The sequence below is a fragment of the Mesoplodon densirostris genome, chromosome 2, assembly GCF_025265405.1.
Source record: "Mesoplodon densirostris isolate mMesDen1 chromosome 2, mMesDen1 primary haplotype, whole genome shotgun sequence".
NCBI classification, from domain to species: Eukaryota; Metazoa; Chordata; class Mammalia; order Artiodactyla; family Ziphiidae; genus Mesoplodon; species Mesoplodon densirostris.
This window is the reverse complement of record NC_082662.1, coordinates 111,860,510-111,970,232: the sequence shown is the minus strand read 5'-3', so window position 1 is coordinate 111,970,232 and position 109,723 is coordinate 111,860,510. Positions and strand designations below refer to the sequence as shown.

Here is a 109,723-nt window from a genome sequence, read left to right as displayed (position 1 = left end):
GCCCCTTGTCGAATGGCTGGGGGCCGGCTGGTTCAGTTTGGACCGAGGCCTCTCTGATGACCTGCCTTCCTCAGCCGCCCCAGCTCCCTCTCCCCACCCAGGGCCTGGGACCTGCCTCCGCTGCCGTCTTCTCCACAGCTTCACCCACGTTTCCTTCCTTCACAGGCCTGGAGACACCAGAGGAAGGGGCGCCTCACCCCCTCGCCCCACGACTGGCCCCAGCCCTCTCTGCACATCCGCCCTGGGCCTTGACTGGGCTCTGGGGCAAACGCTGCTTCATGGCCCTGGGGGCACAGGACACCGGCCCACTCCCACCACCACGCCTCCCCGAAGGGCCTGTTTCCTCCCAGGTGCCCTTTTGGCCTTTGTGAGGGAGCAAGGAACAGGCTCGAAGGCTCTGGGGTATCTGCCTTCTGCTGGGGCTCCTGTGACGGGCCTTCTGCGCCCAGCCTTCGCACTTGCCTCCCCCAGCAGTGGGCCTCTTCTACCTGTGCGGCCCGGGAGGGCAGCAGGGGCCTCCCACATGCTCCCTGCCCACCCTCGCCCCCATATTCGGGGTTTCTCAGAAGCTGGTTCTCACACTCCCTGTGGCCACCCTCAGCTCGAGGTAGGATATCCCTGAACCCTGGGCTCCCAGCCCTAAAACTCACTGCCTCCCCCAAGGGCCCCCTCCAAGGAGAACGTGGAGGAGCCCTGAGGGCTGCCTCTCCGCCAGTCAGCCACAGAGACCCTCCTCCTTTCACGAGGAAAAGACCTCCCCCAAACCCCTAAAAATGTTTACAGTCTCTGCTGGCCCCTCCGTGTAAATAGCACTACCACCCGTGCGTTATCCAGCCCGGCCCAGCCCGGACGCTGCCATTTCTCTTTCTGGGGGTTTAGACAATGTTTCCCTTGGATTTTCTCTCTCTCTTGAGTTCTCCCTTTGCTTTGGGGGGTAATTGGGTATTTGGGAGGAGGGGTGTGGGGTGGGCTAAAGGGGTTTATTACCTGATCATTTTCTCTAGAAAGAGGTTTTAGGGAAGAGAAATGGGGTGGGGGTGGGAGTGATCCGGGGAGAGTGGGGAGTCCGTTTCAGACACTTCTCTATGCTTAACTTATTTATTTATTGCATTTTACTTTTAAAGAGTTGGTCTTTTCTGTCTAAATAAAGAAAAAGTTTAAAAGCATCAAATAAGTGTCTTGGGAGGTTGAAGGTAGGGGATGGTGCGCGTCAGTGACGGGGTGGGAGGGGCGTGAGGAGCGAGGTTTGGGAGAGAAAACTCTATCAGGAAGGGCCAGCCCTTGCCTTTGAGCAGTGTCCAGGCAGTGATCACGGCTTCATGATCCTATTCTTCTGCCCTTCTTTTGGGCTTAATTCTGGAATGCTCTGTAGAGCTGGGCACAGAGGGAAGAAAACAGGTCAGCAGGCCTCTCTCCCGCATCCAGCCCTGTCCTTCTGAAGGCTGAGGACGTGCAGCCTCACACTCCAGACCTCCACTTCTCCCTTGTTCATGTGAGGGAGCTGTCCCAGCACCCGGCCAGTGGGGCTACTGGGAGCTGACTATACCACCACCGTTTACGAAGCAGTTGCTCTGCACATGATTCTGTTCTAGGCTCGTAATATGCAATTCCTCATTTAACCTCCCAACAGCCCTATGAGGCAGGATAGAATTTTACAGACAGGGAAACGGAGGATTTGGAGGTTAGTTAACTTACCCAGTGTCACAGAGCGACTAAGGGACGGCTGCAGGAATAGAACCCGGGCCCCAAAGCCCATGATGTGCTTGTCTCATAGCTTCAACTACCTGTTCTGTGACCTGAGGCAAAGATCCCAAGGAGTATCTAGCAGGCTGGAGCAGTGAAGGTGGATGCATTAGTCCTCAGGTCCCTGCAGTTTCTAGATTCCTCTCTGTGAATTGCTTTCAGGCTGGGCTTCACACAGGTATTGTCTTTAACTTCACAACATGTGGGCCATTTGCTTCTAGGCAGCTACCTGCTACCCCCCCTTCATTACGTCCTGCTTACAGACTTGCTCACTTTCCAGCCCAGATCTGGCCTGAGGCCAGGACGAGTAAATCCCCACAACTCCCCCGTCACTCTGCCCCATACTTCTGCCTTCTCTTAAACTGCCCCAAACTAAGAAGAGTTAAAAACAGAAGTAACACGTGCAGCACTATAGGACTAGCTGTGGACATTGTTTCAGGAAAAAACGTCTCTCGGATTGGAAAGACATCAGGGATGGGACTTACTCAGAAGAAAGAGAATCCAGGCAGGATTCTGAGCCAAGTACGCAGCATCTGAAATCTCAGTTAAATAGAGATATGTGTGTGTGTGTGTGTGTGTGCGCGCGCGTGCAGTCAGAGATGGGAAGAGGTGCGCAAGGAGGACGGTAAGAGCAGTTGGTATTAACACTATGAATTTTCCCCTGAGCTGCTCACTGTGGCTTTGTAACAGTTTCTGGTCAGGACAGAGAGATGGAAGGTTGGGTTTAAGCCAAAGGGCATCTCCCAGAGTGATTTGCTGACTGGTGGGTTCTCCTGAGATGTGGGAGCTGGGGGGACTAGGAAGGCTCCTCCTTCCTGGCATCTTTCCAGATCTCAGGCAGCCCCTCAGTGTGGTAGCCCTTCACACAGACATTGAAGACTATACTTATTGTCTGTCACTGCTCACTGCTGTCCCCTCTCCCTGCAAGGCCGCAGCCAGATTTTCTCCAGAGGAGCAGTAGATAAGTCAGGCTGAATGATGGGGATGAAGAAGACACAGAGGGTTCTTCTGGGGAATCAAAACAACATCTGGGCAGGGATTCTCCAGGCCCTTTGACAGCAAAACATAGGAGGCCATCTGAGATGGAAAAGGAAGCTCGTAACTTGTTTCTTGTATGAACACAGACTTTTTCAGACATCATACTGGCTTCAAATATAGTAGGAAGGGTATAAAGGAGGGATAGTTCTGTTAACCACCGAAGTTCACTAACATCTCTTCTGAGCAGAAGAGGCCTCAGTAATAAAATGCAGAAGAAACAGAAAATGATGACAATAGGATCACCTAACTTCAGACCAAACAAGATGAAACTGAGCACCGGTTTCTTCCAAAATAATCAAGTTACTGTTCAAATGTTAATGGTCGAATAAAGAGAAGAGAGAAGGAAAATAACTTCTCGAGGCAGAAGAGTGGAGCTGACAGGTTAATAGCAGGGATTGGGAGAAGCCTTCTAGTTTTAGAAACAAAAACAGACATTTAGAAAAATATCCTCACTTAGGGGGGATTGTGGTGATGAGAATGTGGCAGGGGAAAAGCCCTGGATCATTCCTTCAATGCATTCTCATCCCGTCTGTATTTTCTGAGCTTTATAATGTATGAATGTAATGCAAGGTGTCTTGCTTCCTTAGGGTTGGACCCTTCAGTAGCTTGACACCCTCTCTGACTTTCAGGGTTGCCTTTGTCTTTTCATCCTCCTGCTAAAATTTCAAAGGCTGTCACAGCCTTGGCTGCTTGTATTTGTGATTGAAGGAATTCCCACTCATGGCCAAGCCTCATCTCGTCTCCAAATCTGAGAACTTGAGCAGCCTTGGCTCAAGCTCCTGGCCCTTAGATTCTCCCTTCTCTGGCCCCTCTTTCGGCCTACCTCCCTGAGTCAGCTTCCTCTTGCTCCCCGTAAATGGGGTTGCATCTTCCCATCTGCTCAATGAAAACGACTCCCAGCTATGTGTTTCTAACCTAATGTTTCTCCTGAACTCAGTTTCAGTAGTGCCTTTCCTCCCTCAGTCCTCCTTGCTCGTAAAGAGCACCACTGTGTATCCACCCAGGCCAAAACTCTGATCACACCCTTTCTCTCACGTTTCATATCCAACCCAACTGCAAAGCCCTACTGGTTCTCTCTCTAAAATGCGTCGGGGATGTACTCACGTCTGTGTCTCCATCTCCACCGCCATCAACACTGTCCAGGTCACCCTCGCCCACTGGAGGCCTGCCTGCAGTATCCTCCTTACCCGTCTCTGCATTTCCCCTCCTCCTCTCCTACAACGTGCTCTCCAGAGAAGATACCTGTCTTCTACGAATTCATTCACAGGTATTTACTCTGCCTTATCACCACTGTATCCCCACCATCCTCATCAGTGCCCAGAACATTAGAAGGTGCTCAGCAAGTAATTAAGAAATAACTGCTGGACACCCGTATCTAGATTTCTCACACATGCCTGAATTATAATTGGTCCAAAGCTAAAATATTTTCTACCCCAAAGTTCACCTAGCCATGAAACCTTGGGAGTCTTTTACTCCTCTCACATCAACTCAGTGTTTAATGCTAAATCATAAATGATTGTACTTCCACAGTTTTTTCATACCCATTTCCCTCATTTCAAGTTATCACTGCCTCCACTTCCTAACTAATCACAACAGTCTCCTAATTGATCCCTCTGTATGTATTCTGAAATATCAGTGTTTCTAAACCAGAGATGATGAAAAACAAAACTTCTCTGGTTCTTTTTTCTGGCTGTGCCGTGGCTTGTGGGATCTTAGTTCCCCAACCAGGGATTGAACCTGGGCCATCGGCAGTGACAGTGAAGAGTCCTAACCACTGGGCCACCAGGGAACCCCCCTCCCTTTTTTTTTTTTTAACGTAGAGCACTTCACCTGGCATTTAAGGCTCTTCGAAGGCTTATCTTCTGTTTTATTCCTACACACACCTTAAGTTCTAATCAAACAGGACTATTTGCTGTCCATCTGGCCAAGTTTGATCCCCACCACACCCATGTCTTTTCATTCCCAATTACTAGTGTCTGGCACACATGATGGCTCAGTAAAGCTTGCTGAATGCCTTGTTGTTGAAATTCTGCTCATTCTAAACAGTTCACTTTCTTCATCAAGATTTCCTTCATTGCCTTCATCCAGAGATCTTTCTCCCCTCCTTTTCTAGTCCTTCCGGCACTTAACCCTTCCACAGCTAGGTCGTATGGTCATTCCTCGGAGAGGCTGCAAGTTAGCAGAGTGTCTCTCACTTCGCTTTTGTATCTATTGCAGTATCTAACACAATACCCTGCACACAGCAGATATTCAATGAATGTTTGACTTTAACTTCTATAATTCTAACTCTGGAGTTCCACTTTCTACTTCTCTGTCGATTCTTTCCTTGTTAAAGAAAAATAATTTTTTTCCCCATTAGCACAGTAATATTTACCAGATTTCACTTATTGAATGCTGACGGCTCAGTGAGAGACCCACAGCAATGTCTCTCCCCAAACTGCCAAACAAAATGTCAAACTACTCCTTGCTCTTATGGTCTCCAATCAAGGAGCAAAAGCACATGGCTAGGGATTAGAAAAACAAAACAGGAAGGTTTATAAAAAAATAATTTAAAATATCCGACCTAACACAAATGCTGAGCTTTTCAGAATAGATTCAGCCCATAAACTAACACACAGAGTAGAGTAGGTATCCTTAAGAGTAGGTACTCAGGCTACAACACCTGAGATTCCTCCGCAAAAGCAAAGAACATGCAAGACCACGCTTATTCTCAGGAGTGTGGGCAGAGGGAAGGATATAATCACCCAGAGGACACGGTATTGAGCTGGCATTCGTTAGGGGTAATAGGTACCGTTCAGTTCAGATTCCAGAGAGAAGTTTCCTAAGTAACTTGAAAAATGAAAAAGTATATACATGTGGCTGGGGGCAGGCGGACAGTGCTAAGATCTGTCCCAAGGGCTCTGCCAGGCTCTATCTGCATAAGGCTGAGGAACAGAAGTCCTGTGAGTCTTAATGTGGAGTCTGTGCAAGCTGGCACAACCAACCCTGAGGGTTGAGGGGGAAGGGGGAATTTTCAAAGGAGGAATTTTCTGCAAATAGAACTTTGGACCAGGGGCCTCCCGGCTTCTCCTTTTCCCACCCTTCCCCATCTCCTGTTCTCAAACAACCGCCTCACTAGTTAGTTGCTCAGAGGAACTAGTTAGATGTTCCTTCCCATTTTCAGACTGATCATTCAAACTCAAATCTCAAACGTTCTTCTTCACCTCTTCCCACACAACCCGAAGGATTTGTAAGTCTAGGAAACCAAAGAATAGTTTCATCAATAAATCAATTTATTTAAAAGAATATGTTACAATTAATTACACTAAGTGACATTACCAAACAATTTTAGAGTGGTTAGCTCTAGAACAAGGAATGAAAGAAACACTGTTAGCCATTATGTGTCTGTGTATTTTCTCTTCACATTTCTTAAATCACAAATAAAAAATACAAGATACTGCAGTGAAAATACAATTAGAGTTTCTCTCAAATAAATTAAAAGTGTGCATGGTCTGGGGAAAACTGAAGCCCTGCTCACTGGCTTACAAAGGGGGATGTGATATAAAACTGGTGTCCAAGTTTAGCAGTTAGTTGGCCAGTGCCTCCACCCACATCATCCCCTCTTCAATTCTGTTCTTCCCCAGAGCCTTAAGCTTCCCACACACCCTAGATTACTGCTGAGGAGTGAGCTGACACCATCCTGTATGAGTGAGGCCCGGCATGATGTGCTCAGGTTTAGGGCAAGAGGAGGGCAGGAGGTGAAACCGGAAGATGGGGAACTAAAGATGCACACCCACTGCCTCTGCTCTCTGAGTTTTCAACCACATCACCCTCCCTCCAAAAGGAAGCTATTGTGATACAGTGACTCTGGAAGGAACCTAGCGGTATGTTGGGGTGCAAAAGACCAAATGGTTTCTACCGCTGAATCAATCTAGCCAGAGAACATGAAGCAGAGAAGGGAGGGCACAGTTGTCCCTCTAGGTCTGGAGACTTCGGGTCATCCAGGATGCAGTCCCCTTTAAGAAAACTGCCTTCAAGAGCCAGGCCCCTAAGCTGGCAAATTCTGAAATGAAAGAGAGAGGTATCACCTCCTGTTAGAGCCCTATGCTGCCGCTCCAAGCATTGGGTTTGGAGATATAAGAGGGAATAACCCGTAGCTACTGGCCTGGGTAACTAAAGGATGAAACTGGATGGGCCAGGCACGGGGATGCTGAACATTTATCTAATTCCTCCCTGAGAGGTGTCCAGGCCTAGGAGCTGCCCCGAGCACTCGCCTGTGCTGAACTTAGACCTAGGGCAAGGGGAGGGCAGAAGAATGGAGAGTAAACTAAAAATATAAAGAGCAGAAAACCCAAAGCATGGCCCAAGGGAACCCTTTCTGCAGGGGTAGGTTTCTCAGGGCCTGCATTTTCTCCTGATCCATAAAAACTCTGAGTTTTATCAAAGAGGATAGAAACTCTCTGTTGGGAAGGGAGGACAACAAGAGACCAGGGAGATCCTGCTGGCTCTGCTGGGGCAAAGCAGGGGGAAAGGGGAGCCTCTCTATTTCCCAGAGACAAACTGCAAAAAAAGACTGAGCAGAAGCCTCCTTGGGCAGAACCCTGGACTGAGAAAGGTGGTAGGGATTCGAGAAAGGAAGTGCAGAGCAAGGGGGAAAGGGTATCACACTAACACTGCTTCGTGCAAAGAAGAGCTTGACCCGATGGAGCTGTACAGCCACAGCGACCTCTGCCTCCATTGCAGGACGCCGCTGTGGGTGGGAGAGAAGAAGGCGCTGTCCTCCAGGGCTTCCCTGCTTTCCCCTTCTCACTGTAGCTGGGGCTTTGTTAGTGGTACAGCCTTAAGCAGGGGCTAAACAGGCTAACTACCTACAGGGCCCTCACCCAATCTCCAAGCACTAAGTGAGCGCCAGGTTAGAACGACACAGGTGCAGCATCTATGCATGCTGAAGGCATCCCCGCTACTCTCACATCACAGGTCAGCATCTGGGCTTCCCACGGACTCCCGGATTTGTTCATTCCTCTCCCACTCTGAAGGAATAGGGGCAAACTGCTATTTTTAAAGTTTGAACAAAGCTGGTGCCAAAAGCCTCTTCAGCATCTTGGAGTGGGCAATCAACATACCTTCTTTCCAGGGTCCTTTGGCTCATTATTAAATTCATTTAAGCCAGAAGAAGTTAATCCTGTGCCAAAGCCTCCAAATCAGGGATCACTCTCTGCCATTTTAAACATTCAGCTTTCTTACACTTTGCACTCTGTGATTCCACCTGGGTTTGGAGAAGGTGAGGAAAGATAGGATGTCCTATATGATCCCACACCCCCTGGGGCAAGCGCCTGCCAAGATAACAGAGTGAGAGAGAAAGCAAAGTGGCCTCACAACAATCTGCAAAAACAAGTTACAAAAACAGAAACTTCAAATCACCCCAACACTGCTCAGTGGAGTTGACTACCACCAACTATGGCTGCCTCCCAGTCAGACAAAGCAAAAGATGCCATTCTGTGGAGGCTTCTGTTTAGAAGGTAGAGAAGGAAAAAAGTAAAGGCGGCTCAAAAATGTTTCAGGTGCATTAGAGCCTGACTGCATCCGAGCGCCCAATGCAGCACCTTCGGAGGCTGGGGGTCGAGAATGTTGCTCTACCCCAGTCAGCCCTGGCCCCAGACCCTGGGATGTAGCTCTCAGGTCTCAAAAGGTCTAACTGCAAGATCAGATGAGGAGCTCTTTGAGGGACAAAAAGATTTTCCTTCCGGTTCCTTTTAATTCAAAGCTGAGATCCAACCCAAACCCACCGTATTACTACTGCTCCTTCCTGGGTCCCCGGCTGGCTTGGACGGGGTACGGTTTGCCCGGCACGGGCCACTGACCCTTCCAAGTTTCCCCACGGCCTTGGGGATGCTGTCAGATCCTTCCCCAACATGGGTGTTTAAGGAAGTCACAGAGAATGTAATAGTTATGGGTGGTTATTGGTCAGCAATGGACTAGGGGAAAGCTTATATTCTTAGGGACTTTCTTCTTTCCTTCCCCCTACTTAGGTCCAATCTTTGTGCCTAAAGGTATCAGCTTTAACTCTGGCCCCGAGTACCATCCCTGCTTCAGAAAGAGCAGAGAAACGGGAAATCATGACCACTAAGTGTTTCAGGTGCCTGTGGCGTCAACCTCCTGAGCCCGCCCTCCCCTTCATTCTAGGCCTGTTGAGGGAAAGCATACAGGCGGCCCTCGGGAAGCAGGAAGATGTGGAATGTGGCTAAAAGCCATGAGTGGAAGAGACAGAGATGGACCAGGAAAGTTGTCTTGGAATCAAGAGAGACCACACCAAGTCTTTAGACTCTGGCTGCAGATCTGCAGCCTTGCTGCCCTTGAGAAACACACCTCTTTCTCCTCCCCAGCAGCCTCTTGGAAGATAAAGAAACTATGCTCCTTGCTCCTCAGACTCTATGGCAACCCATGATCCAGAATCTTCATTCAATACAAAAAAGGGGGGAAAAACCCAAGCAGGTTGTAAACTTTTCGAGTCCTTCATGAGGAGAGGTATTTTTCCCTGTAAATTTTTTTTTTCCTTTTTAAAGTTTGTTTCAAAATAAAGAGAGCAAGAGAGAAGTCATGAATTCTAGTGAAAGGTGTGTAAAAACACAAGCTAAAAAAGGTACTGCCATCAATATGAAATTTAAAAAGAAATATATATATGTATATACGTGCAGCTAATTTGTGTATATATAATTTTTACATACATACATATATATGCCTGAACAGTGCAAATGGATGGAGTTCATAGTTCCAGTTCTAAAAATATAGTACAAGGAGAGTCTGTTGGTATGAGGCCCAGGTGAAAAGACAAAGATACCTTTGGCGAGTTGGTTGGGCTTATTTCTTTTCCTGTCTTAACTCAGGTGACTCCTGGTGCTGACCCATCTGTTGTTCTCTACCAGCTCAATTCCAGAGATATGAAATTCAGAGGGATTATTAATAATATTTAGTTTAGGGCTTTTGAATATAATGACTTTTTTCCTTTTTCTCTTCTTTCGTGTTAATGGTTACTCTGTCTGACATGGGAGACGAAAGGGATAAGAGGATGAGGGTGAAGAGAAGGGAAGAGGGTAACGAAAGGCTAGGTGGCCACATCCCTCTGCTGTGACCTCGCCATCTGGAAAATGTTCTGAAAGGAAAAAAAGAAAAGAGTTACTGGGAAGCCTTAGGTGTCCTCATCTCCTCCCATCTAGAGACAACCCCTCACACAGAAAATGTATGACTGGATGGATGACTTGATCTGACTGGCCTCTTCACTTGATATAACTTTCCATCAAGAATCATAGCCTTTTAGAGTTGGAAGGGACCTAGGATATTAACCATCTGGTTCAGCCTTCCTGTCTCACAGATGAGGAAAGATGAGAAAACTGAGATCCAGGGAGGCTGATTTGTCCAAGATCACAGAGAGAAAAAAAGCTGGGAGAGAATCCAGATCTGATTCCCAGAGCCCAATGTTCTTTCTACTATACCAAGAATATAAATTTTCTTATTCCTGACTTTACCCTCTGAACCTTGAAAACATCTTCTTTGAGAGTAAGTAGCTAATTATTCTGAATGTTTTAAATTCTGTTCCAGCACTGGCATATACAGACAGCAGGAAAGCAGCAGCAAAAACCTTCTCATGCACACACACTCTTGGTTAGCCTAGACAGACTCTTTCACGTCTCACCCAGTCAGAACGGCTAAAACTGAGGACAGCTGCCCTTCTGGGTCAGGAAGAACATGGAGGGAGACTGACAAAAAACAAGCAGAGGAGGCTGCATGAAGTCATGAGAGATGGAATAGCCTGTAGCCAATGGCCAATCTCTAGACAATGGAAGGAGGGCTTTTTGGCACAGTCCGTTTAGCGTCCAAGGCTAATAACCCCTCTGGAAGAATATCCTGGCTCACGTGGGATAACCAGTCTCTAACTACTACTCCTAGACAGATGGAGATGAGGGTCCCAGGTATTTGGCCACAGGACTATACATTTTAAACAAACAAACAAACAAAGATGAAAAGGTCAATTCAAGATTGTTTAGAATTACCTCTTTTCTCCACTTGAGCTCGCAGAACACCCTCTCGAAGCATTCATGCATGTAATTGAACTGAAAAAAAAACAGAGCAACACTCACTGGCTTCTCAAGACCAGGCACCAGAGGACCATGCCTTTGAACTCCTGCCCAGAGTCACCTTCCAAACTTGCTCAGCCTAGAGAAAAACCTTAACAAGCTCCATAAAACCCAGGCCTGGCTCATCTGCTATTCTCTGGCTCCTTCTAGTGGTAAGTCAAGTGGGATATGAAACTGCCAATCCTACTCAGGCCTAAAGGAAAGACAGGAAGAACCTGGGGCTCTAGGATTCAAACAGGTTCAGATCTCAAAACAACTGCTCTACAGCTCTCTCCATTTACGCATTTAGCTTAAGGAGAACTTTAAGCCCAATCTACTTTCCCCGTGCATGCTTCCCCAACTACCACTCACATATGGTGTGAAGATTTTAACCCATCGAGGCTTCTTCTCTCCTCGAGCATACTCAAAACAGAAGGCCATTCCTTCTTCATCTGTATCCCATCGTTGCATCTCATCCCATTCAAATGCTATTACCTGGTTCTAAACAACCAAGAACAAGAGCATAAGTTTGAGAATGCTGGGGAGCTTAGGTAAGATGGTTCTGAACCAGACAGCCGAAAAGAAATCAGTAGAGATCTCTACATCATTTCAGGGAAAAGACTGTGACAGAAGAATAAAAGTCAGTGTAAGCAGCCAGTGAAGGTGAGGAGCAGTGTGGATCCAGAGCCTATTTACCCCAGTCAAAACAGTTTTGATATCATTTCCCCCACAAGGAGGAACGGAAACATAGCAAGTGAGTATCAAAGTATTCCCGGTGTTCCTGGACCATGCTCCCTGACTTCCCAGCTACATGCTAAATGAACTCTCACCTCCAGTTGTCCTTCTTCAGTGCAGGCATGCAGTTTAAAGTGCGTGATGCTGATGGCTGTGATAACATGCCCCTTTCTCCTGGAGTCGCAGGCACAGTGGGGGAAGATGATTTCATTGTAGCCCTCACAAGTCCTTAGCATGTTGAGGTACTAGAGAAAAAAGGAAAGAGAAACAGTGTTACTATAGAACTACACCATCATCAGGAGCTGCTGAGATGGCACACAAAAGAACCAAGAGAAACCTCGCAACCTGAAGACCTTGCCTCTGGTCTCACATCCATTGCCAAGCTGGGACAGGACTCCTAGATGATCCTTTATCCTTCTAACTTCCAACTCCATACTTCCAACCCTGCTCTCTTTCTCTACTTATATATAAATGAAGCCAGAAGAGATACTGCAACCAAGAGCCCTAGGACTAGAGGGAACTCACAATGCCATTTAGTCCAGCCCTCTATTTTCACTGTACCTAAGGGATGGAATCAAATCTATCCTTATAATTAAGGTAAGAGAGCTAATGTTTCTCATCTCTTCTCCAATCAAAAGTTAGAATGATCTCAGTGATGAGGATTAAGCTATCCCAAATCTCATATTCATAAAAAGTTTAAGCTAAAGGAAACTTTAAGAGTTAGTCATTTTACAGAAACTCAGAATAATAATGAGACTTGCTTAATGTCACAGGTAATAGTAAGTGGCACAACCAGGATTAGAAGCCACGTTTAATTTTGAGGCCTCTGATCCTTTCTCTATTACCAACTAGTCCCATTTAGCCCCACTGGGTCTCCAGCATATATGTCTCCTTAAAAAGCATCTAGACCACAAACAAGTGACATATGTGACCCTCACAGGTACAATGCTCCAAGACTGATCCAGAGAGGTCTCTGAACTCTTTGTCCCTTCTCCTCTACAGTTAAGGCTGGCCTCTCTCTTACTTAACTCACTATGTTGAGTTGAGAGGGGAGAGAGTAAACGAGAATGAATGGGAAGGAGAGTAGAAGAGAAACAGGGAAAAGATGATAAGGAAAAAAGAAGACGCATGGACTCTGACCTGGTTTCCTCAGTGACTGCCTAGGAAACAAGCAAATAGTCTCAAGTCTGTGTGACACCCCCATCTGCATGTCACACAGGAAGAACAAGGCATAGCGGTGATGTGCGCAGAGAGTTAGAGAGAAGACAAAGGTATAGCACCCTAGCTGATTTCAACTAGATGGGTACGGAGGTTAGAATACACTGGAGAGCTGCCTTCCGCCTCACCAAGAGAAAAGAAGAGACAGGCACAAAAAGGACCCTAGGCAACCTATGGCTCTGGTACCAAGGAATGGCACCTAAGACTGTCTCTACTGCCACCAGGGACTGTCTGGGAAGACCTAAGGGCCCAGGGGGGGGAAAAAATTACACCACAGGCTCCCTTCCCTACTTTGTATTTACTTCTGCTTAGGTAAAATAATAGCACGTTTAAAGGTGAAAACTTATAAATGGGTAGCAAGAACACAGACACAGGGTCAATCAGAAGTGCCAAAATACTTCATTTGCATCATTTTTCTTCTCTGTCTCCCTCCATTACCCCATCCATCCCCCTTTACCATCATCCATCCTGAATCAGTGATAAACTGCTTACGCCTTCTACTGGCACTATGAACAAAAATAAATCTCTGGCTACTATCTGTACTTTGGTAAATATGACAGGCAGTGGATGATATAGGAAAGAACTCTTCTGGGGTTACAACAAGCAGCAAACAGCACAGAGTAGTGATCAAGAGCCTGGGCCCAGAACGCCCCAGGCTTGAATCCTGGACCCATAGCTTCCTAACTGTAACCTTGGGCAAGTTATTTGAACGCTAGCAAATTATTAAATCCTAGGAGCCTTAGTTTCCTCTTCCATAAAAAGGGAAATAATAATAGCATCTATACCATACAGTTATTTGTGACCTTGAAAAGTATCTAGCATAGTACTTAGTACATAATTAGGTATTCAATACACGACAGCTTTAAAAAATAATTTTAAAGGCTCCACTAAGGTAAGGTGTCATTGGGGAAATTTAAGGTTTTCCCGAGATTATCAGGTCAGGTAGTATTTCTCAGTTTTAAGTGGGCAATCTCTACATTCCTCGATTTGCAGAAAACATAGAGAAGAAATATTTAAAATTTTACATACATCCAAATTTCCGAAGGAAAGCTAATTTTTGTTTTCAAACATATTTACATAAGGGCGTAGCTATGTACTTCAAACAAAAAATTATCCTGTCTATTCTCCTTTCATATTAAATTCTGAGTAGCTAAATATGTATCCTAAATTACCTTCCTTGATTTGCATACCACTTAGATGATGGTGCACATCAGGCAAGAGAAGAGGACAGGTATGGCATGGGACATTTTATAAATGTTCAGCAAGATAGGTAAATACTGAAATAGGATGGTTATTAAAGCAGAGACACAGTACTTAACAGAGCAAAACACTTTAGGTGAGGGGATGGAGGTCCATTCTGGAGAACTCTCTGTTCTCCCAAACAACATGCCAAGGGTCAAACCAGATCTAAAATTGAAATAAAGGCCTGAGAGGAAACTTGGAAGCAAATTCTCCCAAATTCCAAGGGTAGTGTTTCTCAAGCACCTAAAGTTGCAGACTCACTAGGGTGCTTCTGTAAAAATCTTCACAAATATTTCTAGATCCTACCCCTAGAGATTCTGGTTTAGTAAATGTGAGGTGGGGTCCAGAAATCTGCATTTTGAGCAGGCTTGACAAGTGATTCCCATGTAACTGGGCTGGCAACTACACTTTGAGAAACACTGACTTCCACATATACTGCCTTGTGTGAAATCATTAAAAATTATGTTGACAAACACAAACACAAAAACTTTTTTTTAAAATAAATTTATTTTATTTATTTATGGCTGTGTTGGGTCTTTGTTGCTGCGTGCGGGCTTTCTCTACTTGCGGCGAGTGGAGGCTACTCTTCGTTGCAGTGCGCGGGCTTCTCATTGCAGTGGCTTCTCTTGTTGTGGAGCACGGGCTCTAGGCGTGAGGCTTCAGTAGTTGTGGCACATGGGCTCAGCAGTTGTAGCTCACAGGCTCAGTAGTTGTGACGCACAGGCTTATTTGCTCCGCGGCATGTGGGATCTTCCTGGACCAGGGCTCGAACCCACGTCCCCTGCATAGGCAGGTGGATTCTTAACCACTGTGCCACCAGGGAACCCCAAACCCAGAAACTTCTTATTTGTCAGTTCAACAATGGCAAGACATAAGTTACACACGTTCACTGTTTGTGTGAGAGTTAAAAAAAAAAGAGAGAGAGGGACTTCCCTGGTGGTGCAGTTGTTATGAATCCGCCTGCCAATGCAGGGGACACAGGTTCAAGCTCTGGTCCAGGAAGATCCCACATGCCACAGAGCAACTAAGCCTGTGTGCAACAGCTACTGAGCCTGTGCTCTAGAGCCTGCAAGCTACAACTACGGAGACCACGAGCCACAACTACTGAAGCCTGCGCGCCCAGAGCCCGTGCTCCGCCACAAGAGAAGCCACTGCAATGAGAAGCTCGTGCACTGCAACGAAGAGTATCCCCTGCTTGCTGCAACTAGAGAAAGCCCACGTGCAGCAACAAAGACCCAACACAGCCAAAAATAAGATAAATAAATAAGTATTAAAGGCTTTAAAAAAAAGAGAGAGAGAAAAAAGAAAAAACAAGTCTTATGTACACTATATTCTCAACCATCTAAATTTGAGATTCAATCTAACTTTGCAAACAGGTAAAAAACAAAAACATTTTGATCACACTGGGTATTACAAACTATGGCAAAGGTATGAGCTGTCCTCTGTATTTGGAGAGCAAGGGAACTTACACAAAGCTTATTTATCTGTTAACTTTGGAGTATTTTGTCAAGATTCAACTTGAGAGCTAGCAACCTGAACATCCCCAATTTACAGAAAAGAAACTGAAAGTGACAAGTTTGTGAATTGCTGAAGGTCTCACAGTGATCTGGCAACTAATCGTAGTGATCTGGCCTAATCTCAGGCCTATCAACTGTGCTAAGTTGTTATCATAATGGTATCAAGACCTACGGGCTCTGAAGGGTCCACCTGAGGTGGTAGTTTCAATGTATTGACCATGACCATTGACTAGGCCAATGTCTTTGAACACTGATATCTGAATAAAACCCAAACTTTTGTCAGCGGGTAGGTCTTTAAAATAGGACTGCAGTATTATAGGGCCGGTACACACTTGTACACTGGCACTAGGTTTTCAAGAGAAGCATATTTTATACTCAGTTCAGATGACCCACGGGGAAACCTGTCAATGTACTAACTGCACTTGTGTTCTTAACTGAGGATTACAAGATACAAACTTGAGTCTAAAAAATAATTTCATAATAGATTACGATGCTTGTTAAACTCAGATTTTCTATATTTTGCCACAGAACAACCCAAACCTATTTATTTCCTAGCACTTTGCACTGTGCCTGGCACACACTTGGTGCTCAACAAATATTTTTTGTTAAATGTATAAATGGAAGCTAGTGTGTTTAGAGTGCTATATGTGCAAAGAAACAATATGTATTCCATATTCAGAAGGCCTTATGAAATTACTTTGATTCTGTTGGCTTTGACAAAGGCAAAGAACTATTGCAGAGGTGGACAGCCCTTTTCAGTAGAAGATGCAGATGTGTTGGTCAGAATCATGCATTAATATATAGAAGACAATACCATTATCTTAAAGAAGAGGTGGAAGTTGAGTTTTAAAATCCTGTCTCCCACATAGCAAAATTCCCTTAACCAAAATTCTGCCAAGACTTTATTCTATTTTTTAAAAAACATTTTTATTTATTTTCAAATATTTATTTATTTATTTATTTATTTGGCTGCACCGCAGCACGCGGGATCTTCGTTGCCATGTGTGGGATCTTTTTAGTTGAGGCTCTTAGCTGTGGCATGTGGGATCTAGTTCCCTGACCAGGGACTGAACCCAGGCCCCCTGCATTGGGAGCGTGGAGTCTTAACCACTGGAACACCAGGGAAGTCCCAAAAGTTAATTCTATTTAAAAGACTTTCGTGCTGTCTATTTCAACCTGTTGGTATGCAGAACATTGGTGGATGGTTCCCTTTTTGTCATATGAGTGATAAAATAACTATTCCACCTAGATATAAGACTATGGGCTAAGTTCAGTGGCTAAATTGTTTCCATTCTTATTCCAATACAATTAATTAATTTTAAAAAAATAAAATAAAATAATTTATTTATTTTTGGCTGTGTTGGGTGTTCGTTGCAGTGCGCGGGTTTCTCATTGCGGTGGCTTCTCTTGTTGCCGAGCACAGGTTCTAGGCACACAGGCTTCAGTAGTTGTGGCACACAGGCTCTAGAGCACAGGCTCAGCAGTTGTGGTACACGGGCTTAGCTGCTCCGTGGCATGTGGTATATTCCTGGACCAGGGCTCGAACCCATGTCCCCTGCATTGGCAGGCAGATTTTTAACCACTGTGCCACCAGGGAAGTCCCAATACAATTAATTTAGATGGATCAACATTCCCTCCTAAGAACTGCTAAGAAAGTACAAAAGGAATTCAAGTGGCCTATCAGAATTATTACCAATGCAATTACTGCCTTGTGTAAAAACTGTACGAAAACTATTATGAAAAACTGTAACTGGAAAATTTTCAACTATCTGAATTGGCCAAGAAAGAAGTTTTAAGATGATATGAGTGGAAGTTTTCATAAGTGTTCTTTACAAATTTTATTTTTGACAATTTTCATCCCTCTATTTATGGCAGATACCAATTCAAAACTAATTTTGAAATATTCCAAGAATATCATAGGTAGCCCTCTCCAACAGAACTTTCTGTGATGATGAAAATGTTCCATATCTGGGCTGTCCAGTACAGTAGCTACTAGCCACATGTGACTACTCAACACCTGAAATGTGCTAATGCATCGGAAGAACTGGATTTGAAATTTTATTTAAGTTAAATGAATTTAAAATTAAATTCAAATAGCCACATGAGGCTAGCAGCTAGGGAATCAAACAGCACCGCTCTAGGATATCATACTAACCAAAAGCACTACTGAGCGTAAATGTTTAAGCAAATGTGCAGATGCGAGTTGTGAAAACAAATGATTTTGTGATTGCTAAATCACAACTAAAATAATTTCTAATGTTAAACATCCAAATATTAATTCTTACAGAATCTTATTTTTATCATATTAAATGTTTTGCACATCTAATTTTAGGACTTTTTATTATCAAAAAGAATACTCTTTGGTTATTATTAATAATAAAGTTATATACCTATATATACCACAGTAAGCTTTCTGTGTGCTAAATGGAGGAACACAATGGACTTTATATCAAGGTCTGTATCTCTCTCCTTCTTTTTAAATCAGTTAAGCCACTGACCAGGTTGTAAACATCTTTCAAAAATGACTAGAATAGGTTTAAGAGATAAGAAGGGGCATTTTCAAAAAGCACATGAAAAGATGCTTAACATCACTAATCATTAGAGAAATGCAAATCAAAACTACAATGAGGTATCACCTCACACCAGTCAGAATGGCCATCATCAAAAAGTCTACAAATAACAAATGCTGGAGAGGGTGTGGAGAAAAGGGAACCCTCTTACACTCTTGGTGGAAATGTAAGCTGATGCAGCCACTGTGGAAAACAGTATGGCGGTTCCTCATAAAACTAAAAATAGAACTACCATATGACCCAGCAATCCCACTCCTGGGCATGTATCTAGACAAAACCGTAATTCAAAAAGATATATGTGGGCTTCCCTGGTGGTGCAGTGGTTAAGAATCCACCTGCCAATGCAGGGGACATGGGTTAGAGCCCTGATCTGGGAAGATCCCACAGGCAGCGGAGCAACTAAGCCCATGTGCCACAGCTACTGAACCTGTGCTCTAGAGCCCGCGAGCCACAACTACTGAGCTGGCGTGCCACAACTACTGAAGCCCGTGCCCCTAGAGCCTGTGCTCAGCAACAAGAGAAGCCACCACAATGAGAAGCCCACGCACCTCAATGAAGAGTAGCCCCCACTCGCCACAACTAGAGAAAGCCCGCGCACAGCAACAGAGACCCAACACAGCCAAAAATGAAAATAAATAAAATAATTTATTTAAAAAAATATGCACCCCTATGTTCAAAGCAGCACTATTCACAATAGCCAAGACATGGAAACAACCTAAATGTCCACCAACAGATGAATGGATAAAGATGTGGTACATATATACAATGGAATACTACTCAGTGCTATAAAAAAGAACAAAATAATGCCATTTGCAGAAACATGGATGCAACTAGAGATTATCATACTAAGTGAAGTCAGAAGGAGAAAGACAAATACCATATGATATCACTTATATGTGGAATCTAAAATATGACACAAATGAACCTATCTATGAAACAGAAACACAGACACAGAGACCAGACTGGGGGTTGCCAAGGGGGAGGAGGTTGAAGGAAAAATGGAGTGGGAGGTTGGTGTTAGCAGATGTAAGCTTTTATATACAGAATGGATGAACAACAAGGTCCTACTGTACAGCACAGAGAACTATATTCAATATCCTATGATAAACCATAATGAAAAAGAATATTAAAATGAAGAGTGTGTGTGTGTGTATATATATATATATATATATATATATATATATGGCTGAATCACTTTGCTGTGCAGCAGAAATTAACACAACATTGTAAATCAACTATACTTCAATTAAAAATATATTGAAAAATAAAATCTATAAACAATAAAAGCTGGAGAGGGTATGGAGAAAAGGGAACCCTCCTGCACTGTTGGTGGGAATGTAAATTGGTACAACCACTATGGAGAACAGTATGGAGGTTCCTTAGAAAACTAAAAATAAAGCTACCATATGACCCAGCAATCCCACTCCTGGGCATATATCCGGAGAAAACCATAATTCAAAAAGATACATGGACCCCAATGTTCACTGCAGCACTATTTACAATAGCCAGGACACGGAAGCAACTTAAATGTCCATCGACAGATGAATGGATAAAGAAGATGTGGCACATATATACAATGGAATATTACTCAGCCATAAAAAGGAACAAAATTGAGTTATTTGTAATGAGGTGGATGGACCTAGAGTCTGTCATAAAGAGTGAAGTAAGTCAGAAAAAGAAAAACAAATACTGTATGCTAACACACGTATATGGAATCTAAAAAAACGGTACTGATGAACCTAGTGGCAAGGCAGGAATAAAGATGCAAACATAGAGAACGAACTTGAGGACACGGGAGGGAAGAGGAAGCTGGGACGAAGTAAGAGAGTAGCATTGACATATATACACTACTAAATGTAAAATGGATGGCTAGTGGCAAGCTGCTGCAGAGCACAGGGAGATTAGCTCAATGCTTTGTGACAACCTAGAGGGGTGGGATAGGGAGGGTAGGAGGGAGGCTCAACAAGGAGGCGATATGGGGATATATGTATACATATAGCTGATTCACTTTGTTGTACAGCAGAAACTAACACAACATTGTAAAGCAATTATATTCCAATAAAGATGTAAAAAAAATAAGGAAATTAATAATTGTTGGACTTTAGTTAATATATAACAAGTGTACCATATTAAGTAAGATAGGAACGCTGTACTATCTCCTTAGTTTTTTCCGTAATATGAAACTGCTATAAATTCTGTCAATAAAAAAGTAAAAAAAACAAAAAACAAAAAAAACCTAAAAATAGAACTACCATATGATACAGCAATCCCACTCCTGGGCATGTATCTGGAGGAAACCAAAATTCAGAAAGATACATGCACCCCAATGTTTACTGCAGCACTATTCACAATAGCCAAGACATGGAAACAACTAAATGTCCATCAACAGAGGAATGGATAAAGAAGATGTGGTACATATATACAATGGAATATTACTCAGCCATAAAAAAGAATGAAATAATGCCATTTGCAGCAACATGGATGGACCTAGAGATTATCATACTAAATGAACGAAGTCAGAAGGCAAAAGACAAATACCATATGATATCACTCATATGTGAAATCTAAAAAATAATACAAATGAATGTATATACAAAACAGAAACTGACTCACAGATTTCGAAAACAAACTTGTGGTTACCAAAGGGGAACGGTGGGGGGGGAGGGATAAATTAGGAGGTTTGGGATTAACATATACACACTATATGTATTAAATTAGGAGGTTTGGGATTAACATATACACACTATATGTATTAAATTAGGAGGTTTGGGATTAACATATACACACTAACATATACACTCTATATTTTACTATATGTAAAATAGGGATAAATAGATAATCAACAAGGACGTACTGTATAGCACAGGGAACTCTACTCAATATTCTGTAATAACCTATATGGGAAAAGAATCTGAAAAAGAATGGATATATGTATAACTGAGTCACTTTGCTGTATATCTGAAACTAACACAACTTTGTAAATCAACTATACTCCAATATAAAATTAAATTAAATTAAAAGAAGAGATAAGAAGGGGCATTTTATAAAGAGATTATGGGGACATAAACCTACCATGACCATTTTCCTTTGTTCATACAGCTTCTGTAATTGGTAGGATTTTTCCTCTGCTTTGATGTAACCTTTTTTCACATCATCAACAGCCTGTCACCAAAACAAGGCAGGGAAGAAAGAAATGTAAAAATTAGTATCAAGTACATTCTTGATAAAAATAGACATAGACTCATTTTCACAATAACTCTTATCCATCTGGTTATCACCAGTGAACTCTGGCATACGGGTATATTTACTGGAATAAGTAGCATTTAATGAGTGTCTGGTATGTGCTCAAGGATTGTTCTAGGCACGTGAGGGATCTGGTTTCTCCTGTTAAGAGATCTAAATTCTGGTTAATTTATACATGAGAAAGAATTACAGAAAACAGCAAGATAGTATACAATACTGTATTAAAGATAACAGTGAAGTAGCAAAAAATGAGTGACATAAATAGTAAGTGATACATGCAGCCAGAACAGGAGAGCTTATTGCTAACCGTAGTTATCAAGGAAGTCTCGGTTGGACCCCAAAGGAGAGGCTGAATAGAAGAAACTACAAGCTAAAGTCAGGAAACAGGAATGGGTTTGACCTTAAATACATTCAGGAGACAGACTTGCCTGATTTGAATAAAGGGTACATGTTAGGGGACAATGAAAAATAATTCTGAATGGGTAGGTTAATAGGGTATGAAGGATCCTAAAGAGCAGGCACAGGAATTTAAACTTAAGGAGAGTAGAGAGCTAAAATAAATAATAAAAAAATTGTTGCTGTTACTGTTGTTTTTTTAAGAAAGACTGATCTGTATATGACTGCCCAAATGATTTAAGCCAAGGAGAGAATGAAACAAGGGAGATCAACGATGTTGTGGTACTTTAAGCATGAAATGAAACAAGACCTTTATCTAGGGTGGTAACAACTGGAAGAGAGGAAGTGATAAATCTGAAACCATGAACCGAAAAACTTTCAGAGAGGACTTGATACAGGCATGAAGGTACCCAGATATAATATTCTAATATGCTAATTCTAAACTATTCCTGGTTCAGCCAGGAATGTATGAAACATACATCCCCTTTCCAACCTTACTCTACTCCTCCTCCACTCCAAGAAAAACTTAAAAAATCTAATGGAAGGGAAAACTGATCTTTGGGAGGAAAAAAAGAAAAAGAACGAATAGAACCATTTGTTCAGGGCATTCAGGATCTAACCTCAGTGAGTTACTGAAAGGACAACTCTATACAGCCACCAGGCAGGGGCCCACTTGAATCTTTATCAGAAAACTGCTGATTTCCTTAAGGTAGAAATCATTCCCCATAGTCTTTTAAGGGAAAATATTTGCATAACAGAATGAATTCAGGACTGAAGTTACGAGACTAGTTCAAATTCTAGCTGTCACCTACCAATATGCACTTGAGTAAGTCACTTAAACCCTCTCAGTCTGTAAAACAGGAATAACACTCATCTTGTAGGTGGACAACAAAATGAGATAAAAGATGTTAATAGTTTTGTAAAGTATATATAAATATATATAAATAGTTACTATCATTTATATTAGCATCATTTAGCTGTTCAATTCCTCTAAGAACCACACAAGGATATTAATATCCTGCCTGGGACTGCCTAATGGAAAGATTATGCCAGTGTCTCCCCAGTCCTAGCCGTATAAGCAAGGATTCACTTAGTCAGAGAGGATTATATTCACAGAGGCAATGCTCAATAAGAACTGCCACCAATGTCCTGAAGAACCTGAACATTATGTTGTTTATCACCAAAAGACTCAGCTGCTCCAGGTAAAATTTAAACCAGTTACTGAAAAGCTGGGAGAGAAGTAAAGAGGGAAAACAAACAAATAAATACTGGTTTATCTATTCAGTTTCCCCAATACCTAGAACTGTGTCTGACTAGTAATAGCACTTAAATATTGATGAATGTTTCCCCAGGGCAGACGTGGGTCATCTACCCAGAGTGAATATCTACTCCAGCAGCTCTAAGTGACCTATTTTCACATGGGGCAGTAAAAATGTTCTCTCCTCACTCATTTCTAATCAAGATTATACTGCTTGACTAGCCCTGAGTGAAAAACATAAATATTACCACTAGATTCCTTTTTCCCTTAATTAAAATTTTTTCATTAAAGTAAAAGACATACATAATTTTTTAAATGTGTATTACTAAGAGGTGCCTAATAAAAATAAGTCTCCTGGGCTTCCCTGGTGGCGCAGTGGTTGAGAGTCTGCCTGCCGATGCAGGGGACACGGGTTTGTGCCCCGGTCCGGGAAGATCCCACATGCCGCAGAGCGGCTGGGCCCGTGAGCCATGGCCACTTAGCCTGCGTGTCCGGAGCCTGTGCTCCGCAACGGGAGAGGCCACAACAGTGAGAGGCCCACATACTGCAAAAAAAAAAAAAAAAAAAAAAAGTCTCCTGATTCCACAGCCTCATTACACAGATACTTTAAGGCACTGTAAACAGTTTTTTGTGATATTCCTTTCATAATTCTAAATGTCATGCTTATGCTGCTAATTCCTAACATATCAATTTTAGACAATGTTGACTTGCTGTTAAAAATAATAAGTTTTAGGGACTTCCCTGGAGGTCCAGTGGTTGAGAATCCATGCTTCCACTGCAGAGGGCATGGATTCGATCTCTAGTCAGGGAACTAGGATCCCACAGGCCACGCAGTGTGGCCAAAAAAAATAATAATAAAATAAATAAATAATAATAAGTTTTAGCTTTCTTATGCCACTCTACACTCTCACTTCTTCCTTCAACACCTCAATAAAAATTAAATCAATAATCAGTATTGATTATTGTAATCTATACATTATTGTAAGCATGTAAACACTGTTCACAACTAAATCATGTACTGGACCAGGGCTTCCTCTCTTGTACATTTTTTTTTTCCTCTTAGGTTAACTGCCTGTTTGTTTGTAACCTTCCACATGCCTCTCACCAATTCTTCCACGATAACCAAACACCAAAGTCATGTTGATTCATTCAAACATTCATTTTCTAAAAACTGTTGACTGTTCTCATCTGTTGTGTCTCATCCTCTTCTCTTTGCAGGCTTATGCCTCTTAAAATCCATTAATGTTACTTTAGTGAGCTTTCAGGAAGAAGTAGTTTAAAAGTATGTTTAGTCTGCCAGGCTTAGCCAGAAATTAAATATATCCTACTATGGATTTTGACCTTATCAATTTTTTAAGGAAAAGGCACATTACTATCATTATTATCCAGTATTTCATCAATTCTAAGGTGCACATTTTTTCACATTTTATTGTTCCTAAAATTGGGATGCATCTTATAATCAACGTGTGTTGTTTAATTGGTAGCTTTTTTCTCTTGGCAGTGCTTAAAATACTAGTGCCTCTTACAACTGATGGCATCTTAAAATTGAAGAGATGCATGAGATATTCCCAACATCAACATATGATACAAAAAAATAACTAAAATTAAGTGAGGGAAAAAATTTAGTATTATTTTCCAAAAGGCACAATTGTTTACCTAGTCAATCAAAAAAATCATTTGAGCTGTTGTGCACTGCTGGGAATGTAAAATGGTACAGCTGCTATGGAAAACAGTGTGGCGATTTCCTCAAAAAATTAAAAATAGAATTACCATATGATCCAGCAATCCCAATTCTGGGTATATTAAAAGCAGAAGTTTGAAGAGATATTTACATAACCATGTTCATGACAGCATTATTCATAACAGCCAAGAGGTGGAAGCAACCTAAATGTCCATCCACAGATGAATAAACAAAATGTGATATACATGTACAATGGAATATAATTATTTGGCCTTAATAAGGAAGGAAATCCTGTCATATGCTACAACATGAAAAATCCTTAAGGACATTATGCTAAATGAAATAAGCAAGTCACAAAAAGAAAAATAATGTATGATTCTACTTACATGAGATACCTAAAGTAGTCAAATTCACAGAGTGTAGAATGGTAGTTGCCAGAGGTAGGGGAGGGGGAAATGAGTTGTTTAATGGGTAGAGAGTTTTAGTTTTGCAAGATGAAAAATTTCTGGAGCTCCACTGACAATAATGTTAATATATTTAACACTACTGAACTGTACATTTTAAAATGGTTAAGGGGGTAAAAAAAACTCATTAAATTATAAATTTTAAATATGTACAGTTTATTGTGTGTCAATTATACCTCAATAAACCTGTTTAAAAAATTGTTTGAAGAAACAGAAGAGTTCAGAAAAGTTGTTGCATATGAGATACTGCTACAAAAATAACAGCTTTTCTTTCTATATACCTAAATATTTTATTTTTGCTTTACAGTTTTATAATTCCAAAAGTAATTTCACAAGCTCTGCTTTGTTTAAATTTTGATACTGATGAAAAAAATGTGAGGTACTACTATTACCCTTTAATAGATCAGAAAACACATCTCAGCAAAGCTATGTTAAGGATTTACCCAATGGAGAGCTTGTACTTGAACCAGATATTCTGACTCCTGGTAAATAATTATTCCATTCCAACAATATAAAGAAAAAATATCCCATTCATAATTGTAATAAAAATATAAAATACTTGGGAATAACTTAAAGGGGCGTATGTGAAATATAAAACGACAGAACTTTATTTGGGGAAACAAAAGATGAGATGAATAAAACAGAAACATCACACATTTAGTTGGGAATACCACATTTAATAAAAATGGTGACTCTTCTTCAGTTAAACTATAAAGTTAACAAAACCACAATTAGAATTGTAATGGGACACTTTATAAAGTGTTATGAAATGGGTTAATCATTTTCAAAATAATTTTAAAACAAAATGTTTAAAAGAAAGTAAAAAGTAAGGATAGTATTCTCTATATGGCTCTGCTAAATTCATTATTTACAGTCATAGCAGTATAAACACTGAATATTAATCTAACAAATATTGTAATTTGACTATAGTAAGACGATAGGACAGATGAAAAGGTGCAAATATGTAGTGGAGTGGGGGAGGAAATGGAGCTAAAGTCCCATCTTCTATAGCAGGTAATTAAGCAACATTGCTTGAATCAGAAACATCAAGTAGGAGTAATATAATCAAGTTATAATAGAGGTATGGAAGTAAATATAAAATGAAATAGATATCCCATGTTCTTGGATTGGAAGAATTAATATTGTTAAAAAGGCCATACTACCCAAAGCTATCCACAGATTTAATGTGATCCCTATCAAATTACCCATGACATTTTTCACAGAACTAGAATAAATAATCCTAAAATTTATATGGAACCATAAAAGACCCAGAATTGCCAAAGCAATCCAAAAGGAAAAACGACAAAGCTGGAGGCATAATCTTCCCAGACTTTGGACAATACTACAAAGCTACAGTAATCAAAACAGTGTGGTACTGGCACAAAAACAGATATATGGATCAATGGAACAGAATAGAGAGCCCAGAAATAAACCCACACACCTATGGTCACCTAATCTTTGAAAAGGAAGCAAGAATATACAGTGAAGAAAAGACAGTCTCTTTAGCAAGTGGTGTTGGGATAGCTGGACAGCCATGTGCAAATCAATGAAGTTAGAACACTCCCTTATGCCATGCACAAAAATAAACTCAAAATGGTTTAAAGACTTAAATATAAGACATGACACCATAAAACTCCTAGAAGAGAACATAGTCAAAACATTCTCAGACATAAATTGTAGCAATGTGTTCTTAGGTCAGTCTCCCCAAAGCAATAGAAATAAAAGCAAAAATAAACAAATGGGAGCTAATCAAACTTTCAAGCTTTTGCACAGCAAAGGGAGCCATAAACAAAACAAAAAGACAACCTACATACTGGGAGAAAATGTCTACAAATCATGCTACTGACAAGGGCTTTATTTCCAAAATATACAAGCAGCTCATACAACTCAATAACAAAAAAATAAACAACCCAATCAAAAAATGGGCAGAAGACTTAAACAGCCATTTCTCCAAAGAAGACATACAGATGGCCAATAGGCACATGGAAAGATGCTTAACATCGCTAATTATTAGAGAAATGTAAATCAAAACTACAATAAGATACCACTTAACACCAATCAGAATGGCCATCGTTAAAAAAATCTACAAATAACCAATGCTGGAGAGGGTGTGGAGAAAAGGGAACCCTCCTATACCTGTTTGTGGGAATGTAAGTTGGGGTAGCCACTATGGAAAACAGTATGGAGGTTCCTCAGAAAACTAAAAATAGAATTACCATATGACCCAGCAATCCCACTCTCGGGCATACATCTGCAGAAAACTCTAATTTAAAAAGATACATGCACCCCAATGTTCATAGCGGCACTATTTACAATAGCCAAGTCATGGAAGCAACCTAAATGTCCGTGGACAGATGAATGGATAAAGAAGATGTGGTATGTGTGTGTGTATACACATACTCTCTCTCTCACACACACACACAATGGAATATTACTCAACCATAAAAAAGAATGAAACAATGCCACTTGCAGCAACATGGATGGAGCTAGAGATTATCATACCAAGTGAAGTCAGAGAAAGACAAATATCATATGATTATCATTTATATGTGGAATGTAAAATATGACACAAATGAACTTCTTTACAAAACAGAAACAGACTGACAGACATAAAAAACAAACTTCATGGTTACCAAAGGGGAAACGGGCTGGGGGAGGGATAAATTAAGAGTTTAGGATTAGTAGATACACACTACTATATATAAAATAGATAACCAACAAGGACCTACTATATAGCACAGGGAACTATATTCAATATCTTGTAATAAACCATAATGGAAAAGTCTATGAAAAAGAATATATATGTATAACTGAATCACTCTGCTGTACACCAGAAACTAACACATTATAAATAAACTATACTTCAATAAAAATTTTTTAAAAAGATGAAATAAAACAAACAACAAAAAACAAGCTAAAAGAGGTGAAAGTGGTTGCCTATGAGAGGAAAATAAGTGGGAATAACTAATATTTTTCATAATAACCTGTGTAGAACTATTTGATACTTTAAGCTCTATGTATGTATAATTTTGATGAAAAATTTTTTGAAAAACAACATAGCCCCATAATGTTCATTTGTTATTATTTTAAAAAATAATAATAAATACATTTTGAACTCCAGGATATCCCCTTCTTAAACTTTTTTTTTTTAATGGCTTTATTTATTTATTTTTGGCTGCATTGGCTCTTCATTGCTGTGCATGGGCTTTTTCTAGTTGCAGTGAGTGGGGGCTACTCTTCATTGCGGTGTGAGGGCTTCTCATCACGATGGCTTCTCTTGTTGCAGAGCACAGGCTCTAGGCATGTGGGCTTCAGTAGTTGTGTCATGCAGGCTCAGTACTCGTGGCTTGTGGGCTCTAGAGCACAGGCTCAGTAGTTGTGGCGCACAGGCTTAAGCTGCTCCGCAGCATGTGGGATCTTCCTGGACCAGGGCTTGGACCCGTGTCCCCTGCACTGGCAGGCGGATTCTTAACCAGTGCACCACCAGGGAAGTCCCCCCACCTTCTTAAACTTATCTTTTGTCAAAATGGGACAGAACATTTTACAAATTTAACTAAGATCCAGGAGGCAAAACAGCTTACTCAAGGATTCACACTGTATTGGCAAATGACCACTACATACAAACAGAAAAAGAAATCAGGCCTTTCCAGGGAGATCAATTCACCCACCTGATGAAAGAAGTAGGTAACAGCAAGGTCATTGTCATTTAAGAGGATTTCTTCTTCTGTCGTAAAAAGCCACTTTCGAATGGTTAGGCAGGTGCCTGGCACAGCTGATGTGTAATTCTGGACGTAGAGTTTATGAGGAAATTCATTAGGTGCCAGCTTACGTACTAAAGAGAAGACAAAGCAAAGAAAGCTAGAGTGAGAAGATATACAAGGCAGTTCCCTAGTATGAACTGTGTAAAGCAGACAAGAATGGAGGTTATCATTAACCAGCACATCAGCTTAGTTCCATCCAGGAGCTCTGCCTTGGGACCACAAAATATCAGTTTGTCTAGCCAAATCTACGCTTTCTAATATGACTGGCCAACTGAGCCTCAAGCTAACTGAAATCTATCACCTGAATGACATGCCTTTCAGTTAACATGCTGACTCTGCAGACGTCACCTACTCCAAAGTCAGTTAAAATATCTGATCCATAATTGAGTTAAGTTACAGCAATGTCCACTGAACATCTTTAAAGCAAGCCTCCCCTCTTACCCAGTTATGGTGCATTCAGAGTCTCTCATGTGGCAGTTCTCAATGAACAGCTTTTATCATTAAGAGCTGAAAGGTTCTCCACATCCCCCCACACACCACAGTGAAAAGTGACTTCTGGGTAGCCTTACTTCCTCTTCCTAACAATGCTCAAGCAGGATAAAACACTACCACTTTTAATTTCTATATTGTTTTTCTTTAAAAAGGCGGAGTTTTCTTCTCTTGATGTTTACTTGGCTTTATAACAGAGCAAAAGACAGATTTAATATTTCCCATTTTATTTGTTAACTAAAGCTTAGAGAAGAAGGTAAGATTAGAATCCAAGTGCCCTGGGTCCTTAGCAATCCTTTGTAATATTTACATCTGCCTAGTTAGACTGTAGAGAGTCAGAAAGACAATAAACAATTGGGAGATAGCTGCTTTAGGGGGAATCAAAGTTGATCTACCTTGACCTGGGATGGCAAGGTGACTCAAATCTACCAAACTCTCTCCCTTTCCGGGATGAGGAAGTTCTGATCAGTCAATATTATCTGTTGTTTCTGGCCTTAGCCCTGTACATATATGATGTGGAAAAGACCCATAAACCATAGGAAATCTGTCATTTAAAGCAAGCCTTCCAACTTCCTCCCCTTTGTGGTCTCAGTGCAACCATCCCTAGCTTTTATAAAAGAATATATAAGAGAAAATCTCTGTCACCGTGCAATAAAACTTCCTAGGAAGAGGATATCTGTTTACGCAAACTTAAACACTGGGTGGGCCAAAAAGTTCGTTTGGTCTTTTCCATAAAATGGCTCCAGTAGCGCTTAGTTGTCTTTAACTTCATTTGAAACAGATTGTATTGTGACAGCTATCATATCAGCATGCATTTAAAAAAACTTATCAAAACTGGTGAATTTTTGTGTAGCCATTTTAATATTGAAGATGGAAGAAAAAAGCAACATCTTCGGCATATTATGCTTTATTATTTCAAGAAAGGTAAAAACGCAACTGAAACGCAAAAAAAAGATTTGTGCAATGTATGGAGAGGGTGCTGTTACTGATCAAACGTGTCAAAAGTGGTTTGCAGGACTTCTCTGGTGGAGTGGTGGTTAAGAATCTGCCTGCCAGGGCTTCCCCAGTGGCGCAGTGGTTGAGAGTCTGCCTGCCGATGCAGGGGACGTGGGTTCGTGCCCCAGTCCGGGAAGATCCCACATGCCGCGGAGCGGCTGGGCCCATGAGCCATGGCCGCTGAGCCTGCGCATCTGGAGCCTGTGCTCCGCAACGGGAGAGGCCACAAAAATGAGAGGCCCAATTAGCTAAAAAAAAAAAAAAAAAAGAAGAATCCGCCTGCCAATGCAGGGGACACGGGTTCGAGCCCTGGTCCAGGAAGATCCCACATGCTGCGGAGTAACTGAGCCCATGCACCACAACTACTGAGCCTGCACTCTAGAGCCCAAGAGCCACAACTACTGAAGCCCGCCTGCCTAGAGCTTGTGCTCTGCAACGAAAGCCACCGCAATGAGAAGCCCGCGCACTGCAACGCAGAGTAGCCCCCACTTGCCACAACTAGAGAAAGCCCGCGTGCAGCAACGAAGACCCAACGCAGCCCAAAATAAATAAACTAATTAATTAATTTTTTTAAAAAAGCAAAGGCTTTTTTAATCAACATATTTCTTTCTAACTCCTGAAAACAAAAAGCTATCTTAAAAATCTACAAAAACCATAAAGTACGCTAAAACAAGCTGTGGCTAAGTAGAAAATCCCCTCTTTTTAAGGCTGTTTCATTGGAATATATTAATTTTGAACTCTGATTTTTAAAAATCTCATGGAAGTATCTGCTTCAGTGCTGGGTGTAAGTAACTGATACTGACAACAGAGGAAAAAGGGGTGATCAGGTCTAGACTTAGTGGGATTATGCTTAATGGGATCTGTCCTGTCTGCTTGTTAGAAACAGTCCCAATTAGTGCGATGGCCCCTTGTCTTCAAGATCTTCTTCTCTAGGCAAACAGTTTCAACCTGACAGCTTTTGGGAGCTTCAGTTTCTTAGTATTAGGATAAAATATCCTCAAACAAAACTTAATATTAGTCACTGACACTTACCAAAGGAATGATTGATCACTTCAAATAAGGCAAAGTAATTCACTGTCGTACTGTCCATGCCAACCTTTGCTGCAATAGCCTAAAGTGTAAACAGGATAGATTAGTTTCAGGAAAACAAAATCAGACAGTGCTGTGGGAAAAGACAGGTATATGCATGAGGAGCGGGGAGAAGAGAAGGGTTTTGCCATCTTGGTTTCATATAAACTAAATCCATGGTCCACAGCTACTCTTTTTTGTATGTATGCATACATATGCATGAAATAAAAGAGAAAAATACCTTTATTTGATCCAAACAGCTATGATCTCTAAATATGAGTTTCTCCCCTCCAATTAAAGCTGATAACAGTCCCTCCTTAAATATCAGCTTTGCTCTCTGAAATAGGACTTCATATCACGAGGATCTTTTTGAATAGCACTTACAAAAAATGTGCTACATAATGACAGATTTTAAAAAGAAAATAAATTCTTAAATATCTAGTCTCACACATTCAGCCTACATTTAATATATAGGCTGTTAACATACAAGATCTATATCTTTGGTTCTTGAGCTTAAAACACTGTTTATCAATTTTGCTCATACTTCACAAATTATTCTTGTTTACTTTTCAGATGATCCATGTCTCATGCTGGGGACCTCCATATCCTAAGAATTATCATCATCCTTATCCACGTGAAAATAGCAAAATGTTGGGACAACAGAGACATTTTAAACAAGTATCAGTCCTTCTCTCTAGGAACTAAGGTCCCAACATGATAAATAAAAAGAAACTGAAAGACTCTATATGCAAATAAAGGAAAATTGAAATTACATACAAATAACAACAAGAAAATACAAAGCAAAAAACACAAACTAGTAGTACCAAAATTCCTTTTCAAGATCAATCCCAAAATGTATAAATAAGGTGTTAATTAAACAAGAGAAAATTATTGAGTATTAGTGTCTCAGTAAACCAAATATGATTATATCCTTCTTCCCGTATCTACTCACATATCAGACCTAGGTTCATCCCTGATGTGAGGCAGAAACTGGAGACTGTAAGTGTTCTAAGTTACCATTCTATACTGCACTAGATAGAAACTGAAATCTTCTCAAGGTTTGGAAAATGGCTTATAGCTAGAAGTCTCAGTAACAGGGTGAGGAGAGAAGTGAAAGAAAAAATTAGGCCTTGCTAGAGAAGTATTGAAAATGAAACAAAACATCAATAAGCTATATAAAATTAATGTTTTCCTTGCAATCAATCCACCATTTTATAATTTCTGAAATACCTCAGATCCTGTACATATCCTTTGCCATGGTATACAGTAAATATTTGGGGGGGTAAATTTTTTGTTTGCCACAAAGGAGAAATAAGTACTAATATCCAGAAACCCACTAGTCTCCTTGAAAATCTTGATCAAATCAGGATTAAAGACCAATGAAAAGGCCTAAAAGAAACAATTATACCCAGCACTCGGATCATGATCTTTAAATACCATTCCTCACTGAAAGGAAAGACTCCTTGGGGAAATGACTGATTCAAGATCTAGTGTAGGAAATATACAAAGATGAGCCCAGAGCATCTTGCTGTACCAAAAAGCAAGGATGCTATCATAAACAAATGGGTTGCACCAAAAAAATACAGAAGCAGACGTGAAGGAGATTCCACTGACCAAAGACAGAACAATGTGAGCACCAAAAAGAATATATGTTCTTGATTAAATCATATTGAGTATCTAAAAAGCCACATGATACTAAAAAAATAATTATCTCATTGGACATCACTGGAATCAGCTAGGGCATTGATCCTTTATGCCAAAAATTGGCAATAAAAGGGAAGAATTAAATATTTATCCCCCTTTTCCTATAAACTGTAATTCAGGATACTAAATAGCCTTAGTTGATAAGGGAAAGTTCTTTACAGAAGAATTCTAGTTAATAAATGTGAAGAAATGAGAAAATTGGAAAATCAGCATTTTGCAACCCTTAATGAAATCACTGGTTAGGACAGTAATCATCAGTGATACACTTATTGGATAAAAGATCAGTGAAGAACTTAACAATGGAGACATCAGGTTATTACCAGGTAAACCTACTGATTAATCACTAAAAGTGGATAACCAGATATTGTGTTCCTCCAGTTGAGAAACAATATGAAGTATATAGCACCGATTATGAAGCATTCTCATCAAAAAGCTGAACCTGAATCTAATCAAGCCTCTAGAGAAAAATTCCATTTATAGAAAATATAAGTAGACAGAAAGACATACTAAATGACACAAATAGACAAAAGAAGCAAACAAATAAATTCAGAATGTGGGACATTCCACAGGACACAGACCCAATTTCTGCAATAAAACAATAACATAAGGGAAAAAAGTTGGGGAAGGGAAGGGAAGAGACTGCTCTATATTAAAACAAACATAAAAACCAAATGTTTTTTAAGGACATAAGGACCTTGTTTAGATCCAGATTATAACAAACCAACTGTTAAAAATCATTTTTAGACAATTGGGAAAACTTGACTATGGATTTATTATTAGTTAATACCATGGCAGTAGTTAATTTTTTAGGTTTGATAATGGCTTTGTGATTATGTAAGAGGAACATCCATATTTTTTAGAGATGTATACTGAAATATACACAGGTCGAAAAACATGGAATGCTTTAAAATATTTAAACAAAGGAAAAGGAGAAAAGGATATACAACACAAATGTGGCAAAATCTTGAGGATTATTAAATATGAGTGATGAGTACATGGAGCTTCACTGTACTACTCTATTTTCACATACATTAGAAAGTCTTTTACAATTAAAAAGAGGGGGTGCTAATCACAACCATTATAACCTGGGGATATTTATTGTATCTTTCTTTCAAGGACGACAAAGTACTTCCATGTTAATAATCATAACATCAACAGCAGCAGCTAACATTTAATAAATTTATTACATGCCAGATACTCCAAGCTCCTTATATGTATTAACTCATTTAATCTATCTTTCTTAGTTTTAAACCAACCAATGTCAAGCCTACTTGTTCAAGTTTAATTTACCTGATATACTTGGTCTGTAGTACTGTTCTTTTTAACCCTGACTGTAACTGTTGTTCCATCTGGTAATGCTACTCTCAGCTCTACGTCAGACACACCATTGTAGTTCTGGGGAAAAGGCAGAAAAAGAATTAATTAAAAAAAAAAAAAGAATTTATGACCCAGTATATCCTCATTCTCCTTGCAACATGCTAGCTAAACAACCTAAACTTGTGGTAGAAAGAAAGTGAGCTCCAATGAAAAGGGGAAAAAAGACATAAGTCAATACATTTCAAGTCATAAAGCTGACTTTAGGCTGCAGCAGAAGTTAACCTTTAAGATGAACAGGGAGGAAAGAAATATGTCGAACCCAACGTGTTCATATCTCAAAACAGAAAACTTGTGTGAATCAGTCTAGGTCAAATACAGATAAGATTTTTGGCTTACTTTCAAACATTCAGAACTCACAAATGAGAAAAGAAAACAACCCAAAGCAGTAGTTTCAACAAATATTCTCTGGTTTTAAATGGTTAGGCATGCTAGATTGGATCAAGAGGTATCCTAAGTTCCTTTCTGAACCCTGAAATAACCATGACACCTTTGAAAGGAAAAATTGATGAAACTCAGGAATCTGAGTTAGTTTGATGTCCAATTTTCTTCGAGCAAAAAGTAAACAATTCTTATCCTCCTTAATTCAAAAGAAGTCCTTCTCTCTTACTGCTTTTGAAAACTAACACATTCCTCTAACAAATTTGTGACCTTCTAATTTTTATTACAGAGAAACAACTATTTAGAAACAAGTTCATCTTCATTTACCACTTTAAAAAAACTACTATTCAGTGCCTAAAACCATCCTAAGCATTACTTTGTTATAAAAGCCCTGTCTGCAAGAAACTTATAATCTAGTTGGGGAAATAAAACATATACATATAAAATAATTAGTGGATGACACACTATTTAATACAGCAGCATTACATAGTCATTCTTCTATTCAATTAATATTTATTAAGCACCTACAAAATGCTTGACATTGTGGTAAGGCACTGGGAATATAAAGATGATCAAGATTTAGCTCTTGTTCTGAAGATCTAATGTACAGCATGGTGATCATAGTTAACAATACTATATTCCATATTTGAAATTTGCTAAGGGGGTAGATCTGAAGTGAAGAAAGGAAGGAAGGAAAGAAGAGAAAAGGGAGGAGGAAATGGTAATGAGGTGATGGATAGGTTAATTAACTTGATTATGGTGATCATTTCACAATGTATACAGATATCAAAACATCAAGTTGTACACCTTAATATATACAATTCATATTTGACAATTATATTCAAAAAGCTGAAAAAAAAAGATTTAGCTCTTACCTACAGGTAGCTCATGATCTAGTAAAGTAAAATTATAAAGTGATCATCTGACTATATGTATAAAAAATTAGAGACTGAGATAGCAACAAGGTGATAATTATGTGTACTGACTGCAGAAGTTCTTGGTGGAGTGAAAAATCAATGTGTATCCCTTGAATATCAGGGAAGGCTTCAAAGAGAAGGTGGACCTAGCACTAGGTCTTGAAGGATAAGCAGGACACATAACAAAAGGAAGTTGAAAAAACAGTCATTTAGAGAATTTATGGCAATTCAATCCATCATCGATACCTTTAATTTATTTTCCCCCACAAGGAGCCAAGAGGTAAATAGTCACTATAGTGGGTATTCACCTACCTCATCTGATTCTGATAGGAATTCCTGCATGATGTCACTCTCACCAATAACTCGTATTGAGCACACTATAGAAAACAAAGACAGAATCTGGCATGAGGCCCTAAAATTAAGAATATAAAGTCAAGAACATATCAAGGTTTAAGTATAAATCATCATTAGCAGGCAGTGCTGAGGTAGTATGCCATCCCTGACACATGATATTTTACGGCACAACAAACATTTATATAAATATGAACCAGAACAGAGGAATAATAGGATGTACAAAGATGTAGCTTATTAAAAATATTAAACATAGACAAAGGAAGTTACCTGTAAAAGAGAAATAAAAGTTCAGTAAATCTAACTTTGCTGTCTTGTGTTAACTATTAATAAGCTAGACAATAGAGCAAGGGTAAGGTCAACTGGGAATAAACACAAAATTAAAATACAAAGAAAAATATCTATTTGGCCTAGGAGTAGGCCAGTAAGAGAATCATAAGCATTTAAAGCCACTTTGGAAAAAAATGGGTAGGTAATCAAGTATTAAGCTGAGCACATCTTCTCATTTCTCACCTCACTAACTTTAACTTCAAAACAACTACAACTAAAAAAAAGAGAGAGAGAAAAAGGGAGAAGGAAGGAAAGGAAAACAGGCAGGTAGGTAGGTAATCATTTAAATCTAAGGGAGTTAATTTCCTAACATTCTCATGAGGATAATAAATTACACTGCTGATTTTACTTCATTTTATTAAAAAAAAAATTGTACTCTTTCCCATTTCCCAAAGGCTGTGTTAGGAGGCCATTCCATGTTAGAGAAAAGCTAAAAATAGATGAAGTTTAACTACCTTCTATGGGGGAAATGGTTTTTCTTCAGGGATAAAGCTCTCTACCAAAGTTTTAAAAAAATTCAACTAGGTCAATTAGTTCTTCTACAAGGACACAGAATTATTAAATACCACATAAGACCATTATTCTGTTAAATTAGTATTTTAAAGAAAAGCCTATTGCATGCCTAGCAAATTATGTAACTCTATAATGTAGGAAAACAAGGTCTCTTCTCTGAGCCACAAACTGAACCATCTTATTCAGGAGATCTGTGTCATTTCTCCCTGCCTTTCTAGACAAATGTTTCAGCGTCCACATCCAAAGACTCCTAATGTATTGTTTGGAGGTCCTGAGGTAACAAATAAGTTATAATATTTCTACCTATAACCTACTTAGAAAAAGGGGACGTTAGCTTACCTACAACTCATCAAACCTATCCATGGACACGTGTAAGAGGAGTAAGGAATTTTCAAGTAGGACATGCCAGTGAACCAAGAATCACTTTCATAGAAATGTCTTAAATACTGCCCATCTAGTTCCCAAATCAATTTAGCATGTTGTTGAGTCTGTATAGGTTTGCTGTGTGCAAAAATATAACCCTATAAATAAATAAAGGTCCTTAATGCATCAAAAAAATAATTATGCATTTTTCTGTTGTTGTTAAGTGTTTGGCGAGTCAATAAAATAGGCTATTAACTGCTGTACTGAACATTTCACTCTTGGCTTCAAAGCTCAGATCATTCAACACCTAAGCCAAAAAGCTGATTTACTTTCACTGTTGAGCTTCAGGAAACTTAGCTATGCAGTTTAGGAGCTGCAATATATACCTAGACCCTATGTTTACTCAAGATAGTAGAGTTTAACAGGCTGGCTTACCTTTTTCTAGATATTCTTCCAACCCCCGACGTCGGGCATCTAATTGCTGTTCTGATAAAGAGAATGGCCACTTCCCTGGAAGTCGGGGAAATGTAAAGTTGGCAAACTCTCTCTTCAGGTTCTGGTGTAGGATGGCAAACTCCCGGTACCGCTTAGAACACAACTGCCTCCCTGCCATGTAAACATTGTATACCTGGTGAGGGTGAAGAACAAAAAAAAGCCTACTTACTGCAAATTAAATCACAGAATCACCTACAGTCAGGCTCAGATTGATACCGGTTAGGTATATTCTGATACACACTTAACAGAGAATATATGTTCAAGGTCACTGTAAAACAAGATTTACTTTTAATAAAGATGCCAGAAATTATATGTACAAAAGAGGGCTACTGCCTTCAGGGGGCCCATGATCTTATTTTTGCTATTACAATTACCTCCAACACACTGTTTTAAATATCTTCAGAGGCAATTATCAGCTTTTAAGGGTAGATTTTATTTTCAGAAAGTTAAAAATCATTCAAAGCCAATGTGGTAAGTAAAGTGAATGAACAAGCAAGCAAATTTGGAGAGATATAAAAAGTTAGAATTGATTATAAAGCAATGTGACTGATATGTGTGTGAACCACACTTCCAAAGAAAATATCTAAAAATGATGTAAGCAATAGTGACATTTTTGTTACCAAATAGATCATTTTTGCAAAAGCTCCTTTCTTGAAGTCAGATATCCCTAGTTTTGTTCTCCTCCCTTCCATCATTAAAACAGGGTTAACAAAAAGTTGAAGAATAAATGTACTCTAAGGACCTCCTCATATAAACAGTTAATAATCCGTATAAAGAAATAGGTAGAGGGACTTCCCTGGTGGTCCAGTGGGTAAGACTCTGAGCTCCCAATGCAGGGGCCCTGGATTCAATCCCTGGTCAGGGAACTAGATCCTGCATGCATGCCACAACTAAGAGTTCGCATGCCATGACTAAGAGTCCGCACGCCACAACTAAGAAGCCCACATGCCACAACTATGAGCCCGCATGCCGCAACTTACAGATCCCGCATGCCACAACTTAAAGACCCTGCATGCCACAAGAAAGATCCCATGTGCCACAACTAAGACCCAGCACAGCCTAAATAAATAAATTAATATTTAAAAAATAAAAAAGAAATAGGTAGAGATTTCTGTCTACTGTTCACAGATGCATGCCAAGCTTCTGGAACAGGGCCTGGCACACAGTAGGCACTCAGTAAATATTTGATGAAGAAATGAATACACGTATGTGTAATTCTTAAATATGTGTCCTCATAAAGGAAAGTGGTGGGATGCATAATCCAAAAACATCAAATAATCTAAGTTACTTTGTATTCTCAGAACATATCAAATTATGCAGAGATGGGAAAATTAGCCCCAAATCACATTTACTGGCTTAGCAAAAACCATTCAAAAATTTAAATGTGCACAAAATAGGTCATCTACTCATGTAATCAAGACTTAGTCACTGAGCATAGAGAACAGACTGGTGGTTGCCAAGAGGGAGGGGTTGGGGGAGGGATAGAGTGGGAGGTGGGGGTTAGCAGTTGTAAGCTTTTATACACAGAATGGATAAACAACAAGGTCCTACTGTACAGCACAGAGAACTATATTCAATATCCTACGATAAACCATAATGGAAAAGAATACCAAAAAAAGTATAGTTATGTATAACTGAATCACTTTGCTGTACAGCAGTAATTAGCACAATACTGTAAATCAACGATACTTCAACTTAATAAATAAATCAATAAAGACTTAGTCACTGAGAATGTATACACCAGAGCCCTTCCTTCAATCTCAGGAAGAATCTTTTCCATGCTTCTGTGATTTAGGAAGTATAAATTAAATGCAACAATAATTTAAAAACTCCTGTCTCACAACTCTCCTCCTATGATCCCTCCCCTACTTAAAAGCAAAGCCTCTAACCACTATCAAATAGTGTCCAGGGATGAGTATGATCCTGATCAATGAGTTTTCTTTTTATAATTATCACTCAAATTTATAACTGATTGTAATGAATCACACATATTACCAAGTATTCCTTCTTAAGTAGAAAAGCATTAAAAGGAAAACAGTCTTCCCCTCAGACAAGACCACACATTCTCTTAAGGGCAGGCAGTCTCAAGAAAGTCTTATTCAGTCAACCTGGTCTTATAAACTTACTTCTCAAACTAAACTTCCCAAATTTCTCAAGAACGTCATCATTCCTTTGCTTAAAAAGCAAGTCCATATTGGGGGGGGCTGTGACGGGGCGGGGGAGAGGCATGGACGTGTATACACTGCCGGGCGTGGGGTGGATGGATGGTGGGGGGTGGCCGCGTGGCGCGGGGGGATCCGCTCGGTGCTTTGTGGCCGCCTGGAGGGGTGGGATGGGGAGGGTGGGAGGGAGGGAGACGCAGGAGGGAGGGGATGTGGGAACAGATGTATATGTATGACTGATTCACTTTGTTGTAAGGCAGAGACTAATAAAAAAAAAAAAGCAAGTCCACAACGCTACTGGTGTTAAAAATCAGTCTGAGTTCCTCACACAAGGAAGGAAGGAAGGGAGATAAAGCTAGCTTAGTGGCATTGGTGAATTAGGTATTCCCCAATGTCTTTTTCCAGGGAAGAGTAGACTAGGTCTTTGATAACACACAGAAAGACTATGACTGGATTTCCTCAATGATGATGACTTGAGTGATCGCAAGTCTAGAAAAACATTTCCTAGGGTAGAAAGAACCCTACAACTTGAGAGGCCTTTGTGACAATTTCAATCCTAAAATTTCAGTTTCTTATAAGGTGAGAAGAGTAACATCAAATAGCCTCTCACCACCCACCTCTTCCCACTTAAATGTGAAGTCAAAGGGAACAGAACTATAAATAGGATGCCTGACAGTTCAGTAATACTTTAATGCAGGTAGGAATGGCTTCCACAAGAGCCAAACCGTTGTTGTTGTTTTTTAAAATAGAGCTTTATTGGAGGATAATTGCTTCACAATACTGTGTTAGTTTCTGTTGTATAACAAAGTGAATCAGCCATATGCATACATATATCCCCATATCCCCTTCCTCTTGAGCCTCCCTCCCATCCTCCCTATCCCACATTTCTAGGTCATCTCAAAGCACCAATCTGATCTCCCTGTGCTATGCTGCTGCTTCCCATAACTATTTTACATTCGGTACTGTATATATGTCGATGCTAATCTCACTTCGCCCCAGCTTCCCCCTCCGCCCTGTGCCCTCAAGTCCATTCTCTATGTCTACATCTTTATTCCTGCCCTGCAACTAGGTTCATCAGTACCATTCTTTTTTTTTTTAATTCCATATATATATGTGTTAGCATATGGTATTTGTTTTTCTCTTTCTGACTTACTTCACTCTGTATGAGACTCTAGGTCCATCCACCTCACTAAAAATAACTCAATTTCATTTCTTTTTATGGCTGAGTGATATTCCATTGTATATATGTGACACATCTTCTTTAACCATTCATCTGTCGATGGACATTTAGGTTGCTTCCATGTCCTGGCTATTGTAAACAGTGCTGCAATGAACATTGTGGTACATGTCTCTTTTTGAATTACGGTTTTCTCAGGCTAAAACACTGATGAAAGAAATCAAAGATGACATAAACAGATGGAGAAATATACCATGTTCTTGGATTGGAAGAATCAATATTGTGAAAATGACTGTACTACCGAAAGCTACCTACAGATTCAATGCAATCCCTATCAAACTACCAATGGCATTCTTCACAGAATTAGAACAAAAAATTTTACAATTCGTATGGAAACACAAACTGTTTTTAAGTTAACTGTGCTTATTAGCAAATGAGAAACATACAAAAAGAGATCACAACAGAGACTGCTTTGTTCTTCACTTGCCCTTAAAATTCACCAAGATCCATTAGCGTCCATTTCCCTGGTTTGGACACACTCATTTGCAAAGAAAATGACTGACTCCCTACTGAATCAACTCATGAATGTCCATGATCCATGAGAAACGACCATGGTCTCATTACAAATGAAAACATCCATCAAAAAATATATTCTCTGGACTTGAAGGAAGAGTATCAAATAGGAACTAAAGATATACACAGGTGGACAGTGCTTCTAGGATTTTTCCACCTTAATGTAAACCCTCAGACTGGCTGGCTTATACATGGAATTAGATGATGTTTGTCAAGCTTGCGATAGCACGCTGAATTTAATGATCACTGGTCACTGTCTTCTCCAACTGACCATATCCTACAAAACTTCAGAAGTTAGAATATTCATACAGATGGGCAAGAGGCACATGAAAAGATGCCCAACATCACTAATTATTAGAGAAATACAAATCAAAACTACAATGAGGTATCACCTCATGCAGGTCAGAATGGCTATCATCAAAAAATCTAGAAACAATAAATACTGGAAAGGGTGTGGTGAAAAGGGAACCCTCCTGCACTGTTGGTGGGAATGTAAATTGATACAACCACTATGGAAAATAGTATGGAAGTCCTTAAAAAACTAAAAATAGAACTACCATATGACCCAGCAATCCCACTACTGGACATATACCCAGAGAAAACCATAATTCAAAAAGAGACATGTACCACAATGTTCATTGCAGCACTATTTACAACAGCCAGGACATGGAAGCAACTTAAATGTCCATCAACAGATGAATGGATAAAGAAGATGCAGCGCATATATACAATGGAATATTACTTAGCCATAAAAAGAAACAAAATTGAGTTATTTGTAGTGAGGTAGATGGACCCAGAGTCTGTCATACATAGTGAAGTCAGAAAGAGAAAAACAAATACCGTATTCTAACACATATATATGGAATCTAAAAAAAAAAAATAGTACTGATGAACCTAGTTGCAGGGCAGGAATAAAGATGTAGACAAACAGAATGGACTTGAGGACACAGGGTGGGAGGGGAAGCTGGGGTGCAGTGAGATTAGCATTGACATATATACACTACCAAATGTAAAACAGTTATGGGAAGCAGCAGCATAGCACAGGGAGATCAGCTCGGTGATTTGCCATGACCTAGACGGGTGGGATAGGGAGGATGGGAGGGAGGCTCAAGAGGGAGTGGATATGGGGACATATGTATGTATATGGCTGATTCACTTTGGTGTACAACAGAAACTAACAGTATTGTGAAGCAATTATACTCCAAAAATGACCTATTAAAAAAAAAAGTGTTCAGATTGCAAAGCCAGCTTCCAAGGGTAACAAGTTACAGCCTTCTTGAGATACTCTTTGCTGAGTTAGGCCCCAATAAGGGAAAAGGAATGAATTATGAGTGGGCAAAGTGTACAACTTATCTGATCAGTGATCTAATTTTGTCCCTGTGGATTCTGCAAGTCAAAGTTTCAAACTTCAGCTTTGAAATAATTTCCAAATTTCTCAATATGTAAATGTTGAAAATCCATGCCATGCCATTTCTCTCTTTATCCTCATGAATGAATTCTGTAGAATGAATGCCAGAAGACAGTAACTGATAAATTCTCACAATAGCACAAACCACTGAAGGGAAAGCAATTCTAGTAATATCTGGTCTCTGTATTCAATAGCAAAAACCAAAATTCCAGATATCAGAGATATTTATTTTGTTGCTTCCTTAATCCCCACCTACAGATTTCTTAAGGCTTTTAAATGGTAACATCTCATTCTATGTAGGATCTGAATATTAAAATGTTCTCACTTTCTCAAACCTCTAGTAACCAACAGGAATTGTGCTACTGAACACACAGAAGAGACTCTCGTTATACAATGCAAAAGTGATTAGAAAAAAAAAAATGATGACAATTTGGCCATGACAACATCACCCAAGTTCTGCTTCCAAATGTCAAATAGACACTGATCTAGTCCATGCTATTGATCTGAATGAATCTTCAATGTACATTATGATCAACAAATTGTTTCCAATGCTACCTTGCCATTTAATCTTGGTTTTAGCTGAAAATTCATCTTCAAAAGGACACATTATTTGCTATTCATAAGCTGCTTATAATAGCAAAAGGAGATACAGCACTCTTAGCTGATTTCTGGGTGAAAGGTGTGAGATCCTTAACTAAGGGATTCTTCCCGAATACTGAAGTATTTAGGCTTCTTCTTGGAAAGAAAAAAAGCAAAAGGAAACAACATGATCCTAAAGAACTTAGGTTTAGTGTGTGTGTGTGTGTGTGTATGTGTTTTCCCTAATGTGGGTCATAAATGGTATCTATTTTCTTTATTTGGACCTCAGGTGTACAGAACTGGATTAATCACAACACAGTCTCATTTTGGCAAACTCTTTGTTTGGATATTTAATTTGGTTATTTTTATTTTACTTTTATTTTTTTGGCCATGCCACGCATCACGTGGGATCTTAGTTCCCCAACCAGGGATTGAACCTGTGCCACCTGCAGTGGAAGCGCGGAGTCTTAACCACTGGACCACCACGGAAGTCCCAATTTAATTATTTTTAACATTGTGAAAAGCAAACTAAAAGCTAAGACCTTGACAAAAACTTATTTCTAACCATATAGTCTCTGCCTCCTTCACCTTATCTCCCTGTTTCTCTAACTCCCAAAATTATTATGCTCAACCATGTTTCATTATTCCCTTGTTTTTCTTTTTAGTTTTTTTCCTGCATTTATATGTAATCCTTATATTTTTATTTTTTATTTTAATTTTTGAAGGGTATTTTAGTTTTATGAAAAGTCTATCATGCAGAATGAGACCTTTTGGGACTTCTTTTTTCACTTAGTCTCATCCACAACATTATATATCTTTGTTGTTTATTCTGTTGTATACAACACTTCGTTGTTTCACTTTTCAAAAATCTGTTCTGTTGATGGGTATTCAGGTTGTTTCTGGGTTTTACTACTTCTTAGTTTTGGCTATTATGAACAATGCTGCTATGAACATTTGTGCATATGTCCCCTGTAGTACATATGTAAGAGATTCTCCTGGGTATACCCTACAAGATGAACTGCGAGTTATAAGGTATGTGAATATTCAACCTAAGGAGATAATGCCAAACTGTAAGCTAAAGCAGTTACATCAATTTAAACTCCTTTCAGTAATAATATAAAAAGATCCTCTTAATTTTTGCCAGTGGAATGGGTATGAAAAGATTTCTTACTATGGTCCTAATTTACATTTCCATGATTACTAATGATGCTGATCATCACCTCTCCATATATTTACTGGCCAGCTGCCCAGGGATCCAGCCCCACCTACCAGTGGGTCAACATCAACTCTGGGAAAACCTGGGCCCCACAGCCAGCCAAGTCAGGAACTGGCCCCACTCACCAGCAGGCTGACACCAGCCCCAGAACCTTCCCAGGACATGGCCCCACCCACCAGTCACTGGCAGCTTCTGCACTAGGCAAGGCCTGGCAACCAACTTGATCAGGGGCCATCCATGCTTACCAATGGACCCACAGTAGTCAGCCTGACACAACAGAAGAGCCCATTCAGCCCACATAGATGGCACCCCTAAAGCATATAGGTCTGGTGACCAGAGGGGAGTATGCTGCTGACACATAGGCATTTCCTACATAAGGCCACTTCTCCACGATCAGGAAACATACCAACCTACCAAATACACAGAAATAAGAACACAGAATTAGGCAAAATGAGGCGATAGAGGAATATGTTCCAAACAAAGAAACAAGACAAAACCCCAGAAGAAAAACTAAGTGAAATGGAGATAAGCAATTTGTGCAATAGAGTTCAAGGTAATGATCATAAAAATGTTCAAAGAACTTTGGAGAAGACTGGATGAATACAGTAAGAAGTTAGAAGTTTCTAACAAAGAATTAGAAAATATAAAGAAGAACCAAACAGAGATGAAAAATACAATAACTAAAATTAAAAATACACTAGAAGGATTCAATAGGAGATTAGATGATACAGAGGAATGGATCAGAAAACTGGAAGACACAGTGGAGGAAATCACTCAAGCTGAACAGAAAAAAAGGACAAATAATTTTTAAAAATGAGGACACTTGAAGACACTTCTAGGACAACATCAAGCTTATAACATTCACATAACAGGGGTCGCAGAAGGAGAAGAGAGAGAAAAAGGTGCAGAGAACGTATTTGAAGACATAATAGCTAAAAACTTCCCTAACTTGGGAAAGAAAGCAGACATCCAGATCCAGGAAGCACAGAGAGTCCCAAACAAGATCAACCCAAAGAGGACCACACCAAGACACATTGTAATTAAAATAGCAAAAATTAAAGATAAAGAGAGAATATTAAAAGCAGCAAGGGAAAAGCAACTAGTTATGCACAAGAGAACTCCCATAAGGCTATCAGTTGACTTTTTAGCAGAAACTCTGCAGGCCAGAAGGGAGTGGCACAATATATTTACAGTGATGAGAAGAAAAAACCTACAACCAAGAATACTCTACCTGGTAAATTATTCAATAATTTGAATAATTATTCAAATCATTCAGATTTGAAGGAGAAATCAAAAGTTTTACAGAGAGGAAAAAGCTGAAAGAGTTTAGCACCATGAAACCAACTTTACAAGAAATGTTAAAGGGATGTCTCTATGCAGAAAAGACCACAACTAGAAAGAAGAAATTATGAAAGGAAAAATCTCGTTGGTAAAGTCAAACATACAGTGCAGGTAGTTGATCAGCCACTTATAAAGCTAGTAGGAAGATTAAAAGACAAAAGTATCGAAATCATCAATATCACAATAAGCAGTTAATGGATATACACACCAAAAATGGATGTACAATATGATGTTAAAAACAGTAAATGTGGGGCCTCCCTGGTGGCGCAGTGGTTAAGAGTCCGCCTGCCGATGCAGGGGATACGGGTTCGTGCCCCGGTCTGGGAGGATCCCATATGCCGCGGAGCGGCTGGGCCCGTGAGCCATGGCCGCTGGGCCTGCGCGTCCGGAGCCTGTGCTCCGCAACGGGAGAGGCCACAACAGTGAGAGGCCCGCATACCGCAAAAAGAAAAAAAAAAAAACAGTAAATGTGGGGCCTCCCTGGTGGCGCAGTGGTTAAGAGTCCGCCTGCCGATGCAGGGGATACGGGTTCGTGCCCCGGTCTGGGAGGATCCCATATGCCGCGGGGCGGCTGGGTCCGTGAGCCGTGGCCGCTGGGCCTGCGCGTCCAGAGCCTGTGCTCCGCAACGGGAGAGGCCACAGCAGTGAGAGGCCCGCATACCGCAAAAAGAAAAAAAAAAAAAAAAAAAAAACAGTAAATGTGGGGCTTCCCTGGTGGCACGGTGGTTGAGAGTCCGCCTGCCGATGCAGGGGACATGGGTTCGTGCCCCGGTCCCGGAAGATCCCACATGCCGCGGAGCGGCTGGGCCTGTGAGCCATGGCCGCTGAGCCTGCGCGTCCGGAGCCTATGCTCCGCAACGAGAGAGGCCACAACAGTGAGAGGCCCGCATACCGCAAAAAAAAAAAAAAAAAGACAGAGTTGCTGAATGGATACAAAAACAAGAACGATATGTATGCTGCCTAAAAGAGACTTACTTCAGATCTAAAGACACACACAGGCAGAGAGTGAGGGAATAGAAAAAGGTACTCCATGCAAATGAAAATGTAAAGAAAGCCAGGATAGCAATACTTATATCAGACCAAATAGACTATAAAACAAGGTCTGTAATAAGAGATAAAGGAGGACATTACATAACAATCAATGAATCAATCCAAGAAGAAGATATAACAACTGTAAATATATATGCACCCAACATACGAGCACTGAATACATAAAGCAAATATTAATAGACACAAAGGGGGAGAAACTGACAGTAACACAATGACAGTAGGGGACTTTAACACCCCACCTACATCAATGGACAGATGATCCAAACAGAAGATCAATAATGGAACACTAGCCTTAAATGACACATTAGATTAGATAAGACTTAACAGATATATATAGAACATTCCATCCAAAAGCAGCAAATTGCTCATTCTTTTCAAGTGCACGTGGAACATTCTCCAGAATAGATAACATGCTAGGTCACAAAACAAGTCTCAGTACATTTAAAATTGAAACCATATGAAGCATCTTTTCTGACCACAATGCTATGAGACTAGAAATGAACTACAAGAAAAAACTGCAAAAAACACAAACACATGGAGGCTAAACAAAGTGCTTCTCAACAACCAACAGGTCACTGAAGAAATCAAAGAAATTTTAAAATACCTGGAGATAAATGAAAACGAAAACACAATGATCCAAAATCTATGTGACGCAGGAAAAGCAGTTCTAAGAGGGAAGTTTATAGCGATACAAGCTTACCACAGGAAAAAAGAAATATCTCAAATAAACAAGCTAATTTTACACCTAAAGTAGCTAGAAAAAGAACAAACAAAACCCAAAGTTAGTAGAAGGAAAGAAATCATACAGATCAGAGCAGAAATAAATGAAATAGAGACTAAATGACAAAAACAAACCAATAGAAAAGACTGATGAAACTACGAGCTGGTTCCTTGGTGTGACATTTTTAAAGTACTGAAAGAAAAAAACCATCATCCCAGAATTTTATGCCCTATAAAAATATCTTTCAAACATAAGGGTGGACCAGAGGGCAGAGAGTAGAAGCAAGAAGAACTACAATCCTGGAGCCTGTGGAACAAAAACCACATTCACAGAAAGATAGACAAGATGAAAAGCCAGAGGGCTATGTATCAGATGAAGGAACAAGATAAAACCCCAGAAAAGCAACTAAATGAAGTGGAGATAGGCAACCTTCCAGAAAAAGAATTCAGAATAATGATAGTGAAAATGATCCAGGACCTCGGAAAAAGAATGGAGGCAAAGATCGAGAAGATGCAAGAAATGTTTAATAAAGACTAAGAAGAAATAAAGAACAAACAAACAGAGATGAACAATACAATAACTGAAATGAAAACTACACTAGAAGGAATCAATAGCAGAATAACTGAGGCAGAAGAATGGATAAGTGACCTGGAAGACAGAATGGTGGAATTCACTGCTGCAGAACAGAATAAAGAAAAAAGAATGAAAAGAAATGAAGACAGCCTAAGAGACCTCTGGGACAACATTAAACTCAACAACATTTGCATTATAGGGGTCCCAGAAGGACAAGGGAGAGAGAAAGGAACAGAGAAAATATTTGAAGAGATTATATTCGAAAACTTCCCTAACATGGGAAAGGAAACAGCCACCCAAGTTCAGGAAGCGCAGAGTCCCATACAGGATAAACCCAAGGAGAAACACACTGAGACACATAGTAATCAAACTGGCAAAAATTAAAGACAAAGAAAAATTATTGAAAGCAGCAAGGGAAAAATGACAAATAACATACAAGGGAACCCCCATAACGTTAACAGCTGATTTCTCAGCAGAAACTCTACAAGCCAGAAGGGAGTGGCATGATATACTTAAAGTGATGAAAAGGCAGAACCTACAATCAAGATTACTCTACCCAGCAAGGATCTCATTCAGATTCGCTGGAGAAATCAAAAGCTTTACAGAGAAGCAAGAGCTAAGAGAATTCAGCACCACCAAACCAGCTCTACAACAAATGCTAAAGGAACTTCTCTAAGTGGGAAACATAAGAGAAGAAAAGGACCTACAAAAACAAGCCCAAAACAATTAAGACAATGGTCACAGGCATATACATATCGATAATTACCTTAAACGTGAATGGATTAAATGCTCCACCCAAAAGACACAGGCTTGTTGAACGGATACAAAAAACAAGACCCATATATATGCTGTCTACAAGAGACCCACTTCAGACCTAGGGACACATACAGAGTGAAAGTGACGGGATGGAAAAAGATATTCCATGCAAATGGAAATCAAAAGAAAGCTGGAGTAACAATACTCATATCAGATAAAATAGACTTTAAAATAAAGAATGTTACAAGAGACAAGGACGGACACTACATAATGATCAAGGGATCAATCCAAGAAGAAGATATAACAATTATAAATATATATGCACCCAACACAGGAGCACTTCAATACATAAGGCAACTGCTAACAGCTCTAAAAGAGGAAATCGACAGTAACACAATAATAGTGGGGGACTTTAACACCTCACATACACCAATGGACAGATCATCCAAAATGAAAATAAATAAGGAAACAGAAGCTTTAAATGACACAATAGACCAGATAGATTTAATTGATATTTATAGGATATTCCATCCAAAAACAGCTGATTACACTTTCTTCTCAAGTGCGCATGGAACATTATCCAGGATAGATCACATCTTCGGTCACAAATCAAGCCTCAGTAAATTTAAGAAAACTAAAATTATATCAAGCATCTTTTCTGACCACAATGCTATGAGATTAGAAATGAATTACAGGCGAAAAAAAGTAAAAAAAACACAAACACACGGAGGCTAAACAATACGTACTAAATAACCAAGAGATCACTGAAGAAATCAAAGAGGAAATAAAAAAATACCTAGAGACAAATGACAATGAAAACAAGATGATCCAAAACCTATAGGATGCAGCAAAAGCAGTTCTAAGAGGGAAGTTTATAGCTATACAAGCCTACATCAAGAAACAGGAAAAATCTCAAAAAAACAACCTAACCTTACACTTAAAGGAACTAGAGAAAGAAGAACAAACAAAACCGAAAGTTAGCAGAAGGAAAGAAATCATAAAGATCAAAGCAGAAATAAATGAAATAGAAACAAAGAAAACAATAGCAAATTTCAATAAAACTAAAAGCTGGTTCTTTGAGAAGATAAACAAAATTGATAAACAATTAGCCAGACTCATCAAGAAAAAGAGGGAGAGGACTCAAATCAATAAAATTAGAAATGAAAAAGGAGAAGTTACAATAGACAGCACAGAAATACAGAGCATCCTAAGAGACTACTACAAGCAATGCTATGCCAATAAAATGGACAACCGGGAAGAAATGGACAAATTCTTAGAAAGGTATAACCTTCCAAGACTGAACCAGGAAGAAATAGAAAATATGAACAGACCAATCACAAGTAATGAAATTGAAACTGTGATTAAAAATCTTCCAACAAACAAAAGTCCAGGACGAGATGGCTTTCCAGGTGAATTCTATCAAACACCTAGAGAAGAGCTAATACCCATCCTTCTCAAACTCTTCCAAAAAACTGCAGAGGAAGGAACACTCCCAAACTCATTCTATGAGGCCACCATCACCCTGATACCAAAACCAGACAAAGATACTACAAACAAAGAAAATTAGAGACCAGTATCACTGATGCAAAAATCCTCAACAAAATACTAGCAAAGAGAATCCAATAACACATTAATGATCAAGTGGGATTTATCCCAGGGATGCAAGGATTCTTCAATATACGCAAATCAATCAATGTGATGCACCATATTAACAAACTGAAGAATAAAAACCATATGATCATCTCAATAGATGCAGAAAAAGCTTTTGACAAAATTCAACACCCGGTTATGATAAAAACTCTCCAGAAAGTGGGCACAGAGGGAACCTACCTCAACATAATAAACGCCATATACGACAAACCCACAGCAAACATCACTGTCAATGGTGAAAAACTGAAAGCATTTCCACTAAGATCAGGAACAACACAAGGATGCCCACTCTCACCACTATTATTCAACATAGTTTTGGAAGTCCTAGCCACAGCAATCAGAGAAGAAAAAGAAATAAAAGGAATACAAATTGGAAAAGAAGAAGTAAAACTGTCACTGTTTGCAGATGACATGATACTGTACATAGAGAATCCTAAAGATGCCACCAGAAAACTACTAGAGCTAATCAATGAATTTGGTAAAGTAGCAGGATACAAAATTAATGCACAGAAATCTCTTGCATTCCTACACACTAATGACAAAAAATCCGAAAGAGAAATTAAGGAAACACTCCCATTTACCATTGCAACATAAAGAATAAAATACCTAGGAATAAGCCTACCTAGGGAGACAAAAGACCTGTATGCAGAGAACTATAAGACAGTGATGAAAGAAATTAAAGATGATACCAACAGATGAAGAGATATACCATGTTCTTGGATTGTAAGAATCAATATTGAGAAGATGACTACACTACCCAAAGCAATCTACAGATTCAATGCAATCCCTATCAAATTACCAATGGCATTTTTTACAGAACTAGAACAAAAAGTCTTAAAATTTGTATGGAGACAAAAAAGACCCCGAATAGCCAAAGTAGTCTTGAGGGAAAAAAATGGAGCTGGAGGAATCAGACTCCCTGACTTCAGACTATATTACAAAGCTACAGTAATCAAGACAATATGGTACTGGCACAAAAACAGAAACACAGATCAATGGAACAAGACAGAAAGCCTAGAGATAAACCCACTCACCTATGGTCAACTAATCTATGACAAAGGAGGCAAGGATATACAATGGAGAAAAGACAGTCTCTTCAATAAGTGGTGCTGGGAAAACTGGACAAGTACATGTAAAAGAATGAAATTAGAACACTCCCTAACACCATACATGAAAATAAACTCAAAATGGATTAGAGACCTAAACATAAGACCGGACACTATAGAACTCTTAGAGGAAAACATAGGAAGAACACTCTTTGACATAAATCACAGCAAGATCTTTTTTGATTCACCTCCTCGAGTAATGGAAATAAAAACAAAAATAAACAAATGGGACCTAATGAAATTTCAAAGTTTTGCACATCAAAGGAAACCATAGGGCTTCCCTGGTGGCGTAGTGGTTGAGAATCTGTCTGCCAATGCAGGGGACACGGGTTCAAGCCACGGTCTGAGAAGATCCCACATGCCGCGGAGCAACTAGACCCGTGAGCCACAATTACTGAGCCTGCGCGTCTGGAGCCTGTGCTCTGCAACAAGAGAGGCCACGACAGTGAGAGGCCGATGCACCATGATGAAGAGTGGCCCCCACTTGCCGCAACTAGAGAAAGCCCTCGCACAGAAACTAAGACCCAACACAGCCATAAATAAATAAATAAATAAATTTTTTTAAAAAAAGGAAATCATAAACAAGACGAAAAGACAACCCTCAGAATGGGAGAAAATATTTGCAAACGAATCAACTGACAAAGGATTAATCTCCAAAATTTATAAACAGCTCATGCAGCTCAATATTAAAAAAACAAACAACCCAATCCAAAAACGGGCAGAAGACCTAAATAGACATTTCTCCAAAGAAGACATACAGATGGTCAAGAAGCACATGAAAAGCTGCTCAACATTACTAATTATTATAGAAATGCAAATCAAAACTACAGTGAGGTATCACCTCACACCAGTTAGAATGGGCATCATCAGAAAATCTACAAACAACAAATGCTGGAGAGGGTGTGGAGAAAAGGGAACCCTCTTGCACTGTTGGTGGGAATGTAAATTGATACAGCCACTATGGAGAACAGTATGGAGGTTCCTTAAAAAACTAAAAATAGAATTACCACATGACCCAGGAATCCTACTGGGCACACCCAGAGAAAACCATAATTCAAAAAGACACATGCACCCCAATGTTCACTGCAGCACTGTTTACAATAGCCAGGTCATGGAAGCCACCTAAATGCCCACTGACAGACGAATGGATAAAGAAGATGTGGTACATATATACAATGGAATATTTCTCAGATGTAAAAAGGAACAATATTGGGTCATTTGTTGAGACATGGATGGATCTAGAGACTGTCATACAGAATGAAGTCAGAAAGAGAAAAACAAATATCGTATATTAACGCATATATGTGGAACCTAGAAAAATGTTACAGATGAACCGGTCTGCAGGGCAGAAATTGAGACACAGATGTAGAGAACAAACATAAGGACACCAAGGGGGGAAAGCGGCGGGGGGTGTGGGTGTGGGGGTGTGATGAATTGGGCGATTGGGATTGACATGTATACACTGATGTGTATAAAACTGATGACATAAGAATCTGCTGTATAAAAAAATTAAAATTTAAAAAGAAGGAATATGATAAAGAGTATATATAGATATATATATGTATGTATGTATAACTGAGTCACTTTGCTGTACAGCAGAAACTGGCACTGCACTGTAAATCAACTACACTTCAATAAATTTTTTTTTTTTTTTTTTTTTTTTTTTTTGCGGTACGCAGGCCTCTCACTGTTGTGGCCTCTTCCATTGCAGAGCACAGGCTCCAGATGCACAGGCTCAGCGGCCATGGCTCACAGGCCCAGCCACTCTGTGGCATGTGGGATCCTCCCGGACCAGGGCATGAACCTGTGTCCCCTGCATCGGCAGGCAGACTCTCAACCACTGCGCCACCAGGGAAGCCCCAATAAAATTTTTATAATAAATAAATAAAAACCTCCTAAGGGAAAATGAAACTAGACCCTTTTAAACCCAGCTCTTACCACAGGTTTAGTTTGGGTCAAGTTGGGTCCCTGATATAACTACACATTTTAAAAAGGTGTCAGAACACAACTTACAAGCTCCGAAAAAAAAAAAAAATGTAAGGGTGAAATAAAGACTTTTTCAGATCAACAAAAACTGAGACAATTCATTGCCAGCAGATCTACACTACAAGAATATTAACGGAAATTCTTCAGGCAGAATGAATATGATACCAGATGGAAACTGCAGTTACACAAAGGAATGAAGGATACCAGGAATGGTAAATATGTGCTTGAATATAAAGAAACTCTTCTCATTTTCAATCTCTTTAATTTTTTTAAAAATATTTATTTACTTAGGCTGTGCCAGGTCTTAGCTGCGGCACACAGGATCTTCATTGTGGCGTGTTTAGTTGCCTCGTGCAGGATCTTTAGTTGCAGCATGCGGGCTTCTTAGTTACAGCATGCAGACTTAGTTGCAGCACGTGGACTTAGTTGCGGCGTGCAGACTCTTAGTTGCAGCAAGCAGACTCCTTGTTGTGGCATGCATGTGGGATCTAATTCCCAGACCAGGGATCGAACCCAGGCCCCCTGCACTGGGAGTGCAGATTCTTACCCAGTGGACCACCAGTGGACCACCAGGGAAGTCCCCTCTTTAATTATTTAAAGCAAAGACAACAACAAAATATCATGGACTTTCACATATAGAAGTAAAATGTATAACAACAGCACAAAGGATAGAAGGTGGAAATGAAATGTACTGCTATAAAATTCTTACACTAAATGAGAAGTAATATTGTATTATTTGAAGATAATACTTATAAAGATGTATCCTGTAAATGTAGAACAACCACTAACAAAATAAAACAACAATTATATGGAGATAATATGGGATCATTAAAAATACTCTATTAATCGAAAAGAAGGCAAGAAAGGAGGAAAAAAGGAATAAAGAATACATGAGATATAGATAATAAAGAATATGGTAGATTTAAACCTAACTACATCAATAATTATACTGGGACTTCCCTGGTGGCACAGTGGTTAAGAATCTGCCTACCAACGCAGGGGACACAGGTTCGAGCCCTGGTCCAGGAAGATCCCACATGCCGCAGAGCAACTAAGCCCGTGCGCCACAACTACTGAGCCTGCACTCTAGAGCCCACGAGCCACAACTACTGAACCCATGTGCCACAACTACTGAGCCTGCACTCTAGAGCCCACGAGCCACAACTACTGAACCCATGTGCCACAACTACTGAGCCTGCACTCTAGAGTCCACGAGCCACAACTACTGAAGTCTGCGCGCCTACAGCCCATGCTCTGCAACAAGAGAAGCCACTGCAATGAGAAGCCCGTACACCACAACGAAGAGTAGCCCCTGCTCGCCACAACTAGAGAAAGCCCGCGCACAGCAAGAAGACCCCACACAGCCAAAAATACATAAATTTTTAAAAAATAAAATAAAATAATTATACTAAGTATGCAGACTATACACTCCAAGTAAAAGACCAAGGTTGCCAGATTGCACAAAAAATGCAAGACACAACTATATGGTGTCTACAAGAAACCCATTTTAAGTATAATTATACAGATAGGTTAAAAGTAAAAGAATGGAAAAGATATCCAATGAAAACAATAACCAAAAGAAAGCTGAAGTGGCTATTAGTGGCTATATGTTAATATTAGAGAAAGACTTCAGAACAAAGAACAATGCAAGAGATGTTTAAGGTGTCAATTCATCAAGAAGACATAATTGCTTCATTATACATAAAGAAAAAATGGATAGAACTGAAGCTTCTGCTTCAGGTAAACTCCCTATAGACCAACCCTCCCAGTGAACAACTACAAACTCTGGAAAAAATACAAAAACCAATTACCTGAGGATTCTGAATTTTACACTAAAATTGTAAAGGGGAGTCAAAACATGAAGCAGGGCTTCCCTGGTGGCGCAGTGGTTGAGAATCTGCCTGCCTATGCAGGGGACACAGGTTTGAGTCCTGGTCTGGGAAGATCCCACATGCCGCGGAGCGACTAGGCCCGTGAGCCACAACTACTGAGCCTGAGCGTCTGGAGCCTGTGCTCCGCAACAAGAGAGGCCGCAATAGTGAGAGGCCCGTGCACCGCGATGAAGAGTGGCCCCACTTGCCACAACTGGAGAAAGCCCTCGCACAGAAACAATGACCCAACACAGCCATAAATAAATAATTGATTGATTTAAAAAAAAAAAAAAAACAACCATGAAGCAATTGACAGAGTTGGGGAGTTTCCTGCTTTTAGGGGATTTTGCCCTGATAGTGGGCATCAGTCACAAATTAGCATAACTTAAGCAACTAAAACTTCAAGAAAAACTGTGACATCTTTCTGGCCAGAGGAAAGAGAGAAAGGTTCTGGGCAATCATGGATGCAACCAAAATGAGTGGAGAATCCCAAAAGAGACAGAACCAGAAAAGGGGATGCCTTAATTTTGTGAACGAACATCACATACATCTCAGGCTGATCCCTCCCTAAATGATATATACACAAGACAGACTCAAAAGTAGCACAGCAAAAGCTGAAAGAATTGAAATGAGACTTGAAGTGCAACTCACAGAAGCTGACACAGCTTACAGTTAACTGCCAAGTAAAACAAACACATCAATATTCCTCAGAGGAATATCACAGAATCCAGAGTCTACACAATGTAACATTCACGATACCCAGGATACAATCCAAAATTACTCACTGTACAAAGAACCAAAAAGATTTGACCCATTCCCAAGGAAAAAGACACTAAACAGAGAACAACATCAAAATGACATAAATATTAAAATGTTCAGACATACACTCAATGGAACAGAACAGTATACAGAAATAAAACCACACATATATGTTCAACTGATCTTCAACAATAATGTCAAGGTATTTCAATGCGGAAAGAATATTCTTTTCAACACAAGTTGCTAAAACTGGATACCCATATGGGGAAAAAAAATAACCTTGACCCTTATATAATACAGTACACAACAATCAACTCACAATGGATCACAGACCTAAACATAAGAAGAAAACTATGATGTGGTCACTTTGGAAAACAGTTTGGCATTTCCTCAAAAGGTTAAACATAAGAGTTACCATATGACCCAGCAATTCTACTCTTAAGTATTTCTTTCCAAGAGAAATGAAAACAGGTATCCACACAAAAACTCGTACATACATGCTCATACCAGCATTATACACAAGAGGCAAAAACTATAAAGAACCCAAATGTCCATCAATTGAAGAACAGATAAATTAAATGTTATATTCATACAATGGAGTGTCATTTGGCCGATACATGCTACAACATGCATAAACCTTGAAAATACATATGGCTTCACTTATATGAAACATCCAGAATAGGCAAATCTATAGAGATGGAAAGTAGATTAGTGGTTGCCTAGGACTAGAGGGGATAGGAGGTTTGGAGAATGCTGGCTAAAGGGTATAGAGTTTCTTTTTTAAATATAAATTTATTTATTTATTTATTTATTTATTTATGGCTGTGTTGGGTCTTCGTTTCTGTGAGAGGGCTTTCTCCAGTTGCAGCAAGCGTGGGCCACTCTTCATGGCGGTGCGCAGGCTCCTCACTGTCGCTGCCTCTCGTTGCAGAGCACAGGCTCCAGATGCACAGGCTCAGTAGCTGTGGCTCACGGGCCTAGATGCTCCACGGCATGTGGGATCCTCCCAGACCAGGGCTCGAACCTGTGTCCCCTGCATTGGCAGGCAGATTCTCAACCACTGCGCCACCAGGGAAGCCCCTAGAGTTTCTTTTTGAGATGATGAAAATGTTCTAAAATTGTGGTGATAGTTGCACAATTCTGTGAGCATACTAAGAACCACTGAATTGTACACTTTAAATGGGTGAACTTATGGTATGTGAATCATACCTCGAAATACAGTTGTTACAAAATCAGAAAGCTAAAACTATAAAACTTTTATAAGAAAACATAAAAGATTTGTGTTCTTGAGGTAGGCAGATTTCTTAGAACACAAAAAGCATTATCCATAAAAGAAAGAAATTGACAAACTATACTTCATCAGAGTTTAAAACTTGTTTTTTTGAAAGACACTGTTAAAAATAAAATAAAAAGGCAAGCCTCAGACTGGGAGAAATATTTTACAAAGCATTTATCTGATAAAAGACTTATATACAGTATACATAAATAACACTTACAACAAAATAATAATAAGACAAACAGACCAATTTTTTAAATGGGCAAGAGCAGAAGAGATACTTTAACAATGAAGATATAAGAAAAGCCATTAGCACATGAAAATACACTCATCATGAGTCATTAGGCAAATGCAAAATTAAAATCAGAATGAAATACCACTATACTCACTAGAATGGCTAGAATTTAAAAAACTGAAAATACCAAGTGTTCAAGAGGTTATGGAGCAACTGGAACTCTCCACTACAGATGCGAATACAAAAACAGTACAGCCTCTTTGGAAAACAGTTTGACAATTTCTCATTTGACCCTTCAATTCCACTTCTAGCTGTGTATGTACTCAAGAGAAATGAAAACATAAATCTACATAAAGACCTGTACATTAATGTTATTTCATGGCAGCTTCAGTAATAATAGCCCCAAACTGGAAACAACACAAATGGGCAAAAACAAGCGAACAGATAAATAAACTGTAGTAAATCCATCCAATGGAATACTATCAGTAATTTAAAAGGAATAAACTATTGATATATGCAACAACATGTATCAATCTTAAAGGACTACACTAAGTGAACAAAGCTAGACATGAAAGACTACATATTGCATGCTTCCATTTATTTGACATTCTAAAAAAGGCAAAATACAGTGACAGAAAGGTAATCAGTGGTTGACAGAGGCAGTGGAAGGGAAAGAGGACTGACTACAAAGGGGCATGAGGGAACTTCCTGGGACAATGAAAATGTTCTATATCTTGATTGCGGTGATTATAAAACTATGTGCATTAATTAAAACTCATGAAACTAGACATTTAACATGGGTGAATGTTAATGTTAGTAAATTATGCTCAATAAAGTTGATTTTTTAAAAAAGGACAATTAGTAGTTTCATTCCTTTTCTAAGTCTACAGAGGTTCTCGAGGTCTTAGGTAATTCCCCAAAGGTCTCAATATCCAATCTGCTCCATTTTTAGGGCCAAATCTTGATTTCTACTTCTTACATGTCTTATGATTAAAAGTACAGCACCTCTACAAAGGATCATAAGAGACTACTACTAAGAGCAACTATACGTCCATAAAATGGACAACCTAGAAGAAATGGACATATTCTTAGAATGGTACAATCTCCCAAGACTGAAGCATGAAGAAATAGAAAATATAAACGGACCAATTACCAGTACTGAAATTGAATCAGTAATTTAAAAACTCCCAACAAACAAAAGTCCAAGACCAGATGGCTTCACAGGTGAATTCTACCAACATCTAGAGAAGAGCTAACACCTATCCTTCTGAAACTATTCTAAAAAATTGCAGAGGAACGAACACTTAACTAACTCATTCTATGAGGCCACCATCACCCTGATACCAAAACCAAACAAAGATATCACAAAAAAGGAAAATTACAGGCCAGTCTCACTGATGAACATAGATACAAAAATCCTCAACAAAATACCAGCAAACTGGGACTTCCCTGGTGGCAAAGTGGTTAAGGAACCGCCTGCCAACGCAGAGGACACGGGTTCGAGCCCTGGTGCGGGAAGATCCACATGCCTCAAAGCAACTAAGCCTGTGCACCACACCTACTGAGCCTGTGTTCTAGAGCCCGCGGGCCACAACTATTGAGCCCGCATGCCACAACTACTGAAGCCTGCACGCCTACAGCCCATGCTCCGCAATAAGAGAAGCCACTGCAATGAGAAGCCCGCACACCGCGATGAAGAGCAGCCCCTGCTCGCCACAACTAGAGAAAAGCCCTTGCGCATCAACGAAGACCCAACGCAGCCAAAAATAAATAATAAATTAATTAAAATAAAATACTAGCAAACCGACTCCAACAATACATTAAAAGGATCATACACCATGACCAAGTGGGATTTATTCCAGTGATGCAAGTATTCTGCAACATCTGCAAATCAATGTGATACACCACACTAACAAACTGAAGAGTAAAACCATACGATCATCTCAATAGATGCAGAAAAAGCTTTTGATAAAATTCAACATCCATTTATGATAAAATCTCTTCAGAAAGTGGACACAGAGGAAACATACTTCAATATAATAAAGGCCATATAGAGACTTCCCTGGTGGCGCAGTGGTTAAGAATCCACCTGCCAATGCAGGAGACACGGGTTCTATCCCTGGTCCAGGAAGATCCCACATGCCGTGGAGCAACTAAGCCCACGCACCACAACTACTGAGCCTTCACTCTACAGCCCTCGAGCCACGACTACTGAGCCCACGTGCCACAACTACTGAAGCCCGTGGACCCGTGCTCGGCAACAAGAGAAGCCACCGCAATGAGAAGCACACACACCGCAACGAACAGTAGCCCCCACTCACTGCAACTAGAGAAAAGCCCGCGTGCAGCAATGAAGCCCCAATGCAGCCCAAAATAAATAAATTAAATAAATAAATTTTAAAATAAAATAAATAAAGGTCATATAAGACAAACCCACAGGTAACATCATACTCAATGATGAAAAGCTGAAAGCATTTCCTCTAAGATCAGGAACAAGACAAGGATGCCCACTCTCACCACTTTTATTCAACACAGTTTTGGAAGCCCTAGCCACAGCAATCAGAGACAAAAAGAAATAAAAGGAATCCAAATTGGAAAAGAAGAAACAGAACTGTCACTGTTTGCAGATGACATGATGCTATACATAGAAAATCCTAAAGATGCTACCAGAAAACTACTAGAGCTCATCAATGAATTCAGTAAAGTCGCTGGATACAAAATTAATATACAGAAATCTGTTGCATTTCTATACACTAAAAATGAAATATCAGAAAGAGAAATTAAGGAAACAATCCCATTTACCATCATATCAAAAAGAATAAAATACTTAGGAATAAACCTAGCTAAGGAGGCAAAAGATTTGTATTACAAAAACTATAAGACACTGATAACAGAAACTGAAGATGACACAAACAGGTGGAAAAATATACCGTGTTCTTGGATTGGAATAATCAATATTGTTAAAATTACCATGACTACTCAAGGCAATATACAGATTCAACACAATCCCTATCAAATTACCAGTGGCATTTTTCAAAAAACTAAAACAAAAAAATTTTTAATTTGTATGGAAACACAAAAGACCTTAAATAGTCAAAACAACCTTGAGAAGAAAGAACAGAGCTAGAGGAATCATGCTCCCTGGCTTCAGACTGTACTACAAAGCTACTGTAATCAAAACAGTGTAGTACTGGCACAAAAACAGACATATAGATCAATGGAACAGGATAGAAAGCGCAGAAAAAAACCCACACACTTATGATCAGTTAATCTATGACAAATGAGGCAAAAATATACAATGGAGAAAAGGCAGTCTCTTCAATAAGTGGTGCTGGATAAACTGGACAGCTACATGTAAAAGAATGAATTAGAACATTCTCTAACACCAGATACAAAAATAAACTCAAAATGGATTAAAGACCTAAATGTAAGACTAGATACTATAAAACTCCTAGAGGAAAACATAGGCAGAACACTCTTTGACAAAAAAAAAATCATAGCAATATTTTTTGGATGCATCTTCTAGAGTAATGGAAGTAAAAACAAAAATAAACAAATGGGACCTAATTAAACTTAAAAGCTTTTGCACAGCAAAGGAAATCATAAACAAAATGAAAACACAACCTACGGACTGGGAGAAAATATTTGCAAATGATGCTACCGATGAGGGATTAACTTCCAAAATATACAAACAGTTCATACAGCTTAATATCAAAAACACCCAAACAACCCAATCAAAAAATGGGCAGAAGACTTAAATAGACATTTCTCCAAAGAAGACATACAGGCACATGAAAAGATGTTCAACATTGCTAATTATGAGAGAAATGCAAATCAAAACTATGAGGTATAACCTCACACCAGTCAAAATGGCCACCATTAAAAAAAATCTACAAATAATAAATGCTGGAGAGGGTGTGGAGAAAAAGGAACCTTCCTACACTGTTGGTGGGAATGTAAATTGGTGCCGCCGCCATGAAAAACAGTATGGAGGTTCCTTAAAAAATTAAAAATAGAGTTATCATATGATGCAGCAATCCACTCGTGGGCATATATCGGGAGAAAACTCTAATTTGAAAGGATACATGCACACCAATGTTCATAAGAAGCACTAGGTACAACAGCCAAGACATGGAAGCAACCTAAGTGTCCATTGACAGATGAATGGATAAAGAAGATGTGGTACATATACAGAATGGAATATTACTCAGCCATAAAAAAGAATGAAATAATGCCACTTGCAGCAACATGGATGGACCTATAGATTATCATACTAAGTGAAGTAAGTCAGACAGAAAAAGACAAATATTATATGATACCACTTATATGTAGAATCTAAAAAAAATGATACAAGTGAATTTATTTACAAAACAGAAACAGACTCACAGACACAGAAAACAAACTTATGGTTAACAAAGGGGATAGTGGGGCGCGAGGTTGGGGTGGGGGAGATAAATCAGGAGTTTGGGATTAACATATATACACTACTATATATAAAATAGATAAATAACAAGGACCTACTATATAGCACAGGGAACTATCCTGTAATAACCTATAATGGAAAAGAATCTGAAAAAGAATAAATATATATGTGTATGTATAACTGAATCACTTTGCTTTACACCTGAAACTAACGCAACATTGTAAATTAGCTATACTTCAATTTAAAAAATGGTTAAAAAAAAGTATAGCACCTCTGAAACACAAAACTCTAAATTTTGTGTGTATGGTTCAGAGAATACATAGACCAGACTGACATAAAACCTACACGCTATCATCTCCAGCTGAAGTACAGATGCAGTCAAATATTATTTGATCCTTCTGGAACTTTTCAGGCTTCCTTGCTTGCTCTTCTCATCTCCCCATTAAAAAGAATTTACCATAAATATCTAGTAGCTCATTCCTATACAGGGGATAAATCTCAGTTTCAGAGACTGCAACATTAAACAGCAGATCAGCTTTAAACACATGGAGTCTGTTTGCCAATACCTACAGAATGCACTGCATTTTCCACAAAGATTAATGAATTTCTCATTATACCATCATTCCCAAAATAATCAAAGGCAAATAAAGAATATTGCAACCAAGGGAAAAATTAAGCAGATTGGGCTATCAGTTGCAATTAGGTTTTAAAGAACAAACAAAGGCATTTGGGAAAGGGGCTGGCACACATCATCCAGAATTCAAGATGGGCTTTCCTGCATATCTACAACAGCAAGAAACTGGAAATGTATAAAACAGCCCATGTGAATTGCATGCAGAATATAATGAGGACCTTGGAGAAAACCAGAATTAATCATTCACACAGATATCTCCAAAGAAAATGAAAAAGAACAAGATGTGAAGGGGGGTATAGGGCACTTGTAGGTTCTGACATGGACAAACTCTGTATTACCCAAATGTTTTGGAAGACACACCACACTTTAAAATTAATCTTGCTCTATAGCTCTACAGAGTCAACAGTAAGTGAGAGACTGCTATTAGCAAAGAGATATGACAACCAATAAAAGAACAAACAAAATAAACTGACACATGATTGCAAAAGGCCCAAATACAAACTTAAAACTGTCTAGAATAAAATGGAATTATACTTAAGCAGAAATATGCCTCTTCTTCCATTACTGTAGTTCACCTCCTGCAATAAATCAGGGCCAGTGTCTTTTATTTATGTGTAAACCCATATTCCTCGTAGGCAAACTGACCTAGGTGGCAGTCATTTATCCTAGTACTCTAATATATATCATAAATGATAAGATTGGGAGAAACAAAAGCTAGGTGTTTGAGGATGGAGTTGGGCTGACACTCACCACAAACTTCTCACCATTCTGCTCCACATGTTTGTATGTGGGGACCGATATGGGCACTGCTTGCTTTTCTGTGTAATCATAAAATGACTGTCCCAACGAGTCGTCACTGGGATCTAGGTTATCTGCCTCATGAGGAGGTACAGATAACACTGTCAAGATCAATTCCTTCTCGCCTGCTCGGATCAGGTCCACCACCTGCTTGTGTGTCGCCCCCTCAACATTCACGCCGTTCCTAAGGGGAAAAAGGGAAAAAGACAATCCCATAAACCAGAAGGGTCCAAACACCTTATAGCTCCACCCTCCTGCCCCCACTCCAGTGTCATGAAGTATGAACCACAAAATAAAAAGATCAGTTTGGTTCCAGAAAAGCTGTTTACGTTTTTGCAAATCATAACGTGAAAAAGTGTGTGTGAACTTATGGCAGGGGGAAAAAATGGCAACAGGTGAAAGGACCTACCCTTCCTCTATGCTAGAACCTCGCACACAGCCTCAGGAAAACACAAGGGAAGGAGGGTGAAGCTGAGGAGGGAGCAAAGCTTTTAAAGCCAATTTCCTCATCCTAACTAAGCACGTATACAATACAATAAAGTTGCTTTTAACAATCCTGCCATTTGAACTGTTCTTTGTCCTTTTTAAGTTTCTTAGAATTGGGAATTCTGTCAAAAGAAATTTTTCACAAAATATGCTCCCTTAATTTGTAAAGACCCAAAAAGTATGACTTAAGATAGTTCTTTTACATTTGTATCTGATTTCTCCCCATATCTTAAAATCGGTCAACTTAATTTTCCTTTATACCAAGTTTCATCACCTTGGGAATTAAATGATATATATCTTCATACATGCTAGTTTCCTCTATCACTCAGTTTTTAAAAAGGCAAGGAGAGGGCTTCCCTGGTGGCGCAGTGGTTGAGAGTCCGCCTGCCGATGCAGGGGACACGGGTTCGTGCCCCGGTCCGGGAGGATCCCACATGCCGCGGAGCGGCTGGGCCCGTGAGCCATGGTTGCTGAGCCTGCGCGTCCGGAGCCTGTGCTCCGCAACGGGAGAGGCCACCACAGTGAGAGGCCCGCGTACTGCAAAAAAAAAAAAAAAAAAAAAAAAAAAAAGGCAAGGAGAAACCTCTCTAAAATTTTATATCTGACCCAACTTCCTTTGTTCTCCCAATCACTTCAATTAGTATCTACTTTTTTTTCTGTTCTGTGCTATCTCACTTAAAGCCCTGAGTAATCAGTTCAAACTAAAAAATGTACCGCTAAGTCTACGTAGTAAATCAACCTATGCATTCTCCTTCCTGTTCCACTGTGTATAAAAAGGCTGAAACTAGGAAAAGTACAAGGTTTGGAAGAACAATAATTTTGTCAAGAAAGATGCTGAGTCTCACAAAACTCACTCAGCAAACTGAACTACCTTCCCAGAATGCTGACCCCACCCTTTATCTCAGCAAAAACCACTAGGCAGCTAGCTGACCTGGAGGTTCCCTCCATGGCTATCCCAAGAGGGTTAGGAAATACACACCTGGCCTTTAGTCAACTTGATAAAAGCTTATCTACCCTTTAAACTCTTTTTCACTCTTGTTCCAAACCATTAGGGTTTTTCCTTCCTGCAAATGATGCTAGGTTTAGTAACAAGCCTTCCACAAACTTTTCAATCACTGGAATTGTCTGTCAGAGTATGGTATCTGAAACATCCATTTATATAAACACAACAGGCAGGAGATCATCCAGCTAATAAGCCTCCTTCCTTAATCTAGGTTTAACAATCTAGCCAGTAAATTCAGTGCTCTTGACATTTCACAACCTAAAGTCTAACTTAAATACACACACACACACACACACACACACACAATACAGCAATTTTACAACTGGCTAGCTATAGAAGAAAATAAAGAGCTCCCTCCACTGATGGAAATTTGAGCTTTTAAAATTCAGATCAGGTCAGACCAGTGGCCAGAAAAAGTGGTCAGTTCTTTGATCATAGAGCAGGATGGTAAAATAGAAGAAAATGGGCTTTGGAGCTAGATCTACATGGGTTCAAATCCTGGCCCTGCCAGAACTGGTCTTAAGTCATTTAACCTTTCTTAGCATTGCTTTCCACATCTATAAAAGAGAGACAATAATAAGACCCTAACAGAGTCGTTGTGAAGATTAATGTAATAAAACATGTAACTTGCCAAGATCAATGCCTGAACACTCATATCAGAAAGTATATTAAGGAAAGAAGTACTATGTATCTATGGGTTATGAAGAGATTTTGGTTAAAGAATCAACGTAAACCTAAAGTTGGGGATTGGTAAAGCATTTCATCTGAATCTTTGACCTAATTACTAGTTCTGGGAAAATATTTTGATGGTAGAAGAAATAAAATAGAAAAGGCAAAAGTTAAAAATCAACATAGAGAGTTTGATCTATCCCTAGGAATCTTAGCTTAACTCATGAATATCCTTGTTAATTTTTTTTTTACCAAAGTGAGGAAAACTAATACTGTAGAGATTGAAGTAAACATCTTGGATACTAAAATATGATTTTTATGTTAGTACAATCAATTTTATGAGATGAGCATTTGTGAAAAAAGTTTAAGAACTGATGAGCGTTTGTGAAAAAAGTTTAAGAACTGATGCTCAAATCTTATTTTTCAGCTCCCTAATTTTTCCTAATTTTAAAGGATTTTTAATCTGGACTACTCTGTCGATAGGCTTGGGGGCGGGCGGTGGTCAGTGAACCCCTACAGAATTTGTATGTAAAATTATATTTGTCAGGGCTTCCCTGGTGGCGCAGTGGTTGAGAGTCTGCCTGCTGATGTGGGGGACACGGGTTCGTGCCCCGGTCCCGGAGGGTCCCAAGTGCCGTGGCCGCTGGGCCTGCGCGCCCGGAGCCTGTGCTCCGCGACGGGAGGGGCCACAGTAGTGAGAGGCCCGCGTACCGCAAAAAGAAAAAAAAAATTATATTTGTCTACATATATGCATTTTTTTCTGGGAAGAGGGCCCACAGCTTTCATCAGCTTCAAAAAAGGAGTATGTAATCTCCAGAAAGGTTAAAAACTATTGTTTTCAATGCATACCTCCACCCATTCAGTTTTCAAGTCAGAATACACTGTTCCTTGGGTCACTCACAGAAATAAGCCCTGAAAATCGGCAAACTTAAGGGAGGCTTACTCCAAAAGCAGCCAGGGAGCAAGGAAGCTTGCTTAGGTTTCACTTCTTTAATAGTAAGACCAAGCTTCAAATTGGCTATCATCCCAAAAACCCTCTTAAAAAAATCCCAAAACAACAATAAAAACAAAAAAACAGGAAAGAACTACCAGTGTCATATTCTAAACACACTTGCTAATACTTATCTGGTTCAACTATAGAAGGAATTCTATACATTCCACAATTTAATACAAGCTGGAGATTCCTTCATTCTTCAGAGAATGAAATGGGGCAGTAAAAACCCCAGGATGCCTGATTTCAAAAAGGGCCCTCGGGCTTCCCTGGTGGCGCAGTGGTTGAGAGTCCGCCTGCCGATGCAGGGGACACGGGTTCGTGCCCCGATCCCGGAAGATCCCACATGCCGCGGAGCGGCTGGGCCCGCGAGCCATGGCCGCGGAGCCTGTGTGTCCGGAGCCTGTGCTCCGCAACGGGAGAGGCCACAGCAGTGAGAGGCCCGCGTACAGAAAAAAAAAAAAAAAAGGGCCCTCCCTCCTCAAGAATTAAGAGACCTTCATAGTCATAAAAATGTTTATATGATATCCCCTTTTCCACAAGAATGCTACTATACCAGGCTCATATTAGGTGTGGCCCAATTTGGCCGATTCTGAAGACAAAAATGAATGTAAACTATAAATTCTGCAGAAAGGGAACTTTCAGCACTACAGACTTCTGGTTCAAAGCGTGGGTTTTGGACTCAGAGAGACTTCCTTTTGAATACCAGTTGTGCCATTTAAGAGATGAGACATTTGGGGCTTCCCTGGTGGCGCAGTGGTTGAGAGTCCGCCTGCCGATGCAGGGGACGAGGGTTCGTGCCCCGGTCCGGGAAGATCCCACATCCCCCGGAGCGGCTGGGCCCGTGAGCCATGGCCACTGAGCCTGCACGTCCGGAGCCTGTGCTCCGCAACGGGAGAGGCCACAGCAGTGAGAGGCCCGTGTACCGCAAAAAAAAAAAAAAAAAAAAAAAAGAGATGAGACATTTGGCAAATGATTCAATCTCATAAGCCTCAATTTCTTAACTCATAAAATGGGGCTAATAATATAACAGAGTTGTTGTAAGACCTCAAATGTGATAAAGCTCTAGAATACAGTAATCACTCAATAAAAGGTAGTTATTCATGTGACAGTATTTCTATCAGCTGGGCAAGCAGGTTGGCAGTATTTTGGCCTCCTGATGATACAAACAAACCCTTTCTACGACCAATTTCCCTTGCTTTTCTTTTGTCTTTGTAACATAATCTAGATGGAATTCATTTGAAAATTAATGACTGAGCTCTCAACCAATGATAATAGGAAACACAAGATAGTCAACTTCAAAAGAGAACTACCGCATCAGAAAACCACTAAGTCCTATACCACACAAAAGTAACTACTGCCCAGTGGGTTCTACCCATCAATGCTTTTTCTACAAAGAAAGGCTTATACACACCATCAAAAATTTTCAACAGATATGTGATTAAACAAATACAGTAAAATGTTAATTATAGAATCTAGGTGGTAAACAGGTATTCTCGTGCAATTCCTTCAACTTTTCTGTATGTTTGAAATTTTTCAAAATAAAATGTGGAGAGGGCTTCCCTGGTGGCACAGTGATTAAGAATCCACCTGCCAACACAGGGGACACGGGTTCAAGCCCTGGTCCGGGAAGTTCTCACATGCCGTGGAGCAACAAAGCCCATGTGCCACAACTACTGAGCCTGCACTCTAGAGCCCGCGAGCCACAACTACGGAAGCCTGCGTGCCTAGAGCCCATACTCCGCAACAAGAAAAGCCAACGCAATGAGAAGCCCACGCACCGCAACGAAGAGTAGCCCGCATTCGCCACACATAGAGAAAGCACACACGCAGCAAGGAAGACCCAACGCAGCCAAAAATAAATAAATTAAATTAATTAATTAATTTTTAAAATAAATAAATAAAATGTGGAGGGAAAAAAGAAGGCAACCAAAAAATCCAACCATCCACAACTAGGACCAAAATTTAGTTTCCTTAGGCAACTAGATGATACCCAATTACTTTGTGTCTTCAGCATTGTAAAGATACACTTGATAATTTTAATAAAATGCCCCTCATTTTTTACATAAGACCAAAATTTGACCCCACTGGAGAGGCCTTTAGCTAGCTAATGGGAGTGGCTTTAAGACTTTTATTCAACTAAAGTTAGCCAGCTGAGGAAACTGCAAAGCTAATATAAACACTCCCAAAAAAGCAGAGGAAAAAAAGTTCTAAATAGTCAGGATTTGTATACTGTTTATGAAGGAACCTGTATATAATGAAATTAGGTATGGATGGAAATATGACACAGCCAATCACTATACGTGCCACAGGAAGGAGCCATTCTATGTGGTAAGCAGTATATTATTTTGACCCCCTGTGACACACAGGAAAGTAATTAAAGTGTAGTTAGTCCCCCAGAGGCAGCCTGTAAAAAACAGACAATAAAGTCCCATAACTGCAAGCAGTAGGAGACACTTCTCAATTCTGTAGGTTAAAACACAATGGCTACATGTTCACAGAAAGGTTAAAATAAAAAAAGTTTTGCCAAGGATGTGGAAGAGATGGAATTCTCATGCATTGCTTATGGGAGCATAAAGCAAAAACAATCCGGCAGTTTCTTATAATGTGAAACATACACACATTTACTATATGACCTAGCAATTCCACTCCTACGTATCTACCCAAGAGAAATGAAAACATGTTCATACAAACAATTATAGTTGAATGTTCATTGAAGCTTTATTCATCATAGTCCAAAACTGAAAACAGCCAAATGTCTATCAAGAGGTAAACAGGGCCTCCCTGGTGGCGCAAGTGGTTGAGAGTCCGCCTGCCGATGCAGGGGATACGGGTTCGTGCCCCGGTCTGGGAGGATCCCATATGCCGCGGAGCGGCTGGGCCCGTGGGCCATGGCTGCTGAGCCTGCGCGTCCGGAGCCTGCGCTCCGCAACGGGGGAGGCCACAGCAGTGAGAGGCCCGCATACCGCAAAAAAAAAAAAAAAAAAAAAAAAAGAGGTAAACAGATAAACCGTGGCACATTCATGCCACAGAGTATTACTCAGCAATAAAAAGGACCAAACTACTGATGTCCACAATATGGATGAATCTCAAAAAAACACTGAGCAAAGAAGAGAGAAAAGAGTCTGTTTGATTTGATTTCATTTATTTGAAGTTCCGAATAGACAAAACTATTCTATAGTGATAATTATCAGATCAGTGGTTGTCTGTCAGGGAGGGGGCGGGGGTAGGGGGTACAACAGACACAAGGAAGCTTTCTGAAGTAATATATGTGCTCTATATCTTGATTGGGGTGGTAGTTAAGCGGATCTATACTTTTCTCAGATTTAAAACTCTCAAAATGTGTGCCCTTGACTGTATGTAAATTAAACCTCAATAAAGTTGATCTTAAAATAAAATTATATAATATCCTCATTTATAAATGTAAAATAGTAGTCTATCATCAGAGTGAAACAGCCCCTATTCTACTTTTAGATTACTCTGAATTTTTTTTTTGCTGTTATTGACAATGTTGTTATGAAGATCCTAATAGATGAATCTCCACACATTATCTGCAGTAGAAAATTGTTTAATGGATAAAACACACCCTTTTCCTTCACCTCCCATATCTTTGTGGAAAATAAGCTAAGCCTTCAATACTTTCACGTCTTACAAGCCTATTTCAACAAAATAATGAAGAGAAAATTAAGCCAGAGCTAGTTTTACCCCTACTACTGCTTTGGCCTTTTGTCTTAACCTCCTAAAAACAACAGGACACATATTTCAAGCCTAGTGTAGTTAAGAACGTCAGCAACAGATGATTATAAAGTTAAGCCAGAGAGCAACAGCATCTCTGTCTAGTTTATTAAAGCCATAATGTGAGAAACATCAAACTCACTCAACACTTGATTAATACTATTATATTACATTATAAATATAATTGATCTTTTTTAGGAGTCCTAGAATCCCCTTGTTAGATTTTTAAGCATTCAAGGCTGTAAAGCATTTTCTTCTCACAGAGTATTTGAAAAAGAATTTGTCCAGCCAAATAGCTAACATTAGAAGAACTTTTAATGACATTGAAGTACATCAAGCAAATGAACTTACAACTCAAAAAATATTTATGAAGACTATATGCAAACATGGAAAAGTCCTTATAGTATGTAAAATGCAAAAAACAAAGACTATAAATATTGTTTGTTTGAGGTTTTTTGCATTTAAAATATAAAAATATCATCCATTGTGATCTTATGAGCACATAAGATATTCCTGCCCCCAAATAGACACAGTATGTAAACTATGAAAATAGCTAAGTTAGGGTAACTATGGAACTATGGGTAATTTTTAAAACTTAACATAGCTTTTCTATCTTTTCAATTACACAAAGCTTTTTAAACAAACTCCCTATCTTCTCTGCAATATATTTTCTTGGAAACTGGGTGAAGATCTTACAAGTTGGAGAAAAACAGTCCCCTGACTCATCAAAAGAACGGCACTTCCTTTGACTTTTCACTGGTTCATTGCCCAGTTGTTGAGTACATCTATACTAGACACTAGACTATAAAAACAAGGAACTACTCTACTGAAATGTAAAGACATGTCCTTTTAAATTTTGCAGTTAAATCGTCTGGCTGGCTTAGGTTGACTCCTTTTCATCCACCTCTGCCTCTCTGATAACTTAACTTAGGCAAACAATCAAGTCACATAACTGACTAATTGTCTTAGCAATCATGCTGTACTTTGCCCTTACACTCTGGAGATAAGGGATTCAGATATGCATAAGCAAAAAAAATAGCCAAAGGAAGTCAAGCTTGACCGTGTCTGTACCAAAGTACAATGCCAGGCCACTAAATATGAAGAACTTTTTGGAATTCTGTTTCAGAAATAATAACATTTTAGAACACCTAATTTACTGACAGGACAAGAGAAGTACAACTAGAGAAAGTAAATGGTCAAAGGTTTCTAAAATGCTTGCGTTTTTTCTAATCTGGTTAACAATTTTAAAAGCACAAAACTATTATCTCAATTACTCTTAATGTTAACTTATGTGGAAAATGAGACGATGACTACATAAACAGGTAAAATCCTTTTGGAAAGCAATTTCACTGGTAACATGCATCTAAAGTCATAAAAATGTTCATGTTCTTTCAACCCAAAATGGCCTTACTGAGAATTTATCCTAAGGAAATCATCAAAATATGAGCTCCATGAGGGCAAGAACTTTACAGTGGCATGTAGACCATTCTCAAGTATTTGTTGAAAGAAATGAAATAATCCTGAACACAGAAAAAGCAAGGTACAAGTATGTTCATTATTTAGGTTGTTTCCAAATTTCTGTTCTTATAAAAAGTCAGCAATAGGGGGAAATGAATGGTAAAGAAAATCATAGCAAAACAACTTAACTATAAAGCAATCATTTAAAATTGTAAATATGAAGAACAAAATAATCTATAAATATGTTTGGGCCAATGTTATGTTAAGAAGTGGATTATAAAAATGCAACTTCTAAAAGATAACATAGGAGAAAATCTAGTGATGGGTATGACAATGAGATTTTAGACCACAAAAATGTGATCCATGAAAGACAAAATTGCTAAGATGAATTTTATAAAAATTAAAAACTTCTGCTCTGTGAAAGACACTGTTAAGAAAAACAAGTCACAGACTGGTAAAAAATATTTGGAAAACACATATTTGATAAAGGACTTGTATCCAAAATATAAAAGAACCTTAAAACTTAAAACTCAACAATAAGAAAACAAGCCAGTTAAAAATGGGCAGGGACTTCCCTGGTGGTCCAGTGGTTAAGACTCTGCGCTCCCAATGCAGGGGGCCCGAGTTCTAACCCTGGTCGGGGAACTAAGATCCCACATACCACAACTAAGCCCGAGTTCTGCAACTACTGAGCCTGTGTGCTCTAGAACCCATGAGCCTCAACTAGAGAAGCCCATGTGCCACAAGGAAGACCCAGCACAGCCAAAATAAATAAATAAATAGATAGATAAAATTTTCTAATGTATTAAAAAATGGGCAAAAGATCTGAACAGACACCTCACTAAAGAAGAAATACAGATGGTAAATAAGCATATAAAAGTTACTCAACATCACTCATCATTGGAGAACTGCAAATACTATTAAATACCTATTTGATTGGTTAAAAAAACAATAATATCAAATGCTGGTGAAGATGTGGACCAACAGCAATTCATTCAATGGTAGAGCCACTTTGGAAGACAGTTTGACAGTTTCGTAAAAAGCTAAACATAGTCTTACCGTAAGATCCAGCAATCACACTCCTAGGTATTTACCCAATTGAGTTGACAACTTATATTCACACAAAAACCTGCACACAGATGTTTACAGCAGCTTTATTCATAATTGCCAAAAACTGGAAGCAACCAAGATGCCCTTTATAAGTGAACGGATAAACAAAAGTGGTACATCTAGACAATGGAATATTATTCAGCTATAAAAAGAAATGAGCTCTCAAGCCACAAAAAGACACGCGGGAATCTTAAATGCATATTGCTAAGGGAAAGAAGCCAATCTGAAAAGGCTACATATTGTATGATTCCAATTAATTATATGACATTCCAGAAAAGGCAAAGATCAGTGTGCTGCCAGGGGCTTGGAGGGAGGGGAGGGATGAATAAGTGAAGCACAGGGGATTTTTAGGGCAGTGAAACTATTCCGTATGATACTGTAACACTGCATACATGAGAGGATGCACTTGTCAAAACCTACAGAACTTTACCACACAAAGAGTACACCTTAACATATGCAACTTTTTCTTAAATCAGTAGGTTCAGAGAATTCCAGGCTATAACAAGAGAATCTAACTGTATTTCAAATCTATTTCAAAAAACCTCATGGAAGCGGGTAGGCGGGAAAAGGTACAGACCTAAGTAACTGGAAATGAATGAATTCTGTAAGATTAAAGGCCAAAGGGACTGCACATAAGTACTGTATTCTAGTCAATAAAGTTGTTTCCCGCAGGGATACAGGTTAACAATTCTGGTATTACTATACATGTATACTGGAATTGGAAAATTAAGTAAATAAATGGTGGACGTAGGGAGCCAAGTTTCTCACTGTTGGAGTGGAAATGTACAAATCAGCAAGGGGAGGGGGATAAAACATCCATATGGTAATGAAGAAAAGCTAGAGACATCATTAAGAACTCATGTTTAACTTAATATAGATACAGATGGTTACATATAGAAATATTTATAGATATGTGTATATACAGGGGTTAATAAACACATATATTTCTTTGCTCTGACAGCTGAGAGGACCTGAAAGAAAGTACACCCTCTTAGCAAGAACCATACCTAATGCCTAGATCTTGGTTTCTAATAACATTCTCCAGTAAAAAGAACCAGTGGCTCTTGGAGAAATGGCTGATTCTAGGACTGGGGCAGGAAACATACAAGATGAGCCTGGAGCACTGTGTAGTACCAGAAAGTAAGGAAGTGCTCAAAAACAAAACAAAACAAAAAAACACACATTGATGAGAGTATGGTAGAAGGGCACAGAAGCCAACTGAAAGAGCTACCAATGGCCAATTCTGGAACAACTGCAGCAACAAAATAAAGTGGCAGTATCAGATTATACAACCCAAAGTATAAAATAAATATCCATGAGCCCTTACTGATATAAATAAATGACAGGTAAATTAATAGACAGGGGAGAAGAGACATTCTTCTCCTATGCAGAATTCCAAATAAATTACACAGTTACTACATACTAAAGGAGAAAAGCATAACTTCCCACTCCTTAAGTGTGGGCTGCATATAGTGACTGCTATCCAAAGGGTACAGTATGAAAAGGGGGGAGAGGAGGAGGAGAATAACTTTAAAGTCGAGAAACCTGGCAAATACTACTTTAGCCAGATGATCAAGGTCAATATCAACAGTCATAAATCATGATGATAGTATGTACAGTTGATATGAACTGATGAAAATGATACTTTACCTCCATGACTGTCCTCCCCAAATCACCAAAACTCCAATCTAATCATGAAAAAAAATCAGACAAATTCTAATAGTCAGGCATACTATACCTGACCAGTACTCCTCAAAAGTGTCAAGGTCATCAAAAACAAGGAAAGACTGAGAAAATGTCACAGCCAATATGAGCCTAAGGAGACATGACAACTAAATGTAATGTGGTATCTTGGATGGGATCCCGGAATAGAAAGACATTAGGTAAAAACTAATGAAATCAGAATAAACTATGGGCTTCAGTTGGTAATAATGTATCAACATTGGTTCATTTATTTTAACAAATGTTAAACATGTAACAAATAACCATACTTATATAAGAGGAGAAACTGTATGGTGGGAGTGGGGGATGTATATATGGAAACTCTACACTATCTGTTCAATTTTTCTGTAAATCTAAAACTATTCTAGAAAATGGTCTATTAATTCTAAAAATTAGATCACAAATTATATGTAACAGTATGACTTCATAACAAATATACATTTAAAAAGGACAGGCAAAATACAAAAAGTAGTGTTAGGATGATAAGATGATGGGTGATTTTTTTTTCCTCAGTCTCCAAATTTTCTAACATTACTAACACATTACTTTTATAATTTAAAAAATGAATTTTATACCACTAAACACCTACTAGAATGACCAAAATCCAAAACACTGACAACACCAAATGCCGACGAGGATATGGCTTAACAGGAACTCTCATTCATTGCTGGTGGAAATGCAAAAGGGTATACTTTGGAAGACAGTTTGGTGGCTTCTTATAAAAATAACATACTCTTATCTTACCACCTGGATCCAGCAATTATGCTCTTTGGAGTCAAAAACTTTTGTCCACACAAAAACCTGCACACAGACGTTTATAAGCAGCTTTATTCATAATTACCAAAACTTGGAAGCAACCAAGATGTCCTTCAGTTGAGGAATGTATAAACTGTGGTAGATCCAGAAGACAATGGAATATTATTCATCACTAGAAAGAAATGAGCTATCAAGCCATAAAAAGACATGAAGGACACTTAAATGTATATTACTAGGTGAAAGAAGACAAGGCTACATACTATATATGATTCAAACTGTATGATAATCTGGAAGAGGCAAAACTATGGAGACAGTAAAAAGATCAGTAGTTGCCAGGGCTTAGGGGGAGAGAGGAATGAATTAGCAGAGCATAGAGGATTTTTAGGGCAGTGAAACTACTCTGTATACTACAATGGCAGATGCTGTTATTACAAATTTGTCCAAACCCATAGAATATACAATACCAAGAGTGAACCCTAAAATAAACTATGGACTCTAAGTGACAATGATGTGTCAATGTAGGCTCATCAATTCTAACAAATGTACCTCTCTGGTGGGGGATGTTTATAATGGTGGAGGCTATGCATTCTATGGAGAGCCCTAATTCACAAAACCTTACCAAAGCCTTTTTTAAGTATCAAAAGCAAAATTCAATATTTATACCAATATTTTAAAGCACCTACATCTAAAAATTTAATGCTGGGCAAAAGAGAGTACTAATAACAATAAAGTATGGCCCTGGCAGGGTTGAGAAACTGAGAGGTATGTCAATCAGCATCTAGTCTTCCCAAAGAGGGAAAAAAGAATCAATAACTTGTCAAATAAGCTGCTCACCATCACTGGGACTTTTTACCCTTGGCTGGGTGTTCTATTCACAAAGAATGCTGCCTGAGGCAGGAAAAGTACAAATAAGCATCATCTGTCTTTCGACCATAATACCTCCAGCCACAAGTAACAAGGGTTTACTACTTGGGAAGGAGTAATAGATTCCTCAAACCTTCTAGTTCCAAGGCAATCAGGAAACAAATGTAATCTACACAGGTAGACTTATTTCTAAATAAATGAATCTTGTCATTCAATAAAAAAAGTATAATAAGGCTTAAGGCTTTAAGGTATTTTAAAAATCAATATAAAATTATAATGAAGCTATTCAGAAGAAAAGTTCATTTGTTATCTGATAATTACCTGTAAGGCCAATGTAACAACTTGACACCAAGAATAAAAACAAACTTGTTCATTTCCCTCCTAATAAAATACAAAATTCTAGTCTTAGAATTTTAAAACAGCCTCCTATATTAAAATTACTAAGGCTTTGGATCTGTGCTCCACATGGCCAGGACACAACTAGTTTACACCTTTTATCCTAGCATAATTAATGGGCCCCTTTCATTTTCAAGTGTCTTGGTCTGGACAATAAACTATACAGTCCTCCTAGTTTTAGTACATTTTGTGTCTGGAAGACTCCTGTGAATATGCACATAGTCTCTAGGCACTTGCATTACTAGTTTAGATAACTAAGGGCAGAAAAGTACTTATGGCGGCTTGGAGGAATTGCTCTAAATTTGTTCATCCCATTGTGGTGAGGCAGGACAGGGGAGGTTAGGGAGGAGGAATAAGAATCAGGTCAACTGGGCTTAAGAAATAACCTAAGGCGAGCTTCCCTGGTGGCGCAGTGGTTGAGAGTCCGCCTGCCGATGCAGGGGACACGGGTTCGTGCCCCGATCCCGGAGGATCCCACGTGCCGCGGAGCGGCTGGGCCCGCGAGCCATGGCTGCGGAACCTGTGTGTCCGGAGCCTGTGCTCCGCAACGGGAGAGGCCACAGCAGTGAGAGGCCCGCGTACAGCAAAAAAAAAAAAAAAAAGAAATAACCTAAGGCTGCCACTTTCTCCACCACACCTAAAATTCCTTAGTGCAAAGACTACATGTCATTCAGCTTCCTATCCCCAGTGTCTAATATTGTATGTGTCATGTAGTAAGCACTCATTAAAATTTTTCCCTGAGTGAATGAAAAAAAATTATTAAGATTAGCACATAAACTCAATACTGGTTTTCCTTCATGCACTTCCATAATTTCATTCCTTATTTTTAACTTTTATACTGGTTTCACTATTTAAAGGGAACTACTAAAAATATTATGCAAGCTCTACATTTTTCAAGCCTTAATATTATTAATATTTTGTTTTCTATTATGAGTAGCAATAAAAATAATGGTTAAGAGTAAAAGATGACATTCAATTATGTAAGCAATTCCAAAGTGAGGCTATGTTTTCTTTTACTGAAATATACTGAAAATAAAAGTAAATTGTTTTTATTAATTTTTAAAAAAATAAACACTGATTCCAAGGATAGCAAAATGAAGTAAGAAGAAGGAATAAGAAATAAACATGTTGACATTTAAAAAGCAGCCTTTATTTTATGTTAATTCTGGGAATAATCTATAATAATTATATCGTTTCATCTCATTAAAACTAAATAAATGCACCACACTTGGTTAAAAAATTTAAGCACAATGGGTTTCCTCACATAACAGAGGCTAAGTATTACCAGTAAAGTCTTAAAGAAATTTCCAATACTAAAGCTATAAAAGTATACATTTATCTTGTTTGGATAAGATTTTTTTGTTTGCTTACTTTTCAACTTTTGTCTTTAAAAACTTGATCAGCATATAACAACTCTATGGTTCAATTTAAATGTAAAGCTGGATGTGAAAATAGGTTACTTCTTCACACTGCGGGATAATGAATGCTAGATAAAGGTAAGAAAGTTGCTAATAGCCATAGTGGTTTCCCTAACCTGACTAACTCATTCTCCTCCTATCTACCCTATTTCTCAGGCCCCCTCAATCAGTTATTCACCAGCAAAACAAACATGATCAGTCCTAAAGCATTTCTCAACACCAACTCAGGCTTTGAGATCTGCTATAATTTGAACCATTGCCTAACGGCCAATTTAAACGCAACTCCCCAATGTTTTTAGTTTGGTGTACAGTGAAAGTTAATTAAAGAATAAAATCTACTTGCTTTATCAACAACCTTAGTTTGCAACTCAGGTAAATTACCAAAGAAGGAATCTTAATATTTTAAAGTTCTATTTCACTACTATTTCTGAATTACCACATAATGCAATTAAAAACATGATTCTTCATGTGATCTGGTAAGTCTGTTCTGTGGTGACAAACTGCACCCTGAATCCCAACACCCATTTCCTAAATATTCTATTAGTCTCCAGAGGTACTGTATTTGAGTGTGAGAAGTGTAAATCTATCACTACTACTGAAAAAACAGTTCAAAATATCTTCGTCTATGTAAGAAGCCCTTAGAAATGAATAACAAGAGAGATACTTTTTAAGTGATATGGCCCTTCAGCAATCAAATACCATCCTTTAACCCAAATTAAATTTGCACAATTTCTTTTGGAAGCTGAGGAACACAGACGACAGTACAGTTTTTGTTAAGCTGTAGTCTATTTCAGCATATTGAATAAGAAGAAAGTTACAGTAAGACCTTTTCCAAATCAGCAACATAAAGGATAATTTGGTAGGCCAGGGAAATCTAAAATAATCTATTAGCACACAATTCAGAAAGGGAAACTTTAGTGTCACATTTCCTTGGATTCAAAACACCAGGTAAAGAGAACAAAACTCATTGTCATTTCTAAGAAAAGAGATGCAAGTTACGTACCTTCAGAAAACAGATCCAAAAAATAGTTTTTAACCCTACCAGAATCAAAATGATCGTAATTTTGGGTAAAAAGAATTAAGTAACCTGCATGGTACATTCAGTAGACAAACTACACACTTTATAAATTACAAACGTTATCATGATTAAACTGATCAGCAAAAGAAGTGGAAGAAGTTTCCAAAACTTTCACAGAGGTCATCACATCTCCAAATATTAAGTTAATCAACCTCCCAATTTTCAAAACATACTAAATAAATATAACTAAAACTAGATAGGCCCACAGATATAAAAGTTCTGTTGGGGGCAGGGGGTTGGAGGGGAGAGAGAGAGCTTCCTGGTTAATCGCACTGAATAGTTCTGTAAGAGTAATCAGCCTCTTCGAAGCAGCTGGGAGAAAATCCACACAAGCAGCTGACTCTGCAGACTGCTCTGTACTTTTCCAAAGAGAAGTAAACTAATTACTTGTGTTTCAAGTCCACAGAATACACAGACCTGTCGTTCTAGTCTCGCTCTGAGGTCTGACACAAGAATCTGCAATTCAGATAGCTTAAGCAAAAACCATTTTTTTAAAAGATGTTTTCATAACAACGGAAGTTCATTAAAGGAAGTACACATAAGAGTACTCAAATGCAGTACCTTACTCTGCAACTTTAATACCTTGCAGATAGGTGTATTTCCTCAACTATATGAAAACCTTATTAGTTAGCAGGGAGCAATAAATAATAAACAAAAAAGACTACACACATACTACCTAGCATTTGACTGATACCATATCACAAAATCTAATTCTGAAGTACCCCTCACATTACTGACAGGAGAAATTCACTGTATGGTCACTACCAATTCCTAACCTTATCTGGGGCTTCCCTGGTGGCGCAGTGGTTAAGAATCTACCTGTCTGGGCCTCCCTGGTGGCGCAGTGGTTAAGAGTCCGCCTGCCGATGCAGGGGATACGGGTTCGTGCCCCGGTCTGGGAGGATCCCATATGCCGCGGAGCGGCTGGGCCCGTGAGCCATGGCCGCTGGGCCTGCGCGTCCGGAGCCTGTGCTCCGCAACGGGAGAGGCCACAACAGTGAGAGGCCCGCATACCGCAAAAAGAAAAAAGAAAAAAAAAAAAAAAAAAAAAAAAAAAAAGAATCTACCTGTCAATGCAGGGGATGCAGGTTCAAGCCCTGGTCCGGAAAGATCCCACATGCCGCAGAGCAACTAAGCCAATGCACCACAACTACTAAGCCTGCACTCTAGAGCCCGCGATCCACAACTACTGAGCCGGCGTGCTGCAACTACTAAAGCCCACACACCTAGAGCCCGTGCTCCGAAACAAGAGAAGCCACTGCAATGAGAAGCCCGCGCACCACAACGAAGACCAGCCCCCCCACTCGCCATAACTAGAGAAAGCCCGCGTGCAGCAACGAAGACCCAACACAGCCAAATAAATAAATAAATAAACAAACTTATTTGAAGGATCTTTGTAAGAATTTTCATTTTGAAGGTAGACTGCAGGTATAAATCTTAGTACTATACATATTAAGTTCCCTGTCTGTCTTCAGTCCCACTCAACTCCCAGCAACACGCTGTATGCCAAAATAAAAGATTTAAGTTAAAGGAGGCATCTTCAAATCAGAGTACAGCTAAAACAGAACATCTGTAGGGCAGAGCTCAAGTGGACCTACAGCATGTAGGATCAAACTTACCAACTGTAAACACAATAGTAAGTACAGTCATATAAAACATAAGAGAAAGAGAAACAGATATTTGAGAAGCTGAACTGTGCTGTGAGTAAAATACATATACAAGTTAAAGGCAACCAGCTCATCACCAGCTGCTCCCAGCTCTGGGCATTGGAGCTTAGTTGTCTTTAGTTCCCTTCTTTATATAGTACAAGACAGCCCAAGAGAGTAGATGCTCTGAAATTCTTCTAACAGTGATTTTCCTCTTTGGCCTTGGAAATGTTATTCAACCTCTTCAGGTAAATAATTAAATAAAAACTAAATCTCAGGGAGTCCTGGGTATTAATGCACATACAACGATATTCTGACCTCAAAAACAGAATAACATCCAAACTTTTTAGCACGGCAATCAAAACCCCATTTGATCTAACCTGAAGCACAGGTGTCTATAAACAAACAGCAACTTTAGATTCCTTGTTATCCTAAGATCCTCCCTTTGGTCACACAGTTACCTCAGCCTATAAAATCCTTCCCCCTCTTCTGCCTACTAAAATTATACCTGTCCTTCAATCACAGTTTAAAAGCCTTCTATGACCTATCCACCCACCAATCTTCCAATCTTCTCAAGCATATTCACTCTTCTTACCTCTAAACTCCACTGTGTTTTTCATTTATCTCCATTATTTCATTTTGCTTTACATACAGTAAATTGTTTACATGCACCTTCCCCACTGCACTGTAAGTTTCCCAAGGGCAGGGATGCAGGGACTCTGTGACTCATACAAGCCTAACAGTACTTTACACATAGTTTGTGCTTAATTGTGGTACCAGGCTGAACATGAGGTGATATCAGCCAACATCATAAAACTGACACCCTAAATCACTGTTTTTCAAACCGTGGATTACAACCTAATGAGTCATGAAATTAATGCAGTGGGCCACCATCAGCATTCAAAAAACAAAACAAAAAAACCAAAATACTGACGGACTAAAAAATACCAGAGTGCATGATACTAGTAAACACAGTTTTGTGAAACTTGTTTCAGGTGGGTTTTTTTTTAACTGGGTGTAATACAAAATCTAGGAGTTTCAATTTTTTAAAAAATGGTTTTAAACTGCCTGAATTTCTTTTTTCCAAATGTGGGCCTGGAATTGCGCCACCCATACACTGGCTCTTACTAGACTGCCTACGTGAAGCACAGAAACCATCTCTATAGCTGACAGTCGAAGAACAGAATGACCCTAACTGGCACTAACCTAAACCACCACAAAACCCTTTGTGCTAGCAATGTCAGCATCTAACAATGAACTTACCACAGATCACGCTCCCAAAGCTCCGCGCAGTGACCATAAATCGTAAATGTTTGCTTGTCAACTGAGCCTCTTTGCTTATCTACCAGATCATAGGAATTATTCCCAACGGGACTTATCTAAAAAAACAATTATCATTTAGAGTGCAGTAATAAACCCTCTTCTGAAACAAACTGGAAAAGTGGTGGCTGGAAAAAGAACTGTTCTTCACAGTAACTTATATGACCCAAACAAATCTTCACGTTACTAACAAAAAATCTTTTCCTGGTCACAGCAATATTGCAGAAGACATTTCTGTGGGGAAGATAATGCTATTTTCAAATTTAGTTTTATTATTTTGCCGCCTCCACTACCTATGGAATTAAAAGTATTTCTTGGGGTTGCAATTACGATCGTCATGCTCTCTTCACTGATAACCAATAAAGATAGCAACAAATAAGGGCAAAGAATGCCTATTTTGGTCCCCTGTCTTCTACCCAATTTAACAATAAGAGAGACAGGGTAAATAAAGATATAACAGTTACATTTCAAAATCATAGAACCAAAGTTCAACTGCTATCCAACTTCATGAGGATATGACTTTAAGAATTTTAAGTGAACTCAGTCAAGAATAGTTGACTATTAACAGTCAAGAGTAGCTGAGAAAACAAAGAAATGGAAAATACATTGGATTTAGTTTCCAAAGACCTGGGTTTAATTCTGGTTAACATTCATTAGTGCAACTCCCAGTTTCCTCTCTTATGAAACAGGGATAATACTCATACATTCATTCAGCAAGCGTTTATGGAAGAGTACTTTCTATGTACCGCTAGATATTTAGCTACGGAAACAGCATAGACATAGTCCCTGCCACCAAGGAGCTTATATTTTCCCTATCTCACAAGGCTCTTGTGAAGATCAAATGTAAAAACACTGTGCAAACTGTAACACTATACAAATTGCAAAGTAATATAATAATAATTATTATTATTAACTTGTTCTACCTCTTAACCCTCACCTTTATTACAAGAGCTTATCAAGATTCAATAAAGTGTGGATGATTAGATACAACAGTTAGTCCACTATCTACTGAACTGATTTTCCTAAGGGCTGGGATTTCAAGAGCCTAACAAATCACTTTGTTCATATAGTCTTAGCTAATAACTCTCTACATAATCAGGACAATAAAATGAACTGAGAATTAAAGGCTTGTAGTTTCACTCCAGGTATGGGGTGGGTATGTTGGCTGCATTACCCACACCTGGCCAGGGAGTAAAAAATAAAGATTTCTAGACCCCGTGCAAGACCTACTGAATCATAACCTTTAAAGGGTGAGCCTGAGAATCCATACTTTTGACAAACACACCCAGTGATTCTCACGCTCACTAAAGCTTGAGAATCACTGCCGTAAAAACTTCCTTTGATCAATAACCATGATTTCAAACACCATTTACAAAACCTACCTGGAAAATCTAAGCCAAATAGAATTCAGCTACAACTGAGAAAGCAGATCCTAAAAAGGTACTTTTTTAACTCATAAAAATACTTCGTGTGGCCCCAACCTCTTTTTAGTCAATTTTCAAATTTTCACATAAAATTAAAAAAAAACAAAAAAAGAATGCCCATGACATATTTATACGTTTTGAAAATAAATTATCACTAAACAAATATATATGCACACACAAACATCTTTTTCTTATGGTTTAACTTTAATACAGAAAAGTTATATTATCTTGTAGCTATCAAGAAGTAAGGTGAGACTTCCCTGGTGGTGCAGTGGTTAAGAATCACCTGCCAATGCAGGGGACGTGGGTTCGAGCCCTGGTCCGGGAAGATCCCACTTGCCATGGAGCAACTAAGCCCGTGAGCCACAACTACTGAGCCTGTGTTCTAGAGCCCACGAGCCACAACTACTGAAGCCCACGCACCTAGAGCTCGTGCTCCGCAACAAGAGAAGCCACCGCAATGAGAAGCCCGCGCACCACAACGTAGAGTAGCCCCCACTCGCCGCAACTAGAGAAAGCCCACGCGTGGCAACGAAGACCCAACGCAGCCAAAAATAAAATTAATTAAATTTTTTTTAAAAAGAAAAGAAGTAAGGCATATACTCTCTGCCTAGCATAAATATATCATGATATTGAACGCTTACAAGCCAACCTTAGGGTCCATGCTTACTGAAGACCATATTATCCAAACACCAAAGAGACAAAACAAACTAGCCAACAGACAAACCTAATCTCTCAAAAACAGACAGTACAATATCCATATCCACTGCACACTTAAACCCTCCTAAGGGCATCTCTCAAGAAATCAATCAAGAGCCCTTGAAACTATCTTAACCTTAAGAAAATCACCTGAAGTCTAATATTACTTCACATGCTATATGATTAGTGCAAAGACATATTTATTTTGGTTCTATTTGTTGAAAGCATCCTTCACTCACTAGTCTCCAAGTGTATACACATCAAAGGGAAGACACTCAATATATGTTACACTGGAAAAATTACAAGGTGGAGACTAACATTGCCATTCAAGAAAACTTTCCATCTGCAGTAAAATTCAGAGCCCAGAAGGCTTGTTCATACTCCAGTACCAAGCCCTGCAACATGACTCTTTCCCTAACCAGTGAGAATCTAGTCAGTTTTGAAGGGAGAAAGGACAAACCAAACCATATTGAATTTAATTAATGACTTCTCCAAGATTCAGTTAGGACAAGGCCTTGGTAAGCAGCCTTTAAAGAAATGCACAGAAATAATGCTCTTTTTTGTCCAAGCTTCTATTCTCGTAAACCTCATCTGTTCTTTCAAACCTCTATCAGTTGTCCAAACTACTACAATATATGAAAATTGGAATAAAATAATTTGCATATTGGAGGAAAGTGTCTAAAATAGGGAAAAGTCTTAATCAACAATTATCTGTTTAAGGAGGTCCAGACATCCACCTACAACTCGACACAAACTACATCTACACAATAATAATCTACCTATGCCTACTCTGACCCTACTTGGCACTTCATCAACATGCAAAGCTTACCTGGGACAACAGAGAGGTTAATTTAAGGAACCTGGGTGAGAGACAGAAAAAAGTGTTGCCTAAAGAATGCTTTAGGAAAATTAGCATCAACTTAACCAAGATCAAAACAAGGAGCAGATACAGATATCCCTCAAGAACAATGTCTGTTTGGTCTCTGTTTTCCTCCTCTCACTTGAAAACCTAAGGAGAAGATGTAGACTTTGGAAGAAGGGAAGGAAAGAGAAAGAAACTGTAGAGTTGAGAACCCAAACCATTTACCACCTATCTTACAACTATCACTATTTTCACTATAGTAGCAGAGAAACTTCAAAGAATTTGGAAATCAAAATACAGTTGGAAGGTGAGAATCCAATGCCAGGGAGATGTCCAATCATCACAACATTCCAGAAAAAGGTTCTCTAAGCAAAGAGTGCTCTTTTTGCCCCGCCCACTAAAAGAGAGAAAGTTGTCTACTCATCACCACTAAAATGTAATGTCTTTTCTCTAGAAGAAGAAATGGGTCTAGATTGCAAGCTGGGCCTGTAGCAAGTCCTTCTATCTATCTAGGGAATCATCTGAGGTCTCCTTTACAGGACCTAGTTTATATCTGGACTCCGCTGCAAAAACCACAGCACTCTACTCCAGTAGAGTAAATGATTTAGAACTTTATGATACATTTATAATTTTAAATAAATACTTCAGTTTTAAATTTAAAAATAAACAGCTGGATACAAAGGTAACTTCCAAAGGGAAAGGAAAAGGACAATTCCAAGAGCTTCTATCAGAAGGAAACATCAGCCACAGATTTTGAATTATCTAGAAAGAAAAGAATTAGGTGCCCAGATACAAAGCAAAAGGTCACTACTGCATTCGGTATCTGAATGCCCTAACACCCCAAAAATTAAGAATATATTGCCAGAGTACCAGAAAAGTCATAGGACATTAACAGAAAAAAGAACGCATCTATTTACAGGAAGGACAGAGGAAAGGTATAATAGCTTGAAACACTTACTTTGGTGAACTACTCTTTCTTGAGGTGGAGGGTAAGAGGAAACAGAATGAATGGATACCATACAGTAAGAATGGCAAGGATAAGGGTAAGAGGCATAAGCTGAATAAGAAGGGACAGACTACTCTATAGGTCCTTCAAACTACTTATCCCCTTGAAACCTTGATCAAACCTACTGTATAAACCTACTGCTCTACTAGAGGAAAGACTGAAGGTTATGGAAATTATGGTTAAAATAACATTTATAATAATGAGAGAGGGAATTCCCTGGCGGTCCAGTGGTTAGGATTCTGCGCTTTCACTGCGGTGGGCCTGGGTTTGATCCCTGGTGGAGGAACTAAGATCCCTCAAGCCGCGCAGAGCGGCCAAAAAGAGAGAGAGAAAGATTCATGAGGGCAAATCCTAGCACTGAAAGAGAGGGCAAAAGTGTGAAAAAAGAATATATAAGATAGAGTCAGTAAGCAGGAGAGAGATACAGGATTGAAGACTGCTGAGGAGAATGGAGACAATGAGAGCACACACCACCTACCAGTCAATCGGCAATCACTATACAAATCTTAATACAAAGTATAAAAACACAAATGTAACACCTGGATTAAAGGAGTAGGAGGAGGTCTGCAAAGAAACTGCAAGACAGGGCAGCACCCTGCCAGAGCTTTAAGGTATTCGGTGAGGAAGTAAGGATGAAGGAATATGAAGCGGGAGGGACTGCAGCAAGGAAAGAGGATGGGTTTCAACATGAAGGAGCCTAAAAAGAGAAAGAAGGGAAAACAACCTCAGAGAGAAAGAATAGGATCAAGTCAAGCATGATATCACAAGAGAACAGACTAGAAGAGAGAATGAAAACGGCATGCCCTGAAAAAGTGGGGAGGTCAAAGACCCAAAAGGGGCTGTAGTTTGGGGGAAGTAGGAGCTAAGGAGAGCTCTACCATAAACCCGACTAAAAAGAAATATGAGTATGGTGCAGGAGTGAAGACAGGGGCCAGGACAAGGATGCTCTCAGAGCGATGTGGTGATGGAGACACTAGATTCAAAATCCTGGTGTGATAAGGGGACTACTGTGAAGAGAAACTATCGTGTCAAAGACGACACCACCATCAAAAAAAAAAAAAAAAAAAAGCAAGGGTCAGAAAAGAAGGTATTCTCAGAGTATGAATACAAAAAAGAGGGGAGGAAAGGGATACACGGTAGGACAGAAAAATATAGGGAGTGCTTAACCATAAGGAGAGGGTAACTAAGGAAAGAAAAAGAAGTGCAGCGTGGAGGGATGATGTTTCCGGAAGAAAAGTAGGAGCCGACCAAAGGTCCTGCCTATTTGGTTTAGAGGGCAGAAGGGACGGTCCACGGGGGCTAAAAGGAGTGGTGGAGAACAAGAAACTATGATGCTCAAGATGAGAACTTGGGGCGGACACACAGTGGCTGGGTCAGAAAAGGAGATGCTGTCAGTCAGAAGCAGAAAGAGGTTCAACAAGAGGAAAGCAAGGGGCACCGAGGAGCAGAAAGCAGCATGCCAAAGGGGAAGGCAAGGGGGCAGAAAAGCCAAAGCAATGGGGGCAGGGGTAAAAGCAGTAGGGGCGCTGGGACACTGGAGATTACAGGGAGGGTACGGGGGTCCCAGAAACCCAGGGTGTGGGGAGGTAGAAGGGCCAACCTCCATGGAGGGACGGGGGGCCGGTTCGGGGGTTGAGGGGAGGTGCGGCCTGAGGGTGACAGGGGTAGAGGGGAAATGCAGGGACAGACAGAGGGGAAGGGGTGGGGCGGCGGGCAGCCCCGATACTCACACCTCCAGAATGCGGTCCCCCTTGCGCACCCCGGCCCGGTCGGCCGCCCCCCCGGGCAGCACGGCGCTCACATGCTGCAGCGGCGCGTACAGCTCCCCGTTGATGCTCCGCAGTTGCCCGCCCTCGCTCACTTGGCCCCGCACGTTGAAGCCGTAGCCAGACTCGGACTTGACGATGCGCACGACCCGCGGGCCGCCGCCTCCCCCGCCGCCGTTCCCGGCGCAGTGGAGCCCAGACCCCCCACCGCCGCCGCCGCCGCCACCTCCGTTCCTGTGAGGGGCTGAGGGGTGAATCCCTTCCCCGTCCTCATCCGCCATCTTGCGAGCGAGCAAGCCGTACTCCCACCACCCTACGCCTCCACTCCCTCCGCGCGTGCTCGGCCTTCTCAGCAGCCGCGCGACCCCCGGCGCGCGCGCCCGCTCCGCCGACGGCGGGACCCGAGTCGGCCACGGAGCTGCCGGCGCGGGTAAAGGGGAGACAGGGGGCGGGGGGAAAGAGGACGGTTTAGACGCCGTGAAGCCTCCTGGGAGTTGTAGTTTCTGAATGGTGGGGGCGGGGAGAGGGCTGGGCCCGGGCCGGAGCTGAGGTTATATGACGCAATTTGGGCGCAAAGCCTGCTGGGGGTTGTAGTTCACCTTTCAAGCTCTTCTCAGGGGTGTCCTTTTGGATGGTGAGCAGGTAACCCAGCCTGGAGTGGAGGTGACAGATTCATCTACTGACGTGGAGCATATTTTATTTTTCTTTCATTTCATAACCTTTAGAAAACAATAATATTAGGACAACTTGATGTTTGTGATTCAACATAGTCTTAAATTATTTTGCTCGTTTGCTCAGTACCTTATGTGTCTACATCCTTTTTTTTTTTTCAGTCCCTGCGGGCTCGCAGGCGGAATCTTAGTTCCCTGACCAGGGATGGAATCGGCGCCCCACCCCCACCCACTCAGTGGAAGCGGGAGTCTTAACCACTGGACCACCAGGGAAGTCCCTATATACGTTATTTTACTGAATGACCCCAACAATCGTGTGAGACAACTGGGTCATGAATTTGCTTCTCTATTTCACGTTTTGGGAAACTGAACCAAAGTCATCCAGCTGTTAAGTAACAGGAACTAAGGCCCAGTTATTTTTGCGCAAGTTTCTTTTCATATATTGCAACTACATAAAAACTTGCCCCATCTATGTAAAAAAGCATATGTAGAGGAAACTATATGGTCTCAGTGATTTAGACCTGGATATTAGAGTGGCCAAGTAATAATTTCAATTGAGCAATGATTTTGTTTTTTAAGTTTTAAAATATCCATATTTTTTTTCTTATTGAAGTATAGGTATAGATATTATGTAAGTTTCAGGTATACAACATAGTGATTTACAATTTTTTATTTTTTTATTAATTTTTTTTTTTTTTTTGCGGTACGCGGGCCTCTCCCTGTTGTGGCCTCTCCCATTGCAGAGCACAGGCTCCGGACGCGCAGGCTCAGCGTCCATGGCTCACGGGCCTAGCCGCTCCACGGCATGTGGGATCTTCCCGAACCGGGGCACGAACCCGTGTCCCCTGCATCGGCAGGCGGACTCTCAACCACTGCACCACCAGGGAAGCCCGTGATTCACAATTTTTTAAGATTATACTCCATTTATAGTTATTATAAAATATTGGCTATATTCCCTGTGCTGCACAATATATCCTTGTAGCTTATTTACTTTATACACAGTAGTTTGTACCTCTTAATCCCCTACCCCTATCACGCTCCTCCCCCCTTCCCTCTCCCCACTGGTAACAACTAGTTTGTTTTCTGTAACTGAGAGTCTGTTTCTTCTTTGTTATATTCACTACTTTGATTTATTTCTTAGACTCCACGTATAAATGATAATATACAGTATTGAGCAGTGATTTTGAAGTTACCATTATTTCAAATTCATTTTGTTTCCCCCAACAACACAGTAGAGTTCTTTGCATATGGCAGCAATTGATGTTTTTTGGCTACCTACCCAAACACAAACTTGCAGATATTGTGCAGAATGCCTGGCAAAGGCAAGTAAGAAGAGCAAGAGCAAAAATAATGAAAAATAGCTTACTTGGGACTTCCCTGGTGGCGCAGTGGTTAAGAATCCGCCTGCCAATGCAGGGGACACAGGTTCGTGCCCTGGTCCAGGAAGATCCCACATGCCGCAGAGCAACTAAGCCCGTGCGCCACAACTACTGAGCCTACACTCTAGAGCCTGCGCCCCACAACTACTGAAGCCTGCGCGCCTAGATCCCGTACTCCGTAACAAGAGAAACCACCACAACGAAAAGCCCACATGCCACAATGAAGACCCAACGCAGCCAAAAATAAATAAATAAAATAAATAAATTTATTTTAAAAAATAGCTTACTTAAGCACTTAACTGCTCAAGTCTGGTATTTGATTTTACTCTACTGGCAGGCTAATGAATTAGTCTGTTACTGTTTCATGGATGCTGATAAAAGACACAGAATTCCTGGGTCAGAGACAAAGGACTTTTACTCGTGACATAGGGAGCAACTTGAGCTTCAGCCCCTTTGTATCAATTCCTGTTGGCCCCCCAAGTGCCACAGGGATGACATGAAGGGCTCAGATGAATGCTGTGCACTTGGTGGGCTTACACCACAGCTGGGGAACCTGCTGTTTTGTAGTAAGCAGTAAGCAAACCTGTTCTTTGTCCTGGAGGGAGAGTTTACTTCAATACTCACAGCTGCTAACTGTAAACAGAACCCTGAGAAATGACCCTGGTAAAAAGCGGTCAGGGGGCTTCCCTGGTGGCGCAGTGGTTGAGAGTCCGCCTGCAGATGCAGGGGACACAGGTTCGTGCCCCGGTTCGGGAAGATCCCACATGCCGCGGAGTGGCTAGGCCCGTGAGCCATAGCCGCTGAGCCTGCGCATCCGGAGCCTGTGATCCGCAATGGGAGAGGCCACAACAGTGAGAGGCCCGCGTACCGCAAAAAAAAAAAAAAAAAAAAAAAAAAAAAAAAAAAAAAAGCGGTCAGGGCTTTGCATTCTTGTCATACCCAGGAAGATGGGTAGAAGCATGAAAGACCCATGAAGGACTGTCTCTCTCAACGTAACTATGTGCCAAACACTACTCTAAGCACTTTTTTTTTTTTTTTTTTGGTTGCCTTGAGTCTTCCTTGCTGCGCACGGGCTTTCTGTAGTTGCGGCGAGTGGGAAATACTCTTCGTTGTGGTGTGCGGCCTTCTTATTGCGGTGGCTTCTCTTGTTGCAGAGCAGAGGCTCTAGGTGCACAGGCTTCAGTAGTTGTGGCTCGCAGGCTCTAGAGCTCAGGCTCAGCAGTTGTGGCGCACGGGCTTAGTTGCTCCACGGCATGTGGGATCTTCCCAGACCAGTGATCGAACCCGTGTCCCCTGCATTGTCAGGCGGATTCTTAACTACTGCACCCCCAGGGAAGTCCCCTCTCTCTTTTTTAAATCCCTGCAACAAATACACCTTCCAGTGACCCCATCTCCCCTTCAGTGAGTCACACGCTTGTGTAATACCCTCCCCTTGAGTGTGGGCAGGACCCGTGACTTGCTTCTAGGCAATAGAATATAGTGAAGATGATGATGTGTCACTCCCATGGTTACAGGTACATTATATAACATTCCTTCTTAGCTGACTAGGGTGAGAGTCTCTTGCTGGCCCTAAAGAAGAATGCTACCATGTTGTGAACCACTGGTGGAGAAGGCCCATGACAGGGAACTGCAGGAGCTTCTAGGAACTGACAGTTGCTCCGAGTGGACAGCAAGAAAATAGGGCCCTCGGTCCTAAGCCTGCAAGAAATTCTGCCAACAACCTCGTGAGCTTGGAGGAGGATTCTTGGCTCCACTAGGGAACATAGCCCAGCCAGTGCCTTGATTGCAGGCTTATGAGACCCTGCAGAGGACCCAGCTAAGCTGAACCCTAACTCATGGACCACAAAAGTTGTGAAGTAATAAATGTGTATTGTTTTAAGCTGCTAAATTTGTAGTAATCTGTTACAGGACAATAGATAATATAACTCCTATTGCATCTATTGTCAGTGCTACTCAGTTTAGATCAATTTAATACTTAGTTTAGCTTTACCTTTCCAATCTGAACATAAGCTTCTTGAAAACAAGGAACTTGTTACATGTGACTTGTCATACCCTCAGAGTGTATCAGAGTGAGAGGCACAAGAGAAGGAGCTCAACAAAGGTTGATAGAATGTTAGTCCAGGAAAGGACCATAAAGTGGCTAATAATACCTGCTGCATAGGGACATGGTGGGGACCAAATGAGAATATGTGGGAAACACCTAACATAATATTAATACTTAGCACAGAGCTATTATTAAGAGTACTAATAGGGAGGGAGACTCAGGAGGGAGAGGATATATGTATACACATAGCTGATTCACTTTGTTGTACAGCAGAAATTAACACAACATTGTAAAACAATTATAATCCAATAAAAAAATACTAATTAATATCACATCTAGCCCTATTCCCTCATTTTGCTGGTAAAGGAATAGCTCCCTCCACTATCACTCTTTGAAAAAGGAAGTAGATCCAGCAAAGTACAATGATTTTCAAAAGTCACTCAGCAGGGCTTCCCTGGTGGCGCAGTGGTTGAGAGTCCACTTGCCGACGCAGGGGACGCGGGTTTGTGCCCCAGTCCGGGAAGATCCCACATGTCGCGGAGTGGCTGGGCCCATGAGCCATGGCCGCTGAACCTGTGCGTCCAGAGCCTGTGCTCTGCAACGGGAGAGGCCACAACAGTGAGAGGCCCGCATACCACACACACACAAAAAAAAAAGTCACTCAGCAGATCAGTGGCCAGCACCCACCCCTAAGCAGAAAAATTAAATGGCATGAATGAGGAAATAAGGCATGCCATTTCCCAGGGAGTCATCAGTTGAAGAAAACAAAAAGAGGGTCCCTTTTTTAGGCCTTTGCAGTAATTCTGACTCTTCTTTCATTTTCCCTACCTTTCTGTACTTTTTTCTGTGAAGACCACATGAAAAATCACTTTTTTGGTAAACTGATTTAACTGATTTGCTAGAGTGATAAGACCTAGAGACTAGAGGGTTTATGAGTCAAGATTCCTTTAGTTGCAAGTGACAAACTCAATTCAAATTAGCTTAAACAAAAAAGAGAATTTATTGGTTCACACAGCTAAGGAGGACACTGGGTATTTCCTTAATTGTAGCTGTGTAACAAACCATCCCAAAGCTTAGTGGTTTAAAACCATCAATTTATTATTCTATTGGACTCTGTGGGTCAGGAATTCAGATAGGATACATAGGGATGACTTGTCTCTGCCCCTGCTTGATGCCTGGAGCCTCAGTTGGGAAGACAAAGGCTAGGGGTGACGATGGCTGGGTTTATCTGGAAATGTCTCATTTCTGGTGGTTGAGGTTGGCTGTCTGCTGGGACCTCATCTAGGGCTGTTGGCATGACTCCTATACATGGTCTCTTCATGTGGCTATTGGCTTCTTCAAGCATGGTGCCTGGTTTCCAAAATCAGATGTCCCAAGAGAATAAAGCAATAGTGTATGGCATTTTTATGACTCAGTGTCAGAAGTCACATAGCAGCACTTCCACCATACTTTTTTGGTCCAAGTTGTCATAAAGGTCTGTCCAGGTGCAAGGGGAGGGGATATAGACACCACCACTCCATGGAAGGAGTATCGATGTTGTAGTGTAATTAGAGTATATGGGATAGGATATATCATGGTGGTCATTTCTGGAAAACATAATCTGCCACACTGAGATAGCTCATAGATTTAAAGCAAATGCTATAGGAACCTAGGTCTTAAGGTCTGACACAGAGAACTCGAGGTCATCTCCCTCTTTTTCTTCTGCCTTTCATTTTTGCTCATCTCTGTTTCTCTTTGTCTATTAGCGAAAAACACCTTGTTTTTCGCAGTGTCTGTATCTAATTTCCTAGGGAAAGACTTCAGCCATTCCTTGAGTCATGTGCCTACCACCTGGACTGATTGAAGTTGCCTAGAGAATGAAGAACTGTGATTGTCCAAACCAGGATCACATGCCCAGCTCACATGTCTAAAAGAAAGTTTGCTGTGTAGGCTCTGAAGAATAGCTAGTACGATCTGCCACAGGTTTAACGTAAGTAAGCGTTGATGTCAGCTTCGTGTGTAATTATAATTATGTTAGTTTCCTATCAGTATTCTGTAGTTGCAGTATTTCTGTTGTTTTTTTTTTTTTAATTTTTATTTATTTATTTATGGCTGTGTTGGGTCTTCGTTTCTGTGCGAGGGCTTTCTCTAGTTGCGGCAAGTGGGGGCCACTCTTCATCGCGGTGCGCGGGCCTCTCACTATTGTGGCCTCTCTTGTTGCGGAGCACGGGCTCCAGATGCGCAGGCTCAGTAACTGTGGCTCACAGGCCTGGTTGCTCCGCGGCATGTGGGACCTTCCCAGACCAGGGCTCGAACCTGTGTCCCTTGCATTGGCAGGCAGATTCTCAACCACTGCGCCACCAGGGAAGCCCAGTTGCAGTATTTCAAAGCCCTTTACCTGGTCATCTTCATATGATGCCCTTGCCTTCTACTTTGTCACACAACAACTCTCTGAGATTTGCTGGGTTTCCCATCGGAGAGAAAAGCTCCCTGGCTCTTACAGCTATACTGTCTGGCTTTTTTCTCCCATTCCGTCTCACCAAACCTGACTGGCATGTTTCACAAGGCTATTCCCAAATATCATTTTTTACCATCCTTCCAGTTGCAACTCCCTAGGCAATTGTCGCTCTGTTATTTGTGTCTCTCTTCATTTTCTCCAACGTCTCCCCTCCCCTTTCTTTTCTCAAAATCAAACTAAATTTTCCAGGGGTCCCTTTTCCTAGAAATTGCTTCCCAGAGCCAGCAGTTCAGAAATAATACAATAGGTTGGGCTAGCTCATAACAAAAAGACCAATGCTGAGTCAATAGCATCATCCAGTGGAAAAGCATGTGAGACTTGGGTTCCCTGCATTGGTTCCTGTTTAGCTTTAATCCTTAAAAAGTCATTTATCAATAGTATGCTTTTGGCTGCAAGTACAGAAAATACAAAAATGGTTTAAATAATAAGGAAATTTATGATCTCACATAAATAGGGGAGTTCCAGAGTTGGTTAATTCAGAAGCTCATTCACATGATAAAGGACCCAGATTCTTTCCATCTTCCCCTCTGCCATCTTCAGTGTGTTATCTGGGTGATGTGGCTAACTCTTCTCATGGTGACAAAATGGCTGCTGAGCTCCAGGCATCACTCACACATGTGGCCACCATACTGAGAAGCAGAAAATAGGAAGTGTGTATTTGTCAAAGCAAAGAAACCCTTTTTAGAATCCTCGCATCCGCTTTCTCTCATGTCTCATAGGCCAAAAGTGTATCACCTACTAATCCCCTATACCATCATTGGCAAAGGAACTGAAATTACTGTGATTGACTCAAATGCATCGAGACATACTCCTGGGGCTAAGAGTAGCCCCTTCCCTGTGTGCATAGCTTGCCTGTGAATACCAACAAAGTTTGGGACTTGCTGAAAGAAAGAAGGGTGAGAGGGAATGGGAACAGGGCAGAATAGATTTGGAGAAGCAGCCACTTGTATCTGATGCACTGAACTTCTCTTCAGCTTGGTTTCTCCAACTACAAACTAGACATGATGATACTTACTTCATCTATATGTAGAGATACTTTTAGAAATGAGACTTTGCAGGACACTCTCATGAAAAGAGTTTAATTACAAAACAGTGAGGTTCCTAGAATAGTCAAATTCATGCAGACAGAAAGAATGGTAGTTTCCAGGGGCTTAATGGGGGAGGAACTGAGGAGTTAGTGTTTAACAGGTATAGAGTTTCAGTCGGGGAAGGTGAAAAAGTTCTGGAGGCGGATGGCGGTGCGGTTGCACAACAATGTGAATGTACTTAATGCCACGGAAAGGTGCACTTAACAAGGGTTAAAATGGTAAGTTCTATGTTGTGTATATTCTATCACACACAAAAAATTAATAAAATAGTAAGGTTATTTAAGACATAGAGCAAAGAAATTGTGCTAAACTTGAAAAATGTACAATATGAATTCATGGTTCTAATAACCATAATGTTGAACTTTTACCTATTTTGATCTGTGGGTGGTAATCATTTCCCAGCCTCAGCTATCACTTCTGTCCAGATCATGTGCCATTCTCTCCTCTTTCCTCATATTCATTGTTATTTTGACCGAGGCACAGATCAAGAAATTCCGTCTCCAAAAATTGCCCTGCAAGGGAATCCCTTGCCCGGAATGGAATCAACTACGATATGCATTTACTTTCCCCTTGAAGGTTACCTTCCCCTTCCTTCCTTTATCTTCTGGTCCCTTTTCAATACAGCTGTCTCTCCCCACATCCATGCCCAGAGGCTTTGGGACAAGAAGGCAGAGAGGAAGACTTGGAGCCAGAGAGAAGCACAAGCACAAAGCATCGGGGGGTGTTGGCAGCTCTCGCAAACTCTATTTACTGACAACACATATGTACTAATATTTACTGATCCCTCAGATGTCTGCAAATGAGGCAAAGCTGCTGTGTAGAGAAATGGCAGCTATGTATCCAACCCAAACACCCATTCACAGAGGACCAGGTCATTCCCGCTGCAGCTACCAAAGCCCCTGCCCCCAGGTCCAGAGCCCAGAGCTGAGCCATTCTATTACATAAACTTAAAAACAGAGGTCTTCTATTCATATTTTTTGTTGTTTTGTTTTTTTCTGTTTTTGGCTGTGCCATGAGGCATGTGGGATCTTAGTTCCCCCGGCCAGGGATCGAACCCATGCCCCCTGCAGTGGAAGCACAGGGTGCTAAGCACTGGACCGCCAGGGAATTCCCATCATCTACTTATATTTAACCTACTCACTCTGGACAGTCTTTTCCAAAACATATCATAGATTATAAAGACCTTCAACATGGAACACTCACCGCTCCCTTAAATTCATGTCCCAGAGCTTAGTCACACTATCAGAAGGTGTCTCCTTACACGTAATCTTCTGCTGTAAGTAAAATGGATTCTAGACAAATGGCCTCCATCAAGTTTTGAGTGATGTGTGCCCTCCAATGTAATTGAATGTTAGCAATCAGTTATATGTATTTAGCTCCTGATACTAGGCAAGTGCCCCAGGGCTCCCTTCAGGAATGACTGTCTTTTGTTCAGTGATCCTGGTCAGTCACCTTGCAAAACACCCTGCTGGTTACAGGAAAGAGAATCCATTTCCGTTCAGCCAGCATTGACTGAGTATGCACAGTGTGCCAGGCAATATAAGACTGAGGATACAGGGATAAATCATCAGCCCCTGCCCTTTAGGAATTCTCAGGTCTGAGGGGAGAAGCAGACATGAAAACAAACAATTACTGTACAATGTGATAAGTTTTATACCAGCTGCTCTGGGAGCACAGATGAAGGATAATTAGCTGTCTGGGGATTCTCTGGGGAGTCATGGAAGATTTCACCAGTATCATTGAGTGGGGTTTGGAAGAATGAGTACAAGCTTGCTGGAAAGATAAGGAAGGGAAAAGATTTCCAGGCAGAGGAAATAGCATATGCAAAGGCAGAGAGGTGAGGAAAGACAAGTCCTTCTGTTTTGGGAACAACTGGCAAGGTAGCAGAGGCTCAGAAATAAGGCTGGTTGAGTAAGGCAGTGGGCAGCTTAATCCCAACCATGACCCCTCCTTGGCCCTGGGAGAGGGGGACAAAAACAAAGCTCTAGCTCTATTGCTGGTGAATAAGCAATGTTATCTTCCTATATAAAGCTCATATCCTTATATATCCTGTTCTGTGGGTGTTCTAGGTATTTTGCAAGATTATAATCTAATGGGAACTGTCTTCTCAAGGAACAAAGTTCTTTTATATATTTGAAAGGCCCTTGGGCAGGCTATGTGGAATCTTTGGGCTGTTGTGATGATCTGAAATGTGATTATTGCTGAGTGGAACTCTGAAGAGGATAAGCCAAGGCAGCACCCAGCCCTCCTTTGCACCCTCACTGAGCTTCCTCTCCATCCTTTCAGACCCTTCAGGTGCCAAGGCCGGTGCTCTTCATTCAGTAAACACATGATAATTTTCATCCTATCCTTAATTAATTAATTAATTAATTTAGTGTTGGTTTGGCTGAGCTTTCTGGAAACTTCCAGAACGAATTCTTTCTTAAGAGCTTATTAAACATGAGCAAAATGAACTGAAATTTCTCAAGGAACTCTAAGAAATGCTGGTCTAACACACAAGCCTTCCAAATGAGCTTTAAACCTTTCAGCCTGCTAAAATGTTTACTGGTCTGTAAAATACTCCCAGCTCTTCTCAAAGCTCTGCCTCTGACGATGTGAGCCGTAGGCAACTTAAACTAGGACAGGGATACGTTCTCAATTTTTCATAAAGTATTTACTTTTCTAGAATCCAATTTCTTTTTAGGGCTGGTCTTTCATCTTTCTGGTGCTAGACTTAATTTGCAAAACTGCTCCCTTGTCTCACTCCAATCTGTCTGGCTGCCCTTCGCTAAATAAGTGAGTTTGGGATTTACAACAGGAAAACTCCGGGGGCCTAGGCACGGTCAGAGGAGAGAGCCTGCTTGTCTTCCTGTGGGGCCCACGGTAGGCACCTGCCCAGGTGCTCAAGGCCCTGCTGCCCTCTTGTGGCAAGACCTCCGCTTGGCAAAGAAAGAAACTCCTCTTGTTTCCAGGTTCACTGGCTGATGAAATGTGCTCTGAAACATTGCTGTGCCCCCCTCCGCTCCCCAGCGTCGGCATGTGGGATCTTAGTTCCCCAACCAAGGATCAAACCCGCACCCCCTGCATTGGAAGCACAGAGTCTTAACCACTGGACTGCCAGGCAAGTCCCAGGACCCATCTGATTTTAGAACTGGAAGGAACCTTGGCCGAACCCCCCTTTTTTGGTGGTGGTGGTTGTTTTTTGGTGGAGAAGGAGCCTGAGGATAAGAGAGATATGGTCATTTAGCTAAGGACACACCCTGGTTAGAGAAGTGAGCAGGAATGGAACACCCACCTTCATGAGAAGACAGGAAGGCAAAAGGAAATTGCCAGTTGAAATTTAGGAAAACAGAGAATGCTAAAAAGTTGCAGACCAGCTGAGCCAGCTGAGCCAGGAGGATCTGGTGGGCTTCTCTCCATCCGTCAGTGACCACTTCTCCCATTTTCTGCTTCCCAAGGAAAGCCGCTTTGTAATTGCACACAGGTCTTGGATAAGGACCATCTCTCTGTCTTTTTTGAACACTTTCTTATGCCAAGGACACACCACTCCATTGTGGGAGATCAGGATTTTTGTCCAAGCTTCAACCTTTAGTTACTCATACCACACTCCCACTTTTGGGCCTCAGTTTTCTCCTCTGGAAAGTGAGGGAGCTGGGTTGGATGTTTTCTAAAGTTTGCTTTAGCACTGATAGTTTGTGATTGTCTGTTTGCCTCTTGGCACACAAATATCTGGTGGTGTTATTAAGACTCGGAATAACTTGAGGGCAGAGTCTTTTCCTCTTAATATCCCCAAAGCCCAACCCTATACCACTGACATATTAGATGCTCAAAAAGATTTATTAACAATAATTAGCATATTCAGTGTCTGCTGACACTGCCAGACACATTACATATGATATTTAGATATGGTTTTATATTGATGATCGCCACACCTGTGAAGTTATAGAACACACCATTAAGCACAAGTGAAACCATGCACCTCAGATTGGAACTTGAACCCACGTGCTGGGACTCGAACCCGGCCAAAACCCTGACTGGGACTCAAACCCATGCGGCTGGGGCTTGAACGCGGCCAAAACCCACAGTCTTCCAACTGAGATCACAGGACTTAATGAAGCTCAGGTTCTTGATGTCTCATCGCAGAAAGAATTCAGTGAGAGACAAAGTGATAGGTAAGAAGTGGACTTATTTAGAGAGAAACACACTCCACGGACAGAGTGTGGGCCACCTCAGAAGGTGAGGAAGGCACCAGGGTATGGGTTTGTGAGTTTTTATCAGGATGGGTAATTTCATAGGCTAATGAATGGGAGGAGTATTCCAGCTATTTCAGGAAGGGGTGGGGATTTCCAGGAATTGGGCCACCGCCCTTTTTTTTTTTTTTGTGGTACGCGGGTCTCTCACTGTTGTGGCCTCTCTCGTTGCGGAGCACAGGCTCCGGATGCGCAGGCTGAGCGGCCATGGCTCATGGGCCCAGCCCCTCCGCGGCATGTGGGATCTTCCCAGACCGGGGCACGAACCTGTGTCCCCTGCATTGGCAGGCGGACTCTCAACCACTGTGCCACCAGGGAAGCCCCCACCGCCCAATTTTTGATCCTTATGGTCAGCCTTGGAACTGTCATGGTGCCTATGGGTGTGTAATTTAGCTTGCTGATGTGTTACAGTGAGCATATACTGAGGCTCAAGGTCTAGTGGAAGTCAACTTGTGTGCCATCTTGGGCCCATTTGGTTCAAGTCAATTTATGTCATGCCCTCGGGCTATGTTGTTCTTTCAAAGGCTGTGCCCTGCCCCCTTCCTTCCCATTTCACAATGACTCTGGGACAAGATTTTCTATGACCGACTCCTGGTTCCACACTGTGCATCCTTTCTCTGTGTCTCAATTTCCTCAACTGTAAAATGGGAATTAAATGGCAGTAAGCACTCAGTAAATATTCTTATTAGGTAGACATTTTTATCTTGATTTTATGGATGAGGAAATTAAAACTGAGAGAGATTAAATAACTTTTCCAAACCGGCATGGCCCAGTGAATGACAGATCTAAGATTAGAAGCAAAATCCAAAGCTCATGGACTCTTGAGCTCTATGCTACATTATTTCCCTACTGTTGAATGACTGACAAATGAATGAATAAACAAAATTCTTTATTGCTGAAGACAATGCTAATAGTTGGCATTCGACTCTTACATGGGGAGGATACTAATACTCCAGATTGGTCTCTTCCATACTACCTTGGACCAATTAAGAGAGAAGATGAAAACAATTCAAAACAAGAAACAGAGGTAAGTGCCCTCTTCAGCACAGAGGAGAATACAGGTTTCTTCTAAATCAGTGAGGACTTACTGAGCATCTACTTTGTGGCAGTACCAGGGCCAGGCACTGTGGGGATTAGATATTTCCCTGACCTTTCAAAGCTTGCAATCTAGTTGGGGAAACAAACATATGCAAAGTCTGCATTATAATGTCATAATTATTACATCCTAATACAGGGTGATACAGATTATTTATGTTAATTGATTTCAGAAAGGGAACACACAGCACAGGCTTGAGAATTCTGGGAAGACTTCCTGGAAGAGGAACTCAGGCCAAGTCTTGAAGCATGATTAACTTTCTTTGATGTTATCTTTGATTCTTTTCTCTCCATCTCTGTAGATCTGGTTGGTTAGTTACCAAGGCCTATCAGTTCTTTCCAAATGACTCTCACACCAGTCCTGTACTTTCAAGTCCAGCGGCCATAATCTCAATTCAGTCCATCATTATTTCCTACCTGGAAGTACCCTAACAATCTATTAACTTGTCTCTTTGCTGTCAGCCTTTACCTTTTCAGTCCATGTCATCCACCTCTTTTGGATTAGCCTTCCTATTTTATGATGTCACTCCTATGATTCATTCATTCCAACTTCCCTTCAACTAATATTTATTGAGCATCTACTGTGTTCCAGGCACCACTTTTCTATGTACTAAGATATTCAGTATCGAACAAGACAGGCAAGGAAGAACGCTGCTCACCATCCACCTGGGACTTCCATACTAGTTTTTAAAAACTCCAGCAGAGGGCCTCCCTGGTGGCGCAGTGGTTGAGAGTCCGCCTGCCGATGCAGGGGATACGGGTTCGTGCCCCGGTCTGGGAGGATCCCATATGCCGCGGAGCGGCTGGGCCCGTGAGCCATGGCCGCTGGGCCTGCGCATCCGGAGCCTGTGCTCCGCAACGGGAGAGGCCACAACAGTGAGAGGCCCGCATACCGCAAAAAAAAAAAAAAAAAAAAAAAACTCCAGCAGAAACCTGTGGCAAGTCCCACCCTACTTATCTCCCCCTCCCCCTAACCTCCTACCACTTTCCAGCAGGATCTTCAGCTGGGCTCATCATCCCCCCTCACCCCCCCCACCCACTCCACATCCTCCCCACCCTTCTCTGTTTCCTCTTATATCACTGTCTGCCTCTCTCACATTTGCATTTCACATGTTCCATTATCTATTTCTATTCATTTCATTTCTATCGATTTCTATTCCACATGGTAGTATTTTTTTCCTCTACTCACCTGACAAGATTCTAAACTTCTGGAGGACTGCAACCCTGTTCTATATTTTTCCATCCTGGCCTCCCCTAGTACCTGGCACATTATTGTACAAATAATAGTTTTTTCTCTTCCTTATCCTCCTCATCTTTTTTTTTTCTCCTAACAATAACAACTAACATCTGTAAAGCAGTTTACAAAGTGTTTTCATGTACATTACATTCCACAAGCTGCACGATACGCGGGTATCAATTACCAATAAATATTTGATGGATTAATAGGGCAAAAGAGGAAGGCATTCCAGGTGAAGGAAATAACACTAGCAAAGGTACAAAGAGAGGAATGATCCCGGCATGAACCGAAGGCAGTGTGGGAACACAACCCTGCTGGAGAGGGAAGAGTGAACACTGTAGAAAATTTGGAAAATGAAGAATAAAGGTAACAAAAACCAATAGAAAAATAAATCCTGCCTTAATACTAACATGGTTAGCAGTTAGGTGTATTTATTTCTAGCCTTTTTTTTAGAAACATTTTTTTTTCTTTTGCTAAGCTGTAATAAGTGTCCATAAAATTTTGTGTCCTACTTTTTTTCACTTAACATTCTAAGCACAGTTCCCTGATGTGACATAGTCTTCATAAAGGCCATTTGTAGTGAATGCATAATATTCTTGAGTAGCTGCATCTGCATGTACTTATCCATTTCTCTTTTGTTGGACACGTTTCCCATTTTACGCTATTATACGAAGCACACATCTCTTGTGCAGAGAGAAGAAATGGAACAAAACTGGGTCTTTGGTAAGACCTCAAATTATTCTATGAAGGCTCACCTGAGCCTAAAGCATCTCTGGACTTTTAGTCACCTGAGCCAGTCAGACTGATCCATTATTGCTTAAGCCAATCGGAGCTGCATTTTCTCTGATTTGCAACCCACATTATCCCACCTAATATAAGGGCTCCAATGGCAGGACTGAGCTTGTCTTGCTCACTGTCGTAAACCCACCTGAATCCTCAGTCCAAGGCACAGAGTAGAAGCCTAATAAACATGTGCAGAAAAAAGAATATGAACTCTTTTTTTTTTTTTTTTGCGGTACGCGGGCCTCTCACTGTGTGGTCTCTCCCAGTGCGGAGCACAGGCTCCAGACGCGCAGGCTCAGCGGCCATGGCTCACGGGATCCTACAGCCGCTCCACGGCATCTGGGATCTGCCCGGACCGGGGCACGAACCCGTGTCCCCTGCATCGACAGGCGGACTCTCAACCACTGCACCACCAGGGAAGCCTGAATATGAACTCTCGTATGAACTATCCATTCTTATCCTGACCAGTGATCTAGAAGGATCTTAGTACTTTCATCAATATGAGCTTATCAACAAAAATGTTGCCTCTTCATCATATTTGCCACTAATAATTCCTCATTTTTTGGCCTTTAGTTTTTCAATTTAGAAAGTTTACATTTTTATGAACTAAAATATTTTCCTTCATGACCTTTATTTTTATTTTTTATTGGGATATAATTGACATATACCTTCATGACTTTTTTTTTTTTTTTTTTTTTTTTTTTTTCCTATACGCGGGCCTCTCACTGTTGTGGCCCCTCCCGTTGCAGAGCACAGGCTCCGTATGCGCAGGCTCAGCGGCCATGGCTCACGGGCCCAGCCGCTCCGCGGCACGTGGGATCCTCCCGGACCGGGGCACGAACCCGTGTCCCCTGCATCGGCAGGCGGACTCTCAACCACTGCGCCACCAGGGAAGCCCCCTTCATGACTTTTAATACTGAAATTCTAAATGGATCTCCTCTCAGAGTTGATATTCACTTGTATTTTCTTCTAGTTTTTCTACAGTTAAGTTGTAGTATTTAATTTCTTTCATTTACCTAGAATTTATTCAGGTGTACTGTTTAAGGTTAGAATTCTTTTTTCTTTTTTTTCTAAATTCCTAACCAACTGTTCAAATGCCTTTTCCCCCATTGAGTTGCAATGCTTCTTTTATCCTTTTTTTAATGCTTATATAAAATTGAGTCTATTTCTGCCTAGCTATGTAATATTTCACTATCTGCCAAGGCTAATAATCCTCCAATTAAGCTCTGTCTTCAAAATTTTCTTTGCCATCTCCCTTGTTTATTTTTCCAGATGAATTTTTTAAATAATTATATCCAATTCTAAAAGGACTCTTGGAATTTTCACGAAGCCTAAAAATAAATTAAGGAAGAACTGACATCTTTACGATTTTAAACTTTGCCATCCAGGAAAGTTTTTCTTCATTAAGTTTCCCATATTTTTCAACAAAATGTGGTCATTTTCTTCACATAGATTACTGACATTTCAAATAAAGTTTATTTCTAGGCATTTTGTATTTGTTATTTTAGATTGTTTTCTAACTGGGATATTACTGGCATATGTAGGGAAACTTGTTAACTTGTCAAGACAGTCCAACTGACACTCTAATTGTCCTTTTGTTTCTTAGCCATCTCCCTGCAGGTACCACCCACAAGTCTGAGTTCTGCTCTCTGGAGCTAGGTGGAGTGAAACTGCACCTCCTTCTACAGGACAGATTTTCATCTCTTGGAGACCGCTATCATGTTTCCATCAGCCTTCTTTTGTCCTGGCTAAATAACCCTGCTGATAGGATGAAAATGTATCTGGGAGAAATTCAAATGACAGTGGTGAGGTGGGTGGATTTGGCGCAGTTAGGCTAGAGGTGGGGTACCAGTGAGGACTGGCTTCTGTGGTAATCCAGGCTTAAAGAGATGGGCTAAGATGAGGCTGCAAACATGGGAAGGGGCAAGTCTGGGAGATATCTCAAACGAGGAAACATTAGGACATATTGACAAACTAGATATAAGGAATAAAGAAATGCAAAGAGTCAAAGATGGCTCTAAATCACTGAAGAAAGTGATTCTTCACTTCCTTAGAAGCTTGGAATTCTCAGCCCTGTCCCCCACTTACCCAGAGAGGGGAGAGGGACTAGAAATGAAGTTCACGATTGATCATGCCTACATGAGGAAGACTCCATAAAATCCCAACAGTATGGGGTTCGGAGAGCTTCCAGGTGGGTGAGCACATCCTTATACTGGGAAGGTAATGCACTCCAACTTCACCGAGACTGAACCTCCTGCACTTGGGACCCTCCCAGGCCTCGCCCTATGGATCTCTTCATCTGGCTGTTCACCTGCATCCTTTATTATATCCTTTAATAAACTGGTAAAGGTAAGTAGGTGTTTCCCTGAGTTCTGTGAGCCTCTCTAGCAAATTAATCGAACCCAAGGAGGGGGTTGTGGGAACCTCTGGTTTGCAGGCAAGTCAGACAGAAGTCCAGCTAGGGACCTGCTACTTGCAGTTGGCATCTGAGGTTGGGGAGGGACAGTCTCTTGAGACTGAGCCCTTAACCTTATCTCCAGGTAGATGGTGTCAGAATTGAGTTAAATTGTAGGACACCCAGCTGGTGTTGCAGAGAATTGCCTGTTATAGGGGGAAAAAAACCCACATACTTGGTGACCAGAAGTGAAGTGTTCTGTGTATGTAGTAAAGGAGACATACAGGTGAAAAACTGAGTTTTTCCTAAACATCAGTGTTTTTCCAATTTTCCCCCACAATCATATGTTTTACATAGCAGGCCAGTTCAAACACAAACACATAGAAATAGATATAAAACAGATATAGATGTCCTCCAACTCCTGCAGCCATATGCGAGTTTGGCCTAGAATAGCCCCCCTGAATTAACAGATTAAGTCAAGAGGACAAATGACTTCCTTCCCCTCAGCTTGTGAGATCCTGTGGTCTAAGACTTGGCGACCAATACCCGGTCAGGAAATTAATTATCCTACCACCATCTACCCTCAATCCCATGTCCCAGAGGGCTCCAGAGGAAGAGAAGATTCCAGAAGGAAGGCCACACACATTTTAGAGTTCAAAGTAGGTCTCACTGCCAACCCACAGAGCACACAGAGTTAGAAATTTCTCACCTTTTAAAAACACATCTCCTTTAGCCTCAGGCTAGATAAGGATTTTCCTTGGAGAAAGAGGGGCTAGAGAATATTTAGGTCTCCAACTTTGAGTTTCAAGGCCATGGGGCTTAGAACTGGGACAGGGAAGATAGGAAACACTTTCTCCTTGCAAAGTGAGAGTCCTAAATCGAAGCATGGAAAAGAGGCCAAGGGCCCTAGGCTAACATCTGCTGTTGGGTCAGAGCCTGAACAAACTCAGGCCCAAGCTCCGCAACGCTTGGCAATGAGGAATGAGGGAGCCCACGGGATTAGCAGAGGCCCCACAAAAAACAGCAACACACATCGAAGAGCTGATTAAAGACAGAAATTTGCTTTTCTACCCCAAGGGATATTACCCTCCTCAGTCAAATTAAGTTGCTTTAAGCCATATCATGTCAAAGCATCTTTACAGAGTACATCTTGGAATGTTTCATAATACAAAATTTTTTTAAAATAGAGTTGAAAATAAGCCAATCAATTTTTGGCTTTAGATACTTAGTTTTAAAAAAGAGGAAGTGAGAGAGTAGCACTGACGTATACACACTGCCAAATGTAACATGGATGGCTAGTGGGAAGAAGCTGCTGCATAGCACAGGGAGATCAGCTCGGTGCTTTGTGACGACCTAGAGGGTGGGATAGGGAGGGTGGGAGGGAGGCTCAGAGGGAGGGGATATGGGGATATATGTATACATATAGCTGATTCGCTTTGTTGTACAGCAGAAACTAACACAACATTGTAAAGCAATTATACTCCAATAAAGATATTTTTTCAAAAAAGTAAAAAATAAAATAAAAAACTGAAAAAAAAAAAAAAAAACGAGGTCCAATGTACCATTTGGTTGAAATACCACGTCCCTGTCAGGCTTTTTTCTACTCAGGGAGGGGACAAATGAAGAGGTGGGAGGACAGGGGCAAGGAGTGCTCATGCAAGCTTTTCCCATGTTGGGGTGATGCTCCAGGTTTATAGCAGTCTGCTGATGCCGGCTGCGTGTCCGGGCAGCTCTCAACACCCAGCTCAAATAAACAGGCCGTCATGGCAAAGGTCCCAGGGAGTCAGACTCAATCTTCCCTCTGCAACATACTCAAGGAGCACAGAGGAGTTGGCTTACAAATGACATAACCCAAGCAATAAACAGGCTGCTGAAGTCAGGAGCAGCTTCTCACCACGCCCTGGGCTCTGCTTCGTTCTCCTCCAGCCCCCATTCTCCATCTCTAATGGAAAACTTGCCAGGATATAAACTACCTTTCCCTCAGCTACTTTTTCTTCCCATAGACCCTTCTTACCCCTGTTCCTTTCAGCAGTGGTACAACTAAACTCAGGGAAATATACACTAGGGGAACTTTTTGGTCCCAGGAATCTCTTAGAGCTCTAGTTCTTTTTTTTTTTTTTGGCTGTGCCATGTGGCTTGTGGGCTCTCAGTTCCCTGACCAGGGATCGAACCCGGGCCCAAGGCAGTGAAAGCGCAGAGTCCTAACCACTGGACCGCCAGGGAACTGCCGTTAGAGCTCTAGTTCTAATCTCCAGAACATTTCTAGACCACCTCATTATCTCCAGATCTCATCCCACCATGTCTTTGAGACCCAGCCCAGAGCCTCCCTCTCCTGTGCGGTGGCTCACTCATTCCTGTCTCCTTCCAGCGTGTCACCTTGGCACCTCAGGCAACCACACCCTGCTTCCACCCTCTTAATATTCGGAGAACAAGCACAGTCTAGATACACCCAGGCCAAGCAAGACTTCCAGAGAAGTAAGAGAACCCAGGCTGTCAGAATACAAACCCAGGTCTGGAATGGAAGGAGGTTTCCAGTGCATCCTGAAGCCTGGATGTGAATTAGCTGAGAAGCAGACAGGGGAAGAAAAGTCACAAGAGAAAAACTTACATTCTTTTGATTGAAGGAGAAAGGGGACTAGAGAGGAAATGCAGCCAGGGATGACGGGGGTTCCATTTCTAGTTTCTTTGGTCCAGGGAAGACTCGTGTAAATTTAGCTATGTCCCCGTTGGGCCCTGCAGTCAACTACATTTTTTGGCAGAAAGAAAAAGATGATCCGTGGATTAATTGAATGATGCCTAGAGATAGCCAAAAACTAAAGCCTCAAACAGCTGCAGTCAGCATTTCCAGAGTACTTTTCATTTCTGCGAAGCACATGGAGTTAGTCATCTCCCACCAGTGCTGATTGGTAAATCTCTACGTAATCACAGGACCTCTGTCTGTGAGCAGATCTTTTCCAACTAAGGAAGACACAGAGTGGCCAACCTTAGGGATCCCACACGGCCACCACCCCAGACAGGGTCAGAGCTCAAGTTAGGGGCTACCTCCTGCAAGGGGGACTCAGACCATGGAGCTGAGCTGTTTAACAGAGACATGCTAACTCCTCTGAATGCCACAAAGTCCCCATATCATCGTGTTGGGGATGTCTCCATACCTCCCAGATGTGGACAGCAGGGTGCCCATCTGCAAGAGGCACTAAAATTATGCTCTTTCATCCTCCCTGAAAAGTGAAAAGAAACCAGGCCAGGAGCTCAAAGAGACATATTAACATAATTTATTAAGTTCACCACACAAAGAACATGCCACAGGAAAGAATATCAGAACTGGAAGGGCCCATGGAGATTATCTGGTCCAACCCCCTCGTTTGGGAGTGGCGTGAAGAACACCAGAACACCAGAACACGATGGACAAAGCCAGCATGGGAGCTCAGCCCTGATGCACAGAAACCACAGACTTAAGGCTTCTGGTTTTGAGCCAAGTAGAACCTAAAGACTTAATGTTTATTTTTCATTTTTCTGTGTCCTATGGTACCACATTCTGATGCTCATCTCCACCTTAAGGCTGCAGGAAGAGCCCTAAAGAAACTCAGATGAGTGGCAGGTTCACTCAGAGCCAGGGTAACAAACTGCCTGTGGAGCAGGGGTTAAGGGAAGAATTCAATCCCTCC

The 109,723-nt window shown here is 40.5% G+C and overlaps 1 protein-coding gene across 1 annotated transcript; it reads right to left on the bottom strand.

Annotated features, from left to right (window-relative positions):
• Positions 1-6,052: 6,052 nt before the first annotated feature.
• SNX27 (sorting nexin 27) lies at positions 6,053-89,078 on the bottom strand. The gene is made up of 12 exons (XM_060090543.1): positions 88,605-89,078; positions 64,184-64,415; positions 37,878-38,070; positions 36,198-36,262; positions 34,504-34,608; positions 31,474-31,552; positions 28,864-29,027; positions 21,226-21,315; positions 11,702-11,851; positions 11,244-11,372; positions 10,809-10,868; positions 6,053-9,910 (listed from the first exon to the last, which is right to left on the bottom strand). Exons 1-12 carry the CDS (start codon positions 88,919-88,921, stop codon positions 9,863-9,865), a joined length of 1,632 nt encoding a protein of 543 aa, XP_059946526.1. The 5' UTR covers positions 88,922-89,078; the 3' UTR covers positions 6,053-9,862.
• Between the last annotated feature and the right edge of the window lie 20,645 nt (positions 89,079-109,723).

Bases quoted from the DNA above. Each gene is read 5' to 3' on its own strand.
- SNX27 (XM_060090543.1), bottom strand. From the start codon at position 88,921: ATGGCGGATGAGGACGGGGAAGGGATTCACCCCTCAGCCCCTCACAGG. The intron at 34,609-36,197 runs GTAGGTGAATAC...CCTTTTCCCCAG, and splicing joins TCCTATCAGAATCAGATGAG to AACTACAATGGTGTGTCTGA. The intron at 21,316-28,863 runs GTGGGTGAATTG...TTTTGGTGACAG, and splicing joins TTACCTACTTCTTTCATCAG to GCTGTTGATGATGTGAAAAA.